Genomic DNA, 144,179 nt, shown 5'->3' with positions numbered 1-144,179 from the left:
ACCAGAATTAATATTGTGCTACCTGAAAGATGACCCACTGGGGCATCAGCTTCTGTGGGCAACAATCCAGTTCTTGTGGGCCATGAAGCAAGCATCAGATCTACAAACCAATATAAGAAAAGGAAGATGCTACTATTTGATCTTTCTGGTACTCTGTGGTTTTTTCACCTTGCCAGTTATATGTTCGTTCTCTCTCTTTCTCTGTCTCTGGATGCTCACACACATGTTCTAACATTATATTATGTTTGTTGTGTTATATTTAATACATAACCACATGCAACTGTGCATGTAGTATTATAGGAAGATGATAGCCGTTCCTGACAAGGCTCAGTCTCACTATGAAAAGCTGTGGTTTGAATGGATGCTTCCCCCAGAGGCATAACAGTGGCTTTCAGATTTCAGCCAGGACAGGGAACTTCAGGCTGCATCTTTTCTGCCTCAAGGCACATCAGCATAACAATGCTTTGGCCTATGAATTTAAGACTGAGTATAACAATGCTCCCCTTCAACAGATTTCAGGATTGGTTTTTTTTCCCTTGAGGGAATGATCTGTTCTTCCTGGCAATCAAAGGAGACTAAGAGAACCTGTAAATAAGATCCTTCTGTGCCCTAAATATCTGGGGTCGGACAGTACCCCAAAGGTCTATTGTTATTTATATTAGAGGGATACTTTTGGTTTCAGGCAAGTCAGGTAGCTGAAATTTGGAGACATTGTTACTCTGCAAGTGATGTGGCTGGGTTCAGACAATACAACAGACAAACAATGCTAAAAACACAATGGCTTGTTGTGTTGTCTGAACCCAGAAACATGGTTTCCACAGTCCTGGTTTGCAACTACCACAAGTCCTCTGGAAGGAGAGGCAACTAGGAGCTGCTTCAGTCACAAGGCCCCCTTGTGTGGACCAATGAGGAAGATGCAGGTGGCATAGGCCGGGAGTAATACAACATGGTACTGAATTTCAGGCACAATGACTGATGGGATGCATACCATCAGTGGAAGGAATGAGCAGGGAGGATGGAAACCATGATAACGAGAAAATCACTAGATTTTCAGGTAGATCATGGCTAAAAAAAAAAACCCTAACAAAAACCATGGTCACCATGCAGGGTTGCTTGTTGTCTTGTGCAAGCTCAGCCAATGTGCTAGAAGGACTAGGAGGTTGGTCTACTTATGTGTAACATACACAACCAGCTGTGATCCTGGGTTAGGAAATTCACTCCAAGATATAAGATGAATTAGAACAGTATCTCTAGAAATAAAAGAAATTCACTGATTATAATTGTAAGTATATAATGGATGTGGAACCTTCTGGTTGTGGAACAGCTAGAAGAAGACAACCTAGGGACAAGTGTGCTATCCTATGAAAGACTGGCGATATACATTATGAAGCATATAGAATGTATGTGTGCAAGAATCGTTGGAAAAAATGTAAGCATTTGTGCTTAGCTGGAACTTTCCAGACATTTGGAGGCCCTTTGTTTTTGTTGGTTTATTTGCAAAGTAGTGCCTGACTCCATGGACAACCTTGGTACTGTCCATGGGGTTTTCATGGCAAAGATACTGGAGTGGGTTGCCATTTCCTTCTCCAGTGGATCACGTTTTGTCAGAGCTCTCTGCTATGACCTGTCCGTCTTGGGTGGCCCTGCACGGCATAGCTCATAGCTTCATTGCGCTGCACAAGTCCCTTCACTACAGCAAGGCAGTGATCCATGAAGGGGTTGGAGGCCTTGCATAAAGGAAATAAATGGAAACCATGATGCCATCATATCTTTTTTTCCATAACTTGGGATTCTTTCTTTGTGGCACCTGCTGAATAAGTTTGCACGTAATCTGAGCTTCCCAATATAGTGCTATTTAGATGGGTGTTTCCAAGGGTTCCAATTAAGAAGTTTAGTCTCACAATGACGCTTGTTGCACTTATCAGACACAACTGTGCAGCTCAAATCAGTGTGTGTGTACACATAAAAATGAGGTTTTGCACTGGCATTTTATGCCCTTGTGTGTACATTTGCATGAGAGGTTCATCCACTCTCTTTGGGGATTTAGCTGGTAGAAACTTGGGGCAGAATGTGAGAACTGGAAGACAGCAAGGATGCCAGACCGCATCCTCCCACACACACATTAGCGCTACATGCAAGCAGGCAAACACCTGCACAGGGCCACTGTCGGAAGCATGAGGATTTTATCATCCCCAGTTGTCAGATATGTCACCAGAGTTCCTCAGATTAATAGACTCTGGCTAGTGAATCATTAGGACAACCATGTGACAGCTGGTTAGGAAATTCGCTCCTGCCCTTGAAAGCCAGCTTGGATATCAATAGCTAAGGGAAAAACAGCTTCAGGCAAGAGAAGAAAAAAGGAAGCAGCCTGAAATGTCATTTCACACCCAACTCAGAAAAAACAATGCCGTTCTTGTTTACCGCTAGCCAAACACAGATGCGGAGTGACACCATGGCACAGAAAATATGCTAAGATCAAGCATCATTTTCAAGAATAGCTAGTCTCTTAATGAATACAAAAGTTACATTCCTGTGGAATTCAGGGTGAGCTCTTTAATAGCTATCTTGCTTTTATGTGCTTAGATGAGTGTGTGTGTGTGTGTGACAGAGAGAGGGGGTGGACTAGGTGGATCAGCAGTTCTATTGCCTGGATACAGTATATCAAGGTAAACAATCTTTTGGAGCCATAAATACATTCAGCTATTTAAGAAACTGCTCCAGTGCTATCACAAAATGGCTGCCATAGGAGGCATGGCCAAGGAAAGGACTGAATGCAAGGCAGAGGTGGCATCTGAGTCCTTACCTGCAAATAATTCCTTCAACTCCGGCTTCAGCACCAACAAATTCCACCAGTATCCCATGTGTTGGTAAAAAAGTGGGAGGGACAGGTCAGCTGTGTACAACCTGCGCAGTGACTTCAAAGTAGGGTTGGGATGAACCCGAGAAGAATCCATCCCTCTTGTGTTCATGGAATACCTCTTGTGCACACCCAGTCTTACAAAGCAAGCCAAGCTGGGAGGAAGTCCACGGACACCCGTGGAACAAAGACTGTGCAACTGGCAACCTTCTGATGCAGCCATCAGGTGCAGCCACATGAAGGCTGCTGCAGGTGGTGCGGAAGAGGAATGCTGCTTCTGCAGCAATTCCGTGGGGCTCCATTCCTGGCAACCCCATGCAATGAACCTTCTCCCGTGTCAGGTGCAGCCACCCACATGGATGCGACACATGGCGTAGAGGAGGGCTGCTGCTAGTGGTCACGGGAGCCTCACTAGAGCAGAGTGCCGTGCGACCACTAGCAGTGTGCATATCACATGGGCTGCTGCAGGTGGCTCAAGAAAGGGACACTGCTGGCACCGCATGTGGGGCCCGTTCCTGGTGAGCTCCCTGTGGTCACTGGGCTTGTTCGCCAGGAGCTCTTACTCGGAGCTGCTGCTAAGCCAGCCAGAGTGCAGGGAGCCAAGCCCAGGAAATGGGACAGATGCCCATCCCCTATCAGATGCCTCACATGTCCCTCTCGTGAAGGGGCTTGTTATCCTGCTAGCTTCAGCTGAGTCTTCAGGCTACTCCTCCTTTGCCCACCCCCTTTGCCCAAGTGCGGAAAACATATATATGCACTTGAAAAAACAGAACTGATACCGTCATTGGAGACTTCATTTTGTACAATCCCTTAGCATAATGAGTTTGTTTGTTTGTTTGTTTGTTTGTTTGTTTGTTTAAAGCTTTTATATACTGTCCTTCACTAAATCCCAGGATGGAGCGGTCTAAGTTGCTTCACATTCGTGCAATGGATAGATATGAATATTAGCACCATCCCTTTTTAGCTAATTGTTCCTATCCACAGGGGCCTTCCTTTGTGGGGGAATTAGGATATCATGCAGAAGCAGTTGCTACAGGCATTTCAGCAGCTGCAGTCCACAAGCACTGCTTTCTAGAATCATTCTCTCCCCATGTGGCACAAGGGATCCAAGAAAGGAGGGGGATGTTGAGTCCTTTCTGGACAAACTTTGCAAAACGTAGCTTGTAATGCATCTGGGGCCCCAACCAAATGGAACGGAAGGAAACAGGGTGTATGAATTCAGGCATATTTCTGGGGAGAGGCTGATCTAGGCATACTCATCAATCTCTGGATAAGCTCAGAGATTCAGGAGTACCTCTGCAGCACCCAGCATGATCACATGTCCCCCTGGATTTCCAAGCAGCTAGAAACTGTGGCGTGAGTCTCACAATCCCATGCAATGCAGGGGGAAGCTGCATTGCCGGAAGAAGATAAGAACAGGTGGTCAGGGTCCAGCTGAACACCATGCTTGCTACTACCCTGCTAGGTTGGAACAATGTGACACCTGCTTGTACCGCTAGCAGCAAGATTCTCTTGAGCAACCCACAGAGAGTCAGATACTGGCCCAGGACTCAGGGAAGATGTCATCATGTGCGAAGCACTATCGTGCACGCACACTTGGCTGTAGCACACCCAAGCTGTGCAGGGCCCCATCTGTAAGTCTTTCGAGATTCCCAGATCCTGTACAACACCGCAAAGTATGCAATTTCGATCCAACAGCACGTCCAGAAAATCCATGGCTGCTTCTCCAGCAATCTGCCTGCCCCCTTTCGGGACAGGCTTGTCAACAATGTGAGTACAGCGCAAGGTGTAAGAAAAATAAAACTGGCCCGTGACCCTGCAGCATGAACCCAGGGGTGCTTTCGGAAAAGTAAGGGCTCAGACACGGCCATTCAGGAAGTGGCCTGGAGTACTTTCCCAAGGGACATGCAGACAGAACGGAACCTCCCTTTGGAAGGTGTGGAGCTCTGCCCTCCAGAGATTGGGGCTCTGTCCACTGCAGCGCTGAGGCACCTGTCTGTGGCCCAGGAGCAGCCTGGAGGGTACACAGTGCCTGCCGACAAGGCACTCATTCGTCTGCGCTGGAGAACCGCTGGAGCTCTGGGAAGGGAGCCTGATGGGAACCTTCTTCCCAAATGATCTCAGCTGACGTGCAGCCCTTGACTCGTCCTGCCTCTTCACAGAACCCCACTACTCTGGCTTTCCGGAGGAAGTGGGTGTGGAAGGCGCAGTTATAACTAAGGAAGGGCCCCTGCGCATTTGGCAGTTCAGTGCGTGGAGGCATGGCTGACTCAGACCGTGCCCTCGATCAAGCGATGAGGGATCAAGTGGATGCCAGGCAGCCATGCTTCAAAACTTGACAGCAGCCTGGCAAATACCGGTGTGAGGCCTCCAAGTGCCACACATGCCTAACCCTACATGTCACCGCTGCAGTTTCCTCCCCTCCCTGATGCTCCTGATCCTCCTCCTCCTCTGCAGGAATACAGCCCCACCCACATGTCTTTGCAGTGTGCCAGCCAGGAGGTCTTGTGGCCACCCTCCACCCTGGTGTGAAGCTTGCAGAGGAAATTCCCATGGGAAGCAGATCTGCCGAGCGGTAGCTCAGAGGAAATGGTGCAAGGGCTCAATAACACCCATACCCCCATCAGCCTCACCTGCCCCCTTTCCCACAGCATGTAACATTTCCCTTCTTCCCTTCCAGTTTGCACCTTATTGAAAATGGTCCACGTTGTTTTGCCAGGTGTGTGCAACCTGGCCAAACAACTTGCCAGGAGAGTCGCACACAGCCAAAGGCACCAAGTGGGAGTATTCAGATGGTTCAGTTTCATTTCTGGAATTATGGAGCAGTACCAAGGGAAATGTAGTGTAGTCACTCGCTTAAACCTTGGGTTCACCTGCCAGTGCCAACGCAAAGGATGCCCCAGGCACAAAGGCTGGCTTATACCTATTATGGTATGACTGGGAGCATGTATTCTTGGTGAGTGGGTGGTGGCCGTGGCAGCCTGAATGACAACTATTGCTTATTCACTCAAAAACATTTATTTCAGTCTTTGCAATCTCTTTTCCTCTGCCTCCTTCCCCTCTCAGCCTTCCTCCTCAAGTAGTCTGTATTCTTAACACACTGGCAGTTCAACTTTTGAGAAGCTGCACCGGCTTCTCTGCAGCCACTTGCAGCAGGAAAAAGGCCAGGCTTGACCCATGAACCAAAACCTGCTTGCTGTAGTTCACTAGTCTTTCCCTTCCCACTGCCCAAGGGACCAAAATACACGATTGCTGGGTTCATACAACCCAGCAAACAACCCTGTGCTGCTTCACATTTTTGCCCCGACTTAGCAGTCAGCCAATTATGTGGTTCCCCAGGCAACTCAGTTTCCACATTCCCCACTCTGTCCTTCCATCCTTGCATCCATCCCAGCAATTCCCATGAGTGGAATTCTTGTCCTTTTCCTATCTTGCCGCCTGGTTTGCTGCCATCCTGAGGTGCATCCTCGCTTCCCCTTCCCAAGGGCTCCTGTTTGCTGGTGGTACTTCCCATCTGCTTCAGCCCCCACAGGTATTTTAATTAAATAAAAAATAAAAATAAATAAAATTAAATAAAATTTTCCCTCAATTACCACCTTTCCCTCCATTTTCTTGTCTATCTTTTGCTGTCTCCCTGTTTCCAAAAGTAACCAGGAAGATGGACACATCACTTGGCCAATGGGAATTGGCCGCTGACATGTCTGTTGCTGGGAAGCTGAGGGTAGTAGAGCTCAAAGGCTAGAAGAAGCCACTTTCATGACCACTCTTGCCCGGGAACTCTAGGTTGTTTCCTTACCAACAATGGTAAAATGATCCTGGGTCCTAATAACTCAAGAAGCCACAGTGAAACATGGGGAACTCAGAACAGACTGTTGATTCTCTTCATGGTTTCTGAAAGCTAAACCTACCATCCAGGTATTTTGAAACTGTGTCTGAATGACACAACAGACCCACAATGATAAGATTTCACTGTGGCTTCTCATGTCATGTGAATGCACACAATGCAATTCAGAGTGCTTATTTTATTTATTTATAACATTTCTATGCCACACCCATCGCCAAAGCCTCAGGGCGGCTCACATTTCCCACGCCTATGTCTCTGTCCACCTCCTCTTGCTCATCTCCTCCTTTCTCAGAACTGAAGCAGTGCAAGATGTGGGTGTTTCCACCATTGCCCTAAACTTTGAATGGACTATGGAGTTAGGGCAGATGAAGTATTTATTTCTGTTATGGCTGACACTGAACTATCTGGTCACCTTGAGGGCCAGCACCAATCCAGGTCCTCAGGCACAGCCACATGATTCCTGCACCAGATTCCTTAACAGCCCTAACACATCAGTGTGTGCAGATGAAGAAGAGAGGATAGAGCAGGATTACATAAAGATCCTGTTTCAGGCTGGTGCAGAAAGGTTCAGTGCTTTGCAGGGGTTGTAAATACCTCCCTCCATGGATAGGCAGTGGGACATCAGGGTCACTGCCACCATTAGTGGAGGAGCTCACTGAAGACAGATGTCCCACCCATCAGTGATCATAAATTGGATGTATATGTCTGAGATGATGCCAGATTTTGTGGCACGTTCTGCATGTCCAGATTCACTTTTGAGATCTTCTGATCGGACACTGGGCCTGTAATTCATTGCTCAGACACAACCCAGAAATCCTTATCAAGAAAAAAAAATGAGGCTGAACTTGTACAGTCTTGCTTGGCTACATCTCCTTCAGCAGTATCGTCAGAGTATTTTATATATTTATTTAGTTAACTGGTTTCTATACTGCCAATAGCTGAAGCTCTCTGGGAGGCTTCCAACCCATCAAAGAGAAGCCTGCCCTGTACAAAATCTTCAGACAGGGTCTGTTCTGAACTATCTTTCCCTTTCTGATGTCATACACATAGGAATGAGAGAGAGGACTTGCGGAGTTTCCATGAACTTGGCTTCCCTTGGATGATGGGGCCTGCATTCCTTGCCCATGAGCAAATAGTTCCTCCCAGGATGGAGAGAGGAATTCTACGACCATTAAGGATGTTCCAGCATGGTCCTGAGGCACTCATCAACTCTCAAAGGTGATCTATGGATGTAAGGGTTTAGGGGAGAAGCCTTGGCACCACTTTTCTTCTAGAACTTGCCTTTGGCAGACAAGCCAGCCATAGGAATGCTTTTCACCAGGCCTACCAATGTGGTGAACATGCTCCTCATTCTCTGAGATCAGGCTTTTGCATGTCAACCATGGCTTATAGCATTATACTGAGCTCCAAGGGCAGCCAAGTAGAAAAACTGTAAGTATTACCACAAGTATGGTCAGGGGTCAGCAACCCGCGGCTCTGGAGCCGCATGTGGCTCTTTCATCCCTCTGCTGTGGCTCCCTGCCGCTCAAAATATGCGTCACAACCGCCAATGTGCGACACCCGCCAGCACGCAATTTATTGAGCTTTTCAACCCCCAGTAGGCCAACCATGGATAAATCCAAGAAAAGAAAAGTTTCAGAAGGAAACAGAATGGGTATGTGGGCAAATTCATTTGCTTTCACTGCTGAAGAAACTGGTTTACCAGTATGCTTAATATGTGGTGAGAAATTGGCAAACAACAAAAAGTTGAATGTTGCAAGACATTTCCAGAATAAACACACAGCCTTTGCTGAAAAATACCCGGATGGAGATGAGAGGAAAAAAGCATTTTGGAACTGATGCGGAAGGTTGATTTGAGCAAGAATCATTTCAAGAAGTGGATCAAGTCTGCAAATTCAGCTACATATGCTAGTTTTGTGGCCTCTCAGGAAATAGTCAGGCACAGGAAGCTGTTCACAGATGGAGATTATATAAAAGAATCATTCATTGATTTCATAAATGCAACACACTATAGTTTCTTATACATAGCGCAAAGGTAAAAAATGATATATGCAGTGTTATCTTCATTTTAGATGTCAAAAGGGTTTTGTGGCTCCCGGTGTTTTCTTTTCTGTGGGAAACGGGTCCAAATGGCTCCTTGAGTGTTTAAGGTTGCTGACCCCTGAGCATGGTAGACTCCCCATGGAATACACTTCAGGACACGGTTCTGGATGTGAATGGAGACCTGGTACCAGATGTGATTGTGGCTTACTGCATCCTGCAGAATAGTGACATGCCAAGGAAGGATGTGCCCCAACTAGAAGGATGAGTTGGAAGGGATGGTATTGCCATCAACAGGTGGATGGATGAGGCCCAGCACGTCCCTTGAATTCAGCATGCACTGCAGTGACTTAGGAAGAAGGTGGAAATACCCATTTTCGCTGTCTCCAAGTGAACCTGTTATTCACAAAGTGTTGCTTTCTGAGTTGTAGTCACCATTCAGCCACGAAGCTGAGTTAGGGAACTTTGAACCAGTCACTGTCTGCCTGCCCAGCCTTCCTCACAGGGCTGTTCTGAGAATAAAATGGAGAGGTGGAGGAGGATTAAATAAGCCTCTTTGGGTGCCTCACAGACGAAAGGTGGGATAATAACAATAGAAAAATATATGCATAAAGGGAATAGAATTTGGGGGGAAATTGTTAGAGATTAATGTTTTTACCAATGCTTCATTGTTTTACTAAATTCAGTCAAGGTGAATAGAGAATAAGTTAAAGAATTGCAATTTAGAAGAATTTTCAATGAATTTTAACTAAGTTCAAAAAATGTGATTGAGTAAAAAGGTTAATAATTGTTGACTCACAGCAAAAATTTTTAAACTTGATATCCTATGTAACATTTGTTTAAGATCTCTGCTTCTTTTTGTATTTTTCTTTTGTCTTTCTCTTCTTTAAACTTTACTGTTATTAAAATAATTATTGAAACAATTAAATGGATGAGGCAGAAAGGCCAGCTTCTTTGCGGGGTGGCGTAGCTTGACTTCTGAACCTACCCATTGAATCAGATGCCTGGAAACTTAATGAAGAGAGAGTTTTGATTCAAGCACCTCCACCCCCATGTTTGAATGGCTTTAAATAATAATAATAATAGCCAGCAGCTCGCTCTGTCGTATTCCTTTCTTTTCTTCTTGCTATACGGTTAGACGTATCCGTCCACATCTGCAAAACCAGCCAACTGGCTTGCACAGAAGCAGGCTCCATTTGCAATTTAGCTTTGGGACACCATGAAGGCAGGAGGATCTGCACAGACTCGGAAGGTTGCCCCATGACCTGTCCCAAATGTGGAGGTTCGTGCGATGATTTTAGGATGGTGAAACTAATCCTAAATTCCTGTCTTGCAACAGAGGCTTACAAGAGATCAGATGTGGTCCTCATGGCTGCACACTTCTGTCTCAAGACGCCAGGCTGCACCTTTTACAGATTCTTTGCACATCTGCAGGAAGTGCAACCCAGAGGAGGAGACCCTTGCTGCTATATAGTCCCAAGCCCATAGCATTCAGTTAGAAATGTTTCAAAAATTATTTGGGACTGTAAGAAGAAATGTTCCCCATGGTGCTTCCAAAGCGAACACAAAGGATCAAAACCTTCCCACAAACATTTCCGCACGGATAGAACAGAGTAAATTTTCAGCTATTGTGAATTAACCCAACATCTAGTAAAGGATATTGCACTGAACAGGAAAAAGGTTTATAGTTATTCATTATGTTCCCAGACTTGAATGAAAACACTTTTGCTTATCGGTTATAATTAGAGGAGAAATAATTAATATTCAAACCCCACACTTAGCCTTCCATGGAAAGAAGGATCATTTCCTGGAAGCACATTTTGCTTGCCATCACCTCAGCATGCGAGTCTGCAAGAAGAATGGCAGCCACAAGCGCACCGTGCAGAAGTGTGAACTGAAAATGGACTCCAATGTAATTATACACTGAAGGATTACTTCGCAGCTGTGGTTTGCTAGACTCCTGGAAGCGTTGGGCCCAGGTTTCAGAAACAAAGAATACTTGAGGACTTGAACTTGTTCTCTGCCAAGAGCTCAGGACCTATTCATATGGGAATCTGGCCATGTATGGCAGAAATCTTTTGCTTCATCTATTCTCCACCCCAAATGTGGACAGTTCATCAAGTCACATTTTGAAAAATTCATGTAGACTCGATTTTGCAACATGGCCACGTCACATCCTTCCCATAATTATGTCCATCTTTACAGGTGTACTACCCCAAATAGCCATCAAGACTTCACATATCTGCATGCATATCCAAGTAGGACTTTGATTATGGGTCAGAATATAAGTCTAACAACTTCAGTTAATCAAAATTTAGTCCTTTTCATTTAACAAGTTAATGGATTACCATGTTCGCTCAAGGTCCACACCCTAAACAAATTCATTGTTTAGGCAATATAGATAAAATAGGGTATCCTATCCTGGGAATCACTTTCACTTCATCACAACCTTGCTCTTTTTTCATTTTCTTTTTTGGTGATGCATTTCCTCTTTTTTGCCCATCCTAGTGTCTGGCAACCAGTACCCTGAACAGATTTAAGCATATTCCTATTGCAATTAGTGATACTTCTGCATTTTGGAATTAGTTGGCTGGTCTGAATTCTGTCTTTCTGTAATGCTCACCTTTGTAGCAAGCCAGGATAAATGCATAATGAATTCATGATCAACTTGGGAACTGATTACAAGCCTCAGAGTCTGCACAATAAGGTCGTATACAGATTCAGCTCTCCCAAACAGTCAGCTGTCCTACCCCATTGATTCCCCCTGAACTTACTTGAAGGCATTGTATATTTCCAATACAAATATTCTCATTTGTATTGGAAACATGCAGAAGATGGTGAGGAGTTAGGCTTGACATGTCTTATTTCCCCTCATATTGACCTTATCAAGTATGTTGATTAATTATGAAGTCTTCAGTTATACAACGGAATGTGTTTTTGTTTTCATATCTTGTTTTACATTCCCCTTGCCAGAAGGGAGTGCTGTCTCCCAAGTGTAGAGCATTCGGGAGGATCCTAGATTAGCTATCTGGAGTTGTTTACCCAGTGTTGGGCCAGGGGCCAGGCATGCATAGAATGGAGGTTTGTGAGCCAGATGCACTGAATTACTCCATTATAAAACCAGAGGGTTGAGGATCTGAGTTTGGGAGCTTCTACACAGATCAGGTACTGGATGCTGTGTGATTGATGGCCTGGGGTCTCTCTTGCTGCCCAACCGGGGCTCCCGGCAGCTGAAGGGGAGAAGATACTCTTGCAAGGTATAAATGCTATTTTGTTTGCCTGCAGATAGTATCATTTCTTAAGTAAAGCATTGCTTTTCCTTCACCTACTGGCGTGTTCATTGCCTCCAAATCCAAAAGAACCCCTGCCTTTGGCAGAACATCATTAGCATGTTGTTCTATTGCTGTAGCTCTGGCTTAGAGGAGGAGGCGGAGGTGGAGCATGCAGGTCCATCTTCATACCAACAACTGGCGATGTCACTCAGGCAGGACACGTGAAACTAGCCAATCAGGAAGAGTTTGATTTAACATAGTGACGGAGGACATCAGGCCATTCCAACGCACTGCTTGGATGCACCTTGATATTGCACATATGCAAGATCTCTTTGCACACAAAATGAGATTTCATAGTAAAGGAGAACTCTTGTCCCAGTTCACACAGATGAATTCATTATTTTCTGTAAAAATAACAAATTCACCCATCACTCAGTGCTGAAAACAGTGATGTGCCAAATTTTTAGTCGGCTTCAGTGTGTCGTTCACAGCCAAACCATTCTGTGCTGAACAACACAATATCATTTGGCTCTCTGTGAGTAAAGCAGAATATTTCCGCAACAACAGATGTGTCCATCTTGTGCTGGAACAGCCAAAGCTCCAGCGACAGCATTTCTTGTCCGTATTATTGTACACACTGCAGCAGCTGGCACCTTCCGTCACACCATGGGAAGCAGGAATTTTGATTGCTGATTTTGCCAGTGGGAATAATTAACTTGTGATTAGTGAGGTCAAGAGGAATAGAAAGAGTGTAAAACAATAGGTGTGAAAAGGGGGAAAGGAACTTGAGGAGAGGTGACAGAATAGTTCAAGATTCGACTCCTCGCTGGCTTCGTGTTCTCCGGAAAGTGGAGAGCAAAAGAAAATACAAACAGAGTTGTGCATAAAGCCAGCGCTTTCCTATTTTCCTAGAATTAGGATGTGGTTTGTTTTAAACAGCAGAAACAGTCAAGGATAGAGGAAAGACCCATATAGTGAGATAACATAAAAGAATCTGAAGAACAGAAGTGGTCTGTTCCAGCTCAAGTACAACATCCCTCTCTTGTTCCAATTCATGAACAAGACAGCAATGATTATGGAATATATTTCATCACTTTTATGAAGAAGGTGTAGAGATGTATTATGGTGACAGGATGCTATGAAAAATGATAATGGATGTTTCTCAAGCTAAAGTAAATTATCGCTCAGCAAACAGTGCAGTAAAGCATGCTTTTAAAAAAGCATCACTCACACAGAGGGTGTACTTGGCAGTATTTTGGAACCTTGCATTTCTCATCAATGGGCTCGGTCCAGAAATGTCTCAATACCCATAGTTCACGGGCTTTGCAGAGTCCCGCCTGCTCATCCCTGAAAAGCTAGACTTGATGAGTAGGACCTGCAATGGTAAACATGGCAGGGGTGGTGAGACCAGCAGGAAGGCTGTGTTAGGACATACCCCTGGGTGGGGAAGTGGTTTTGGCCCAAATTAAAATGCTTTGAAGCTCTTGGGGGCTGCGTTTCAGTTGCAGGCATTGCATAAGGTAATGATGGTGGCACCAAAGGCAAAGGGGATGAAGCCAAATTTTTTTAAAAAACTCAAAAACCATCAACATGTTTAATAGCTTAAACATGCTAGTCATGGAGCATTAGGAGAGGTTTATCAACATTTTAGAACAGGGAAAATGGCACAAAGCTAGGAGGCTACCAAATAATTAGTAGTTGAGGAGAAGGAGGGGGTGCCAGGAGCATGACTTTGTGGAGAGCACTGAAAAGCCAGGCTGGGACCTCAGGAAGGTTGGATTTAGACCTGGGCCTGAGGCCCCCTCTTCTGACATAATCCCGGGTGTGCTGGCATGGTAGATTAGACTTTGAAGAGTGGTGCAGCAAGTAAGCAAGGGAAATTACTGTCTCCCTTCTATAGAGCCATTTCCCTCAGCACCTCGTGTATGTGAATACTGGCTTGTCCATCATTTCCTACCTTCCTAAATCTTTTTCTTGTGTTCCTAATAGTTAGTGTAATGCAGGAGTGATGAGCACATGACTCCCCACCCCCACCCCAAGATGGCTGCCATCTTGCACGAGCCCTTGACAGCATGGAACATGTTGGAAGATGATGGGATCTGCAGTCCAACAACTTCTGGAGGACCACACCTTCTCCATTCCAGAACTATAACCTGCTGCTTGCCCGCAGGTCTAGCAACATGATCTTAGAAAACAATGAAGATATGCCATTTACTACTTCCAGTGCAGAGGAATAATTCAGAACCGGGGCGGGGGAGGGGCTTGATACTATTGAGAATGTAAAGCAAATTTCTTACCAAACAAGAAGACCAGATGTGCACTGTGTAATTAACATCTAGGCTGACATTCTAACCACCAGCAGCACCCCTGGCTTTAAAGGGCCATCAGAGAGCCAGAAGAAATTACCTATGCACCACTGATTAACTGGCCCTGGTTTTATTAATTATATTTATATCCCATCTTGCTTCCATTGGACTCTAACTGGTATATCCAGGGGTTCCCAGCTGGTTTCCCATTGAGGCACTAACCACATGTAACCTACTTAGCTTTAGCAACATTGTTGCATCATATGCCTCCAGACTATACCCATATATGACTCATAGACTGTCAATCTTTTAAAAAGCTCTGAACATCTGCCGCTGGTGATGCCTTTCTATGAACAGAATGTCAAGAAATCCCAGATAAGGACTGCAGATGTGGATTAATTACCAAGTATTTTCTCTCCATAGAAGCCAAAAAGATGAAGCTGAACCTGCTGCATTTTGGACACATCCTGAGAAGGCAAGACTCACTGAGGGAGACAATCATGCTGGAAGTTGAAGGCCAGGGAAGGCAAGCTATTATGAGACAGATCGATTCCATGAGGGAAGCCACAGCGTTGATTACAAGAGCTCCCAAGGATAGGACATTTTGGTTTCATTCATAGGGTCACAAAACAATGGAGGCAACTTGGCACAGTACATAGCAACAACATTTTTTCTCAGAATATCTGAAAAAACACAAACAGCCCCCGATGAAGGAAAAAAATGTTTTCAAAAATGTGTTGGGCGAAGTCAGTATTCTTTTCTGTTACCTGATAACTGTTTTCTTCTCTTTCTTGCTTTTGTGACACACAAGTGCCTTCCCTTTTCATGGTTTTATTATTACTAAGTAACCACACACACACTATAGGCATAGACATAGAGAAAATCTATTTGATAAGCACACAGTATTTATCTGGCTGGCTATATATATTTCACAGACACAACACACACAGGTTGTGCACAAACAAATAGGAAAAATTAACTAACGCTGCCACTTAGTCACCCAGTGTGTTCCTTGTTGTTTGCAGAATGGAGCATGAGTGTAACCCCACCAAAATGAACAGGCCGTTATCTTGAGTGCACATGTATAGGACTGCACTTTCATTAACCCACATCGACTCCGGATTTGTCCAGAAAGGAATGATGATGTTGCTTTGCAGGTTGCCAGACATTAACCTGATCCCTGACAAAGAGTACCTGAACAAAGTCACAAGCAGCAATAACAGTCTGCGGCTCCCCAGTGGCCGGTCAGAAGGTTAATAGAGAGACACTCTTGGCTAATAGCAACATTACCTTTCCTAGTCAAGCGTGTCCAGGTCTTTTCCAGCCTGTTCCGTCAATGCGATAACAGGAAAAAGACATTAACAAAGAGTGGATGTGTCTGGATGAATAGAGTGTTTGGTACAAACCGGACTGTAAGTCCTTCAGGGCTTGTAGCTGAGAGCCTCAGGTGGACACATCTTGTCTCCTCTCCAGCCAAGCGATAATATAAATAAACTAATACAAATCACAGAAGAAGATCCATGCCATCCTTGATTCAGGCTCGCAGATTTGGTTACCGTCTGTCTGCCTCCTAATTAGCCAATTTGAGCAGAAATGAGCAGGATTGTTTTCAAATCCATGAATCAGATTCAAATGCCATCTTTCCTCTTCGATGACTATTCCAGAGGTGTTTCCCCTCCCCTTTCAGATATTCCCCTTTTACAAGTTTGTTTCAGACAACCTTGAGAAGGTTGTAATGTGCATCTGTTTTAAGGAACAGGTTTTGACAATGCTGCCTAAAATCAAAGCAGGGAATTTTTCTCATTTTCTGTGACAAAGGTGGAACAGTCACTTATGCTAAAAACAAAGAATCAAAAGCAGGAGGTGAATTGAATTGGAGGTGAATTGTATTGTTTCTTAAAAGAAGGTTATTTAAAATTCTGTGGTTTGCCAGTTTGAGTCTCCAAAATGTTGAGACTGATGTGAATATTTCTGTGTCTTGCACATGGAGCTTGATGCCATAGATTATGGGACAGACAAAATTCAGAGGAAGCCATGCCCAGAGAGTGCCCTAGAAATATCTTATTTTTTATCTTACTGTTAAACCATCCTGAGACTACAGTAAAAAAGTTTCAGATAAATAAACAAATAAATATGCACCGGGCCAGAGACTCCACAGGAAGTAGCTCTGGAGGGACTGCTGTGCCGCTCTCCTCTGATGGATGGATTCCGTGCTCCTCTCCAAGATACGGGAGGACATCTCTCCACATCCTGTAGTACAGGGAGAAGGAGCCTGGGGCCTTCCAGATGCTACTAGACTACAGCTCCCTTTAGCCCTAACCAACAGGGCCAGTGGACAGGGATCATAGGGGCTGTAGTCCAGCAACATATGGAGGGCCACTGTGTCCCTACCTGTGCTATAGCATAAGCAACAGGAGGCTCCAGAGGCCTATGGAACCCTAAACAGGAGTTATTGTGGGTAGGTGGTCCCTTTACATCAGGACCACTTTTCTCCATGGGGAAGAGCTAAAGAAGCAGCCCTAGCTATGGAATCAGGGCACAGGTTTCACAGTAGGCTCTGCAGGGCTGCTGGCTGCAGAAACGGCAAGCTTGGTTCATCGTTCGAAAGAGGTTTTCTGAGTTGTGATTTCAGGGTATGGGTCATAAAATGCTGTGCTTTCAAGGAGACAACAGGCTATTGCAATGAGGTGTCTCTCCCTTCAGCCCTGTCTCTGCACAAGCAGTCATGGCCTAGGAAAGTCAGACACGCTGAACGTTATGTGTGAAAGAAAGGATGCGTGTAGAGACTGGCATGCACATGGACACACGCCGTACATGCCCTATCCCAGGTGTGCACTATCCAGGAACATTTGGAACATGCCCATGATTGCCTGTTTCATGTGAAACTCGGCCTTTAACTGCAGCTCAGTCTGTCTATGGCAGGGATTCTTTAGAGGGATTAGTTGCCTGATGTTTTCATTACTGAAAGGACCACATGTCTCATTATGAATTTGCCCAGTTATTACCACCTGCAGCAGGACTCCCGAACTGTGGGATCTACTCCGTCCAGGATGACAGTTGGCTTTCATTTCACCTGGCTTTTTGGAAGGCACATCTTTTTAACAGCCTTTTAAATCATAGTTGTATTAACGTTTTCAAGTGCAATCCTATGCATTTTCCAGCATGCTGAAATCAAGGTGCTGGCTGGAGAAATGCTTGGAGCTGCAGAACATGCTTCTGTTTTAACAGGCAGAAAATTACATTTTTACTGTCATTAATTTTGGGTTGATTATTTCTTCTTATTATTAAGTTACAGTTTGATTGTTTTAACCTATTGTACACTGCCTTAATGCCATAGAAGGCAACATAAAATTGTTAGTAAATAAATATTTACTGTTCTATATGAAATTACTTGTATTGAAATGTATAGTATTGTGTTTGCTAAAAACAGCGTTATTTGAACAACTCCTGTATGTTATGCAAAATTTATTATGCATTTACTTTCTATGCCACCTAAAAAGCTGAAGCTTTTTAAACACTAAAGGAGTGTTTATATATATATATATAAACATTTTAATCTCAGAAAAATGATGTTAGTTTTGTAATCCAATATACTATTAGATAACAATATGTGTATTTCCTGGTACATTCTCTACTACTTAATTTATTCTAATCAATTGCCTTGATAATGTTTCATTGGATCGTTCTGATTTCTAGCAGCAATTCCGTTGTACATATTAGCATTGCACAAGCCAGAGGTTTTATTGCTGGTGTTTGTTCATTTTATGATTCTTTTAATGTAGATTATTGCTGTTCTATCCCTGTTGGAGTTTTGACTATTTGGGATGTTATTGTCGCAAGCCAGCATACAACAATAAGCCTAAAAGATGCCCCAGAAATATTCTGAATAAAATTAATGAAGGAGTGCATTTCCAGATGGCTTACCATATCCAAAAATACCTTAGCACCTTTTACAATGCAAACAGAGAACCTACAAGATAGAATAACATATGAAACATTGCAGTCCTGTAGGCTAGTTTGCATAAATTAATATGCAGAACTCAGACAACCACATTCAACCATCCACAAACTGGACAGTGCAAGCTAATATTAAGGGTCAGAAAAGAGACAGACGTGTAAAGCACACCACAGTTTGCAATTCCCTAATAACCTTTGTTAATATATAGGATTAGGAGCACCGCAGAATCCGGATGAACTCCGACTGCCTAAATCTTTCCCCATTACTAAGGGGCCAATGAAGAGGTTATTTATGTAAATGAACGCCTGTGGCTGGTTCCATCCTGTGGGATCTAGTGACCTGTTTGTTTAGAAAGATAAGATTGCTATTGTTGGATCGCTGTGAGAAACTGTCATACAAATAACTGGTAATTATGACTGTACAGAGAGTCTTTGCTCACCCAAGGCTTTCTTCTACTGCCTTGTTACTGTGCAAATAACTCAAGGTTTCGATGTGAAAGAAAACAATTGAAAGAGACATTTATTTTTGAATGAAGGTATTTATTAGTAGATGTACTAAAAGTCAGCAGGATTCTGAAATAGTCCAGTCTATTGGAATACTTCAAAACAACGTGATGCTTGTTCTGTGTGTAAAGCAGACGATGTAAAATAAAACCAAACTAAGAACAAGCTATTCCCCAGATCACATTTTTCTCCCAGCAAGATTAATTCAGCCAAGGCAATAAGGAGCTTACAAACTCACTAAAGAGCCATAATCGTTTCCCCCTTTCACTGCCAGGTCAAGAAAAGGCAATACATGTTTCCAATCAGATTTGAATTGAACTCAAATTGTAGGTTTTATTTCCCTTTAATCTGTATGCAAGTCCATGTTACAGGGATCAGAAATCACAGGGCTGCAGACATGGAGCGGAGATCATTAGATTCTGGAACTCCTTTGAAGGATCTTCTGACTCTAACCTTTAGTATTAAACCTTTCTGGCACTTCCTGTGAAGGCAGCATGAACTATGGCATTACTACATCAAAGGATGAGGTCAGATCCAGACTGGCTCTTCCATGATCAGAAGGACTCTTTGGGTTTAGATGGGATCCAGAGTTTGCTCCAGCAGAGAATCCCCACTGGAAAAGTGGAGCAACTGTCACTGGTTCCTCCTTTCCCCTTGGGCTAACTGCATTTTATCACATGCTGCTGTTAGGGTAAGGGAGGTCCCCCAGACCCCCAGAGCTGGTTTCCAGGAGAAATTGGGGACTGCACCCTTTTCCCACCATGGATAAAACTGTTAAGTACTGAGTGAAAATAAGCAAAGTACTAGAACTCACAAGGAAAAGCACACCTCAGCTTCCACAATTTTGTTTGTTTGTCCATTCAGGAAGCTATCCCGTGGGGCGGAGGGCAGGGGAGAACCTATGGGAAAGTGGAAATCCTATGTCACCCAAGAGCTGGCTTTGAGCCAGTTTTCTTCTATTCAGGGTAAGATGCTGTAGCTAATAATCCTCACTGGCTGATTTAAACATGAATTGTGGACAAGATCCCAGCCTCTGATGGTCTTTTATAAACTCATCTAACTCCTATGGATGATTTGCATCCAAATGTAAGCCCCGGAGCTATAGAAACAGGGCTGACAAGTCACTTGTTTTTGATATGGCAGTCCTGAATGAGGAACATTTAAAGGAACTGTAGTAAGTCAACAGGTTTCATCCTTGCTTGTAGTGATTCTTGCATCAGTGGGGCCAGCTTGATTCACTTGGCAGGACCAATGAAGAATTATCTCTGCAGTCTTTCTGGTAGACATTTCTGACAATGGTTAGACCACAGGAAATGGAGTGTGGTGGTGCAGAGAGAGCTGTGGTTAGGATGTTGAACTGAGACCTGCGTTCAAATCAGTAATACAGCTTCCCAGGTAGCAGCCACCATCTTAGGAATGGCATCGACCTCCATGCATGGGAGAAGAAAAAGCACCTCTTTTAAGATGATCTCTTCTCTTCTCTTCTCTTCTCTTCTCTTCTCTTCTCTTCTCTTCTCTTCTTGGAGGGATAGGGTAAGGAAAAATCTGTGTAACCCTCCAAGCCCCCTTCTTCCAAAATGTTGCTGCAGTTAGGTGCCCCCTGGCTGCTAGCTGGGGTCAATGTCCCAGAGCCTATTCACCTGGCCATCATCATCAGGATAGCTCCTGCATCTCCCAGTCCTGGGCAAAGGACCAGGCCCAGGCCGGTGGTGGGCCCTAGCCTGGCTCTCTTCCACTGGAAGCCCCACCACTACACTCTCATGAACTTTCCTCCTACTTCCCGGCACCTGGGGGAAAAAAGCAGAGAATGCGGGAATGTGTCTGTGCATTTGCGTGTATTTAAACATTGGTATCCCACTGTTCATTCACATTTCCTTTAATGCTTTTCACATCTTTCCTTTGCAGCAATCATTAAAAATAACCGATGCTTTCCAGAACATTGGAAACAGGCATGAATGGCTAGATGTTTTTCTTTGAAGGATAGCTCTCTGGTTCACTTTAACTTCTGTATCAGGCAGTGGCTCTGGCTATTCTACTTTCTAAGAACAGAAGACTGAGTATATTACTAACTCAGTAATATGGGAAAACTATATTGCCAGAAAAGCATTCTTACGGAATTAGCACTTTTTCCCTCGCTCATGAAATGGAGGGGCCCCTTTGACAGGTAAGCATTTCTTCCTTGGGCATAAGATTGGCCTCTCTGAACTCCTTGAGCCCCAAGTTCTTCTGAACTGGGGTCAGGACAGATTTGATGTTTAATGCATAAACGCATTTAAAGTGTCGAGAGGAGAATCCAACCAGCCTGGCTGAAAGACAAACCAACATGGCTTCCACAAAGGTGAGACCTGTCTCACTAACCTTTCACAGTTCTTTGAGACTGTCAATAAACACTTGGATGGCGAGATCTGGTAGATATTGTTTACCTGATGTTCCGAAAGGATTTTAACAAAGTTGCTCACTCCAGAGCAGACTTAGTCATGGAATAAGAAAGGAAGTTCTCTTATGGATCAGAGAGTAGAAAGCAGAGAGTAAGAAGAAGTAATTTCTCCCAATGGAGGGATGAAAATAGTGGGATCCCTCGGGGATCTGTATGAGAACCAGAGCTTTTCAACTAATAATAAACAATCTGGAATTAGGAGTAAGCAGTGAACTGGCCAAGTTTGCTGAAGATACCAAATTTTTAGGAAGGTTAAAACCAAAAGAGATTGTGAGGAACTCCAAAGGGATCTCTTCGACCCAGGAGGGTGGTCGTCAAAATGACAAATGCAGATCAGTCTAAGTAAGTGTAAAGTACAAAGGGGGGGTTGGAGGGGTCAAAAAATCCCAACTTTGAGCGAATGAGATCTGAGTTAGCAGTGACTGACTAAGAAAGGGACCTTGCAGTTGTGGCGGACAAGTCAATAAAAATGTCAACTCGGTGTGCAGCTGCTGTGAAAAAGACAAATTCCCATACAAGGAAAGGTTACAACAGCTGGGATAGTTTTTAAAAAATGGTAAGGGGAGACATGATAGAGGTGTACAGAATTGTGTGTGGTGTGAAGAATGTGGATAAGGAAACATTTTTCTCCCTCGCATAATATTAGAACCCAGAGACATCCTATGGAGCTGGTGGGAGATTCAGGACAGATAAAAGGAAGGATTAAGCTACACAGTCTGGAGTTAAACTGCAGAATTCAGTTGTGATGGCCACCAATTTGGACACCTGTAAAGGGTGACTGGACAAATTCATGGAGCAGGAGACTATCCATGGTTACCAGCCCTAAAGGCTATATGCTGCCTCTAGCATCGGGGCAGCATGCCTATGTACACCAATTGCAGGAGGCTGCTGTTGCACTCATGTCCCGCTTGCAGGTTTGCCATTGTGTGAACTCAGTGCCGGACAAGGTGGACCCTTGCTCTGATCCAGCACCGCTCTCCCGTCGTGCTTGCACAATTAGTGTGGTACCAGCAACTGCCTTGTGGCACAAGGCCAGTAGAGTCAGCTGGCATCTCTGCATTCCCTGGAAAACCCGCTGCACCTGCTGATGCTGGTAGTGTTGTGCTAGAGCTCACTTATGCGAGTGCTATGTTGATTGTCAAGTGCATGCTTTGTTAGGTAGTAGTGGGAGGGGGGTGTTGTTTTGTTTTCAACATGAGCAATAGCAGTTGCGCAGGGCGAAGACAAAATTCAGCCTGTGTTGGCACCGAAGAGTGAACTCCCCCTTCCGGCACACCACGATGCGGGTCCCACACGCCCCGCCTCCAAAGCTCTGCTTTACTGCAGCTTAGTTGGGCTTCACTTGTAATCCTGCGGTGGCTAATTAGTCGTGTGTTGGTTCTAGGCCTGGATCTGGAAGTAAAGGGAACTTAAGGCATGGCCGACATTAAGACCCATGATTTCAGTTAAGGCTAGGTCCAGCACATGGACCAGGGTGGAGAAAACTGGCTTTCTAGAAATTACAGGCCTCCAGCTGGCCCAGTGCCTGCATCCCACGTTGTTCTGTCTCCTTGGGGAGCTCAGGCAGCAGCGGCGAAAGGCTTCTGCCTGTAGGACCATGCCCAGTCACAATAGAGCGGGGTCAGCCCTGCCACGCACGGGCTGATGAGCCTGCTTCGGGCAGCAGAGCAGGAAGGCCAGTGGACACTTCCCCTTCTGTCCCGCGGGTGCTCCAGGGAGGCCCACCAGCCACTCTCCCATGCTGGCCTTGGAGCACCTGGCAGGCCTTCCCGGAAAATCGTCCAGGCCTTCCCCAAGGGGTAGGCCAAAACATTGTGAGAGGTTGGCTCTCCTCGAGGAATTGCTTGGCCAGCCTCTGGCAGGAGCACCATGGCTGGGGCTCACGGCAGGAACAGCCAGCAGGGTGGAGGAGTGAAGCTTGTTGAGCAGGTGGGCGGGCGGAGTGGGTTGCCACCCTGCTTCAGGCAGCAGGAGAGTTTAGGCCAGCCTGGGTAGGATAAGCCTGGGCCGGAGAAGCCAGCAGCCAAGTCTGCCTCTTACACCCAAACCACACTGAAGATCAACGTACTCAGGCAAATTAAACAGCACATCAATTCTGTAAGAACAGAAACAGGATTTCTTTCTTGTGAAAGAAATGTTACTTTGGGGTCCAACCATGCTGTCTATCTATAGCATAGTAGATTACAGAAATTAAAACACCTGGGAAAGAATAAATTGTTTTACAGCAACTCACCCACATATGTCAGATTCACTTCCTTTCACAATATTTGGTAATTCAGCCAGCAAAAAGCAATATGGGGGAGCACATCTGTATAATGAAGAAACTCAAAAGCTAATTCTAGACCAATCTGATTCCAGCTGTACGATATTCTATACCGCTTTTCATCACTTACAATTTATATATCTATAACTATTTTTTAAAACACACACATGTATTTCAAGGCTAACCAGAGTGATCTTGTGCCTATATTCTCTGTTCCCACCATTTGTTTTGAGTTAAACATCAAACAGATGTACATCTTTCCCCCACAGCTCACAAAGATCCCTTCTTAAAGAGCACACCCACATTCCAAGGGAAGAAAACCTTTCATGGCAATCACTCTTTCAGATAAACAGGTAAATTAATATATTTTTAAGTGATTTTAACAGAATACATGTTTGGAACATTAAAGAGAACAGATCTCACAAGTCATAAAGCAACAAAGGCGCTGAAAAGAGAGAGAGGGAGACAGCTGCTAGAGTGTTCCAGCGGCACCGACAGGAGAACAGCCCCGCCTGGGAAGCTTTGAGAAGCCGTTCATATTTACCAGGGAGAGTTTGATCTAACAAGATCTTTGCTGCATTCAGCAGTAACAACCAAGTATACAGGTGCTCTGTCTCTCTAAGACAAAAAACAAATGGCCATTTATATATCGTCACGATTAAAGGGGCAGTGCACAGGTTTGCTTGACAATTTGTAGCACATACAACATCAATCAACTGATAGTAAGGTATATGTCAATTTACCAAAAAAGAGAAAAAAGAAAAACCTTCCTGTTGCAACACCCATCCACCCTGCCTTGCTCATCTTCCAGTTAGGTGTGGAATTGATGTGGTGCGGTCCTGCATTCCCTGAATATATCTTGCCTTGGGTTGGCATTGGAGATAAAAGAGAACCCCAACACTACATGCACCCTGAATGTGTAATAGCCCTCACCTTTGTGAGTAAATGTTGAAGTGTTTTGGTGTGAAGTGTCTGCAGGTTTTTTTTCACATCCAATAAAAACCTTCTCTATTGACACATGACTAAAAACTACATTCCCACATGTTGCCACTGGCAAGTTTCCTTCCCATGTTATTGGCTTCTTTTCCTTTGGCAACTAGAACCCTGGTTGTGAAGGAATCTGGCAGTGCTTTACAGGCCTTCTGTTATTATCTGAGTCCACAGAAGTATAGACATTCTGCTGGCAGTACATGAAGCCTTCAACAAAATGGCTGTCACCTTGGCTGTTGAGGAAGGCCCAATGAGTAGTCAAAATACAAATAATGCCCGTAAGGGTTGGGGAAAATATAAGATACAAACCAGGAGGCTTCCTTCCCACCTTTGTTCCATGTCGGAACACTCAGGGCCAGGTCTTTATTCGGGGAACCAAACACTCCAGTTTTTCCTTCAGTAAGACCTTTTCTAAACTGGATATTTGTGCACTCATCATTTCCCACTTAGCTGTTTACAGGTTCTTCATGACATTATGACTTTGATTACTTTGTTTGCAGGCAGTTCTGTCAGCAACTTTTTAGGACAGGGAAAATGAGGTATTATTTCTGAAGACAAAAGGAAGTGCACTTTCCTCCTGTGTATTTGTGCTATTCCACTGTTCTGCCTAAAGCTTATGTAATAGAAGAGCAGGAAAGGAAATGCTCAGATAACACTTGGATATCAGTCCTGAGTTGCAACCAAAAGTAAATATGGCAAATTAACCACCTCATGTAGAAAAGCCCTAAGTTCCACTTCATTGTTGGTATTTCATGTCTAAATACTTCTCCACAAGCAAAGCAAGAAAATCAAATTGTTGCTAAAGTAGTTGATTTGTCATAAGACTAGGCTGTCTTATGCCCTGCCTCAGCGGTTCTCAACCTGTGGTCCATGGACCCCTGGGAAGCTACAATGTTGTCACAGGGGGTCAGCAAAGGCTTGAAGAAATGTGATGGTTTTCTTCAGTTAAATCTGAATGAACAAATGAGGGAACACATGAAAGCAAGAAGGAATGGGAAATAGAACAAAATATTAATCTTCCATGCTTGTTTTGTAAAACTTGACTTTTTTAACTTATTGCCTCAAAAACAAGCAGAGGTATAAATTGACTATGAGAGTAGCTGTCTGATGGCAAATAGCTGTGTTTGGGATTTCTGCAGACCCTGAGAACATGCAAGTGAATGACTCTGAGGGGCAGAGAGAAAGCACGTGACATTTCTTGCTATTGCGCAGACAGTCAGAGATCGCGGGGCAGAGAAAGCCAAGTCAGTCGTTGTCAAGGTGAGTGAGCGTTTGGGCTCTCTGCTAACCACTTGGTTATCATTCGTTAAGGTGGATTTTTGATATTGCTGCAGTGGATTTCGTCTGTGGCCACAAAAGGTATCTAAAGGAGGTCCGTGGTGAAGGAAAGGTTGAGAACCACTGTTCTACAGCTTTTCTTTCCTGCTGTTCTGTGGCATAACCTCTAGGTGGCACTGTGCTATAATGAAATAGCACGGAAATGCGAGTAAGGAAATACTTCTTTGCTTCTGGAAATTTTCTCAACTCTGAAAACCCCTCCCCCAGGAAAGTGGCCATTAAAAGCAGAAGTGAAACTGGAGGATTTCAACATTATCTAAAGAACCCACAAAATTATCAGTGAGTGAGATTTCATGAACTCACAATAAATGCCTTATGAATACAAGCTCTAAGAAATGGTGCCTGAGTTTGCTTCCCATCCCACTTCCCATTTGTTTTTCCTTTTAAGTTGTGTCCTTTAGATCTTAGGCGGGAAGTGCCTTGCTTGAATACCCCGTCTGTAGGCTACTTTAGGGAGATGTTTTTGGATAAAGAGCAGTAGCACATGCAAGCACAGACGCACGGACAAGCATTCAAATAAATAATCACAAAGGCTATTTTGATATTACCACAGAAAAATTCTAATGTTTTATGTTATCATTAGCACTTGTCTGTTAGACCCACTTGTCACATCCACCTGAACACAAACAGGAGTGGTATGTTCCTTCTAACCCCAATAACATGACTAATCTATTTTAATTGCACAAATTTCACCCACACAATAATAGGCGCATCCCCTAAGGAAAGAAGCAGCTGAGTCAGCCTCAAGGGAAAAACATGGTAACCTTATGCAAGCCAGGCATGCAACAAACAAAAAGTTTATATCAGTGGGACACACACAACACTCTACCATCTGCTCTGGGAAGACACACACAGCCACGGGCACCAAAGGGGCCATCTCCTAGCACCATTGCGGTCCAGCATTTTCTTCTGTTGGAGAAGAGCACAAGTGCACACTTACTCAAGGCCAAAAGACTTACAGGACCTGAAAGCACAGATCCATGAAGGCCAGTATTGTCCACCCTGAGTGGCAGCAGCTGTCCAGCTTTCAGAAAGGAGCCCTACCTAGACATGCCAGAGACTGAATGGGGGATTTTCTGCCTGCGGAGCCACTGTTCTAGCAGCAAGGATGTACCAATGGGGTTAAATCTTTCCCCCTGTGTTTTGGTGGACTGCCAGGCACTTTTTCTTCCATCAGCTCATGGATAGCATTATTATTATTATTATTGGTGTACAATAAGTTTGCTCCACTTGCATTAATGTGCACAAGCACTAATTCACACCTGTATAATGTGCATTAACACATGTGCTTATCTATGCAAATTCTCCCAAAAGTAATGTCATGCTCCTTAAGACTGCAGAACCCTCACTGGGAGCATGTGAGGAAGCCCTCTGGGGGTGGAAATCGACTGGATTCCCTGGGCTGGGCTCCCTGGACTCCCACCTGCCTTGCAGGAAGAAGGCTGCTGCTAGTGGCTGCACGGTGCTCACCAGGAACGGAGCCCCATGTGGCAGCATCGCTCACAGCATCTGAGCATCTGTCTTTGTGCTGCTGCACCTGATGTGGAAGAGGCCTGCCAGTTGCACAGCCTTTGTTATGCAAACATTCATGGACTTCCTCTCTGCTCGACTCACTTTGCAAGACGAGGCCAAGGCTGACCGGAAGTCTGCAAATCATAGAGAGGCAGATTCCACCAGGGTCCATCCTGACCCTAACCCTCATCAGAGGCAGGCAGGTGCATGAAAAATCCTTAAAGGGAGAAAGGGTTGTATCTTAGTTCCCTGGAGGAAAGAGACTGCATGCCCATTATCCTCTGCCTTTCTTGCCCAGAGGAATTGCCTCTCTTCACATCAAATGGCATTGGGTCATTTATGCACCCAGCATGCCTAGCAAAATCCATTTAAGAGTTTTAGTGGCACAGAATGAATCCATTTCATGCTCCACCAATTTTATATTTGTGTTTTGGAAGAGAACCAAGAAATTCCACTCATCCTTTGAGCTGCAGAAAGAGGTCTGTTCTATTGCTTCCAAGAACAGTTTTACAAATGCTCACCCACACCTCCCTGTAATTCTGCCTTGCGTTGGACTGACATCAACGGTTGAGTGGGAAAACGTGCCAAAGAAACCAACAAGCTGAAGAGAGTGCCTCTCAGCACCTTTTGAGACCTTCAGGACCCTCAGAGACACAAACAGACCTGCTTCAGGACAAAGGAACCTTCAGCATCCTTTGGTTCCTCCCTTTGTCATGCCCTGAGGATGAAGATACTGCCCCTCTGTTTTCCTTCCCCTCTTCTTTTCCACCTGCCCATTCATTTAGCTCAATCTCTGCTCTGTGGGGGGAAGGTGAGCGCAGGAATCACCTGAGAATCGAGCTGCATCTGTGTTCAGCCCTTGGAACTTCTCAAATCTTGTCTCGCCTGGGGCATTTCTGGGCCAGAGGTGCTCCTATGCGAGTGTAAAGTTCTGCTACTGGTATATAAAGCCAAAGCAATCTCATAGCAATTGCGTGTCTGACTCCTTTCTTGGAATTCATCTCGAAACAACAGTGCTTTGTCTTATTTTATTACTGAAGTATAATGTATCATGTGCAGCATCTATCATGCACATGGACCACATGATCCTTTGCTGTTGTGGCTTTCCCTAGCCTGGTGCCTCCCGGAGTATGTTGGACTACCACCCCCAACATTCCAAGCCAGCATGGCCAATGGTTCTGCTGGTTGTGGGTGATGGATACTTTAGTTCTACACGTCCGAGGGCACCGAGTGGGGCAAGGCTGCGCTGAGACATTTTGCTTCCTGCAGCAGAGGTCAAGGAGACACTTGCAGAAGAACTTGGGCTGAAGTTCTAGTTTTACTTGCAGACTGGTGATTGGTTTGGTGTCCTTCACCAAACCTGAAGGCAGCAGTCTAGTTTAGGGGCTGAAGAGCAGACCAAGTGATGCGCAGTCTCAGGGTGGAATGGCCAACAGATCAGAAGGAACGGCTGGAAGGCAGCTGCTGCCACCCCTGCTCCCATGTCTATCACCTGAGGCAGCTTCTTCATGCTGCCCAATGGCAGGGCAGGCCTGACCAGCCTGTGTTATCGTGACACTACACATGCCTGATCAGTTATCTGTACTCCAAAAAGGCTCACTGCTTGCTATCATGAAAATAATGGTTTTATCAAAGTTTCTGTGGTTATGGATCCCACTAAGTTCTTTCTTGCTGTTGAATTAACGTTGAATGTGATGATCAGTGCTGATCAATGCTTTAAAAAAAGAGGGAAGAAAGAATGTGTTGGAAGCAATGAAAGTCACATTGTCTCCTTCTTCTTGAGAGTCTCTAAGTGAAAAGCCACCCTAATTGTTTGGTAATGTGCTGTGATGGACTACAACTAGCAAATGTTGAGTCAGAGCACTGGAGCAGCCTCTGGACTTTAGCAGAGGAACCCAAGAGACGGGTGTGTGGTTTTTTGAATGAGTTCCTTGAATGAGACAATCCACTAAAATGAGCTTTGCACCTTTTCCTCTTACTCTTACAACAGAACAATGAAACGGTCCGTTTCCTCTGCGTGTTGTTCAGCCCAGCAGAACTTTCTCATCCCTGCTTAAGAACAACTAGAAGAGCTTCCAGAATGGCAGTATGTGGCATGAAGCAATAAGCAGTCATTTAGATTCCAAACATCCTTGAGTCCCCTCTAGAGGAATGATTTGTTGGATAACCAGAAACACCTGGGTACATGGAATTTCCTGCTGCAATTCAGCCTTAATTTCCTCAGATAGTAAAAACCGAAGGCTCACAAAGGTGAAAGAAAGCAGCAATCAATCAAATAAATCGCCACTGCACTACGGCAGTGATAGTACCTTCTAAATTAAATTTTAATTCCCACCTGATGGTTTGCTATAAGTTACTTTTTATTCAAACCATTCATCTGACCCACCTTTGTGTTTTCAGACAATTTGTTTGGAGTCCCATAATTATTAACACTGTTCCTGGGTTCCCAGGCCACCATTTTTGTACTTGGGATCAGAAATGAAATGAGAAGCAAAAGCTCTCTCGATTTCAGCTGCTCGTACAGCTACCAGGAGACTTTCTCCGGGTTGATTAGGCCCCATGTTTCTACCAGGCATTCACTGAAACAGCGGAATATTAAAGAGAGAAAGCGCCATAGGTGGGGTCTGTAATGTGGGTTGGGGATCACCATCAGAACAAAGGTTGGGGTTATATGCAACATGAAATGCACTGAGGTCCCCGGTTTAACTTTGGATGTCATGCTTTCTGCTGCACATTTCCTCTTCTCTCCTCATTGATGTTAAGAAGGCCAAACACCAGCAGAGCTTCCTGCACCAGCAGAGTGCCTAGCAGTGAACTACACGCAGGTGAAGCTGGGAGACCCAAGGTCTAATTAAATGTGGCATTCAGCGGCCTGACCTTTTGCGATAGCCTTAGAACAAGCTGTTTTGGAGAGGGTGCTGGAGGAAAGAACTAGCAAGGGAGAGAGTGCTTGACCCCTGTCCTTCGTTTGCTTATTCTCCTGCGGGGTTCCAGTGCAGTTTCAACGTTTTAAAGTGCTTTCCATTTTCAGGGGCCCTTTATTTTAAGTTGACCCTCATGTCTGGTCCTGGCGGAAACTGCAACCAGAGTCCTGGCTTAAAATCAAGTTAGCCTTTTCCAGCTTTTTGCTTTTTAAATGATTTGGAAGGAAGTTGTCATCAGCCCTGGCTAGCACAGCCAATGGCCAGGGATGATGGGAGCTGAGCCGTAGTCCCAAAAATCTAGAGGGCACTAGGTTGGGGAAGGATTGAGGGTCTGATGTGATTCCTTTTCCTTTTTTTTTTTTGGTGGTGGGGGGACACACACGAAGGATGGGAGCTGTTCAGATGCCTTGGCTGCTCCATGGCTTATCTCCTGACCTGTCCCATCAATAGCTGGGCTCCACTCCTGGAATGAAGCTTGACTGAAGTGCTCTTTATAGACCCCTTCACATCTACTATACACTTGAAAGTGTGTGGGGTGGGGGGCACTTTCCCGCACCCATTCAATTGAATGCATGGAATTGGACCCCTGTGTGATTTGAGGTTCCCAGCTGGGTGGATGGGCTGACACATTGTGATGCAGATCCCACTTATTAACAGTTCATCCCTCCTTCCATCCTTCCATCCACCCATCCAGGTGCAATGATACACAATAGGACAGACCTAGATTCTCCTGCTCCTGAGAATGAAGAGCATGATTCTGGGCAGTCAGTCTGATGCCCATGTGGCCTAAACACTGTCCATAAACTTATTGAGGAGGGAAGCTAGTCGGTTTTCTCTCTGGGCCATGAGTCTAACTCTGGGCTTGCTTGCTGCTCATGAGGCTAGAGTCTGACAGCATTTGAGGTCTCATTCATTGTATCTCTAAGTCCACTGTGAAGAGAATATAATGGCTGTAGTAAGATCCATTCCGCAAACTGGAATTCAGGTTATTTATTGGGCTGTTTCAAGGGAGTCTTTGTATAGAAGCCCACAGTACCTGAATTTGTTGGGTCCTCTGTGAGTCCACCCCTTTACTTCCCGGCACATGAACGAACAGATTGAGAAGAGCAAATCAGTAGAGTTCTTTGGTGGTGAAGGCAAAAGCTGACATGAGGGCTAATCCCTCAGCAATATCGCTCAGGGTGGCCAAGTGTCCCCTCTCCTTTACAAAGGACAGTCTGCTGTCAGAAGGGCCTTCCACTCCAGGTCTGACTGCAAAACACAGAACCATGAGAACACAGGAAAAGCCATGCTGGACCAGACCAAAGGTCCGTCCAGTCCAGCACCCCATTCACATGGCGGCAGCACGCGAGCTGCTGGCCAGATCCCTCCCGCAGGATGGGCGCAAGACCTCCCGCTGCTCACGCTCCTCAGCAACTGCTGCAAGCAGGGGTGCTGCTTCTGGAAATGGAGGTAGCACATAGCCAGCGAGGCTGGTAGCCACTGAGAGCCTCCTCTTCTATAAGATGGGGCGACAGGGGCCTTGAAGGTGCCCATCAACAAGAAGTACCGGGTCAGCAGTCTGAGCAATGCGCGTTGCTCCCCAGTCACCATTTCCCCTCACCATGTTAAGGTGTATTATCCAGCTTTTCCATCGCACTAATTGTTTCTCAATTTGCATCCATACATTTAATCAGTACATGCGAATATTAGGCAAACTGACGTCCCTCTTTTCTCCTCCTTTTTGGGAGATGCACCCGCATAAGGAGCCCACAAGGAAATGCATGTCAATATGCACAGACTACGCAGAGGGTCTTCTGCACATTCTCACGGACACAGCAACATATCCACCACTCGCCTCTAGGAAAATCATATTACTAGTAATGACAGGAGAAACAACAAGCTGATCTTTTCCCTTAATCATTTTGCTTGTGTATGGGGTAAACAGATAAGAAATTTCACCAGAAAGAAAGTTAAAGAGGACACTTTAGGAAAGATTCAGCCAGCAAAAGTGGGCTATATCTGGCAGAAAGTTCAAGTAAAGCAGCTCGGAAATAATTAGAACCATTTTAAAGGTCAAGGGACCTTTCTTTGTTTTATTCAGATTTTCTTTTATGCCAATTATTTACTTTAATTAGGATGGAGAGTGCGAGAGAGAGAGAGAGAGAATTCTCCAGGTAGGGTTTTATTAACTGTCCACTTGGAGCGTATTAACTTGACTGCCAAATTGGTACTTCTCTCTCATTCTTCTAAACACATTTCAAAGCACTCATGTGTTGCCAAGCAACAAAAGGAAACTTGCCGCTCTTCCATCCATAGCACAATCGGAGAAAAGGAGGTCTCACTCAGTCTCACTCCCTTCAGTAATGATTTGGTTAATTATCTTCAAGAAAATTCTCGACATGAAAGCTAGTGTAATTGCTTTGGCTTCCACCTGCAAGCTCATACCATGGCTATTTGGAAAAAAAAGTCTAGTGATGAATATGGCGGCCAATATCTGATTCATCGTATTGCCTGCTCGTGAATGCATGGATACATAGATCAGTGGGCTAGAAATTTCTGCATGTAAAATTTCTAGTTTTGAAGGAATCCTGAAGACATTTTGTAGCATGCAAAGAAAAGCTATTACAAAATGATGCAGGGAAACTGGGACAAGATAGACGATCAAGTCAATGGTCTAATCCTTTGTTAAGTCTGCTGCTCAAAAGGAGGTTCTAATCAAAGGTTACGTCTCATTGGTCTTCTGCTCAAACAGAGTTGAATTGTATTACACAAGCAGAAGCTTTATGATCAGTTGGCCTGGTCCCTTTCTTAAATCTCTTGTTATGCTCATCCTTAGTTAATCAGCATAGACAGAGGAGAAGTAGATTCTTCAGCACTTCTCCTCATCTTCTCTCAAGATGAGAGAGAATTTTTTTTTTTATCAAGAATGCTGATAAATGTCTTCACAGACAATTTTCCTCAACCAAATTTAGCTTCCATATAAATGGAACTCATAGTTTAGAACCACCCATAAACATCCAAGTTTTTTCTTCTTTCCCGTCCCTAGCAGCTCCAGCAACAAATTAATGGCTTTTAAATCTTCTCATCCGCTAATGACCACGTACAGATTGGAATGCATCCCTCTGCAAACACCTCATGTTTCCTGTGAACGTCCTGCTACTAAAAGCAGATACGTTCATGGTGTAGAAATTTATACATGGTGTGAAAAAGTGGGTCACAACCTCTTTCATAATACTAGAATCTGGGATCATCCTGTGAAGCTGATTAGTGGGATATTCAATACCGTTAAAAGGGAGGACTTCATCACACATAGATAAACAATGTAATTAACTTCCATGAAATGTAGTGGTGGCCACCCATTTGGATACCTTCAACAGGGAACTGGACAAATTCATGGAGAAGAAGGCTATCCATAGTTACTGTCCCCGAAGGCTCTATGCTACATCCTGTATGACAGCTTTGTGTCAATGTACTGTTGCTGCTGGGGAACATGGGCAGGAGGGTGCTACTGCACTCTGCTTGTGAGTTTCCCATGGGCAGCTGGTTGGCCGCTGCAGGAACAGCATGCTGGACAGGATGGACCCTAGCCTAACCTGGCAAGGTCCCACTTACGTTCCTCTGAGCATGCTTCTGGTGCGATATTTGAGAACAGACTATGTCACTGATTGCCCCTGTTCCTTTGCCCAGGAATTATGCTGATAAATAAATGCATCAGCTGCATAACTTCTTACTATCTTGTTAGTGATCCACATGGCCTTTCAGAAGTCTGTTCTTCTAGTGTCCAGGTAGAATTACTCAGAGCAAGATCAAGTACCTGATAATTCAAGCCTCCACTGGGTGGCGCAGGAAATCAGGACATCCCATCAACTTCCAAAGCCAAGCTGTATGGAGGCGCGGTTGTACCACATATTCCTGTGCTTGTCGTAACTTCATTCAGTGCCGCAGTATGTTGAAAGTCAGGGAAGCAGCGTTTTTTCTCATGATTGGTTAGCGTGAGATTTACTACTAATGCAATAAATCAAAATGGGCAATAATCTTATAATCCAGATAAGTAGGATAGAAATATTCTTGTACCTGTAAGAGATTTTTTTTTCCTTTGGGTGCAGAATGTCTCCATTGTACTATTTTACTGAGCATCCTTTGGGTAGCATGGCCACAGTGCCATTTACTTGCTCGCTTGCTTACAAAATCTTCCACTCAGGCTTGTTTTAAGGATAAAGTGAAATGAAATAGTCAGGACAAACCTGACAATCATGAAATTGTCCTTGGTTCCTTGAAAAAAGAAAAATATAAGTGGAGTATAAGAGTAATAATGTGTAAACCAGTAAAAATTCCATTATGGAGGAATATTTGGTGAAGTGAAGAGTAAAAGGGCAGAAGTGGTCAAAGAAGCAGCAGCAGATCAAAGAAGCACCACCACCAACACCATGTTAGGAATATGGAGAAACAAAGATTTTCTTCTGGCAACCTCTTTGCTATCTCCTCCATTTGTCATCTGACCGAGAACCAGAGCTGAACTTACTGCGAAGAGTTCTTCTGGTGTGGATGGTGCAGCAGGCCAGCTCTCCCACACAAGGACCTAAGCGTCGGCTCACAGGCGGTGGCCTGAGTATCTTACCTGCACGATTCCCTTCCCTAGATCTCAGCTTGCAGGAGGGCTGCAAGGAGCGCACCTGGGGCACAGCTCCAGTTCCTCATACCCCAGGGGGCCTAGGGGGAGCCCCCAGAAGGCAGTTAGTGATGTGGGGGCAGCGGCAAACAGGGCACACTTGCTTCATAGAAACGTTTTCGAGTTAGGTAGCAGCTGGTTGAGTATGAAGATGGTGGTGCTGTGAACTGAGTGAGTTTAAATAAATACAAGAATGCACATGCTCTCACTGTGTGCATTTTTAATTGGGGTCAGCAAACAGGGCTTTCTTTTGCTCTCATTATCAGGAATGTGGAACCAGTTTTGAAGCATGGAATGGTGGGGAGGAAAATAGACAAACTTTTCTATGGGTCTTACAACATAGAAATGTTGCAAGAAAATAAATTGTACCTCATTTAAGTCATAAAGAATACCATTTTCTCTTTTGCAAGTACATCTTTCAGTGCCTTATTGCACCACAGAATAGATATCCCTGAAGCTTGCATGAATTTGAAAAAACAAATTGAAGACTGAAGGCCAAAAATAGAATACAATTTTTACTTCAGTTTAAGAACATGTAATTTGTGTAATGAAACAACACATGTATTAATTATTAAGGTTTTGAAATATGGTAATAATACCATGCATCAATATTTAAGTGCAAAATTATCTTTATTGTTCCCCTGCCCAAATTGCAAATTTTATTATTATTTTGAAAAAGGGGGGATATAGTAGAAATGAAATTATTTGATGAACATATATTCAGGTCTGCACAGTTGTCATGTCCTGGCTGACATTTTTAATTTCCTCCTACACATTAGAAAGCAATGCTGGTTCTCTAACATTTCAAAGGATTTATTTAGTTTGAAAATATAAATACTTCCTTCTTGCCTGATATGATGATGACATGCAGTTCTACATTTCTACACCAGACTTCTTCCCATGGTCCATCTCATATCTCTGTTTTCCTGGAATACCTGTTCTTATAGCCAACTTCTTGTGTTGATATTGTAAAGGAGGCCCCTCTTGATTAAAGGGGCAGGGAGCTCCGTCCCCAGCATCATGTGCCTTTCCTAGCTCACTTCTGACAGGTGAGTTGGGTGCGGGCATTTGCTGTGTGTTAATCTGTGTATATTTCTACACGGAAATCAGAAATTACCCACTTAGATTTCCCAACAGGGGCTTCTCTAGGGCTAAGCTATTGAAACTGTGTGATGTTGGGGACAGGCCAAATAGCTTGCCCTTCTAATCACATGGAGCCCATTCAGCTGGCATGTGAAGTGGGCATATATTTCACTGTCATCTTCACATGTCTAAGACCGAACTACTTTTCTCCTAAGCCTGTGTGTCCTTGATCACTCTCCATATTGACTGACATCAGGACTACTCATCCTGGTGGTCAGGCATGCAGCCTTGACTATATTTTTAGTGCTTGGCTCTCCATATTCATTTGGTTGCCTAATCATGTCACATTTCCATGTACCAAACTGCCAGACCTCATCCTTTCTTCTCCATGTCCTTGTCTAGAATTCTGGTTCTCCCTCAGCATAATCGTCTCCTGCATTAACTACCGTTGTCTTCTTTCCTGAGTCCCATATTACAACCGATATGGCAACTCTTACCTCTGCATGCGAAATTCTGCTACCAATGATCACTCACTGCCCTGTCCCTCAGACCACATGGTGCCTGCACAAATGTTCAATGGCTTCCCCTTCTCTTTTGCATCTAGCACAAAGTGCATGTCTTTATCTTGAAAGCTTGCGGTGATCTCAGGCTACCCTGTCCCAATGATCTCTTGATCCTTGATTCTTACGTCTTTGACAATGCCCTTCCCTGCTCCAACTCTACCACCCTCAGCTGACCAAATGCCTCTTGTTCCCATAACTGACCCTGCCTGTTCATTGCTGTTGTTCTCCACCGGCAGAACTCCTTCCCTGAGAATGGATACACTCTCTTTTTTTCTTCAGATCTCTTCTCAGAAGTTATCTCTTCCTTGTGGCTTCTCTAGTCCCCCCTTTATTATCTTAATTTGCAGCTACAATCAATGTGAAACAGACTTTCCCACAGAAATGGGTAATCACACCATGCTCCTGTCACTATTTTCAATTCTTTCGCTATTTTTCTGTGTGAAATTGTAAGGTGCTGCATACACTGATGGCATGGTGAGAACAATGATAAGCAAAGCAGTTTATTTATTATATTTACATCCCACTTTAAGGAATGCAAGGTGACTTACACAATTCTCTGCAAAAACAAAGTATTTTCAAAGCAAAAACAAATCAATAAAAAAGTAACTTTTCCTTTTTTTTTCCAGGTTTGAGGCAGTCTTTAAGAGCTAATGCATGGAAATGGCATGGATATAAAATATCCATGGCTTGGGTGATGGTGAATGAAGCTGCAGCGCTTTCTTCACTCACCTGGGACACACTGCACTGGATTCCACTAGACTAAGAAGTCATGCATACAATTACATGTAAGAAATTGTTTTCTAGAAAGGGTTGCAGCCAAAGAATTCAAAACTAGTTCTTAATAAATGCCAGGAGCTGCTGGTCAATGACCAGGAAACCTTTGACTCTAAGGTTGGAGGGCTCAGGTGACAAGCCTGAGCAGTGAAGCAATATCTGAATGGCTTGCCTACCTGCACAGGACACTGGGCTATTAAGAAAATCCCATCTGGCCTTGCATTTAACCTGGATAACAAACACTTCCAGTTCATTGCTTCGCTTTGACTTTTGGATGCTGTGGTATCTCAGATCCGATTCCCTAGCTGCACAAACATGGCCAGACTGTGTCTGAACTGTACCACTTCTGAGTAGAATGCATGATTCACAAGTTGGAATGCTCCCCCACTTAAATAAATTACTCAAGCATAGAAATTATTCTGGTCAAGGAGAAGGTAAGGCAAGAACCTTCCACCTTGAGACAGCATTCACCTTTACTCTGAACTGGTACAGTGCAGACATAGGTATGCCATTCATTCATTCATTCATTCATTCATTCATTTTCTATACCACTCAACAACCAAAGCTTTCCGAGCAGTTCACTTCATTGGAAAAGAGGACTTGGTAAAAAAATACTACTCAACACAGTCACCATCTAGATATCCAGGAGCAAAGCTCCAAACTATGAGCCACGATGATTTTAAAAATTGCTGAATCCGACTATACTAGTTTCCCCATGATTAACTTTTTAAAAGTCCAGATTGCCAGAAAATAATTGCATCAATTGGAAATTCATTGCTTTAGGCTTCCTGAAGAATCAGATGTCTCAGAATAAATTAACATCACTGTTTGCCTCATAAAATCTCTGAGTCCGAATCGACTACAAATAAGGAAAACCATATATCATTCCCCACTGTGCAGAATCATTCTTGCACACAGAAACAACATGCCCAAAGGGGTCGCGTGGTGGCAAGCTCCTTCCTGTGCACCAGTCACCATCAACGGATTAGGGTACCGTGCCATGGTGGCATTTTGTCTTTGAGCGGTGAAGCAGAGCCTCACATTTTGGCTGCTGGGAATTGCTAAAGGGATACTATTCAGGCAATGGAATGTGCTTTATTAAGTTTTTAAAATGCAAATTTTGTGTGGCTGAATTAATACTAGAACACTCACCTTCCATTTCTTCTCCACTAACTGAACGGCACAATTTCACACGCTGCAACTTTATGAGTGACATCAAAATTAAAAATGCTGTTGGGCCGCAACCCACTAGGGCTGGAGCCCTGAGTCTTTCCTTTGGAGCCCCAAATCTCTGAGAGACCATCCGCCTCACTATGCTGCTCTCCAAGGTACAGGGTCCTGATAACCTCTGTTGCACCTGATCCCTTGGACTAGCTGTTTTTTGCTCACAGGTGCTTCACTTCCTGCTGTCCCCCTCTCAAATATTTCTGCCTGAGGGGTTCTGTTTATGGTTTTTTCCCCCCTGAAAGCAAATGTCCTTCTCTCCCTGTTCATACATCCCTTTTTACAAATAGAGATGTCCATAGAATACAAGATCCTTTAAAGACATCACTGAGCAGGAGAAGGAGACAGAGGGAGACTATATTGTATATGCAAATTAGCATATGCTATTTCATTTTATTTTGTCCTCTGGGATCTTTTGGGTACTTAGCATTTCCCCAATCCAAATGGTATTGACAGATGGTTTGGATAAAGAATGTTGCTATGTCTGTGATGCAGAAGCTGAGAACTGTTTTTAGGCCCTAAGGATCAAATTACTTTCCAGGGTATGATGTCAGGTGTCAGGTCTCATCTTTCTGAGCTTCTCAGCGCATGAAGAAAGGAATAGTTCAGCCTTTCTCCAACACTGAGCAGGAAACCCACTTTTACCTTTACTCAGTGAAATCAAAGATAAGCATTGTTTCCCCCTCAGAAGCCACATGGGGAAAAGTGGAGGGCAGTGGGAGAGGGCAGGGCCTGGGGAGAAACCCCCATGGGCTGGATGGAGAGTCCTTATGGAACAGAGGTTCTACATTCCTACTATGATGTAACACCGATGTGGACTGGTGAATGATGCAAGAAAGATGCATCAGGTGGTTTGCACAAGATCAGCTGCATCTGTTTTATGAAGTGGTTTTGCCACTAGGGAACTCAGGCCACTTGCCTTAATTCAAGTGCTCATCTCCAGGACAATCCAGGATAATGACTTGGAATATTGCCTACTCAAGGAAGTTAATAATAGCCTCATCAGTACAACAATCCAACATGTGCTGCTAGTACATGGTAAACATGCAAAGACAATAGTTGCATGTTTATGCAGGTTTAGAGTAGAGGTGAGCACAAGGTAGATTAGGAGCCACTGGTAAATCTCGAAGGGATTTGCAAATGATTGGCTGACTTCCAGTGGTTTAACCAGAGCATCAACAAAATGACTCTGCTGAAATGATGCGAGTTTGGTATCAGGAATGGAACTTTGAGTGCAAGGGACTCTGAATTCTATTCAGTTCTGGTATTTAGAACAAATGTTCACATGACTCCAGTCCTCCGTCAGCTTCACTGGCTTCCCATTGAAGTCTGGGCCCAATTCAAGGTGTTGGTGATGACCTATAAAGCCCTAAACGGCTTGGGTCCTGGTTACCTGAAGGAGCGCTTACATCCATATATGCCCGCCCGCCCCTTGAGATCAGCGGGAAAGGCCCTTCTCCGGGAACCCTCCGTGAAAGAAATTAGGAGGGTAGGTACTCGGAGGAGGGCTTTTTCTGTGGTGGCACCAAATCTATGGAATGCGCTCCTGGCGCCGTCGTTATTTGTTTTTCGGCGCCAGGCGAAGACCTTTTTATTTAAACGTCATTTTAATTGTTAATATTATTTGCTTATTTTATCTGGCCAGGGCGACTTATTTTATATTGTTAATTTGTATATATATTTGAATGTTTTATATTTTAATTTTATGTTGTGAGCCGCCCCGAGGCTTCGGCGAATGGGGCGGCATAGAAATGTTTTAAATAAATAAATAAATAAATAAAACCCCTGTCCTCAGAATTCTTCAATGGCCAATGCATTCGTTTTACACCAAGCTCTGGTTGATAAATGCTACTAGAAAAGGAAATAGAGTCACCAACCTGAACACTATCTATCCTGATCAAGGGAAAAATGTATACCTCGCAACAGAAAATTGAGAATTTGCTCTGGAAAAAAATTACTGCAAAGGCTCAGCTTTTGAGACAGAATAATCTTCTATGTGGAAAAGTTGGCATGCTTGCCCTTTTGTATGCTGTTAAGTATAGCAGCGGCAGATGGACTCCTGATGTCCTCTAAGACAGTGTCTTCTGAAGCTCCTCTGGTCTACACATCTGTCTGGTACTTTCAGTTTGAGCCTGCCTAATAGACACAATAAATGTAACTGCCACTATTCACTTGTAACAAACAAGATCACAGCTTGGTAGTATATTTGTTCCATAGTTCTTCCTCTTAAATTAGTATGAAAAACTAGTGAAGTAATCAGCTTTTTCACCATTAAATAAGTTAATGGACTGAATTCAATCCATTAGTCTTCAGTAACAGTTTACATTTCTGGTTTTTGATTTTTTAAAAATTTGTAGCATTTGTGCCTACAGGAAAGTCCCAGTTTTATAATATGATTACTATAATGAACACAATACTCTTCTGATTTTATAAGTACCATTTCAGTTTTTGGAAGAATCATATCAATGCCTACTATGTCGACCTGCCAGTTTAGTTAATTCTCTGTCACAAGAGGACGGCAAATGTACGATTGTATGTTTCTTTCCTGTTGGAAGTGCACATCAAACTTAGTGCAAATTAAGATTTCAAAAGCTCGGGGCTGGGGTCCCTTGGATGGCTATTCCCTCTTCCTCCTTTTCTCAACCACCAATTAGTGCAGTCCCACTTTTCTGAAGTTTCAAAAAGTTGGAAGTGCCTCATGGAAGGCTGGTTTCTGGGGAAAGATCTTAAAAATAAAATATGCTGGTATTTTTGTATGCTGCTCCAGCCTCCACTAGAATGCAGCCCCTAAAAGCAACTCCAAAATGTACTCTAGCCCTTGCACTAAAAAAGGTTCAACACCCCAGTGTAAATCATACGTAGATGTATTGTAATAAATATCCTCTCATGCATTGCAATTAACTCTTGTATATACCAATACTAATAAGTGTTGAAATGAATCACATACCCTTCAGCACCCTTTATTCCCTGAAAAGCCTTTCCTAAGAATCAGGGCCACCTCAGGGAAGGCCTGCAGAGGGAGGGGGAATTCCTGAAAAATTAAATGCAGGCAGTACAATTGCCTATGGAACCAATTGCCTGGGGAGGTCATGGGTTTTCCCGCACTGAAGGCATTCAAGATGCCACTGGACAGCCATTCGGGAGGATGGTTTGACTTGGAGTCCTGCACTGAGCAGGGGATTGGAGCAGATGACTTTCTTGGTCCTCTTCCCCTCCCCACATTCTATGAATCTACAGAAAAATTAGACAAGGAACAAGGACATCTGCAGTGCTAGCTCTGACACAATACTAGCACCAAACTGACCCAAGGCATTTTGTCTGAGACACAGAGACAGATTGGCAGCTAAATCTTACTTTGGTACAAGTGCACATTCTACCACATCTCTGATATTCCACATTTCCAGTTCTATTTATGAACCAAGTAAAATTCTCCTCTCAAAGGGCCAGACCTTGCACATGTACCATGTGGTGAGTTAACAAAAGGCCTTTCATAGTGAGTAAACAAGTTGATTTTCTCTTGCCTAGGCCAGAGGGAATGATATGTAAAAGGCAAGAACAGTGAAGAAATATGACAAGGTTTCTGTGTGAACTGTATGCAAACATATGTGTACAGTCCATATGTACAGAATCTTTATTCCAAGGTAGATTCAAATTGCTTTTGTGCTCCTCATTGCTGATGGATGCTGGGATTTCTCTCTTTGCAGCTGGATATAACTAGGGTGGCAAAAGTCCTGCCTGGGTAAAATGCTGTGGCTCTCCAGTTGAGGAATGAGTGACACCTTCCCAGAGAGGCCTGCTCAGCACTTACATTGTATTCTTTTTGGTGCCAGACAAAGCCCTTTTTATTTTCCAAGGGAATTCAGTTTTTCAGCTTCTGTTTTAAACTTGGTACTGTGTTTTAAGTCTCTGTACTGCTGCTGTTATTTTTATTTTATATTTATATTAAATAGTTATCTTTTATATTTTATAGTTATATTTTAACTTCTTGTGTTTTATGACTTGAATAGTCATGGAAGCTTCAGCTATTGAGTGGAATAAAAATATAATCAATAAATAAAACTGTGTGGCTAGAAGTTCCCTGCCACACAGAGAGGGCATTTCTATCCACTTTGCTGCTCACCTTCTCTGAGCAGCACTGGGGGCCTCCACCCATGTTCTTGCCTTGTGGTTTTTGAAGGAAGAAAGGTGAGCAGTTGAGGGGAAATGGCATACCCCCCCCCCCCCGTCCTGGGAAAGGTATTAATGTGTGGTTCCCTGGGATTTAGCCCAGAGGGGGCACATTTCAGCACTTGGGAAGCCTAAACAGAAAAGGAACCACTGTGCTCACTCCTGTGTATGAGAAGCACTGACAAGGCTAAGCAGTAGTCCCTTCTCTGGGCAATGCTGCCAGCTCATTAGCTAAGGCCATCAAAAGGGGAGTGAAAGGAGGTGGGAGGAAGCAGGGCGTATCTTGCTACTGTCCAGCAGGAGAGGGCACGCAAGCAGACAGTAATCCTTGCCTCTGGACAGGAAGGAGAGGGAGGCGGAGGAGGCGCTGCCTGCCTTGCACCCAGTCAAGTGCACATCTTGGATCGCCTGGAAAAACCATACTGGGCTAGAGGGACCAAGGGTCAAGGAAGTAGTGCCGTCCATGGCAAGGGATCGTTTGAGCTATCCATGGTGCTGACTCGCATCCTCCATGCAGATTCACCACCAGGGATAGCTCCCAGAGAGCTCCAAAGAAAAGCTGCCGTGGATAAGAAGCCCCACGGACACGGGAACCAGCAGCTTTCCCTGCCAGACACCGACGGGGCGCGCCAGCCGCCAGCGGCAGCGGCCAGCGCTTCTGCCCTTCTCGGATCTCACACCGAACACCGCTGCGCGGAGGAGCATGGCCGGCTCCGCGCGCGTGTGGACGCGGCACGACCCGCGGGAGTCTCCGCGCGAAATGCGGCGGGGGGCGCGGTGCCACGCGCGGGTGCGCAGGAGCGGCGACGGGGCGGGGGCGGGGAGGCGACGCGGGAGCCGCGGCTGCCCAGGCGGCCGGCGAGCGCGGCTGCGTGCAGGCGACAGGCGGACGGGCCCGGCGGGGCCGAGGGAGGAGACGGAGGGGATGTGACGAGCGCTTCGCTGTGCATTGTGGGCCATCACGCTCAGGCTGTCTACTTGTTCCAGTTCACACCGCGGCTGAGCCGAGAGGGGAGCGAGAGCGCAGGGAGACATATTGCTGCCGCCGCCGCTCCTGGAAGCCATCCTGTAAGTGCTTGACGCCGCGCTCCTTCGCGGGGACCGTGCGCCGCGCGAAATCTGCCCAGGCGCTTGCCAGTCTGCCTTGGCTGCGACGCGATTGCCCCCCTCCCCGCCGCCGCCGCCTTGTCATTTTTGGAAGGTGGGGTTGGGAACGGCTGTATATTCCCTTTCTTTCTCTTTCTCTCTCTGCTTTCCTCGCATTCTCTTGCCATCGGACTGCAGCGCTTGCAGCAGCTCCAGCTGGCCCTTTGGAAGGGGCGTGAGTGTGCCTGTGTGTGTGTGTGTGTGTGTGTGTGTGGGACAATAAAGTTAAGCTCCTGCGAGATCAAAGGAGGGCATTAACCGCGACTCCTCTGGCATCTGGGGCTTACCAGGAGGGGGCGGGGGTGTAGGCGATGAAAGATCTCCTGCGAACCGTGTCTGCCCCGGAATCGAAGGGGTTACTGAAGAGATCTGTGCCCTTAAGGAAACCAGGAAATGCACTGTCTCCCCGCTGCCACAGTTCCAGTCATGGCTATTTATTATTTTGATTTCGTCTCTCGTAGAGATGTAGTTACTAGGAGTGGGATGCGACCGTTGAACTCCAGGAAGACTCGTTTATTGCACAGTGGCGTTAAAAGCAAAGTTTGGTCTATACCCACCATCAGCAAGACCGCCCTCCCCTCCCCTCCCCTCCCCTCCTTTCCACCTCGGGTCATTGGGCACGAGAAGATAATATGCAAAGACGTCAAACAGACTTGCTGGGAAACCGTGCCAGGACATGTGCGTGTCGCTTTTACATGACAGGGACAACCCGGGCCCAAAGTGGCTGGATTGCACATTGGGAAGGACTTAACCTCAAGGGGTGTATCCGTGTATGCTGTAAAGCAAAGAGGGAAGTGCTGCTTAAACGGAGGGGAAAGCAATATTGCATCAAGGATGGGCGCTAAACAAAGTATTTTAACGGCCTCCCTCAGAGCCTCTGGCCCTTCTGCCTGAAAGATTTGACCTGCTCATGCTAATATATGTCGGAGTGGGTGCTGCTACTCCTTGCAGAGAGCTGCAGCAGAGTGTAGGCAGTGTATAAAAAGATTTGGAAGGCAGTGGGTATAAATAAATGCAGTTCAAAACATAAACCACTTTAACTGGACCAAGGGACTTCACTCCAAACCAAGACCATAGCCTGCGTATTACATGTGGCCCACTGCCTAATAGGAAAACTGCTCTTGAGTAAATGGATGACAGTGCCGGATTGCAAGCTGAGTCACTTTTGATAAACATATGGTAGTGTTTGATTTGTGAATCTCCTTGAAATGGATCCCAGCTTACTCACATTTAGAGTAAACTCCCTGTAATCAAGTGGACAAGTTAGTTATGGCTAGTCCATTTCTGGTGACTTCTTGCAAGCAGGGCTAAGTTTGGATCCAAACTAACCTGTTTGTTTGGTTTTTCCTCCTTGAAATATCTTTGCAGTGAAATGTTTAAACCTTGCTTTGTTGCAAACCAGATGTTGCCATTTTGTGTTTACGCATGTGGCTCCAGCTTAAATCAGAAATGCCTTCCTTCAATGTACATATAGAGTTTCAAATGCTGGCACATACTTAATTTGCATCAAATTATCCTGATTTCAGATATTGTCCATAACTGTTCATATTTATACCTATGTTTATTGTGAGACTGTCACTTAGCAACAGGTGTGTAGGGATTGCTATGGTGCATGAGCTTTTCTCTGCTTTTCCTCAGGGTTTGAAGGCTGCAAACCAAAAGCAAGCAAGTCTGTAATTAGAGACAAAGCACCTGAGTAGAAATTAGAAGCGCTATTTGAGCGAATACAAGGCAGTTGTATTTAGCACATACCTGTTTTTGATTGGTATAACATTGAATTAAATGACAATACAACCAAAGGCATCTGTCTAAGCTACTTACAGTATAGTTAACGCATTTCTCTTTACTTAATTTGCTGGTAAGAAATGAGCAAACCCAGTTCTAAAAGAAGCTGGGGTGGGGTATGTGTGGATGCAATAATGGAGATTAGGTAGTGTTCACAGTTTCAATGCAGTTGACATAGTACTGATAAAGATTGAATATGCCAGTCTGTATTCAGCTTAATACACATGTGGTCTAATTTCCTTCTGGATTTATGCTGCTGTAACTGAGAACAGAACCTGAAGCAGTGACATCAAATACTGGAAAATACAGCTCGGGGATACCTAACTTTAGCACAAAGTGATGCATGCACTATTGATTAGAAAATATATCAAAAATTTATAGAGTCACAGGAATGTAGTGTGCACTTCTGGAACTCATCTAGTGTCATAAAATAAATTCTATTATATAAAAGAGATATTTGAGGGGGAAATAAAAGGATCGTTTAAATAAAAGAGGATGTCATGTTCTGCAATATATAAAAATAAGACTTTCTAACTCAGAAACAGAATATCAATATTCCAACAAAATTAGATAGGAAAATTAAAAGAAATGTTTTCCAGTTGGTATGATTGCTTCTTATTAATTAAAGATAATTATCCTTACACCACAGTTTGCAAGTCTGGGAGAAACTGGGGCAAGACTGCAGAACCTCAGGACTGGGAGTCAAATGTAGCACTCCCCACATGGCCATGCACTCTTTCACTGGCCGCACCCCTTTTCCCCGGTGATGTCCTGGCATTGCACAGTTTATCCCCCTATTCTGAGCATTTGAAAAGCTTCTCCCAAGACTTAGCTGCTGATAGTAAGCCAAACAATCCAGTATCTTGGCCCTGGCCCTCCTGCCCTTGATCTCACACACCCCCAGGAGTGCAACCCCCAAGAACTTCTCCAAACTGGAATTCGACCCTTATGCTGAAAGAGGTTCAGTACTCTTGGACTCTGATAGGTGAAAGGGATAAAGGAAAGACGTAGAAGTTCTCATCACATGTTTGCATGTTCAGTGAAAGCATGCATGATGGTGCTGGAAGGTTGCTGGCATTGCTGTGGCAGGGTCCACCCTTCTGTTGGCTTATATTTGCCATTGCAGAGGAGTATCTTTGCTTTGTTTTACAAACAGCCTTAAGAAAAGTTTCCTTGGATTAAACTGTTCATATTCTTTATTTATTAAATGTTCAGTGTAAGAGAAGAGTTAACACTGTGACAAATGTACTAAGCTTTCTCACACATGTTCATTTCCTCATGTACTTTACATGCCCGTGCACACATCCTAAACAAAACACAAAGAGGGATGCAAGGCAGTCTCTTTCCCTGTCCTTCGTCAGCTGAGTTGGGGGTTTCACATAAGCATCTGGCTGAGCACTGTTAGAAACAAGTTGATGAACTAGAGAGGCCTGTGGTCTGATCCGGCAAAGTTGTTTTCATTGTCATTATTTTCTTTTGTTTAGATAGTGGCCTGATATAGAGAAACTTATGTTTGTGGAGACACAATGAATGTTCACCAAACAAGACCCCTGCAGTCTCCATTATTTTTCTAAGCATTTAAACGGCAAAAAGAAAGATGGAGCACATGTTATGAATACACAAAAATGGTCCCAAACAAGACAAAATTCCAAATCAAGAGAAACCTATGAAATGGCTGTATCGCAGGCATTTTGAAATACGGCCAGTTTATAATGGTCATCTTAAAATTTCTCTGTGCCAAAATTATTTGGGACAAATTGTCTTGATTTTATAAGTCTTGTTTAGAGTACAGAATGGGGTTTGATCTCTCTGCCTTAAGTATAGATATGCAACTGTACTTGTAATTTTGGAATGGAACTTTCTCTTTTAGGGTCTGGATCTGTAAAGCTTCCTGTGTAGGCTGTGTGATAGAAGGAGCGGGAGAGCACAGTTTCCTGGATACGGCCCACTTAACACTGGCTGCCCTTTTGGAGGCTGTATATGAATCCAGGGCAGTGCTAGTGTTGTACTGGTTGTTTGCTTGCCTTCTGGAAACATAGGGTAGGTAAGAAAAGGAAAATAAGGGGCACTGGGACACAGTGGGGAATAGGGAGTGGGTGCCTGGACTGGAGTAGTGGTGGAGCATGAGGGTAGTAGGTAGCACAGGTGAATGGGCCGGGGAGTGCCATTGTGATGTCATGGACAGAGTGTCGGAATGATACTGGGGAGACCTGAGTTTGAACCCCAACGCAGCCACCAAGCATACTGAATGACCTTAGAGCAGTCACACACTCTTTCCTTAACCAACTCCCAGAGGTGCTGTGAAGCTAAAATGGGATAATCAAATATTTTCCACCCTGGCTGCTTGCAGGAAGAGTTGGGTAAATGAATAAAAGACGCTTTAATGTGCTAGGCTAGAATGATTGTATCTGATGGTTGCAAACGAAACATTGTCTCTTGGCAATAAATAGAAGGCGATGAAAACATGACAAATGTGTTTCTAGTTCATCTTGGCATTTATCCAGTCCCAGGAGATCATTATCTAATGTCAGTGTCCCATTGATGCTGTGACATATATCTGGCTGAATCTGTCATCCGCGTATGGAAGCATATGTGCGTTTACCTCAGAACAGACAAGCCACTGCCTCGTCCCCGTTAGGATGAATGCTAATTGCTCCGCTGAAATGCCGCTTGCATCTGAGCGCCTATTGCTAGCCTGCCATTAGCTTGACCCGCTTGCCAAATGTTATTTGGATACTAGCCTAGCCAGTGTGGAATGAGTGACCTTGCGTGGCCATGGACAGAGCCACAGCCGCCACAGCTTGTGGACTTTCCAAAAGCAGTGGCTTTTCACATGGCCAGAGAGAGGGGGAGAACAGAGCAAAATAATGAATCTGTTCTCGGCCAGCTGAAGCCCTAGGGACATGGAAGGCTGCAAGCCCCATTGATCAATCAAACATCCTGAGAGCGCCACAGGAAACGTAATCCTGGGTGTTACCATGTAAGCGAAAGTTTCAACAGCAGCAATTGTAGCCACATTCAGAACGAAACAAGTCAGATCAGTTCTGCCTACATCTCTCCATCTGTCACCTTCCATTCCTGGGGCTGCTCCCAAGACTTTACATTATTTGCTGAGGATCAGTGGAAGCCCCTCCTTTTACTCAGACTATTCCAGTTTCCCCTGTGCCAAAATGCCAGCACCAGTTACCCAATACACCAATTGCTGACCCAGTAGAGAGGGAAGGGCACATGAAGGGTCCCTTTGCACTGGCATAGGGGCAGCTGTGCATAATGGGCTTTCTTCTCCATGTAGAGAATTGGGATCTTGCTCTAGCTGCAAAAACCAAAACCCCAAGTAAAAGGGAGAAGTACAGAGATACATTAGCATCCCCCAGTGTGCAGGAATGGCTGATGCATGTGTGTGTGTGTGTTAGTGTAGGGTCCTGTTACGGTCGAATGCTAATTAAAACTATTTGTAGCACTGCAGGGGACTACGCCCTCCCCCCATCGCACACATGCACACTATTCCAATTTGAAGAAGATTTGTTAACCTGTACAGAAACTATGTTGTATGCTCTGTCATTTCTTCTTCAAGCTGAGGCTATGCACAATTAAATGGAAAGTAGGTATAGCAATTGAGCAACATAGCAGTGTAAGATGCTTTGAAGATTTATTATGATGGGTTGTACATTAATGACCAACTTAATTTAGCTCAAAGATATTGAAATCTAACTTTCCAGGCTTTATTTATTTATTAGATTTATAGCCCACTTGTCAGGTTTAAAACCCTCACAAAGTGGATTACAGTTTAATTAAAATACAGAAATATAATCTGATCCTAAAACAATATTCCATACATAAATCGTTCAAATAGCAAATAAGATATAACAAATTAAATAGCAGCTGTTGCCCTATAGGACCTTAGTTTAAAACACAGTGTATTAAAATTAATCAAATGCAGGCTGGAATATGTACTTGTTTCGAACTAGGTCCAAATGTTGGAATTGACTCTGCACACCAAATTGAGTTTGCATTGATTAATAGCAGGAGGTCTAGTGAGAGTTTACAGCTGAAATACTAATAATCAAATGCTGCAATGAAGGGGAAGCTGGATGGATAAAAAGCTCCTCACATATATTATAATGTAGCTTTGCTGATGTTGCTACAGACATATTTCAGACACAGCATCTTTAAAAGTGGAAGTGTGTATGTTAACTAGAAGGGCCAACTAACATGAACATCACTGTATCTCCATTAAGACATAATGGGAAACCCTGGCTTCCTGCTGTGCTTCCCATGCCCACTTTTTCAACAGAGAGAAAGAATTCAAAGCTGTCTTGCTTTTAAACAATCCATAGTTCTTCTGTATGTCTGAACTTGGGCAACTGTGTTTGTTTAAGGTTTAAGTGGAAACTATAATTTACTGTGGTTTCAGATCCTGCCTTGTTCTGAAATCATAGCTTAACATTTAAACAAAATGCAGTTCTTCTAATTTGTGCCTCAAGGACCTGTGGTCAATTTAAAGCATAAGTGGGTGCTTCTAGCCTTCTTGTGACCGTGAAATGGGAGAGAGCGGAATGAGAGGAAGCCTTGTGCCATTTTAGCTTTTCAGTAAGTATGAAAGGATTTAACCCAAAGATTATCCTTTCCCAAAGGTTGTCATTTCCCAGTAATTTGTTGTTAACTTCATTACTTTTCTTAGGATAAATGGATACCAATTGATATGATTGATTCCATCTCTACTTTGCATTTGGAGCAAATGCTCCAGACCGTCTTGATCTAGTGCATTCTAGGATCAATCAGATTTACTCTGGCCTGTTTCTGTGGTACTGTGGGGAAATGGTAGATTTTGAAGTTTTTGAATACTTTGCTATATGAAGACATGGAAACATTACACAGTTGTGGCTTTTTCTGTTTTTGAAACATTTAAAGTTATATTCACACTTCATTGTTAAATGTTCATTAGAAAGCTTATTTTTACAGGTAACCTTAGAGTCAGGCAGCATCTCAGTTTTCAACCATTACTAATAAATCAGCTTGTTTTGCATGATGGACAGATGTTTGGCCTTTTTCCCCATTCCTTAAAAACATGGTTTTAAAAATTGTATCAAAAACTCTAGACTGAAGTTCCAGTGTGGCTGATTGGCTGTTTGTGTTGCATTAACTGGACATGAAGTGTTTTGGAATGCTCTATTCCCTGGGGATTTTGTGGCCTTCCATTTTTCTTAAAGGGCCAACTTAGAAGCCATAATTAGCCAGATGGTTAATAGAGACTTGCTAGTTACATGCCTACACAAATCCATATGGAGAAAATTGTGTTTTGCCAGGTTGTTTTTTTCAGATTACAAAATGGAGAGACTGGAAGGGGAAAAACTTCTTCATTCTTTACTATGCTTTCCTCAAAGAGTGCTGAAAAAATGGAACTGCAGCCTGCTGCATTTCTGTGTGAACTTACCTGGGCAAAAAACCTATTGGACTTAATGGACACTTCCAAATATTTATTACATGTTCATGTAATAAATCAACACATGCTGCTTGGGCAGCTTTCAGAGAAAAAGTGGGCACATACTGTGTTGCACTGCAGGCTCAGCAAACCTTAGAATTACAGCTATAAGAGACTGAAGGCCATTGGCACACTTTATACAGCAGTAAACCAACAATTTACAAGTGTCCCTGTTTCTAAATACATACACTTAGAATGCAACATAGGAAGAATCTTGAAAGAAACATTTGATCGTTTCCATTATCTTCTCAAACATGATTTTGCATGGCCTTTTCTCCCGCAGGTAGAGTCAGTTCCATTGCACCCATGTGGTGTGTCAAAACTAATATGCAGTGGTACCTCGGCTCACGAACACCTTGGCTCAGGAAAAAATTGGGTCACAAACAAAAATTACTGACAAATTTTTACTTGGGTTGCGAACACCGCTTTGGGTGGCGACCAAGATCGCAGCCATCTCCCCCACTCCCCCGGTGGGGAGATGGCCACGATCGCAGTTCCATTCGTGCTGGGAAGGCATCCGTGATCAGAGGCGCGCTGCTGCAGGAAAGACAGGTGCAGCAAAGCAGAGCCACAGGAGAGATTGCCGAGAATCCGTTTGTCATTCGTGCAGCTGCGCGCCTCTGATCACAGATCGCAGTTGCTTTCGTGCAGCGAAGGCATCCATGATCAGAGGCGCGCTGCTGCAGGAAAGACAGGAGCAGCAAAGCCGAGCCACGGGGCAGATGGCTGAGATTCTGCCTGTCTTTCCTGCAGGAGCACGCCTCTGATCAGACACACCTTCCCTGCATGAACGGAACTGCGATCGAGGCCATCTCCCCACCCCAGTGAACCGTTTGCGCCCATCTCTCCCGCCCCAGTGCACCCGCGATCACGCCCATCTCTCCCCCCCCCCACCCCCAGCGCACTGGGATGACAGACGCCTGCAGGGATGACGGGCACGTGCAGGGATAACGTGCAGGCGCAATCTTGGTCGTTCTGGGGGGGGGGGCGGGGAGATGGCCGCGCTTGTGCTTGGGGTGTGTGGGGGGGGGAGATGGCCACGATCTTTGTTGTTGTCACTTTACTTCACATTTTTCTGATTTAAAAAATGGTTACAGAACGGATTAACCTTATTTACATTGAACCTTATGAGGAAATTTAACTTGGCTCGCGACCAAGTTGGGTCACGACCAGAGTCCTGGAACAGATTAAGTTCGTGAGCCAAGGTACCACTGTTGCTGTTCACAAGATATAAGATTTTCCCTCTCATCTCCTATTTAAGAAGACTTTCCATCTCCTATCAGAAGTTAACCAGATCATTGGAGAAAAGAACAAATTCAGTTAGGAATTCATATTAGAATTGCAATTGAAAACTGACTCATTGAATACTAAGAACAAACAGAATACCCAGAGTTTATTCAGGATGCATTCCTTTGCATATTTAGACAAAAAAGTCCTACAACTCCCAGCATTCCCCAGCCAGCAAGGGAGTTGTAGACCTTTTTTTGTCTAAACATGCATAGGATTGTGCCCTCAAAAGCCTGAATGGCATGTCAGCACAGATTAGAAAGCACAGAATTACAGGCATTGCAAAATGTCTGAGTAGGGCTGGTTGAGCTTGCTTTTCTTCTTTTGCAAGTCAGTCAGTCTTTTGCAGTCTGAAATGTCTAACATATAGTGATAGGTTTGGGTTTCTAAGGGTGAGCGCGCAGAAGCAAAAGAATTGCAACAAGGTGGGGGCAAACAGCTAATGGACAGAATGAGCAACAAGAATGCAAAAGCTAGACATGATGATTTAATAACAGCAAGGAGGGGAAATGTTTTGAGAAGAGAGGAAAAATCACTGCAAAAAGGCACCCCTTTGTGTCAGGACAGCTTTGGGTCAGAAGGAGGTTTTCCTATGGCTAATATATGCCATTGGGTTTTCCTTAGGCTTATAAAACATTGTTTATAAAACTGTCTATCTCTGTAGGGGTGAAGGAAAAAGCTGCTACAGGCTTGGCTTACAGGAAATCAAAAGTTTAGGAATTTGGACTAGTTTTCTAAACCACCAGCTCCCAGAAGAGCAACAGTTTCTGAGCTTGTAAACCACCCCTCTCCATGGAGCTTTTTAACATTTTTAATTTAAAGCCTATACTCTTACAAAAACACAAGTTAAAAATGACAGATCCTCAGCAGAACTATCAGCGATAGATTTGTGTGTGGCAGTAAATTAACATGCAATTGTTGGCCATCATTCACGGGTGTCAAGTCCAATTAAGTTTGTGGAAGGAAGTTGCCGGATTGAAGTTTATGAAACTCCTGCAGGGGAACAGAATAAAACAGCATGGGGGTGGTGGTGGTGCTAGATGAATTCCACAATTTCATATCTCAGGAGGTTGTAGTTGCAGTGTTCCATCCTTTCCAAAGAGATAAATGGATGTAATGGCACTTTTGCATGCCTTGGAATCTAGTTTCACAGTTTAGCCCTATAACATGGAAAGGTATAATAAAGACTGGAACACCTCTGAGCATGTGCAAAGGGCTTTTCCCTCATGATGCTTAGCCCTTCACAATTAGGACTAGTCCTCATGGTTGACCTTTACAGGATTTTCTCAAAATGCTCAGTTTGGATACAGTTGTCAGTACAGTAAACAAGATAATTCACCCATCAGCGGAAAGGACAAGTCTGGGAGTAATTCTGCCTGTAATAAATAACATTCTTGTACAACTGGAACATATTCAGGAAAGGTGCTGGTGCAGAGTCACAATTCCAGGCATATCTAGCAGTAGAGAATTATCCATTTTAAAAATTAGCAAGGAAAGTTTATCAGTTGGAACAATATAGAGTGTTGCCAAATAATGAATTTTGTCTTTTATTTACAAAAAGGAAGTTAATTTTGTCAGATGTAGTAGAGAGTTGAGGTATGATAAGAGATAATTGTTACTGCACATTCTTTCTCCCAATTTCTCCCACATTCAAAAAACACCTTTTTAAGGATACCTGTAAGCTGGAATAGACATGAGTAGGGATGTTAGAGAAATCTGTACTGGATTAAGACCAGTTCAGATTTATGTGACTCTAACCTACTGATTTTATAGTAGATCCATCCTAATTTTGCTGACTTGTGGACCCCCTTTTAACCTGTTAGGAGGATTTGCAAAAATTCACATTAGCATCAGTGCAAACTTGCATAAGTGGAACAGAACTCTTACCTACCCCTAAATATGTGTGATTCCATCAGTGAGCGGATGGCTGAATGAAAGATGCCTGACGATCTATGAACTTCAGACAGAATTGATTTAGCAAGGTCCACACATCTCCAAGAATAAATAGTAGTGCATCATTAAGGTTGTTCTGGGTTTTTAAACTTGTCTTTTTAAAAAACCTGTGTTAATTATGTTTGGGGTTGTGTTCTTTTTTAAAAAGGCAATTTTATATATGAACATTTAGGCTACATTGCTGGGTACACTGCCCTAGGAGTTAAGTTCCATTGCAAACAATGAAACCTGTTTCTGAACAAATATGCACACAACTGTGCTGTTCAAAAGCCAAATTTCTCTGTCTGTTTTTTGCATTTTCTAACTATATTCAACAACTGTAGTGGCCCTCTATCTTAATGCCAGTGAATTTATTTATGTATTTTTTTATTTGTGCAAGCTGTCCTGAGGCTCTCGCAAAAGACGGCATACAAATATCATACAAATATCTTAAATAAATAAATAAAATTTCAAATCATGTAAATTGCATGCAACAATGTAACAGGTATGGGAAAGGATTTCTTTTTTCCCAAGATCAGTTTGATTAGCGTCCTTGCTTTTGGTGGAAACATCTGTTGTCAGTGAATGAGTCATGTGGAACTAACATCCATCTCCTTACGGCACATTGCACGCTCTCTTACGTAGGAAACTATTTGGCCGATCTGTTTTTTGAATGGAGGGTTAGACTAGATAGCCTTTTTGTATTTTTTCCTTCTATGACTCTAGTCACTGTACTCTTAGTTTTAACCCCATGATACACTTTCAGTGTACAGCTTAATAATTTGCTGGTTTTTGTCAGGCAAACACGTTATTTGCTTTTCATGTATTTGTGGCTGTGAATACGGTATACTGGTTAGAGAACCAGACAAAGACCTGGGACTCAGCCAGGTAAAGCCTGCTGAGTGGCATTGGCATAGCTGCTACCTCCTAGTCTAGATTTACCTAATTTAGTGCCCTCCAGATGTTTTTGACTGCAACTCATCTCTTACCATTGTCTGTGCTGGCTGGGGCTGATAGTAGTTGTAGTCCAAAGCCTCCATTCAGTTTGGGAGAGCTGTTTGAGCTCCACAGAGTTATTTTGAGGATAAAATGCAAGATGAAAGCTCTGTAAAAATCTAGTACATACGGAATGAATGTTATAAATCAACGTCTATCTGAAAGCAACCAGAGTTAAATCATCATACAACACGGATTTAGCACATTTTGCTTGAACAACTGATTTTAGTTTAATGAACTAAAATGAACTAGTGAACTTCTGCTTGCTAGTGAACATCTGTTCGGCAGCCCTCCTGAGCAAATTTGCTGGGCATGCAGCTGGGCAGGCGAAATGTCCCATTCAGGGTTGGACGCAGGCCTCTGCTTCTCTAAGTTGGGACTGGAGGGTCAGCTGCCCACTCCAATAGTCCCATCCCACCTTTGGCTTCAGGGGTTTCATCCAGGCATTGTCTACATGTATTCCAGTCCATCTTCCTACTGTTAAAAAAATGCTGGGATAATCAGGAAGGCCAATTCTGTGCCCCCTGCCAGCCTCCGATTACCGTTCCTTAGTTTGCCAGCCTTACCATTGATAGTGCTTAGTACTTTGCAGTTTACTGCCTCTGACATAAGCTCTGACTTTGGGAATAATCCTGCAGCATTCCATGCCACGTATTCCATTTATGTCTTTATGTATTGCATGATATCCCACCTTTCTCCCATTGTGGAACTTGAGGTGGCAACATGCAGTTCCCAGGTGCTCTCCCCTGCAAGCTCAGGTCAGCCACAGACCTGCTTAGCTTAAGCCTGGGCGATCCCTTATGTGCCTTCAGAGCGTAATCAGTGCATTCAGAAATCCTTGTCCCATGACGATTTTGTCATGTATGCTTTAAAGGGCTGTGATGGTGTCATTTACTGAAAGTAGCTGTTAGAGACCTTATCTGCAAACTTACCCCTTCCCTTTGTTTCTAGGGTGTTGGCCCAGATCCACTTCAGGGAAAATGTCCAGCAGGGGTGGGAAGAAAAAGTCAACGAAGACCTCTCGCTCAGCAAAAGCTGGGGTCATATTCCCTGTTGGACGAATGCTACGTTATATAAAGAAAGGTCACCCGAAGTACAGAATTGGGGTCGGTGCACCAGTGTATATGGCTGCTGTTCTTGAATACCTGACCGGTAAGTTTACCTGAACTAGGGCCAAAGGACTTCTCTGAAAAGGTAAACAAGCATGAAAGGGCTAAATGTGCGGGCTATTCCAAGAAAGGGAAGGGAAGGGTGCTTTTATAATAGAGAAAAGTGTAACTCTTATAATGTGCGTAATTCCTAACTACAGGATTTAACTCATAGTTCATATTTTTATGCCTTGAAAGTATTGCTTCATAGGCTTAAGTTGTTATAAAGCTTCTTTAAGTTGCATTTATTATAGATTTCTACTTAGATTAATAGGCTTTCCCCACCGACTACACTAGGCAAAATCCTATGCAGGTTAAGACAGAAAAAAGCCTGATAGCCCCCAGTGATTCCCAGTCGCCATGATGGGAGTCGAAGGACTTGTTTCTGTCTATGCATGGGGTTGGGCCCTACCATTGTGCCGTAACTAATAAATTCTTATTAATAATTATTATTTATTTCGAATGAGCCTTTTGTGATGCTAACTTGATTAGATCTAGATACACTGCACTGGTAATAATAATCATTGTTAGTGAATAAACACTGAACTTTAATGCATGTGTTACATCTCTCCAAATAATCTGGAGGAGGAAATGAGGAATAGCAAATTGGCTCAACTCTTTAACTGCAACAAACAAAATAGTATCGAAAAAACACTGTGCATCAGTGGTTGGGTATAAATGATTACACATATCTGAAATACAGGCCTCTTGGTTTCAGTGGAGCTAAATTAGTTCATCTGTTATTGTTTGATGGGGCAGGAGGCAGGATGGACAAGCTGATGGCTGGAAGCAGCTTTCTGAAATTCAGGCAATATGCATTTAAAATGTGTTGGATCCAGACTTCCCCTTGAGTGAACAGAAGGGTTCCTCCCCTTCATGGACTGGACAGAAATCCAGCAAAGGTGGCCCAGCAGAGCAAACAGGAAGGGTGTTTTTGCCCATTTCTTCTTTCCCTGAGGACCAGCTTCATTTCCTGCACTGTTCAGTGGCTTCCCCAAGTCTCTATAGCAGCTCTGGGGCTGTAAAGGGGGCTATTGGGGAAGGAGGAATTGGTGAACCCTCTTTCCTCACTGCCAGTGGTGAGAATCCCATGGCAGAGGTGCTCTCATGGATTGTCAGGATTCAGCCCCTTATCTTTTCACGTTCTGCTTTAAAAGTCTGCTACTGGGGATTGCGAGGTTTCGTTTTATTTTTTGCATTTTGCTTGCGCAATTCAATTGCATGCCTTTGCCATGGTAATATAAATGAGCTATGCTGCTTTTAAGCAAGTGAAGTGTTAAGAGCCTTTTTAAAATTGCAGCCACCATGTGAAAGCTGATTTTTTAAAAAGTATTCTTCTTGTGCTAGTATGAAACGTCGCACACATTAGAGCTCCTGCCATTGCTAAGGAGTTTTCAAATGTTAGCCCCCCTGTGTGATGTGCCTACATGCAGACAAGCAGGTATTAAAATTGGCCCCCACGTGTACTCCCAATAAGGAAAAGCAAGCAGCATTGAGTACTGACTACAAGCTACAGTACCAACCTGCAGAAGGACAGTACTGCAGAGCTAGCCAAAGATAAAGAAATGATCCTGCCACACAGTGACTTCAAATATCATCCAGTCATGAAATACTGGGCCAAAGTCCTCTAGAGAAAACAGATTTAATAAGAAATAAAGTGTGGTATGTCCTTATTTTTGTGGCTTATTTAATTACGGATAATTTCAGGAGAGCGTGAGCAATAAAAATTCAACATACAAGAATGAAACGGGCACCAGGCAAGTTGACTGAATGAATGTCGAATTTGCATGTGCCGCAACATTAAGCATTCATTGTGTTGTGAGCTGTGACAGCACAGCTGTTTGAGCTGAGGCTCGGCTCAGCATAGCCCTCGTGGCAGGTGTGGCAAATCGCACATGTATGACAGGTTCAGACACCCAAAATTCTATTGGACATATCGAGTGCAGCCTAATCCCACATGTCACTTCTTATACATGAACTTATGTTCAACGTTCTCCATATGGCCACTGTTCAGCTATTCGTTTCCACACAAGCACATGTTAAAGATACTGGTTTATTTTCAGAATTTATATCCCACCTTTCTATACAAAAGGACATGCAAAGTGGTGCAGAGCAGTTAGCATAGCTACAAAGAAAGCACCCTCAAGGACTGTGTAATTCTTGGTCATTATCAAAAAATGTAGTTAAAGCTGAAGCTTGTAAACTTAAGGTTTCTGCAGCAAATATATGGAATAACCATGGGAATTTCTTTTCAAAAAGATTGCCCTCTTCTACAGACAGTATGCATTACTTCTTTAGAGCAGAGAAGGTTGTTCAATTGGCAGTTTCAGCAAGTAGTTGTAATGATACTGTGCACGCTCTTGTTCTAGCATATATATAAGAAAAAGGGTGTGATCTTATGGTCCTCAGCAGGAGGCCCTGCGGCCATAGCATATGGTGAATCTTACTCTCTGTGGGTGGAAAAAGAGGTCTTCCTATGCAAATCCTCCTTGGGGAGCTGCAGATAATAGAACCAAAAAGGAGCATGCAGAGATGGCCAAGGATCTGCGGAATCCTAGGCACCATCCCTCATTCTGCCAACATGTCCTCAAATTATATTACTCTTGCACCTGGCAAATAGAATATAAAGATTAAGGATGCTGAAAAAATATGTTGTTTATTTCAGGAAGAAGCCCTGCATGTTTTAGCCCTGAATAATATATATGGGTCTTTGTCACAGGCTGGTATTTCTAGAAGCGCCTGTAGAGATTTTTGAAAAACATAGTCTCCAGGATTCTTCTTGGAAACTACTTTTTCTCAGAGATCCTGCTGGTAGTTTTACTGACCCTTGAAGAAGGTGCATATATATCATTCAGGGCTGAAATGTATTGGAATAAAACCACACATTTTTTCAGCCACCTGAGACTATGGCTCTTTTTTATTGGGCATTTTAGAAGTTTTCCACTTCTGTTGACCCCATAGTAAATTCCTTCCTTCCCTCCCTCCCTTCACTGGAGGCAATGGGAGGGGCAGAAGAAAATGGCTGATGAGCAGGCTTTGGAAGTATCAACTCTGCCACCTCAGTTGTCCCCAGATCCTCCTCAGCATTACTCTGCCAAATAGTTGATACTGCTTAATAACTCTGAAGGGCATGTTTTCCTTGTAGTAATGGTCGATTCTAGGCTTTCATAGAGCTGAGAATGGAGAAAATGCGTGGATTTTAAAACATTTAAATTGTATATTTTTCAATTTCCTAAAAATCATAAACTCTAAGCTTCCTTTAAAAAGTAACTAGGTTAATATAGTAAATAATCTGAAGGAAGCATTCTAATTCTATAGTTACTCGCTAAATCAGTGATTTCTCACATGGGGTTTGTATACCCCCAGAGGCATGAACCAAGACATTTAGGGGTACCTGGAAAAAATAGCATAATGGCAGAAAAGGCACATGCGTCAAAAGGCAAGTTGCAAGTCAGAAGTTCTGAAATCAGTTGAACATTATGAGAGATGGAGTGGGTTTTCTCCAAGAAAAGCCCTGTTCCCTTGCTTTGTCCTTTAGGCAAATGGTGGGAAGAACATGCCAGTACAGTGCGCATGCACCTCTCACAGGCTCAGCATTTGCTCTCCTCTGCTTCCCAAACGCTGAGTGTTGTCATGCCAGTGCTTGTGTATATTTTGCTAATATGAAGGGTGCAGTTTATGGAAATGGGCTGCCAAGGGTACACAAATGAAAAAGTTGGGAACCACTGTTCTGAGTAATAGCGCGCACAAGGCCTTTCCTCTGAGCCCTAGGGTAAGGTGCCCACCACTGCTGCCTACAGAGCATCCTTCCCCTTCTGCTGCTAGCAGTGAGGAAGCTGCTATTTGGAGCAGGGTGACTGGGGTATATTTAGGTGTGCGCATGCCTGTGCCTGTAAAGGTGAGGGCTGCTCCGGAACCCTGCTCCAAATGGCTGGATACCTGGATTTAAACAGAGGTATTCACTGCAGTGTCTTGTGAGCCAAATAAACATCTCTAATATTGTCTGTTCTTTTCCTGAGTGTGCATTTCATTTTAATCTAAGTGCCCAAGTTTGAATATGTGCCCTGATACATCTTGAGTTTCTTTCAAGAAAAGGAAATGCATCTGATAGCCCATTGGTCTAATGCTATCTATCATCCATCTATCTTCTTATCTATCTTTTAAATTCGAAACTTCATGCACTTCTATAAAATGCATGGACTGTTCATTTAAACACAACTGAAAAGTGATACAATAATGTTAATGAGCAACACATGGTACCAATTAAATGAGTGATTTGCTCACTTCTGCAAGCTGAAATATCTTGAGCAAAGAAAGAAAAAAATGAAGCATGAAGACCTCCTTTTGAAAAGAAAAAAGATAGAGAATTTGTAAATATGGCTCGCAATCCCAACTCAATTATCCCCAAGGAAGATATTCTAAAAAAGAGCTGAGAAAAAGGGATTTTCTGCCTTAATTAGTTCCATTCTGAGGAAGCAAGATTACTGCGGTGATTTAAAAAAAAAAAAATCCATTTATGTTTTTCTGTCTAAATTAGTTTTTTGAAAAGCTGAGCTCAGAAAAGGACATTTGTATTTGGCTGATTGCCCTGGTTTCTGCATACATTTAAAATGCATCCTGTACAAAAGTGAATGTGTTTAGTGCAAATACAAGTTTGCACTTGTGGCTGTTTGTCCCTTATTTAAAAAATGAAGCTAATTCCAACTTTATGTTGGCTGGATAGTGGTGTAGGTGCCTAGAGGGCCCACCAAAGGTCATGCTGGATGCTGACATCCCCTTTCAGAAGTTGGGTGGGGGTTGTGATAGTCTAGTGGACATGCTGCGAAGTAGTGGCTGGACAGCTGCCGAGCCCTGTTATCTTTTATCCGGGATCCTGCTGGATCCTGCGCTTCCACTCTACAGTGCATTTGCCACATCAGTAAAAAGATGCTGAAGAAAATAATCTCTTCCTGCCACTGCCTGGTAGGCTTATGGTGGATTTGTGGGAGAGGGGGCTTAAAATCTGGCACCCACCCCAAGCATATTTTTACTATAGCGCAAGGATAATGCAATTTCTGCTTTTTTGAGGTTTCTGATAAGTTGTTGCTGCCGTTTTCATTGCTATCCTGTCTAAAAGCCATAGCTCTCTGGGTAGTTCACAGCACTTTCCTTATGTAGTTATCCTTCCGTCCTTCCTTCCTTCCTTCCTTCCTTGCTCTGAGTCATGCACAATCTGAACGCAGTGGTGTAGCTTACCTGATATGTTACAGGTTTTTTCCAGTCTTGCACAGGTAGTAAAAGCAGCAGGTTCATTGAGTTTATGGTGGCCTTCCACTGTCTGCTGGATTGTGATTATGCTGCCCTGGCTTCTTTCATTGTAATGAAGTATCTTTTAAATTTAAGTATCTTTTAATAAAATGTATCTATATTTCATATGCAAAATGACACAATTCCCCTTGCCTAACAGAACTCCATAAACACTGTGATCACTGCTGAGGACAGTGTGAGAATTATATGAAATACAGCACTAGCTTTCCCAGTATTCAAAGAAGGATACTCAAGTACAAGATACTTCTTGTCCAGTCTGAAAAGTACATATCTATAGAATATCAAAAGGAGTATCTCCGTTTAATATTCTGAGGAAAGAATTGTATCAGGGTAGATTTGATTTAAATCAGAGCAATTTAATTCACAATTTAAATCACTAGCCAGTAGGACTAGATTTAAATCATGGTTTTCTACATAATTTGTACACACACCTGCTTAATTCATAGGTAGAGGAACTTCATTAAAATATTCCCAAACTGAGTCTCTTTTAAGGCCTGTTGCCATTATAACTTTTCTCCTCCAGGGAAAGAATAATATTATAAACCTGAGAAAAGGATCCAAAGAGCTGTGAAGTATTCTGCTCAAAGGGGCTTTTCTGAACCCTCCTCACGATTAGCTTCTTGTGCAGGTTTATTCCTCTCCCAACAATCCTTTTCTATTCAATGATTTTTTTAAAACTAAGCACTTAATAGGTAAGGGGTGATTTCTGTGTACCAAGATTTGGAAAGGAACAATGGGAGTAAGGTCTTTTTTCTCAACTCTGTTTCTTTATTTTATAACATGTTTGCTGTGAAGTAGAAACATGTGATCTCTGCAGACACAAATCCACAGTTTTAAGAACTGGAAAACCAACCATTTGTGATACTATCCTCTAGAGAGAAAAACTGCCCAATAATCTTACAGAATGCTCTGGAAGAGCATGACATTGTGAATGGCCTAATAGAATTCATTTACCAAAGCATTTATGCATTGAATCATCCTCATGCTGCATAATTAAAAAGTCATCTTTACTTCATTATGGACTATCTTTGGACCATAATCTATCTTAAACAGAAAACTATCTTTAGATAGATTTTTCCTCAAAATGCATTTTGTTTTTTAAAAATCCAATTTAAATAAAAAAAAATCCAATTTGATTTTTTGGAAAACTGATTTTTTATTCTTTAAAAAATCATTGATTTTTATCCAACCTGAATTGTATCCACTTCCAAATATTTCAAACTCATGCCAAATTGTATATTAGGTGAACTTTGTCTTTTAGATTTGACGAGAGTATAATTGTTTGTGGCTAAGGCAACTGGACCTTAAAAGAAAATGTAAAGTTGAGAAATGAACCAGTGGATCATGGTTGTCTTTCATATTTACTTCTCTATGATAACTTTCTTTGAATACATGCAAATGTTATCATGAAAATATTAAGATGTGAAAGATACAGGAAAGCTGATTGCACTTTTCCTACAAAGCACGTTCCCTGTGATAAATAGAGATTTCTTTCTTCCTGAGAATTGACAGCAGAAAGACTGTGGGCTTCTTTATACTTCTTTTGGGTGTTCACCATTTGTTACCAACATGTTTCCACATAGTCATGGCAATTAGGACAGCCAGAGAATTTGATGAGAATGAAATGTGGGGTTCTACCAACACATTCAGGTTGCATTAGAAGCCTCAGGCTATGTATTGCTTGAGTGCTGTGTATCACTGTCTAGAATTATTCTAGACAGAAAAAAGACATTAAAAATAGTGGACCTCAAATCCAAAAGCCCACAGTGAACTGATATATGACAGACCTTTGGATTTGTTTAATGAGTACATGCTGCATTTCTCTTGTTATTTTACAGAAGTTTCAGCACATTTAGACAGGTCATCCCTCATGTAAAAGAAGTTTTTAAAAATGCAGAAAGCAACCAGAAGTCTTGTGGATATAATTTAAAGGTAGCAGAAATGAAGCTTGTGGGAATTTCTGTCAATAGACTGCTCTACACAGAAAAATAATGCCACAACAAATAAGGAAAGAGTGAAGTTTATAAAACAGCAGGTGATATATGATATACCCACCACCCCCTCTCAAAAGGTACTTTGATTTACATCAGTCCACAGTTAGAAAAGTCAGGTAGGGAGAAACCTTAAAATGTCTGCTTTGTCCATTAACATTTTTCCACAACAGTATTTTATTGCCAGTCCATGCATTTTGTAAAATTTAAAACAAGTTCTTTGGAAGGGGGGGGGGAGAATTTCAGAGCCATAACTCTCTCTCGGGGTTCTGCTGACTTTTAGGCTTTGTTCTTGTGCTTTATGACATCACCAGAACCTCTAAGTGGATTTTCAAGGTACTCTGGTGCTTGCCATTCAATCATGATTCATTTTTGGCGTGTAAGTCTGTCCCAAGCTATTAAATGTCTGAAAAATAAGAGCTTCTTCAGTTATTGCAGTTAACTATTCATCCCAGGTCTTCACTGTGCTGGCTGTCAAAATTCTTATATAAGGCCGTCATTCTACTCTGCTATCTTTTCTCCTCCTTCTCCAAAATAACAACAGCAACTTTAAAGGCATATGACATTCATGTTTGATTCTTGCAACATAAACTTTAAGTGTGTGCTTTCCATTTTTTTTTAAAAGTATGACTGCTACAGCCACTGTGTTCTATAATAAAAAATAATTTGATTCAAAACAGAATGTGACTCCAGGGTTCTGACTGTTATTTATGGACTGCATTGCACAAAGAGGGTGCAAAAAGGTTTCCAAACAATGAAAAATCCATTACGTTCACAACACCCTTTGGAACATTTGACATATTTCCTGTATATCATTATACATTGGATATGTATGACTGTATTGCTTTCCCTAAATAAAGGGTTCAGATTGAGGAATACTGGAAAGCAAAAGCAACCACCAACCAACCATATATAAAGCATAATAAATTTGGAGTGAGTGTACAACATCAACGTTTTACCTTCCAGCTCAGCTCTGCAAATCAAAACTCTGCTGGAAGAAATTATCATAGTATTCTTACAAAATATATTTGGACTTTGTTGAATGTGCTTGGAATAACAAGTTCTTGCTACTGAGGTGGAGATTCTGTGCTTAGTTACCTAGGAGTAAGTTCAATTGAATTCATTTAGTCTCACTTATGAGTAGACATCAATCTAATTGCACTAAATTGCTTTAGTTTTTAAATAGAATTGTCCCTGTTGGTAATAACATGTGTTTTTAAGATTTCTGATATAATTATTTCCTTAATTATTAATGAATATTAATGATTTAATATTAAGAAATTAAACATAGTTGATGCAACAATTTATTGGCACGTGTATTTTCCTTTTGCATGGAGATCAAATGTTCCCCAACAGTTCTGTGGATCCAAAAAGTAGTTGCTGATTGCTTTTGTCCCACATTCCTCACCATGCCACATAGCAAAGCACTTGGGAGACTTTGAAAAGCATCACAACATAGTTGTCTACTATTCAAAAAGTTAAATTTACATGCCGTGCCTATTTGCTCAGAAATAGGTGATGTTTACTTCAGTGGGACCTGTTTGCAGCTACTGGGCTGCAGCACCAGTTTGTCCTTGGCCATCACAAAGCCCTGTGTTGTATCTGGATTTCAGCCTGAGGGTTCAATATTAGGCACTTCCATGTTGCTTTCTGTACTGTCTGTACGCCAGTATACATTCATAACTAGCAGCTAGGGTACATGTGGCGAGAAGTTGTATTCAAACACCTATATTATAAACGGAGCATTATTATTGACGAATTTAGCACACCTTTCTCAGCTGATATTGAAACAGTTGTTCTGGTATTGTTCTAATATTTTTTCTAACGATTTGGCTAGCTGACCCTAGATACAGCAACCTCTCTGGGACATCAGTCTTGTAGCCAAAGAGCTCAGGACAGCCCAGGTCTACCAAAGCCCCCTAATGTCTCAGTGTGTCTTGCAAGGACCCCCTTGCAGCAGTTGGCAAAGGTCGTGGTAATATCAGAGCAGCTCCGGCAATGGCATTACAAGAGATGTAGCAGGCAGAGAAATTAGGAGGGAATTACAAAAAGTAATTGTAAGATGAGGTCAGAGTGCAATGCAGGAACGCAGACCAGTGTCCTAACAGTTACTGGTAAGAACAAGCAAAACGTTTGCAATTAATACTTTTAAAATATTGAGTTGCTGCTATTCTTAAAATGAAACGGAGGTTGACATTTACTTTAAAAAACTTTATTCGTTGTTAGATGCCTTTTAAACTCAACGCCTGTGAAAGTATATGAATTAAGAACTTCATAGTCTTCCTTTTTGGCCTTGTAAATTTACAGCTTGTTTCAATCATGATTTTTTCTGTCTCCTGAATGAGCTTGCTTGTTTTGGTTTTAGTTCCAATATTGTGTTGGTGTTTAATCTTATCCCCTTTCAGTATTTCTGACTTTTCAGTGAGTGAACGCACAGTATTAGAAGGACTAGATAATCAAGGAGGATAAGGATAGGCTGAGGTTCTCCTCAAGTCTTTTGTTAGTCAGAATGAGAGGGAAAACATATTCTGGCATTCTTGAAAATATAATACCAAATCCTCAATTGCTACAAATTTATTTTAGCCGTTGTGTAAGAGGCTGACAGTATAAATGCTAGTCCTGAACCCAATCCTAAGATTTCCATCTGCAGAAAATAAATTCTTAGGCCTCCTGCATCAATGTAACAGTTAGAAATCATAATGTTACACCAGTGTTTTGTGATCATTACTGCAAATATATTGTTATAATTGTTTGAGATTGGCATGCTATTTAACTGCTATCAGAATGATTGATACCTTTGATTGATGGACACTTTTTGCTCAGTATCTACAATAAGAGGCCCCATCGAGTGCACTTTCTGTTTAAAAATCTGCTGTGTAATGAACAGCTCCAGGGAGTTAATAACCTCATTTATAACATTGATTTCTCTTTGATTTATTTTTTCCCATGATACATCTAGACTATGTCCAAGTTTAATATCAGACACTTGGGTCTTTTTGTAGCACATTAGTATTGATTACTGTGTGAGGCATTTATTGATAACTTTTTAATATTCCACACGTCTTACTATTTAGTTTTTCTATATTTTGGTTTCATTTATTCATACTGTTGTCTTGTTGCTTTTCCCCCATGCCATTTCCATGCTCTATTTTATTGGAAAATGCAGTAATCCTTCCCTATTAAAACTTTTAAAAGATGTCAGTAATCATGACTTTCTTGATATGCTTTCAATGTAGAGAAGTGGTAATTCCAAACTCTTGACATGTAGGGATACATTTTATATGGATATTTTACTAGATATATGCTGGACCTTATTGTCATCTTTTTTTTCACAGATGAGGAAAGTGCTAATAAAACCAAATGTAGTTTATTGTTGAAATTGGGTTGACCCTTCCTTTCATAAATTACAGTATGTAATGCCATGTGTATACTTATTTATTAGATTAATATCCCACCTTTTTTCTTACAAAGAATTCAAGGCAGCTTACATCATTCTCCTCCTCCTGCTCTCAGTCTTATCCCCACAAGAAAAACCCTGTGAGGTAGGTTGGGCTGAGAGTCTGCAACTGGCCCAGAGTCGCCCTGTTGACTCCATGGCCAAACGGGGACTAAAATGCAGATCACCTGAGTCCCAGTTCCGCGATCCTAACCACTACAACACACATATTACACATATAGATGATTTTTGTGGTGGATTAGTGGGAAAATTGTATTAATCAATATTATTAATATTTATTCTGTCTTAAAATACAGTTCCAGACAGATGCATTGTTGCCCACCCTAATAAGCTCAGTAAAAGAATAAAACAGTGATATCTAGTCTAAAATAGGATTATCCAATAATTGATCAAACACAGGCTGTATTGGAGCAGAGCTGAAAGCAGGAGGCATAGACTCATTAGGCTGAGGAGTTGTTGCAGCCCAGTTGCAGCCTTTGCTTGTCAAGGGTGGGCACATAAACATAAAGACATGTTAAAGTGCATTGGATGCATTAAAAAAAAAGATCACTCTTCCGTGCACGCTTTTAGACATAACTTTGGGGAAAGAGCATAGCTCAGTTTTATTTGCATTCATAGAGTTCCAGGCTCTGTCTGAAATGCGGAAGAGCCATTCCTAGTCAGTGTAGACTGGACTACGCTTGATGGATCCGTGCCACATGAAGGCACATGAAAGGGGCTGGAGACCTCAGCTCTGGTCTTGGCCCATAGACTGTCCAGTTCCTTCCACCCCTGCCAGCCATTCCCGAGGATGTCTCAGGCAGAGAGATGTACATGCCGAGACTTGATCTGACATACAGAGTGGATGATGCGGATGCCCATGTGCAAGGAATTGAGGCGAAGGAGGCCGTGCACAGCATCAGAGTCGAGTCCCACAGCCTCTTTCCAACACACGTTGCCTCGTGTGCACATAAGGCATGAAGGGAGCTGCTTTTTGCTCCAGCTTAGAATAGGGGGAGCCATCCAAAATCTTGTACCCCAAATGTATTGTTTACTGTTTTGTTTCTGTTGTTGTTTGTACACATGTGAGGTATCAGTAGCATGACTTGCATCTCATTTGTGTAAATCTAGATTTATAATAAATAGCACAAGCCAAAAGCACATTCAAAAACATAAGACTTGTCCAGGGTTGTAAATTCACGCCAGAAGTTGCACACAGCATTCACTCAAGCCACATCTGGCAGCGGTTAGATTAATCATGTTTAAATGCATTGAAAAGAAAAAAACATGTGTAAACTGTTAAGAGTAACAGCAAAGTGTAAACTGGTAGACAAAGGGAACATCATTGCAGAGAATGAGTTGGGTAGGAGAGAGGACAGAGGAAGCTAAGTATGAAAATATCAAGATGGCTTTGGTTTCCTGTTAGCAGGCACTTAAAACAGACTGTGTTTACATTTGAATTTGGTCTCTGCTCATATTTTAGCTAGTGTTCCTTAGGTTACTTCTTGATGCAGCAAAGCAAAACAAACTTATGAGGAACTAATTGGACAGGGTGTGACTTACATTTGGCTAAACAGACACGAGTTTGCATCATCAACCCAAGCATCTATTAGGAGCACAACTTGAGACTCCTATGAAAGTAATGGATTGCAGGATTGAAAGTGCTTTGAGAAAAGCCTTTGTGGAGCAATTGCTCTGCCTCATTCACAAAATTTTGCAGGAGTTTGGATGATGGTGCTGTCTGATGATAACTCATGTTTTCCACTGCTTTTTTCTTACCCCAGAAAATCTGTTAAGGAGGGAAAGACGAAATAGCTGCACAGTGTCTTGTGACTGGTAGCGCTAGGAGCCCTCCATCTGGAGGAACCCCCAGTGTGAAGAGGTAGACAGCAGAGCTGACATTTGACTTTGTTTAGAATGTTCTGATTGTAAGTGGCTTTTGTAGCCACAAGTGAGTTCTATGTAAACATCAGTCTACCACTGACATAATGCAAACGCGAAACCTCTAATAACTTGGCATAGTTGGGTAGTCACTGGATGAACATATAAATAGCCTCATACCAAACATCAAACATCGCTCAGTGTAAGTCAAAGCTAAGGCTAGGAGAGGAAGCCATGTGATGCTCTTGCTTTGACATGGAAGATCCTAAATAATGTACAAGGAAAGGAATGCAGGACTCTTAACAATTACAGTTCATTGTGTCTGGTTGGGTTAAAATTTTCCAGAATAATGCTGTGTTTCAAATTCAGTAAATCATTGATGGAAGGGTAATTTTTTTTAAAGGGAAATGGAATTATCTGTACGATAGAGATGGGATTTCTATATGGGATTATACCAATGTCCCTCCTATGGTTTCTGGAGAGCATTCTCAGATTTCTTTTGGATCAAGGGTTGAGTTTCACACATTTTTGAGAACCCCCTTGCTTTTCTCTTGTTGAAAGATTTTTGTGCTGGAAATACTGGCTATTGCTCAGCATGTCATCTGTTAGCTGTTAGCAACTAAATTCTCAACATTATGACTTCATTGCAGTGAAGTGAAGAAAGACAAACGTTTTTGAAAGAGAAATGGTTTTGCTCAAGACATGAATTTTCTACCACAAAAGAGGAAATACAATAACACTAATCAGACTTTGGATGAAGTCAGAATGTAGGGCTGTCAGGTATACTCACATTTGCATAGCGAAAGTCCAGTTCTTGAATACCTGTCAGCTACAAGGACTTTTCCCTGGAACTACATGCAGGGGGGAAACCCTCATGCAAATTTAGAATGTGACTAATTTTCCTTAATAAACAACAGGTTTTGCTTGGAATGACTGCTATGTTAATATAAGGAAAAGGTCTGACGTAGAGCCTAAATTCAAATTTCAGAAGCCTGGAGCCTGCAAAATAGTTCTTTGTGAACTCTCATACTAGAAACTTAATTGTTTTGAACTTCTATGAGAATTTTATAAATTATTTCTTTATCAGTGTTAGCACATGATCAGTGATGTAAAGGAATCCTATTCAAGTCCTATTAGTTTATGGCTTTCCTTAAAATGCTCCCATTGTTCCCAGTTTACATGCTTATGTGAGGATGAGAACTCAGGTCAGTTAGTTTATACGCTTTTTCACATCTTCTATTCAGTGGAAATTGCTAGTGCAAGAACTCCAAAAAACCAAAAATCCACCACTGCTTACAGAAAATTGACATTGTCATGCAAAAGTCCTCTGTGTTTGTTACAAGTGCCCATCGTTTGAGATCATGTGGTCTAGGGTCATCAAGCACCTCTGATTTCTTTCACCAAGCATACTGGATAATGTCCACTCCACCAGCTGAGCCTGATGCAGGAAGTGTCTTCATAGAAGAAAGAACGCACAGATGGAATGTAAGGAAGAATGCAGCACTATTTGCTCTTAAACTACTTTTTTTCATGATGATAAATGCATAGCACTGTCGTGGAAAACAATATTATTTTACTTAAGAAATATCTGTCATTTATAAAACTGGGCGATTAGGTTTGTATCAAGTGCTAGTGCTACTTAAGGAAAGCCCATTAGACTAATGAGGCTTATGTCAGGCAAATATGAGATACGATCCTTTATGAACCATTTATTTAAATAAATAAAAGTGTAACAGATAAAAGCAGTCAAAATGTTTGTGGAAGCCTCAGTGTTTGTGAAACTCTTAAATTCTTGATACTGAAGTTTTTTAAAGTAAGTGCTAAAATACACAATCTGCCATTGTACTGGCATGAAACCACCCATTAGACCTTTGCTGTTAGTAAATAAGCTGGGGAAATAATTTAATTGGTTGCTATTCAGGCATAGGGGAAGCTCACTTAGAATCTACTGGCAAATCTCCAAGTGATTTGCAGCAATCAGGAAGGGATATCTATAGGGATGTACAGATTTTCGTATTTCTGTGCCATCCATGTTTGTCAGGAGTCCTTCATTCCATCATTCACTCATTGATGCTAGCATCATTTTACCCAGAATGTTGATCTACTGGATCTAATTCTCATTAGCACAAGTTCACATTACTGCAGGTGTGCATTCCTACTAACGAACACTTGTGCAAGTGCACTAGTGAACATTTGTTAATGCCTAATTAGCACTAATGTGCCTTACCATTGATCCTCCCCTAATGTGGGAAAAAATGGTCTAAACATCTATGGAATCCACATGAATCAGAAAAAAAATCACTTTGCAGGTTGGATTTGTAAAACTCCCTTCTAATTTTAACCTACTGCTGATGTATAAGACACCTCTGGCTTTAGTCTGTTCTCATACTACTTATGTGAAGGGACGAAGCATGTAGAACAAGTTTATGGGGCTGTAGCTTCGTGCTGCCCCCAGATGTGCATGGCTCTCCACAGCTCTGCCTTCCATGCATAGGAGTAGACGGGAGCGGCCTGTTCTTAGGAACTCTGAGTGCATAGTCATGTCTGCCTCCAAGCCATACCAGCTCCTTTTGACACGTTGAGCTACAGACTCCCAGTTAAAATGGGAACTAAATCGCTAAACAAACAATAGCTAAAGCAAAACCCATCACTTCCCCAAAATCAGGCAGTTGAAATCAATAAAGCTTGGCAAAAAACCAGGAATGCGGTCAATTCTGTTGCTGAAGTCAAATTTCTGGGCATGTTCCTTAATTCTAAGGGCATGACTTTGCTGCCAAATCCCCGTTCTTCAGGCACTGTTTTGCACCAGGATCCACCAGTGGGTAGACCAGAGGATTAAGCAAATCATCATACTCATTCTTATCATCCTCCTAGAAATTTAATGTTTGAACACCATGCTCTAATTCTTAATATGCAGCTTTCAGTTTGCACTAAAACTGAAATTACTCTAATGTAACAACATGGGCATATAAAAGAGGAAGCTTTGTGGGAGCCAGTGAAGCACACATGTAAGCTAGATTTGAAGTTTCCAGTTTCCTGAAGATTGAAAATGACGTTGGTGATTCTACTAACTCCAGAGTTCTTGAGTTCTGGGTCTAGCTCCTGTTTTAGTTTTAGTTTTAATTCAGCTGTTGGGCAGTTGCTGCTTTCTTAAAATCAGAACTGAGGCAGAAACTCCTCTAGCTGGATGTAAATATAATAATACTGTGCTGGAAACTCAAGGGCTACTAAAGAGAGACCTGCATTTGTGTTTGTGTGTGTGTGTGTGGGGGGGGGGGATAAAGCTTCTCGATCTGTGCTTCTCACTTCACTGTTCCTCTTAAATCACATGTTCTTCCCACATCTGGGAAGGAAGTGGGGTGCATAAACTTCCCTAAAGAACCATTAGAAAATGATACTTTCCTGACCACAGAAGAAAGCTTGGCATGTTCCAGCGTCACTTTCCTCTGAGCACAGCAGATGAAGAACAGATAAAATCTGCCTCTGTGACTCCGCAGAGTGAACAACACTTTTGGACACTCTTAGATTACAATAGGATTCCTTTGCGTATTCCCAGAGGCCAAGAGTAACAATTACTGGTGCCTAAGAAATACCATAGGGCGGTGGGAGTAAGGTAACAGATAGACCCACTAGAAGGAGAAACAAAGATATGAGCAGTCTTAAGTGGTGGATGGTGCTAGCGCACCCGCTGGTGCCTCCTTGTGGCAAAAGGCAGGACCAAGGCCTCCCATCCCTTTACGAGTAGCTGTGCTCAGCCACATGCTGCTGTTCTCCCCAGAAACCCCCCAACTAACCTTCGGCTTGCTGTAGCCCTGGCACTTCCATAGGAAACACGTTCATTTCTGTTATGTTAGTCATGAAGTCGTGTCCAACCCATCACGGCCCCATGGACAACATTCCTCCAGGCTGTCCTGCCATACACCATCCCCCAGAGTCCACTCAAGCTCACACCAACTGCTTCAGTGACTCCATCTAGCCACCCCCTCCTCTGCCGTCTCCTTCAGGGGGTCAGGTCATAGCAGAGTGCTCTGACAAAAGGTGATCCACTGGAGAAGGAAATGGCAACCCACTCCGGTATCTTTGCCATGAAAACCCATGCACAGTTTGCAGGATGGTGCTGGTTGCAATTTTCCCTATCTTGTTATGCTTCCAAGAGTGCCTGGGGCCTCCCTCTGCCTTTTCAGTGCATCTTGCTACAGTCCAAGGTGCAGGATGCAGTATTAATAAATACTGCATCTCTGCCCTGTGAACCTACTTTATTTGACAGCTCCATCTTCAAGGGGAAGCCAAGAAGACTCTTGAATGGGAACTTTGAGTTCATCTGCACAAGGGAGGAATAAGAGGAGATCCTCAAGTGAAATTTTTGTCTCCTCCAATGATTTTCTGTGTGAAAGGACTTGAGTAGGACCTATAAACTATTGGTGCTAATGGGAGTTTTCTCCTGGGAAGGGAGAGAGATTCATTGAGATTGTGGCTGGGAAGAGCAGTTAAATCTTCCCTTCGTGTGCATTGTTGTTGCTGAAAACTGGCCTTTCCACACCTTCAGTTAATTTTTAAAAAGCAATTCCTCATATAGTTCCAAGTGACACCCCGAATGTTCCATCTGATTTGGCCCTCAGTGCATCCTGCCTCTGCCTTTTCCTGAGTGTGAAGCCGGTTTCCAATCTGTCTCTCACTTTGCCTCCAAAGTGTAGTACCTGAGGATCCGCTCTTGTTTCCAATTGCCTCGGCAGACATGCTGGGATACCCTGCTGAGGATATTCATGCTCTTAGACAATGCAGTTTAGAACTAGATGGAGAAGGATTGTACCTGCTGGGAAGGGTCTCTGCCATACACCACAATGGAAGCTTTTGCTAGGAAACTGTGCAGGTCATGGAGATCACATTGTTAGAAACACTGCAAGCACATCACAAGAGCTGATATTGTGCTCGAAATTCTTACTCTTCCAAACTGGCTCTTTCTGTTCTACACCTGCTTGAACAAATGTTTTGTCAGCCTGTCAGAGCATCCTGTGCAAGACTGACAAAACATTTGATCAAGCTGGCACAGAATGAGAAGTGTAGCTGAAACATTAAAGCCCACAGGACTTTTCCCAAAACAGTGCTCCAGAAAGCAGACTGGGAGGGCATAATTCTTCCTAATATATTATTATGTGACTTCCAGCCTTTTTTCAGAGAAACAAATGCAGTTCCACAGGATAACCTCTTTAGAGTCCTTCCCAAGGTTTTGTAAAGAGAAGGCAGAACCTAATTAGATTTTTAGCAAGGTTTAATGGAGAGAAAGGAGAGCACTATGTTTGGGCCTGTGGGGCTGAGGAGTACAGAGGAGAGAGGGATGGAATGTTCTGGCAAATTTGCAGGTCCTGCTTATTTTGTCCAATGTCTCTTGGTCTTTGTCTTTCTTCAGCTGATTAACAACAGGAACAATAGAAATAATAGTAAGAACAACAGCATGCTTCATGCTTGTATAGCCCTTTCAAACACTCAGAATATTTCACATGCTTAAAAGAGCCCTGTAAATATTACCATTTCCCTGAATTTCAGATTAAATGGCGTGGGGCACAGTGGCCCGAAGCGAAGGGGGTTTGACTGCCTCTCCACTCAGTAGCCACTCCATTCCTCCAGATCTCAGTTCTCCACAACAAAACTTTGGAAATGCCTCCCTTAAAAAGCATTTTATTCAAGATCGCTCACATTCCAATTATCTGCACGCCTGATTTATGGTTGGGTTATTAATGATAGCTCAGCATTCACATCTGTAAGCCATCAGCTGATGCCAGAGTCAATGAATGAGTAGCACGCACTGGTCTTACTCATAAACTGTTGTGCAGGACTCCATAGGGCAAGGGCATGGGCAGCAAGTGGATGTCCTTACATGGCAGACTTCTACTCCCTGCAGTCTTGACTATTGGCCGTGCTGGCAGGGCCTCCTGGGAGCTGTAGTCTCAAATAGCTGGAGATCTGCCTGCAGCCCACCTCTCCTCTATGGCACATTAGCCTACCAGGACCCCCATAGTGCCTTGCCCTGCTTTAGAAGGGAAACCCGTGCTCTTCTGTGTTTGCTCTGGCCATTATTATGCTTCTGAGCTTAAGCACTGTAGTTTCTTTCTACCACTGGAGATGGTTTGACTTATGGTAGCCAGGGCACACTGGACACAGGTGAGAAAGAAACCAGAAGTGGGCTCCCTGGAGTATCCGGAGCAGGTAGAGCGCAACAGGTATTTATCTGCCTTAAATATGTGGTGTTAGGTTGATTCGCTTGCCACAATTCTGGACAAGAAGCAGTAATAGCAAAATGATTTCTATATGTTGTCTGGAATGTCAATAAGTGAATTTGCCCTGTATATTGCACTTACAAGGATATTATGAGTAATAACAGTGCCTCACTGAAATGACATTCAGTATTTCATTAACTTTTTAGGTTTCACATTTAAGTTGTGTCTTTCATAAATTTTTTAGCCACGTATATCTGAAATCATTTTAGTTATCAGTCAAGGACACTGAAAATACTGTAATACATACTGAAAATACATTTATCATTGATAAAAGTCATCTGCAATTTGTCTAGTAGGTGAACAGTTTTCCAATAAGTGTTTATCACAGGAACTGTGATTATAGTAGGAATGTTATCAAGGTCAGCCTAGCCAGTACTGAACTTAAGTGTTTATATGGTGTGATCTATGGTTCAATGGCTTCCTTTGTTCCCACATATCCCTGGAAATCAAGCATCTACTGATTTTACTTATGCACTGAAGCAACTTCTAGTGATATTAGTGAAAAGGGGAGACATTATTAAAATACATATTAATATTTGGGACATTTTAACAGTGGTAAAACAGATAAAATAAAACAGATTATCAAAGCCTCAATTATTGAAATATGGAATATTTATTACAGTGCCACCCTATGCATAACTGTGCAGATGCAGGTCCCACAGTGTTCCTTGAGCTTACTCTCAAATCAGTATGACTAGGATTGTGGCTCTGTGTACAGTGCTATAGGTAGCCCCAAACTTGCTGAGGGGAAGGAGTAGCAGAGACACACACTGCCTCTTCTCACCTCCAGCTTGGCATATTTGCTAGCCAGCCATTTTTTCCTGTTTAGCACTTGTGCTTGGGAAGATGAGGGAAAGAAGCTATGGGGACACAGGACAGCTTATATCGTGGCCTCTGCAGGTTTCTCCTCACCCCACTCTCTGCAGTGCCCCAATTTCTCCCATTCCAAGGTTGGGTTCCCAGCCTCAAAGAGGCAGCTGGTGCTTCTTTCCATGCCAGCCACAAGGCTGGGAGGGGGAGAACAGCATGGATTCCCAGCTCTGAGGTCAAAGGTCTGTCTTCAGGCTTGGATCTGGGAATCTAAAGGGTCCTGTGGCACCTACAGAATATCTGAGTGAACATACTAAAAATATAAGAAGGGAATGTGGCTCTTTCATGATGGAATAAATCTTTAATCTGCTGAATATTCTGTTTGTACTAGTGTGCAAAACTCTCTTGCTTGCCTCTCTAACGTGCATTTGAGATCTTTTAAGAATAAAATATGGAAGATGAAAGCTGTTGCATTCCTCTTTACAAAGGACAGTTTACCAGTTGCTTTTGTTTTGTTTTAAAGGAAAGTTCCTTCAATTGTTTTTTTTTAATCTGAGAATAGCTATTTCCTATCTCTTTAGTTCATCATTTTTAATATCTTTGTCTAAAGGTTTTGAAGCTGACAACAGTTGCCTAGCTCCTCATCTTAGCATGTATAATAATAAAACTTTAGAATGTACAACAATCAAGCTTAAAAGATCTCCAAAGTGATAATCTATTAATAGCCTACTGACTTGAGTTTTCTGCGGTTCACAGGAGCAGTGCGCTCCACTTCAGTACATCCCTTTCACAGTTCAGTGTTAAAGTATGCCGGAAGCAGGAATATGGATCCCTCTTAATTTTAATCAATATTCTTGTCTTAAGTGGAAATCTTGAGCACACTTGCTAGGTAACAAGGAATATCGAGCTACACAAGCCTTACTTCTGAGTAAATATACTTGGAGTTACATTATAAATATGACCTCTCTAAAACAAGCAAAGTTGAACTAAGAAAAACAAAGAACATTAAAGTTCTTTCTGTATGAGACAGATTTAATGTAGGATATTAACTGCTGTGCCTTTTAATAAATCGGGAGGATTAGTAATGGATCCAGCTGTACACATCTGTGATTACAATCCATTACTAAATTATTCTGCGGTTTCTGAACATGAGGTACGAGGAGCGGCAGGTGGCTGCCTACCTTCAGTCAGCTGCTAGAAAATTGATTATACACAACTTGATTAGCCTTATTCACCAAAAACAGTTCATTTTGTGTTAATTAAGAAGGTTTTATCTTCCTTGGCAGCGGAAATTCTTGAATTGGCTGGAAATGCAGCACGAGACAACAAAAAGGGTCGCGTGACACCTAGGCATATCCTGTTGGCTGTAGCAAATGATGAAGAATTAAACCAGGTAAAAAGAGATTCCTTTGTATGAGGATTTCCTTTTGATTCTTTCCTTTTCTATGCCTTAGTTTTCTTTCCGCAGAGTTGTAATTCAAGACTTATACAGTAGTCTGACTTAATTACATGACTGGGAAATGTATCAGCAACTGTTCAGGCGGAAAGCAGCATGTCACCTCAGGCCTCAGATAAAGCGGGATCTTTTGATCCATGCATTTCTGTATCTATGTCTTCCGTAGCATGGTGTCTGGGCTCTACTCTGCTTCTCTAGTTTGAAAGCTGCTCAGAAGTGCCTTTCTTTTTTTTATTTCCTTTTAAGCTATTGAAAGGCGTCACCATAGCTAGCGGTGGTGTGTTACCAAATATTCATCCAGAATTATTGGCAAAGAAGCGGGGATCAAAAGGAAAACTAGAAGCCATCATCACTCCACCCCCAGCTAAAAAGGCAAAATCTCCATCACAGAAGAAAACCACAGCAAAGAAAACAGGTGGCAAGAAAGGAGCAAGAAAGTCTAAGGTACTCTTCCGTTTTGCATCAACTCCGAAATAAGTCTTCTTTGGCTCAGCGAGACTAACAAGACCATATACAATAGGACTCTGCTGCTAGCCCTTATCGTAGATTTCCTTCTTCTGGTTGGCAGTGGGAGACCTGATCTGAACTCCCTCCTCAAGAGAACAGTGCCCACATACTGTTCATCCTGATTTTGCTGTGTCCAAGTTAGCAGCGCTCTAGGTTCTGGTGCTGAAATATCAGAGGGGAATGGAGCTCGGCATAAGGCAGTGGGAAGTTATTTAAAAGAGGCATATCTACTGCAGTGCTTCCCAACCTTCTTTCACTTGTGCACTCCTTGGCAGCCCATTTCCATAAATTGTACCCTTCCTATTAGCATAATGTAATTAATATAGTTGCCGTTATTTCTGCCGTTATTCTTTTTTTGGCATACCCGTAAATGCCCTGGTTCATATGCCAGGGTATACATGTACCCCAGCTTGGGAAATGACTGATCTACTGTGATGGGAAGATGCACTGGGTTTCCAGAACAAGCAGCCCCAACTATCAGCAGAGAGGTCATTTCCCCTAAGCCTACATATGGACATCCTACCCCTTCCCCCAGTCCTCCTTTCAGAACTAGGTGTGGGAATACTCACAGAAAAAGGGGAAGTTGGAATACCATATATACCAGTGTATAAGATGACCCTTGAAATTGGAAATAGTGAGGCAGAAATCGGGGGGTGGGGGTTCTTATATGCCAAGGGAAATTTTTTCATCAGAGGAGGACCACTGTGTCCATGGGGGATAGGTTCTAAGTCCCCCCCCCCCATGGATGACTAAAACCACAAGACCCCTGCAAAAGGGGAAAACTGAATATCTCTGGCAACTCTGTTTGGGGATGCCAAACTCTTGGTCTCAGCACTAGCCAGCCTCATTCATATATTTTGTCTCTCAGTGGATGCAAAGACTCTAGATATATTCATGGTCTTTTTCAAGAGATATTTGCTGTTTTTTCCTATAGACATACCTGCATAAATTGGTGTATACAGGACCCTTGAAATTGGAAATAGTGAAGCAAAAGTTGGGAGCCATCTTATATGCCCCTCATATGACAAACAGAAAAACAGCCTAAATTGGTGAATATTTCATGGAGTTTGACTGTTCAGGGTGCATATTTATTTCATTATACAAATGTAAAGGTATGCAGCACTAAGAAAGGCTAAAATTCCATATTGGTATTGCAGATTCAGAGAATTACAATGATTATTCAGATTCTGACTTTTAATATAATCTTGACAAATACAGTTTTACAAATTTACATGTGTGATTCCAATTTGACATCCTAATCACTGCTAGCTTTTGACAGAATCTAACAATGGCATTCTTTGTAGTCTTGCATAAACGTATATGTTGTGGTGACCTGCCCAGGGAGCTTCAGCTGTTGGACAGTATAGAAAATGAATGAATGAATGAATGAATGAATGAATGAATGAATCCTGCTTTTCAGCAGGTAGGAAATAAGTAAGTGCCACATGGGACTGGGAGCAAAGACTGGGACTGAAGTGGGAGCAAAGACTGTGCTCACTGCCTTGCATGGGGCATCTTCAGTACAGAGGCAGTTGCTCCATCCACTTCTGAGAAGTATATATAATTAGTTGTGGTGTCATATCTGTTTCAGTGTTGTGTTTACTAACTGATAGATTGATTGCTGATTGATTTTGCATGAGAAGAAACAGGGAGAAGTCAGCAAATCAGCAAGTGCTGACAGCACAACAGAAGGCACCCCAACAGATGGTTTCACTGTCCTGTCTACTAAAAGTCTATTCCTTGGGCAGAAGGTAGGTTTCCTCTATTTATTCACATTATTTTTATACGTAGTGTGACTTAGATGGTACAATAGATTGGCATGCCTCTGTCCTCGTGATCCTCCATAAGCCAAGGAGAATACATCTGGAAAAATGCCTCTTTTGAAACATAGACATCCTCTCAGAATACTCTATATGATGTAGAAAATACGGAATACTCCTGCTGCTCTCTGATTAGAACTGTTGTGCCAACAGGGCCCACCATTTGTGCACCAGAAAGCAGCAGTTCCAAAAGCAACCCTGAAAACTAGCAGCAGCCCAGTTTCCAGTTTGTGTCAGGACTCTTTTGGCAAACTCTGCTGACCTGCCTTGTTCAGAAAAGACCATTTCCATCATTTCGGGTTGGCTTTAGAACTGCTAGTGATGGTCGCACTAGCACATGGGCAGACTTGGATGTTAGCCTATATTTTTTAAATTGGAATGTTCTATTTTTATTGATTGATTGATTGATTGTATAACAACATTACAAATTAAAAACAGACAGGTCCATGCTCCCAAGGAAATTACAATCTAAACAAAATACCAAAAGGAGCAGAGGAAGAGATAAGGGTAGCAAGGGGTGAGAAGGAAAATGCAATTACATGAACCTGAGACATAATTGTAGTCAGGAATGAAGGATAACACAAAGGCCCCTCACAGTTTTGCAAAATTTGAAAGAGGAGAAAGTCATAGTGTCACATACATATTCATGGAGCTGAGCATAGGCAGACAGGAAGGGAAAAAAAGCCTTCAGGTGACTTACGGAAGCAGGCTTGGAGGGCCAAAGCCAGAGGCAAAAATCAAATGGAGAAAAGGGCAAGAAGGACAGTGGCTGAGTCCACACAACACAACAAGTGACCCTGTGTGGCTAGCATGGTTCATGTTTTTTTGCCCTGATCTACCTTTCCATCCTCTCCACTCAGTCCTCCCTCTGCTGGCACATATCCCATCAGCCACTATGATACAAGTGAAATGGCTTTGCGAGAGAGAGGCCATGCTATGGTAATCTGAATTTGCAAGGCCCTGCTGAAACATATATTTATTGTATATTTTATTATATGCCATCCCGAGACGCTAGTGGTGGCCAGGTAGAAAAGCTTTTAATAAATAAATAAATAAATAAATTTCTATAACATATACAGTATATACCAGGAATGTGGGATCCTATTTTCCCTAGTACATATAATTTGGGCTTTAAAGGCCAGGAAGTACTTGAAAGCAAACCTCTGAATTCAATAAACGTATCTGTGTAGCAGACATTCAGTGCTCCTTGCAATTTATCGGGCATGCAGTATAGGGTACTAAAGCCCTGTTCAGGCACACAGTAGACTGTGTGGGGCAGTGCACCCTGACGCCTTCTCCCAACAAGCCCATGTCCATTTCCAGCCTTTGTGCATTGAAGGGAGTTTCTATGCCTGTTTGCCTGCAATCCGCACAAGCTTTTTGAGTACCTGAATAGCAATTGCAGCCAAGAATCAAGTTACCTGTTGTTCTTATTCAAGCCACACTTCTCTGCCCCCAGCTGGAAACACCCATCTTGGTGAGGGAATGGGGAGGAAGGCATGGTCAAAGGGTTGAGGTCACATTAAAGAAGCTTCTCTCCCCGTTTCTCCCAAGCAAGTCTTCCACCACCTCACAGCAGTGTTATAAGCCAAACACAGAATTTGGAACTCCTTATTGACCTGAAACGTGTTGCTACACTCTTACTGAAGGGATGGAAGAATGAGTATGAAATGGTATAGCAGCCTATACAAGCCTGACGTTAATCCTACATTTTGATGAGAAAATGTAGGATTAAATGTAGAAAATTGGAGTCTTACACATTCTTTACAAAAATCATGAATCTTAGATGCAGTTTAGTAGATATATGTTTTCATTATTTCATACTGAAATAATAATATTTACCAGAGACAAAAGTAGCTTTAAGCAGAATTGCTAGATGTGTATTTGATCTTCAAAGACATATTTTCACAAAGTTATAGAAGGTTTAGGTATTTGCACTAAGAAATGTTATCATTTTTACTAGTCTTTGCTTTTCAACACAAGTCAATATTTTGCATGTCTATCAACCTCTAACATTTTTTATTCCACTGATATGAAGATGACTCTAATACTCTGTTAATCTATGTCTATCAAATATTAAAAGCTACATTTGGTTCTCATACAGGTAGTCCCCAGGTTATGAACATCTGGGTTATGAAGAACCCATACCTATGAACACACAGGCTTTCGTAAACCCTAAATGACTATTTCCAGCAATAAGACATGAATATCTCTAGGGAATTATGCAATGTGTTTGGCGACATGTGGTCCGTGGCTGCATAGTTCCTACAGTATCCACAGCTTTTCATTCTGCAGCGTCAGCTTGAGCATACTCAAGCCAGTGCGTTTCGGGACACATGCAGGGTGTGTGGTTCCCCTTTGGTTTTTCTTTAGCATTTCCCCTTGTAAAGCAAGCCCTGCCGCAAGTACATTTATAATGAGAAAAACTGTGGCTGTACAAACAAACCTTGAGGCCTACTTCAAGAAAGTGACTCCAGTGCTAACCTCCCCCCCACGCCCCCAGCAGCTCCAGGTCCACCTCCATCATCATTAGTTAATGCTAATGTTCCATCAAGAATGTTGTAAACTGTTTTAAGAACTGCTTTTTTTAAACAATAAGGCATACCTACACACATGCACACAGACTCTCTCTCTCTCTCACCAGTACCTGTAGTTACATTATTATTACTGTATTATTATCATTATTACAATGCTGTATTGTGTTTTACATGTTTTATCAAATATGCAACAGTTTTATATGCATGGAAAATATAATACATATTACACATCTGGTAAGCAACTCGTCTTACATACAAATTCACCTTAAGAACATTTTGAGGCATGGAACTTGTACATAACCCGGGGACTAACTGTATATTGTTAAGAATAATGGTATATGAAGAAATGTAGCTTACTTTGGAGTTAGTGTTTTAAGGATACAGACTATATTGGAATCCAAAGAGCCAAGCAACTAGGTCTGTGTGTCCAAAATGGTTTGGGGCTTGTGCTTTCCACATGTGCAGCTCCTCACTGCACTGGCAAACCAATTTTTAAAACTGAGAAACTTTCCAAAGCAGATTGAAAGTTGACATTGGCTGTGTCTAAAGTAGCTCTTTGGATCCTGACTTGTCTATATTGGATTATTCCTTGGATATAGGATATTTTCACTCTTAGAAGATATGCTTGGGTTTATTGATCTTGGTGCTCAACCTCTACTGGATAAAATTATAATTATAGTCTTTTTAATTGTAAAGTATTAAACATGTCAGAACTGAACCAGCCACAGTACTTCAGTGCATTTTCATGTGGCAAAAGCAGCCATATAAGTTTGGCCCTGCTGATTATAATTAAGTGTTCTTCCTGGATAGAACTCATCTCATTCAGTTTTAAGCAAACCTCTTCTCAACCCTCTTGATCCTGTCATTGCTCAGCTGCTAGCAAGATGTATGCCGGCCATTAAGAAAATTAATGCTACAGCCCTTTATGCACTTAGCTGGGAGTTAGCCCCATTGAATACAGTGATCCTTACTTCTGAGTAGCCATGTCTAAGATGAGGGCTCTTGGAGGCCATGTGAACTGGGCAGTATATGGTGGTCATAGATGGCGACTTCCATGATGGTTGTTGCACTTTTTCCACCCGCCTGAGTCAACAAAATCATCCCATGTGCGGCCCAGTTCAGACCAGCATTTCTCCACGTGTTGTAAGCATCAGCCTAATGCTGGGGAGGGAGAGTGAATGCTGTAGTTTTAGAAAAGAGGGAACGCTTACCTTTTGCCTTGCTTTCATGGCTATGGTCAGACTGCTTAGAGTGCGGGGATTTCTTGTTCCTGTCTGTATGCAGAGAGATGTCCCGCTATGTAATGAAATGTTCCCATGAATCCGCAGAGCAAAAGGGAAGCCTTTTCCAATACAATAGGTAACAGGGGCATTCCCATGTTTGGTTACACAGACAGCGGAATACCACTACACACGGCTATTTGTGTGCTCGGTGCAGGTCTCTTCCTCTTTCCTTGTTGCAGTAGTTGAAGAAGGGATCTTTAAGTATTATTTTATTTATGCCCATGCACTTGTCTCACCGGTTTGGTGTGACAGGCTACATTTCAGTGCATATTTATGATGTATGCTATTAAAGTCAGTAGGATTTAAGTATGTGCACTGGTGAACATAACATGTGGGAACTCATAAGTGAGGTTAAGTGATCAAGATAACTAGGGTTGTCTGCGAGATCATACGGTCTCTTCTGTTGTGGGCAAATTCCCTCCTCCCTTCTCTGACTACCTTACTTTCACTAAGACTTGCATCTTTCAGAAGTGGTTAAAGCTGCTGCCAGCACAATTAACCAGAGCTTAAAGTTGGTTAACAACTATATGTTTCATGCTCACACCTGTAGGAAATCTGTGACACTGTTCATTAAAACAACAAGCTGTTCTGGAAGAAGGGAAGTTAGAGCAAAGACGTATTAGGGGACAGGAGTGCTTACCCCTGCTCTCTTGCCAAGTCTCTTTTTTTAATTCCTGCCAGAGTTCTACCCATATTGTTGTTGGCGTAGAAAAACACCCTTGGAAACCCACTAGGGCTGGGTGAATCACTTATGGGGAGAGATATAGCAGACTGGGAAAGGGCCCAGGACTTGCTCTTTCTTCCCAATTTCTCATATCAGCTTCTCATTTTGGAAACAGACTCTTACCAGCAGTGTTGTATGACATGTAGGTAACACTTGTTGGGCAGAGAGAATTTGCAGCAGCAAAGGAATGGGGGAAGAGGTGCACCTTATTCTGTGGTCCACTCCTTCTTTCAGAGTGACAATTAAGTGGCCTCAATTAGCCCTCTGTCATTAATTGCAATTAGGTCTACACCAGCCCATGTACTGTAGCCACACTGACTGTTATAGGAAGTTATTTTTTTCCAAATAAGGGATTACTCAAGTTCCATCAATGATTTTAATTTCCCTTTACCAGAACACATAGCCAAAAATCTTTCCTCCACTACCATGTAGAATATTCCTAGTTAAAAGGGAATTAAGGGTACAATTCTATATCCACTTACCTGGGAATAAGCACCACGGGGTTCTGAGTAGAAATGTATAGGATGGCATTGTAAGCTATGTGTGTCACCCAGAAAACTGCAGGTGTGTCCAGACACAGGAGAAATTTCTTGACTGGAAAATGTTAGTCTGCAAACCCAAAGAATTAGAAAGGTGTGCATTTGCTACGAAATCTCATGGAATAGCCTTTCCCAATTTAGTACCCTCCAGATGTGTAGGATTTCAACTATGGCTTATAAGGATGGATGTTGTAGTCCAACACATCTGGAAGGTGGCCGGTGTGGGAAAATTGGCATAGAATATTGACGGTTAGGATACAGACACACTATTGATACATAGAGGGCAATTAATAACTAAATATTCTTAGGTTTTCTGTACAGTACTTCACAAATTCTTCTCCCATGAAATCTTTCTTCAGTGTTAGTTGGATTTGATTTTTTTCCTTCCCCATGCTCCCCGTTTTTTCTTTTTGACAATCCCAGTTGTCAAACACAAGGCTCAAACGGTAGAGTTAAGAAACTCATAGAAATTGTTAGAAGGGCATAATATAATTGCCGAGTCACAGTTAATGGTTACAAGCAGGATTTTGCACAGTTAATTCTAATTCAGAAAATTTATCCATATTTTTTTTCAATATGGAGGAATTAAAATGTGAGGGCACTGGGTTTTTTTAGATTCATCTCTGATTTTCGTATCTGTAACGCTCCCTTCATTTCATTAAATCTTTGTTTCCACTTTGAGGATTGGACTACTGGGCCTATGTTTTTTGCACTGTTTTTTTTTAGTTGCAAAATTGTTTTTGTACTTTTTCTTCACATCTTCAACAACAATAATAAAGGTCCCATTTTAGAGAAAGTTAGTAGCACACATTAACTGTGAAAGCAGTCAGCTTTAGGTTGTTTGTTACTATCAGGTATCATTGATCGCAATGGGATTAACGTGCCACTAACTTGCCTTAAAGTTGGGTCCCTGTGATTTCAAAGTTCTGTGAGATGGTTTTTCTTGTGTGTATTAATCTAAAAGGGAAAAATGTTAGTACATCTTTGCTAACACTTTCACAACCAATCAGATTTCTTGCATGGTTAGAGCTTGGGTTGTTTGTTGTTCAGAGTGGCTTGTGGAGAATATTTAAGTATTCTCATTATTCTATTTAATTCTTATTATTCAATTATTTTATTTAAAGTTATTTTAAACTGTTTTGGGGGTGGACCCTTAATGAACATGTTTTCTTCAAATTGCTTCATTGTCAGATTTGGTGAAGTGAAGGACTCATCCTATAGTAATTGTGAGCCAGAGTTCCCAAAACTGTGTACGTATGTCAGGCCAAATCAAATTAAAGTGCTGAGAGAGAGAGAACAGACAGACAGACAGACCAGATATAAAATGTAATGCAGCAAATGGCAGGGTTAGATTTAGACATTATGGATGTTTTACAAATGTACTTTGAAGTAATAGGGTACATTTTCCAAAAGCCACATGCTATAGCACTCCCTTAGGGATGCTGAACAGAATACACAATATATCCTGCATTAAAATTCCATGTCCTTGGAAACCTAGCATGTAAGGGAAATGGACTCTAAATTAACCTTCCTCTTGGTGCACTAGTTTTCTGTGTGAACAGTTTGTACATGTATAGAGAAGTTCTTTAGCTGATCTTAAAGATCATGCAAAAAGAAGGTAAGTAGGGAATGTAGGGCTTTATCATATAGAATCAGGAGTATTAATTCTGATGGAACAAAGGGTACATTCTCTGCCCATGTGATCGGAAAGTGCTGGAACATGCTAGAGCTTGTCCCTCAGGTCGCAGAGGGGAGACAAGGGAGGACGATACACTGGAGGAAGAGTGTTTTGCTGGAGTGTCCCCCTTTCTCCCTCATTGCATGGACACAGGGAATGTCTAAACAGGACTATGGAGTCCAGGGACACTAGCAAACTACATACTGTACTGGTTTGATCCCCTACTACAATATCCTGCCAAGTGATAAGGAGATGTCTTAAAAACACATTATATTTTTTATTAGAGTGTTAAAGAAAAACAGGGCACAGTTTCCTCTAAGAACTGATATACCCTCTTTCCATCTATTTATTTATTGTATGCCCCTTGAACAGAATAATAAATCAGCCAGCCATGTTCCATTTGATGGTAAGGCATACTCTTAGGCCAGTGTAAACAGATTAGATGCATGTATGCAGTTAAATGAACACTTGTAACTACCCTTAATTGAATGCTAAAAACCTCTGGTCCCATGCTCTTGCAGATGTATTCCCATCAGGCATTAAAGTTTGGTAAGCAAAAGTTCTGACCTGACAAACGCTTCCTTTAATGAAGAATCAAGTTTGAGTCTTGGGTTTGAAACATAATTCGGTTTTGTTTGTTTGTTTCTTTGTTTACCAATAACCTCCTTTATGACCTGCCATTTGTTTTGCATATTTGTTTGCAGTGATGCTATCCCCATCTGCGTTGCAAAATCTTACTTTACTGCAGCTTCTCTGTGATTTCCCAACTGTCCTGTTGTTATTTCCCACCTCATGCTTTTCTTTTCAGCTGAACCTTATTCACAGTGAAATCAGTAATTTAGCCGGCTTCGAAGTGGAGGCCATAATCAATCCCACCAATGCTGACATTGACCTTAAAGATGATCTAGGTAAATGGGGAATGGGCTGCCATAACTAACAGTCACATGGAAATTATGGAATTCGTCTATTATTCTCATGTAATAAGCTCAATATTTTACAGCATAATCCTATACACATTTATTAGATACAAGTCCCACTGAGTTCACTGGGGCTTCCTCCCAAGTAAGTGGGTATAGGGTTGCAGCCTTCATTCCTCAAACTACATTTTAGGAGGATACTTATATGCCCAGCTTTCCCTACATAATAGTTGCATGATGACTCGTACCTAAGTAACTCTGAAGTCACTTCAGTATTGTTCCATAATAATCAGATGTGACTGTTGGTTCCTTTGGGAATGTTTCATATATGGATTCTTTGAGGACTCAAATACTGTTTTTATACATATATCATCAAGTTGCTTTCAAACTAAGTAGTTTCTCCATTCTGATTACAGGTTTCTGTTTTCACTGTAGTAAGAAAAAGTAGAAATTGATAGAGCCAATCAAGTTTAATTCAATCAACTTCCTGTTCAGTTATAAACCAATATTATTTTTATGACTGGCTATAGGTTTAAATATTGCTTTCTTCAAGAGGAAGTTTACCTGCCAGAAAGGTATATATTTAATAATATTAATCTCCATGATCTTTTCAAGCAGCTTCTTATTCCATATTTGAATTTAATAATTTATTAATGAAATATCGACTTTAATTCTGCTCATTTTTATAGCATATAGAGTGGTAGATGAAAGGTATGTGAAACACTTTCCTAAACCAGACATCCCTGGAAAATGGTTATGCATTTTTTCTAGTTACCCTCAAATGTAAATTTAAAATAATGACTAACCTATAATTAGAAATGCTATTAGATATTTATGAAAATCTAATGAGATTAATTTAGTATAAATCTGAATATCATGATTTTAAAGTTTTAAATCAACATTTTTCTCAATCCAAAGGAGAATATTAGAAGTGCAATCTAAGCATTTTTACAATGCAATCCTTTACGTGCATATTTGGAAGCAGCAGAACAATCCTAACCCCACAGATCTGCTTGCTTGCAGTTTAGAACAGGGCAGACAAGCCTTTCCACTGGCCAAGTGAAGTTCTGCTAGTGGTGGGCAGGGGAGCATTGCCTACCTTGGAGACCCCAGTTATGCCCATGGAGAACTCCAAAGGCATTAACCAACAGCACTAGCAATAGACCTCAAAACAGATCCATATAGGTCTGTTGCATCCCCAACAACTCCTCATCTTTGGGCTCCTCAGCTATGCAAACTTGCAGCTGGCCAAGCTATTGCCACTTCCCATTGGTTTCAGTGGGGAATTATATTGGTTTCTTAAGGTCTTCAGTGCTAAAAAGTCCTCTCACCTTCCCACCCCAATCAGCCCTAGCCAGTGTGAATCAGCAGGGCCTTGGAAGTAGCTGATGATCCACCAATTCACTCTGCACCTCACCCCGTTTAGGATCGCCCTCCATGTCCCCTTGAGTTCAGTGGGGCTTACTTCCAGGTAAGTGGGTACAGCGTTTTGAAGGCTTAAAGTCTCATGGTTCTGTGGTACAGTTAAGAAACTCATTGATTTCAGTAGGACTTTGGAGAGCATAAACTAGCTGCAACATGGCTCACTTGCAATATGATTAGTCTGTTTACTATGGAAAATAATCAAGAAGAGATGCAAATTGATCACTATCAAAATGGAGAAACCGTTTTTTTTGTTGGGCTTGATGATGTAGTTATCATCATGTTCTGTGAGGTTTCAGTTTTACAGGTTTCTGCAAAGTCAAGAAGGTGCTAGCTGCTCTTAATGCTTCCTTCCTGAAATGCTTGCAGTGTCTTTGGCCTGTTGGTCAAAGCTAAAATTGATGTACTTGACGCTTCTGCACATCCACCTTTCACCCCCACCCCTTTTCTCAGCGTACGGCTGTACACAGATTTCTGGTTTTATTATTGTTTATGGCACACATTCTGGAGCTGAAAGGTAGGAGAACAAGGATGTTGGTACATGCATAAATGTAGTTCCTGTCTGGCTCTTAGACCAACATGGTTGATACACATTTGTTTACCTGTTGTAGTTGCAAGTTGTTCAGGCTGACATTGCCACGATCGACAGTGATGCTGTCGTTCACCCGACAAACTCTGACTTCAACATCGGTGGTGAAGTAGGTAATGGAGAGTTCAGTGCTGCAGAGTTTGTATGTGTGTGCATGACCAATCCGCAGCAACAAGCGTGCCCCCGCTCTGCAGAGCTGCATTCTTTTCTCCCTTCCAGCAGTCCTACCCAATTCCAATCATACCAAGTGCCAAATTCATCAAGTCTAACAGTCTTTCCGCTCGACTATTTTGCACAGACAATCACTTCAGTTCACCTGAGCCTTCCCTGCCTCCGTCACACTGCAATTGATGGTGTTATCGGGAAGGAAGAACGTGTTCACCCTTCATGCACTGCATCAGGGTACAAACCCAGTGCCAGTGGTGCAGTAGCAACTTTGTCTGATGAGCGGGAATAGGAGACCTGGTGGTCCTCTGAGCGTCTCTGCACTGCAGACTGAAACTAGTTCCCTGTCTCCAGATAGCTCTACAGTTATGTGAGAGAGGCCAAAAATCTAACAGAGGCACTCACACCAAACTATGATTCCAGCATCCTTTGGAGGAAGATGTTGCAGTTACACCAGTTCAGGCACTACATTTTTAAAGCTTCGAGCTAGAGTAGCTCTTGTAATTCTGCAGCTAGATTCCATCTCCCCATGCTTGATCACATTTAGGATGCTTTACTCCTAAACCCCAGCACGTTGATGGCTTATGTATTTATTTCTGCAGCATGGAGGTAGGCTAAACATTTGTGGATCGCAAATTCGTATATCTCATAGCTGTATCTGAAGTTCCCAAGCTTTCAGGTGAATTTCGCATCTAGATGCTCAGATCCGATGAGCAGCCGCTAGACCAAGTGATTACACAAAAGCTGGGTCTTGGCTACAGTGAGATGTAAAGTAATCAATGAAGTGATCTGGTGTTGCACACTCAAGCTTAACAGGAGAGTAGATGTAAACAGTCACTTATAGTGTATAGCAATGGGTTAATCCCTAAAATGCCAAGGGACTATCATAAACCCATGCAAAATAGCATCCTTTTAAAAGTGGCCATGTTTCATTAACGCTGGTCTGCCAACCATCTTAACCATAGTCAGTGCCAAGTTCTCATGTTGCTTAAAAAGGGCAACACCAGCTATGGAACTAGTAAAGCCCAAATAAGCCCACAAGAAGCTTATTTTCTTCTTCTTCTTGAAAATATACATTTGACATTTACTGAATCTCTGTACAAGGTAGATCTTTGACTCCTCAGAAGGTACAAAAGCTCATCCTTGGGCATTTTAAGACAGCCCTTATCCAAGCTGCAAACTTGCAACTTTGCACACTACAAATCCTTTATTTGCCCCATTCTTCTTCCCCACATACATGAAAAGTAGTTGTAGCTAGCGTGTGCAAAATCACACATCATAGGCAAAATACATCCGATATCTTAATGAGCTGGGTGAAGGCCAAGTTAGTCATATTCACTTCCAGTGAAATCAACGTGAAAGGTTACTCATTGTTTAAGTGGCACCTCAGACTACTTAGTCTAACTCACTTCTGAAAACTGAAAGTTTGTATTAACTTATCATGAAGAAATACTTTCAAATCATGCCTGCAATTGTGGGGCAGGGTGCTCTTGAAGGAACCTGGATTATTTCATTCTGTAGTTTCCCTATAGCCTGAAGTGCCTGATCCTGCTTAATCTTGGAAGCTAAGCAGGGTCAGACCTGGTTAAAATCTGGATGGGTGACTTAAAATAGTGTGAACCACCCTGAGAGCTTTGGATATGGGTGGTACATAGAAATGTAATAATAATAATAATAATAGTGTACAATCTTCTAAATGCTGTTGACTGCTGGAAGGAAGAACAGAAGTGCACACATGCTTAGCTTCAAATGATTACTTTAATCCATGTAAAGTCCTTTCTAATTGCACCTTGTGTTGGGGAAATATTTTGAAAATTTTACAGACATAAATTTCTGTCTAGACTGTGACACCATTATACAAATGCCTGCTTGGATAGCATGCAACAATGGAATATTCTGTGGGAGTAGCACATATTTTTATTCCCTACTTACCTTTTATTCCACTATGGTGGAAGATGTGACAGAGGCCCATTAACCAGAACCCCTGTTAAGATGGTGTAATGCAAGATTCCATTTCTTTGCCGTGCTCCAAAAAGAGGATTAGACAAATCGAAAAGGGATTAGGCAGATTCATGGAGGATAAGACTGTCAATGGTTATTAGTCACAATGGCTATATATTACCTCCATATCAGAGGTGGTGCGCCCCTCAGTACCTACCAGTTTGTGCTGGAGAATTAGCAAGGGATGGTGCAAACGCATTCATGTCCTTTTTCCAGCTTCCCATAAGTACCTGGCTGATCACTGTGGAAACAGAATGATGGACTAGATAGGCCTCTGGTCTGGTCCCCCATGGCCCATCTGAAGTTCTTAAGCACAACTGTGACATGGCCCTCTATTTAAATACTTTGCTTCCTTTTTGGAGTTGTGCCAAAATGGAATTGTTGATCAGGGCTACTAGATTTTAAAGTATTATTTAAGAGCAACTCATTTTCAATTATGTATTATACACATACACATTTACATATAGATATATAGATAATATACACATACATTTTCTGTCCTAGGCATCAAAATGTCTTGGGTTATTTCAGATGCTGATACATACAGATATTTGGTAGGGAGGAAGAGAAAATTGATGTTCTCATATATTTTATTGATAAATGTGTTAAAATAATCAGAGACAGAATCCAGTAAATAGAGGATTCAAGAATCAAAGCCAAACTGGGATAACAAAACAAAAATAAAACTCAGAAACTACCTTTTTATGAGTCAGATACTCATACAGAATATGGCTATACAGTACTGTAATCATTTTAAATTAGCTTAAAATAAAATATAATTTAAATAAATTAAATTATGTGCATCTTTCAATTCCTTCACACTAGAATCTGCCCTGTCAAACATTCATTTTTGGCTAATATATTTTTACAGGAATTGTAAAAAGTCAAAGTGGTTACCTTAGAGCCATGATTTAGACAGATTCCTTGCTAGATACTGTCCCCAGAAACACTTGTGTCAGGATTGGCACAGGAAGCTGCCTTTCACAGCTCAGTACTGTCTGCAGAGATCGGCTGTGGATCTCCAGGAATTCAGGAAGAAGTCTTGCCCAGCCCTATTTGGGGATCCCAGAGACAGAATTTAGGACTTTTTGCATGCTGTTGAACTTTGCTCCTTGTCTTCAGTTGCTGTGGAGACGATCATATATCTTGCTTATGTTAAAATATTTAAATGTATTGGTTGGACTCCAATCCTGATTTTCCTTCAGGAAACTTGCTCCAATGGTCCCAAGGCAGTTCCCTGTTCATGTAGTAACCAAGATAAGGTCAGCTTAGGTTCAAAAATTCTCTCAGAGCATTTTCATGTCTGTTTGGTACTACTTCTGCAAACACATTAATCTGTGAAGCACAGACCAACTTCCAAGGGAATGAACACAGTCTGGTCCAGCTTATGTAAGCTAAGCAGCACTGGACCCAGTCAAGGCCTGGATGGGACACTGCCTTGGAAAGCCATACACACCGCCTTGTGGAAGAATGGAAGAATAGCATGATATATTTACACTGAACTAATAAATGGAATCCACAGCCAACAAATTAGAGAATGTGTAAGCCATTGAACTAAAATCCATTTTATACAGTTCTTATACTGTAAAATCAGATGAAATGGTACTTTATCAACCGTCTGTCAATATGTGATAGATCTTCAATCACTCACATACTGTGCTTTGATACACAGTCGCAAGTCAAATGCAGCTCACTGAGCATATAATATGTGCACTTCCATCAGAAATCGCAGTCCTGTCCTCCATATCACTAAACTGAATTCATTTCTCAAAGTATAGCAGTATTGTGGCTTTCCATACTAACAGCCTGATCCTATACAGATTTACTGAGACGTAAGTCTTGCTTACGAAGCGTGCATAAGGTTGCAGCCCAGGCTTGTAGATTTCCTTGAAATAAGCTTGATTTACTTCTCAAGTAAATATGTTGATACTTAGGTTGCAGGACTCAATTTGCAAAGTGGCTGCTCAATCCAGAATCAAACCAGTAACAGTGTCACTGTTTTCTTGCCTCGCTACTTGTGTGATCATTAAGCAAACTGCAATGTGATTGGGTGGTTAATTAGGAATAAACGTTTGGGGCTGCTTTATATCTCTTCTGTATGAAAGCAAAGCTGCAAAATAAGATCTAAACATTTAGTGGTGGCCTGCCTCTGTGCGAAATTCAGACCTGAAATCTCAGCTCTGCAGCTCTCTTCCTCGCACACAAGCGGCATTCATCTAGGCTCTTTAGGTGCAGCGAAGGGGTTCAGTAGAGAAATGTGTTCCCTGAAGAATCTCCTTATTACTGAGGCTCTTCCTCTTGGTTAAAGGTGATTCAACAAGCCGGGCAGTTGTCAAGTAAAGCAGCCCGCTGCACTCACAAGACTGTTTCACTCCTGGGGGCCACCTGTTGGGGTCAGGGATGAAGATGAGGTGAGTTTCAAGTTCTTCTTATGGCAAATCTGTCTTTAAAGGAATCTGTAACCAAAGGGGGTCATGCCCTCTAAGGGAAAGAGTTGAGGGATCAGTCCAAGTGCCACAAAAGGAGCATGTTCTCTGGAATGTGTCTACCACCTGGTGCAGAAGAGGTAACTAGAAATGTTACTGCCCTGCTGGTTGACACTGAGAATTGCATCAGTTTCAGATGGAATAACTACATGTGGGAGGGTAACTTTTTAAAAAGAGAGATTGAAAGAGAGAGAGAGAGAGAGCGGGGAAATAGTTATTTCTAGACTAGTCCCTAAAGGTTTAGATCTTACTTTGCAGTCCCCAAAATTTTTTGCTTGGAGAACTCTGTTATGTGCAACCCTCTGACATGATAAATGCTCCTTTCGATGCTCTCTCACTACTCTGTCCTTGTGCAGGAAGCACTTTGGAGAAGAAAGGTGGAAAAGAATTCCTGGAGGCCGTCGTTGAACTTCGCAAAAAGAATGGGCCGTTGGACACAGCAGGAGGTGCAGTTTAAATCCCTGGAAAATGGGGAAATTAAACATCTGTGTGTATCATGGACTCTGGTTTGGTTTAGCTGAAATGTATTTTGAAGATTATGAAAGGGTTATCTGTACCAGCCCATTTGTGAGACCTCTAAGAGAAGGGCACTGTGGGCTTTGCATACGGATTCTCTGTGTTAAAAGAGCATGAATACCACTCTTAAAATTATCCAGAACTTTGAGACTGGGGAATTGAAGAAGAAAATATATTTTACACACATACAATTTTAACCTGACCATAGTATACAAATAGATTCAGAATCCCATGCTTGTATACAAAGGTTATTAAACACACATGTGTACTTTATTTATTTCTTCTATTTCTATCCTGCCTTTTTTTTCCTTCCAAGGAACTCAGGGCAGCTTACTCAGTTCAGTCCTCCTCCTCCTCTCAGTCTTAACCTCAGCCTTGTGAGGGAGGTTGGACTGGGAGGCTGTGGCTGGCGTAAAGTCGCCCACAGCGCTCCAGGACTGAGTGGGGACTCAGATCACCTGAGTCCCAGTCCCACTCTCCTCATCACTGGGGCACACCGGCTCACACTTCTTAAAGTGCACACCTTGCCAAATTTGCTTAGAAGGAGGTTCCATAGCTTTCAGAAGAACTAACTAGCCAGGTGAATGGAATAGGGCTGTGGAGGATGGTGTGGAATTCCACACCCGCACTGGGAAAAGAAGGTCGGTATATGTTTTACAACTGATGTGCTCAGGTAGGAGATGAGCAAGGAGAGCTCCTTGAGTCTCAGCAACCATTTGTTTATATGGTGGATGTAATGCATTCCTTTACATAGTCTGCACTTTCTGTGAAACAGACGTGTCCAGAATTTTCCAGAGTGTGATGACAATGTCTCAGATAGTATAAATGTCCCCCAGACCTAATATTACCCCTGTAACAGAAAGGTTCATTTTGCTGAATTTCATTGACTTGCTCTCTCTCTGTCCCCACAGACACACAAACAAACACACAACTATAGCAATATGGATAACAATTAAAAACAGTTACACAACACTCCAAAGATAAGAAATGTTGCAGACAGTTGCAAAATTAAAACTCATCACAATTCGGTCAAGCTTTCAGGTTTTCATTCGTTTTTTAAAGATTTGTTTTAATCATAGAACAGCAGTTCTGAATAACACAGCAATTATCATCTTCCTTAGAACTCCCAAACTTCATAAATATGAATTTAGTTACAAATACCTGAGTTCATGTAGTGATCTGGTTTGGATGTAACACTAAGCTATGGTTTAGTGCAGACTTTTCTGACCTCATGAACGCCACATTCGTGGACTACAGCTTTCATTGTCCACAACCACAATGCTTATTTGTTGGGGCAGATGAAACTGGCTGTAACAGTCCATCACATTTAGAGGTTGTCAGGTTGGTGAACACTGATATGATATCACATGTAGCTTCCTTCCATCTCCTTCTGTGATGTGGCTACAGGGAAGAGATTGGAAAGCTTTTGCTTCTGTTTTCAGGTAACTGTGGTCTTCTATTACAAGAGGATCCAGAACAATGTTTAATCCTAAGGATAATTGAGGGGATGGGTGCCCACAAGGAACATGCAGCCCCATAGCTCCCCACTGCAGCTTCTATCAAACCCTAAAATTTGAGGGACTCCCTCAAAATGTAAAAAATTGGCAAGGAAAATGGTAGCCAGAGGTGCCACAGAAGCATCAAAACTAACTTGTTTTCAGTGCTCTCTAGCAGTTCTGGATGTAGTTTTTGTTTTTCAGTTTTTCCTGTTTTCAGCACCCATGCAGTGCGGGTGCTTGTTAGGAAAGAGAGTGGAATAGACCCTGGAACTTCTTGGTTTAAGGAAACAGGACAGAATGGTAAAGCACAGTTTAAAGTTTGCTTATGTCCCCAGTCCTAGTGAGGACTAGCTGTAGTTAACATAATGAGTAACTGCACTTAGCTGAAAGTAAAGTAAGTGCTTTCCATCTCTGTGCAGCCACATTGGAACAGAAAAAGGGACAGAGGAATTCACAAGGCCGATGCTCATTCATTTAATCAATTAGCATTACAGCCATACATCCATAATAATGTTATTTCTTTGGGTGATTGGGTTTACAGAGTAGGACTAAAGAAATTGCTGTATATATTCTTCAATTACATTTTTTCAGTTGTGCATCTTAACCCATTCTTTTGTTTTTCCAACCAGCGGCCGTCAGTGCAGGCCATGGATTGCCCGCTAAGTTTGTGATCCATTGCAATAGCCCCAGTTGGGGTTCAGACAAATGTGAGGAACTGTTGGAGAAGACAGTGAAAAACTGCTTAGCACTGGCAGATGAGAAGAAGCTGAAATCAATTGCATTTCCTTCCATTGGAAGTGGCAGGTAAAGCGGCCCTATCAAACTTGTGACAAAAGAAGGCTTCTAAAACGTTAGGTATTGACTTGCTGCTGTTGTGTTCTGCTTTCTAAGTGTCACTTTGTCCCCTCTTACTGCAAAAGTATCGGAGAAGATATATCCACAGATTGCCCCTCCACTCCTCCATTTTCTTAACCCAAGTCCGTATTGAAACAGGGCGTGCCATGTGGAGTGTTTCATAAACTGTAGAGTTTAATGCCAGCATCGCACTTGGAAGTGAATCACATTTATCCCAGACTTCCCACAGGATGTGCCAACCCTCCCTATATATCCAGTGCTGCTGATTTCACTTACGTGGTCAAACATGCTTCTTCACAGGGCATGTGAGTCATTCTAGGCAAGAGCCAAAATAACTGAATATTAGAAGAGGGTGTCAAGATGGAAGCTAAGATCATGCGAAACAATAATCTGTAAAACAGCATAATAGCTTCCTTTGATGTGTGTGAAGCTTGACTTCTTCCTCCTGATTTAGGTAATCTCATTTACTTTTTTTTACCCAAATATTTGGAGAATTTTCTCAAGCATGGAGAAGCAAGAAGGTCTCTTTACTTGTCACTTTAATAAATAAAGCTAGAAGAAAAGACAAGACTCTTTAGCATTTGGTAGAACAACATTATATGTGACATGGGAGACCTTCTGTCATATCAATGCTATGAGTGAAAATGTGTTTCTTTGATGCAGAACATGGTCATCCTGTCAGTACAAGTATTAGGATGGTGGAGGGTTCCTTATTTGTATATTTGCTTTTGGCATTCTTAAAACATGAAAAATTTCTTAGGCTAACATTTTCTCTCAGAGATGGCACATGCACAGAGCTGTTCTGGAACAGGCATCTGTCAAGCAGACGCCCCTCATGAAACTGACAGAAAGAGCTCTGCCCTCTTGTATGACTGAAGAAAAGGTTTACATGAGATTGTTTTGTGTGCACGCATGTGTAAGTTTCAAGAAGACAGGAGGAACAGTTGTCAGGTTACAGTATTTATTATGCCAGCTGCTCTTACATGTGCACTAATTTCTTCATGCCGAATTGGTATGGCATTGAAGTCGCTGGATTCTGAAAGTGACGTTTATTTACTTACTTACTTTATTAAAATTGTATTCCACACTGTTAGACCCATAGGACATATGGGTAGCTTGTATTTTAACATCAAACTTTATCCTGCTTCAGCACTGAAGATCCAGCTTGAATTTGAGTTCTCAAGCCAACAAAAACAACCCTCCACTTTTTTTAACCACAAAAAAAGTATAGCAACTTTTGACACAGGTCTGGCTATTCCCATATTTCCAAGTACATGCATCCCATATGTAGGAGTGTAGTTACTGTATGAAACTGTGACATGAGAAAATGCATTTTGAGCCTCCTGGGCTGCCAAACATTCCTTTTTCTCCCCACTATTCTTTCCAGGATAGTGCCAGGATAGAAGGCACTTTGCTGTTAGTGCTTTATCAGAACCGTACCTTTAAAGTGGGTTGTGGCCAGATTGGTGTGGGTTCAACAGCCTTCAAGAAGATCCACATTATGGCTTCCCTTCATTTAGTCTTCCATCGCTGTGGCTGAGCTATTAGCAGTGTCTGCAGAGCCCTCTACAGGCTGAAGAAAAAATGAAGCACTTTCTATGTTTCTCTCCTGCTCTTACAAGAAGATGTTGTCATTGCTTCTCGCTCGCTGCCCTGTGCCTTCTGCTCAATCCCGTGAGAAAGGACCACACTCCCCCATTTTCTTCTGGACTTCTCAAGGGTACAGAAAAGGGAATGACTCCTCTTTCAAGCTTCTGTGACAGCCGCAGCACAGTCTTAGCCAAGCCTGCTCCGTAACAGGGCTCATGTTGCTCAAGGTGCGAGGCGAGTGGATGCGTGATTGCAGCCACAGTCGCTTCATTGGACTCGTGTCGGCTAAGTTCTCTGGCACTTGGGGCCTGCTCATTTTGCTGCCGACCTGGTTGTAATTTTGTAATGTGGCACGTGCGAGCAGACTCCTCCCTTTGGAGGGAATGGTGGCGGCCATGGCAAGTTTACTTAACAAATGTTGATGTTTGCTCTTTCCTTATAGGAATGGCTTCCCAAAACAGACTGCTGCCCAGCTGATCCTGAAAGCCATTTCCAGCTATTTTGTGTCGACAATGTCCTCTTCAATCAAGACAGTGTATTTTGTGCTCTTCGACAGTGAGAGTATAGGGATTTATGTGCAAGAAATGGCCAAGTTAGATGCCAACTAAGCATAGAGAGTAAACAAGACCTGCCTCCTGGCCCATTGCCATTCCCCTCCAATTCTTAATTCCTCATTGTGAAACAGAATGCCCCATATTTTAAATTTTGTTCTTCTAGGGGAATAACAGTGGGGCTTTTTTTTTTTTTTTTTGACTTTCTAAAATGTTTTTACGTTGGCACTGATAGTTGGCATTACTGCTGTTAATGCACTGTATTCCAGGCATTGTCTGAATCTAGTGTAATCTAGGAGATTTTATAGTTTTATTTTAATGAAGTATGGATTGATGCGGAAAGTTGTTAGCAGTACATAGTCTTTTATTCGTGGAAGAAACCGGCAGACCCTATTTTGTAACTGTGTCGTGGTGCTTTTATCAAGTGGCGTTCCTTTCTCATTTTTTAAAGAAGGAAAGCGGGGGAGATACTACACACCTAATTTGTGTTTACTTTTTGTCTTAATGATGGATCTGAGCAAAGAAGAACCTTGTTGCCCTTAATTATATTTGGAATTTGTGTGAATTGATTTAGTAAAATGTTTGAAATGGTAGTTGGTGTGTACCAAGTTGATGTTTTGCAAGCCTCTGATAAATGACTGCATCAAATGTTTCGATTGTTGGCCAGACAATGCACTGGTGCTTCAATACAATGACTAGCCAAGTACTCATTCATTAAGTTCTTATATCTGAAAGAATAAACCTAAGACTGTATAGAAGGTCTATGATGGAGGAAGCACCACTGAGTTCTACTGCACCATATTGACCATGGCTCAAGGTGGTATGGCCTTGATTCCCCATCGCTTCCATACGATGGAACACAGTATGCTATCTCTTGAGCTGATGTAGTTTCTGCCTGTTTGAGGTTGTACTGGGGAAAAGCTAAGCCTAGTACTTGATTGAGTCTTTGTATTCCTCGGCTGCTCCCCAAACCATCCTGTTTTGCTCCACAGAAAGTCAGCATCAGTGGATTCTTGCCTCTTGCATGCTATTCCTTCCTGCAATCTTTTCCTTTGGTCATACAAGGATATTATTGAGTCTTACCAATTTTATGCAAAACAAAAGTGTGGTCTCAAACAATGAAGCTTTTATTCATGAATATCTTGCTTAAAATAGATCTCAAATACCAACTGACCTTTTAAATGAATAGTTAAATTTAAAGATTGCTTTGAAAAGTATAGAGTTATTTCGTAGCACTGCAGATGTTCTTAATAGTGCATTTTCTACAAATTCCACTAGATGTCACTAAAAGGATTATAAGAGCTTGAGAAATAACTTATTGCTGGAATATTTTTTTTCCTGTAAGTTGCCAAGTTTAGTTTGTCAGCACTTTTTATATGGCCATTATTTCTGCGATCTGCCTAACACTAATGGAGCATTAGATGCCCCCCTGTATGTTCTTTGCAAGGAAAATGCTGTGGGTGTGTGAATTTGAAACTTCACCATAATATTAGATATCGGAATTCTGAGATGACTGCCTGCCATGTTGCATCATTTTCTGACAGTAAATGAAAAACAAATGTTTTCCTCCAGCCCAGAGTTCTGCAAGGCAGAGTTTATATTATACCCCACATGCAAAATATATTTGACAAATTTGCCCTCCTATTTTTACAGCAGGGTGGGCTGCAGAGGTGGGAGGTTAGTGGCATTCCTCTGGACATGAAAGGAACAGTTTTTAATTGTCCTCTGGAGCATGTCAGAAATATCCACCTGACCAGACTTCCTGCTGGCACTGATTTCTATCCCTAGTGCAGGTACTTACATGTTCTTTCTTTCATGCACATTGGCATGTACCTATATTTGTGCCCAGCTTCTCTGCAGCCAGATGTCTGCTCTTGCAGCCTCTTCGTAGAATTTTATGCATTGGGCTTTTACCCACCCCCAGCCCTTTCCAGCCAGAGATTGTGGAGCTTTTGCAGCCCAGCCATTTCTGGCTGCAGATGTTACGTCTGCACAACTGAAACTCCAGAGCCTCTCCTAAGCTGCATGGAACTTACCTAAGTTGGAGCAGATGCCTCGCTTCTACCATTTGCAGTCTGAGATTGTACTGTTTATGCTAAAGGCAACGCTTTGATCTTGGACTACAAATAGCAGCCAGCCCTTCACAAGGGAGCTCTCAGCCCACCAGGAGCTTCCTTCTGTGGAGCTTCTATCAGTGGCACCTGTATGATTGTGGTCTTCATGGGCTCTGGCTTCAAATGGGCAACATACTCACCTACTGTGGTGCTCTCGAGCTTTTTTCCAGTCAGGGCTCACACCCTCCGACCAGCGAGTGCAACCTGAGTTTGTGAGGTTGGAGAGCCCCTCATTCTAGCTGGTCAGATCTGTGCAGCATGGGACTTGTTTCCAGTTAGAAATTAGGGGATTTGCCCAGGGTAGAGTTCTATTCTTCACCACTTCTCCTGTGAATGAAAGCATGAAGTAGAGATGGAAAAAGTGCAAGACTGGGCCATCAAAACAGCCAGGATGTCAGCACATCTTCCCTGTGCGTACAGGCTAGGGCATGTCAGACACTGTCATCTCGAAAAGTGACAGCAGATGAAAGTACACTATTGTATGAACATACAGACAGAGATATTTTTTCTCTTCCTCCAGTAACAAGACTTGGAAGAACCTAATGTATTTTCAATAAATTCAGACATATTTCTTCACATAATCCCTAATTACCTTGCAGATTTATTGGCGTAAGATTTGAGAACTACTATTTTTGATGAACTAGATATGAATAATTAGCAGGGGGTGGGTTTCTTAACAAGTACTAGGCAAGATGGATTAATGGATCCTCTGCGGATAAAGTGATGTTCTTCTGACACCTAAGTGCTGTAACTGGAGGTGCATAGATTTGGATAAATCTGTTCTGTCTGTGTCATGGATTGACTGGCATCTTTCATTCTTCCGTCCAAGTACAAGCGTCTGCAGCACTACGGTGGCACCTGCATGTTCTGCTACAGGTTGCACAAGCAGATCTGAACAGCACCTCGTGCAATGAAGGCATCGCACGTTGCAAGTGCGTGGCTTGTGCGAGTGGAATCAAAACATGGGCTCACGACTATCGGGCGAGGATGACAATAAAGCTTTCCGCAAATAGAGGAAGCTTTATGCGAGCAGAGTATAACTGCTGGACACAAACTTGTATTCTCAGCACAGAGTTTGTTTTACTTTTTCCACATGTTTATTCGAATCAGTGTGGTGAAAGTCAAGGGTTTTTTATTTGTTGCACATTTCTGAAATGTAATAGAACTACAGATATAGGAATTGGACCCACTAAAGGCAAACGAATTGGGCCCGGCACCTCTGCAGATGTTGCCCAAGAACTGATTCTAATGGGGAAGGGCAGGTGGAAAGTGTTGACAAGGCTCTAAGGGTGTGGGAACAGGAGCCCAGGAAGAATAGCAGAGAAAGAAGCCCTCTAATATTTTGAAGAACACCAGGCTGGGTCCTTGGACCTGTGAGCATGCAGGCTTCTGACAGAGGAGGAGGGTTGCAATGCAGATCAAAAAATTAATCATCAGCTGAAAAGGGAGGGTCCACAGCTAGTGACGTGGCACTCAAAGGGACTTGCAGCCAGGGAGGTGATGTGGTAGAAAGACCCCTGAGGGAAGGACTGGTATCCCGATTGGCTTGACAAGAGCAGGCTGTAGCTGACAGTGTTCGTTCCATGACAACTCTTGTTCTAAGCCAGGGAACTAAATAAAGCTTAAGAGGTACAGTGTCATGCAAAGCCTGCCTAAAACCTTTTGTGTCTTCTGGAATCTTAAGCAAAGCTTGCTTGCTCATCATTTGTATAATAAACGTAATTGACTAAAAATGTGACTTGACAACTTGACTTCAAAGAGAGCTAGGGACTGACCTCAGAACAGGACAACCTATTTAAAATATGCAAATCCATGAAAACAGGTCTTGATAGGACTGATCAGTTGACATACTTTTCCCTGCCCCAGTTTCCCCCCATACACACATGCACACCATTGTCATATTCTGAACCAGTAGAAGTACTGGACCAGTACTAACCTGGTTCTAAATACCAACTCCTTTTCATCACAAAATTATGAATTATCTCCCGTAATAGCCAGACACGACAATATAATGGTTCCTAATTCATCTAAGCTTACATGTACTCACATGGATTTGGAGTCTCCAAATTCTACCAGTAACATGGGCTCCCAATATCTGTGGTTATTACAGAGCTATCCCTCCTTTCAGCCTCTTCAGAAAGAACTCTGGGACAGGTAGTTCTTGAGAGAATATTGCTTAGGGAAGTCCTGTCACTCAAACTCCAAGGCTTAGTTTACCTGCACAAGCACACCTTAGAGAGTGGTCCAGGCCAGCGTCTCGCTCTTTGGGATGTTGGTAGCACTGCTCCTGATGGGCTGCAGCAAACCTCACAGGATTTGGACAAGGAGAATCTTGAAACTAGGAAATGTGCTTCCATAAGTCTCTATACTCATGGTCTACAATTCGGTTTCAGTTCCTCCATGTGGCAAGCAGGTTGCAGCCTGAGATGGATGTCCTTGAGTCTCTGGACCCCAAACACTCATGTCTTTGGCCTCTTGTTGTGGGTTGGATGTACAGTACAGAGACCCCAGGAGACTCCGGAAGTTTTTGCCCTGTTGACCGAGCAGCACTGACTGGTACATCCACATACTCTGTCATTGGAGAATAAAATTCTAGATTTAAGCATGGTATTATCAGCTTCAAACAGACATTTAAGTCAGAAATAAATATCTGTTTGAAACAGATATCAATTATCACACAAGCACAGAAAATAGTACAGAACTTGTTGCTGAGAACATTATGTTTCTTTTTATGTACATTGGGATGCAAAGTTAGGTGTTTTAAGAGCAGGTATCTCTGACATGAAGGCAAAACTGATGTGTGCAAGGAAGTTTTATTCATAAGCTGTTTTCCAAGTTTCTCCAGGATGCTGGACATAACTGTGCTAGCAAACCTGGGGAGCTCAAATCTCTCTGATCAGGAAATTTGAATGGAATGTTTTCCTTCTTTACAACAGCTGCATACATCCATTGACTTCATAGAAGCAAGCTGGAGAAGATCTAATTTGAGCAAAACAGAACCTTGCTTTCTTTGTTATTAAATAATTTTCCTTGAGAAAGACCATTTATATTTGAAATGCATTGGGAAATGTGGAATCCTAGTGGCTAATAAATCTTTCTGTCACCAAATCCTTCTCTAAATTATTTTGAATCATGTTGTCAAAGCACTGCTAACCAATGCATTGAGCAGCAGCCCAACTCAATCACAGAAAATGGATCAGCTATTTTTATTATTTGTGGGATTCATAAATAGACATTTTCCCATATCACCTCCCATGCATATATCCATCATTTCATTAGTTATTTATTCTAGTAAAAATATACACACTTTCATAACAGCATAAAAATCAATATAATTAATCAATGCAAACCACACAAAGAAAACATTGGCACGAATGCTAAAGTCACTCAAGACAGTCACTCAAGACAATTTCCCAATCCCAAATTCTTGTTTAATAAGATTTTCATAAGAGCTCACATAGAGATGGGGCCTGCTGGAAGTCACTAGGCAGAAAACTCCGCAATTGCAGGGCCACCACTGAAAAGGCCCTGTACCTGCTGCCACCCAGCAGAATCGGGTCTAAGAGCAGGACCTTGGAAGCTAATTGATCCTGTGGGTTAAGGTGTAAGATGCCTGAAACTCAAGACCATTGCTTCAATTGGGCTAAGAAACAAATAGCAACCCAAAACAATTGGTACAGAATTGGTGCCAACTGATGAGCACCAGCCTGATGTGCTGCACATTTGCTAGTCTGCAACGGCTGCTGAATGTAGAGAGCAAAGGCCAGGCTGACCTTCTCACATCTGGTGAATCAACAAAGTCTAGTACGACGTGCTCTTTGACACACACACTCCCGTGGCTGCCTCCATTTTTCTGTGACCCTCTTGCTGGGGTCAGAAGGTCCAGCAACTAGACTGCCATCACTATTGTGGTTTTCTGGGTATTTCCACGAGCCTGAAAGATCTGTGGCTCGCACTGAAGGAAAGAGAGAGGCTCTGTTCTGTGACATATTCCACTGCACTAACTTTCACTGCCAGCAAATAGCACACGTTAGCGTCCATCAGCAGGTTTCATGTATTTATACGGTACACACTCTGTGGTTTCTGGTGCATGCATACACTAGAGGGTACAAACGGCATTGTATCGGGCTACATCCTCATAAGAAAGAGGAGGAAAAGAAAATACAGCTAGTGTGTTTTCTGGCTATCTTAAAGTTGCTTTTGGAGCTACTGATTGACTTTTGCATATTATTGTACTGTGACAAGCTGTTACATTTGAATAAGGTCTGGCATTGAGGACTGCAGCATACAAAATACCAATTTTAAAATAAGTTACCTACCAGTAATCATAGGAAACATTTGGAAGATTCACCCATCATGCACAATGACCCTGTGCAATGTCTGCAGCTCACATATTTTTAGCTGGACCTACCAGCTGATGGTCACACATGATTTCCATGCAAATTTGGCTTCTGTGCTCTCCACTCAAAATGTTTCTTATGTACTTTGCATTCAAATACTCTGTATCCTACCCAGAAGCATGGAAGTGCATGTGGAAGTCACTTAAACAGCTTCCTTGAACACAGAAAACTCCTCTGAAAGGCTGGTTCACAGATGTGTGCTGATCCTTTGACATGACTGGGAAAGATGTGAATGGGCCACACCAGCTCAAACACCAGCCACTGGATGCTTATGACAGCTCAGATGCAGCTTGTTTATCCTCGCCACTCTCTGGTATTCTTCAGAGCAGAAATGTTGCACATTTTTCAGCTCAAAGGCCAAATTCAGCCCTAGAGAAGCTCCTGGTGGCCACATTCCAGTGGTGGGTTGGAACAAAGGGGAAAGGGGTGGGCACAAAGCACCTCCCAGCATATTTTAGCTCTTCTGCCAGTAACAAAGCCTTCAGAAAGGCATTTCAGACTAGAATGGGGAAGAACCAGAGGCTCACCAAATGATTGGCATTCAGGAGAAAAGAGAGGTCCAGGGCAAGGGGTTAATCCGGGCAGGGTAATCCAGAGGACCAGCCTGGAAATCCAGGAGGTTCAAATTTGATCTTTGGGCCTGCTTTAAATGCTTTGAAAATAATGATGATGGTCCACTGGATATTGAGGATGCTATCACTGGTGAAAATAATGGACTGGTTCTGAAAGGTATGTGAGTTTTTCTAATTGAGCAAACTTAGAACAGGGCACCCATCTTCTTTGGACCTGTGGGAATTTGGGAAGTTGCTGTGGGCCCTACCAAAAATGCCTCATCAGTGGACTACTGTTTCAGCATTGCAATTGTAGAGAGTAAGATGCTTGTTCTTCAGCAAAAAAACCCTTTTCCTTCATGTCTTTTGAATGCTGCAACATCACTTTAGTACGAGAACGTGAAATGCAACTATTGGTGCAACACGTGGGACCCAGTGAGTGCTTCTTTGAAACACATGTTTTGGCCATGTCCAGTGGCTGCCTCTTTTTGCAAGAAGGCTTCACACTGTGTTTGAAGGTTCCAGCCTTGAATAGTCGCTGAAGTGTATGTTGAAATAGTTTGCCTGCTTCATGGAAATTATCAAATGGCAGGGATTCATAGTACCTTTTTGACAGCTAAAAAAAATGGGTGTGACACGTTTGGAAGGATGCACACTCGGCTCTGACGTGCAATGAACTGAGGAACTCAGAACACTTTCAATATTCTTCCAAGTGCAATGGAGATGCTGCCTTCAAATAGCTACATATTTGGATATTTCACCATTTTTTGTTGAAGTCTGTGAATATTTGCTCGAGCATTATACTTTCCATATCCATTAATCACTATGGATGGATGCAAATCCAAAGAACAGGGCAATAAAAAACTTTTGTAGGTGTGTGTTGGGGCCCTGTTCATGGGTGCTGCATTGCTGACCCATCTTAGGAAGTCTCTAGGTCCCAAGGTCTGACTTTCTCGAAAAGTGGTCATGGTCTTTATTATCTGCTGTGTTGCCTGATCACAAGTGATGCACATTCGCCAACTACAGATAACAAAACTAGGCATGATATGAGACAGCCCTGTCCTAAGAAAGGGGTGTAAATGTGTGCCCCCTTTTCCGACACCACATCTCTAGAGCACCCCTTACTTTTGAGGTATCAATCTGGCCATTCTTTTGGATTGTTACCCTGGACAGGAGCTGTTAGTAGCATCCACGAATCGGGCCCAGAACCTCCACTAACTAGCCTTATACATTGCTTTATATGTCCTTTCCAAAGGGCCATAATACCTAAAGTTATAACTGCAGCTCAAAGGCAGCAGCATAATTGATAGGCCTGCAGAGTGCAGGTAAGTAGAAGGATTGCATTTACATCCCTGGTCTGAAACCCACAGGGAACCAGGCTAGTGCACACTGGCTAAAAGATCTGAAAATTGCCACCAGTTCCTCTCTGTGTTCTGTTCTGCAGAGATTTACTTCATTCCTCCATAGAATCCAACTTAATGCCTCTCCAACTCATGTTTAACCATTATGACGAGCAACCAGTTCATCAAGGTCTTTGCTCTTGGCTGGCTTTCACAAACAGGAATCAAGGGGAGATGATATTTGCTCTTTTCTAATAGCAAACAAATAGTGACAACATTTCATAGGGTAGCCTATGAAATCCCAACTCTGCCACATGTGTTTTTGCACCAGTCCGGTTAACACAGGAAATTTGATATTTCTGTACCTTGAAATGACTCGGCTTCTTAGGCTTAGGAGAATAAATTAAAGTTGAGCCAAAGTATGCCTCAGCTGCAGTGGATGGGCAGATTGATTTGCTTTCCATCTGGGAGATTAAATTCTACTGCCAAAAAATGGCACCAGCATAATTAGCTGTCAGTCAAGTTGCAAAGGGAAGACTATGTGGGATAATTGAAAGCCCTGCAGCTTCTCATTACTTACTACAGTAGCTCTATTTGCAAATTTCCACCTTGAGGTGGTTCTCAGAACATTGTCAGGAACGGCCCTTATCCCTGCTGGCACATTCTTCCCGATGCAATCGAAGAATATTGGGCAAGGCCTGGATTAATGTTAAGTAACTTTCACTTAGCCCAACTTTGTTGTAATATATTTGTCAACAGCCATTGACAGCTCCACTAGGCCTTAATTACAAGCATCCCCACACAAGGAGAAGGACATGGTGAGCCTTCCACCAGGTTGTATCCTTGAGGCTTTTTGCAGCACAAAAATCTTCTCCGTGCTTGGGAAACTGGGCAAAAATAACCCAATCTGACATGTCTGGATGTTCAGTGAATGCTGAATGTTATTGCTTGAGGTTAAAATATCAGTACACCAACATACTGAGAATATTATCTGAGATTAAAATATTTCATATTAAGCAAAAGATGGCATTTCTTGGGTGCTGATGGCAAAGGGCATCGCTTCAATGGTCATTATTCTTGCTGCTTTATCCTGACATCCAAAAGGGGGCTGTTAAATGTCTCTAACAGAAGGTGCCAGGGCTCTGGCCAAAGCAGAACATCCCTTTGGAACCTGCACCTCCAAGCCTCGTTCAACATGGCTGGTGGCTCTGCCTGTAAGACAAGCTTGTTCTTGGTTACCTTGTCTTGGAGCAGAGCCTGAGCAATGGAGACAAGGGCCAGAGGCATGTTCTCATTGGCCCTGACACCAGTGGAAACTCAAGTCTGATTCACACAGACTTTCTTACAGGCAGCCCTAGTATTCATTGGGCAGAACTCCAGGAGAAATCTGTGGCTCGCAGCTTTAGACATTTATATGAACATGGTGCCTGGAAAAATTTTGCCACGATTATGAAAAGTGCTGCCAGGCCTGGGGGGTGGGGGGGGCAGGTGTCCTCAATTTGAGCATTGTCAGAAGGCTGTCCATTGAATAAAAAGTGTCCTGTTGTGGGTTTAAAGAAGGGGTATCCAACCTTTTGGCTTCTCTGCGCCACATCGTAAGAAGATTTGTCTTGGGCTGCACATTAAATATACAAATGCTAACGAAAACTGATAAGCAAAATAAAGGTCTGTGCATATTTTTTGTGATATCCACCACCACAGATAAGCAAAACAGTGCTCACATAATAATCCTAAGAGAGCGTGCATATGTTTATTTTACATGCTATTGCAACACGACGTTGTCGCCTACAATATTCACACTCAAGAACCACATGGACAAGTTACAGAAAGAACTGCAAAAAACCTCATAATGTTTTAAGTAAGTTTACGATTTTGTGTTGGGCCACATTCATAGCCGTCTTGGCCCATCTGCGGCCTGCAAGCCACAGATTGGACACCCCCGGTTTAGAGCTAAGGACCAGAAGAACAGTTGCCCATCACTGGTTAGTACCTGGGCAGCAGACTCATCAGGCAGGCAGAAGACTACTAGAGTTTAAATAATCATTCTAAAATTACACCAGAACATATAAATCAGAATGCATAGAATTTATAAATCGGAAAGGGCTGTAGCTTCATTTATTTTTTTCATTGGATTTATAAACTACACCTATTAGTCAATGCAGGACTCTCTGGGTGGTGTACAGCCAACAAAAGACAACTTACATAAATTATACAATAAATAATATTTTAAAATTTTAATTTATTAAATAGTACAGCTAATATATAGCACCTAACAAAATTTATCCTAAGCCAGCAGAGTGGACAAAGCCATCATTTTATTGTATTTTATTCTGTGCTTGTGAGCCGCCCCGAGGCTTCGGCAAGGGGAGGCATAGAAATGTTTTAATAAATAAATAAATAAATAAATAAATAAATAAATAAAATAAATCATTCTAAGATTAAACTTAATTCAATGCAATTCACTTAATTAATTAAATGCATGGAAAGTACAACTTTGCCTGACATCAAAATGATTGCAATGAGGGTGCCAGGTGAACTGCCCTGGGGAGCCAATTCCAAAGGTAGCTGTTTGTGAATCAGAGAAAAGGACTAAGCGAACTTGGCCATTTGAGTTGCAGTGCTTTCAAAGCAAAGAGAGATAACTAAAAGTCTGGCTATAAACAGTTCAGTCAATGATTTTGGCTACAAACCTGTTCTCAGCCATTCCTATCTGGACATAACGTCAATTGACCCGCCCATCTGGAGCTAGTCACTGCTGCAGACAGAACACCAGAGATGCCACAACCTTGTTGCTGCAGTAGTTGTTGTTGTCGTCACTTGCCAGCAAGTCATCACTGACTCATGATCAGTGGCCCTCCAGGTGCCATGTCCTTGGCAGTCCTGCTCAGCTGGCCAAAGGCTGTGGCGTCCTTACAGCATCAATCCATGTTGCCCTTGGTCTTCCTCTCCTTCCGCCTTCGATTTTCTCTGTCATTATTGTATTTGCCAGTGAGTCTTTGCTGCTCATGATATACCTGAAATGCAACAGCCTCAGTCTTGTCATTTGCCCTCCCAAGCCATACACTTGCTGGGCAGCTATTTTTCATTTACTTTTTTGGCCTGTTCAAAGGGTAGCCAACTCCTACTCCTCCACTACACACCTGGATTAACATGTGAGGAAGCTACTATATGTGCAGACCTGTACACACAGAAACCCAGTTCTAGTGATTTCCCTGTTCTTTTCGAGACGAGGATGATGGGAGAGATGTATATTGGCCTGAAACTGGTTGCTACTGAATTTGCCAAAAGTTGCCCATATGTTCAGTGCAAGTTAAAATGAATGAAGATTTTCCTCTGTAGCAATAGACAGAGATAGAAATAGTTGTTTCTATGCTTTAGCAAATTTGCACTATCTTTCTAGAGACAGAGCACCAGTATGTCATAGTGGTTAGAGCACTGGTCTGGGAATCAGGAGATTTTCTCAATTTGAGGAAATCTCACTAAAAGTTAAACATGTTTAAAACATGTCAAATATGTGCAAATTTCCCCGGAGGAGGAGGAGGAGGAGGAGGAGGAGGAGGTTTAAAATATTTTTACCTGAAGATAAAAAATCAATAAAATAATATCTATTCCACTAATGAATGTATTTGTGCTCTTTAGTGGGGTAGGCTGCAGAGGCCCAGGAGAGATGTGCCAGAAGCAGGCAGGAGGAGTAGGAAAACAAGCCATGGCAGGTTGCAAAGCGCCTGATGGTTTGTGGAGAATAATGTGAATTTAGTAAGCCAACCATCAACCCTCCACAGATTATTTTCAGGTGGCTGATCTTGCCATGTGAACCAGGCCAGAGGGATGTGCGCTTCCATGTAATGTGTACAGGAAGAGGACAAACCCCAAGACTGACTGCTAGCCATGGGAGTAGACCTGGTAAACGCAGTGAAGGCAGCCACCAAACATCTTCTTGTGCTTCCCCTCCTGGAAAAGTTACAGCTTCTCACAGAAGAGGGAGCCCATGCCACAACTCCAAAAGTAACAGATCCTTCGCTCTTTGATCCCTAAATGGACACTTCAGCAGGAATTAAAAGCGCTGCCCATTATTGCACTGCTATTGGGTTGTTTAATTAATGAAATCGAAGCTACAGCTCATCTTACAGCACATCACAGCCCCTTGCTTGTTTGAGACAGCAAGAAAGAAGACAAGCTCTTTTCTAGGTTGTGCTACTTTTGTTAAAATAGATAATTTATTGAAAATTAGTTCACAGGCCATTTGTGGTTTAGTGACAAAGAAAAATAAAACACACATGTACACAGGTGCTCTTGCAGGTTCCAGGTGCGGCACCTCCATACATCATCAGCGCAAATGCACAACAAGTTAACATGTCAGGGAGAAAGCTAGACTAGAATCCCAGTCTAAACGAAAACGTTAGGTGTGTTTTATGTTTTCAATTGTTATTTGTGCTAGCTTTTAAATATGATTTGGTTTTGATTCAGTGTTAACCATTAGCAACATTGAGTGCCATTCTTTGGTAGAAAAGCAGTTTATAAATTAAAGTAAATGACTTTACTATAATAGAAATTCAGGGTTTAATCCAGATTTACATTGGACCAACTCTGCTGGCAGAAGCGGACTTCACCACCTCATTCTGCACAGAGCGGTCCCTCCAACCTCCGAAAATGCTACAGAGACCACCAGTAAACCTTTAGGACTAGGGTGATTTGTGGGGCAGAGTGGAAAGGGGATTCCCAAAAATAGGGCAGAGGGAACTTCCAGGAGTAGATCCTTTCTTCTCACAGAAAGCAGATTCTGAATTCAACCCCTAGTTTTCAGTCCAGTGGGATTTTTTTTATGTGGAAAAGCATCTTGCCCTAGGTACAACCCAAAAATTGGCTTAACCTCTCTCTCAACTGCAATTTGTGAAGACTAAGCCAACCATAGTCATTTGGCACTGCAATAAAATCAATATATGATAGGAAAATATGGAGACTGATCATGAATCAACTTAATCTTAAGATTGGCTGATGTGCATTTATATGGGCTGTAATAGGCTGAGGTACTGGCAAGCTTTCTAGTTCCTGGGTCTCAGCTGGATTGCAACAGGGCTTCATTGCATTGGCCAAACAGATCAGGGCCAAAGGGAGCCAAAGTGCTTTCTCATATGGTACTTAGCCCTTTCCCACCAGTACAAGATGCAGCCACTCACAAAATGCATTTCAGAGTGGCTGAAGCCTGTGATCCCATGCACAAAGGACTGAGACTATCACCAGAGCAAGAAAAAGTCCTTGATGGGATTTCATAAGGGGCAAAGAAGGCCAAAAACTGTAATAATAGGGAATAATCTACTTTGGAATGGTGTTAAATTGCAGTAATTTATGGATTTATTCAGAGTTTTTTCATGCGTTAGTAGACCTGAAAAGATAACACATACAATTCTTTGCAATAAGAGACTGTAAGACACCCTTAAACCATGACTAATGAGCACACTCTGTGATCATTACATGCCATAGCCAGAGAAAAAGCAGAAACAGAACATGAAGGACTTAACATAATCAATTTCCTGCATTTCGTATCCTAAACATGCCTGGTTTAGCTGAAGTATACTCTAATATCCTATTTTTAAAAAATGCAGGCTTCCTTGTATGCAGCATAGAGAGGAATTTTACCTTTTCTGTCCATGCATCCACACATTTTATTATTGAAATGCCCTCCTTCATTTAGCCCCAGTTAGTAAAATCAAAAGCAAGTTTAAAATTAGAGACTGACTATTTCGAACACCCATGGAAGCCAGTGAATGGGGAGGAATAAAAGTGGCATTTATTGAAGACAGACAAGGCCTGAATTGCAAAAGTCACTGAAAACCTAAGCAGGTACTGTGGCTTTATCATGTCCGTGAATATGGCCGGGTACCGAAACCAGGACGCACACGGCCCAGTTCTGTGGTTAGCTGCCACTGCGTTCAGGCTGCCGCGGAGCATCGTGCTCATGGGGAAAGGACTGCTGAGGCTCCGTGACCTCTGACTTCCCTAACCAGCTTACAAATAGTGCGGCCTTAAGCAAGGCTCCAACAGTAAGAGTGAGGCACTGCATTTGCTTCTTGTTTGTTCCCTCTTAATTAGCCTCCCAGATGGAGTGGAGGCAGGTGATCTTTAGTGGTGCCCTTTTGTTGTCAGACCGTGGCCGGCGCAGACTGTTCGTCTTGAGTTTCATGCGCAGCACAGCTGCTCCATAGGCAATTAGTCTTCCTCTGTGCACATGAAAACGCCACGGTTTCCCTCCTTTCCGTCTCTGCTTGATGTTTGTTCAGTCTAGCAGCTTGTCTAAACTCTACACGTGCACGTGTTCTCTATAAATCCACTGGATGTATATTGTGATAGCTTTACCCTTCATAGCTCCGTAAGTATAAAATAGCCGGGCTGTGTTTGGCTCTGGCACTTCATTTGGGAGGTTTGTTCCCCGCTTTCCTTCATGGACCTTCAGACATGAACTCATTTCTCACAGTAGATGAGGAATAATGTCATGAAACCTGAACGAAATGATGTAAACAGAAATACAAGGGGTGTCGAACTTTTGTCAAGGTACTGTGATAAGGTACTGTGAATTCTCTCTTGACATTTTTACCTGTAACTTTTTAATATTTTACCTGTGCAACCCTGGCTATCTGTTGTGACTTTCTTTGCATTTTTAATGACAGATGTCATCTTTACCTTCACCTTCCTCTTATTTTTCCTCTTCTCTCTGAACCCAACTGGTTTTTTGATGCTTGCTAGTTTCTCATAATTTACCACCTACAAATCAATGTTAAATGTTCTAGACTTTTGTTTGAACAAATTTTTGTATATATGCAGATCAAGGTAATGCAAAGGTTTTTGCTATTTCATTTTGTCAGTGACATGTTTTAGTAAATTCTGAGATACATGAAAGTACTAATATTATACAGACACCATAGAGCAAATGTTGATACACCAGGTGTCATTAAAAGGAAGAAGAGAAAATGAGGTGTTGGGGGGTGGTATTAAAGCCACAAAGACACTTCATTGAAAGGCAGAAGAGAGAGGAAGGATTTTGCTGCTGTTTCCCAACACACTCCAGCGCCACTTAGTCTAATTAAGAAATGCACTACCCCTCCTTTAAAGTGAACTTAGGGCACATATGTAAACATGTGTATAACACATGCACATGAGTAAAACTGTGCATGTCTGAGCTTGGCCTTCAACGAAGAACTTGCTGTGAGGAAAGGCTCCATTCTCTCCGAAGGACCACCTAAAGATGAACCAGCAGGCTCCATTCCTGCCTTCTTGGATTCCCTCCTGTGGTTGCTGCCAACCAGGAATGAGCCCACATCACAACCACTAGAGATTTTCACACCTGACAAGTAAAGTAACATTCATGTTCTCTGGGCTGTAGAGTTTCTGTTTTCTTTTGTTATTTGTTTGTATCCTTTGGTTTAAGGGAGATCAGAAAAAAAGTGCAGATAGAAAACATTCATTCATCGCATTACATAAAGCATCAACTTCAATATGATAAATTAATGCAGAAAAATATTCAAAGCAACAGAACTCCCAAGACCTTGTATGCTGCCATGTGCCTGGGACTAGGAAAAAGTGCCCAAAATGATCCTGTTGGTGCCAGAGAGACCTCACCATTGGTCCATCTGCCAAAACCAGGATTGGCGGGCAAAAGGGAGCAACAGGGACCTCCTGTGACAAGAATGTTCAGTATTATTCTTCGGTACTGGTACCAGGAGCAGATGGGGGCAGTTCCCACGTAGCTCTGATTTGGAAGCAACTCTTTCTTATGCAGTTCGGTTTACCATTCCCCACATCAAGTACGGCTTTGACAAAATGCTTGTGAGTTGGAAAAAATGCATGCTGAAATTAGACATTCTAGTCTGTGTTGTGATTGTATCTTTTCAGTATTTATATATCCTTTTGCCATGTATATTGAATCCTGAAATAGTTCTTCATGGGTCCAAAATAAAAACCATTTCACCACATTGCAGATTATTTTTTCAAATGCTCAAAATAGCGTGAGGTGCCTTTAAAAAAATCTATTTCAGTACTCATACCATACAAACCAAATTTATCTGTGAAGTCTGGGATCCATCTAGATAAGGGAGTAAGCAACACTATTGAGCCATGGTTTATGGGAAGATATTGGGAAAGGTCTCCTGACTGTAAAAGCAACTGGGCAATGGAACAAGATTTCATCTGGAATATTTGTAGAATCTTTTTACAAGCGTTCAAGGAAATGCTTGAGCATCTTGAAGACATTTCTTATAGCCTGATTCTAGAGGGCCACTTACACATTGCCAAAAAAGGAAATGTAGCAACACCTCTGCCACCCAAAGGGCAAAAGAGGACACAGATTTGAATAAAATGTGCATATGCTAATTGAGATCAATCAATGAGGAAACAATCCCACAATTCAATTACCAATATAATCCATAGTGTATTAAGCTGTGAGAAGGAACCTGTGTGCCCACTTGCTTTGCTGTCCAGGTGTGAACTATCGTTAGTCCCTGCTCTCCCTTCTCCTGGTGCTTGGCCTTTGGACTCGCCTTTGACTGGACAGCCCCAAACTAAAGCATGTTTTCGAATAAGGATTATCCTCTAAACTAGGACACATCGCCGCACTACCTGATTCTATACGTCAGTCTTAGTTGAGGAATCAAACTTTGCATCGCCAGAGCTACAGCAGCATTCACAGTATGTTCTGGTGAGTGGCAGGACAACTCACACCCTTCACTTCTAAAGGCTGCTAAAGCGAAGGCAACAGCTGTAAATACAGGTGCCATCTGTTGTCGGGAGGGTATTCTGTCATAGGTTGTGGTTTTGTTTAGTATTGCTGACAACTTATTCTGTATTTTTAGTTTTCAAAGTCATTGTTATGGCCTGTTGCTAACAACTATAATTATTCATTCATAAGGGACAACCTGAAAGTTTTTGGAGCTCTGCAATCAGCTCTTGCAATATTTACCTTCTTTCCCTTGTTTGCAGGCACAAAGCACCTGACCTGGGGTGGTAGCGTGGTTGTTGCAGGATGGGCAGGCAACCCTTTCCCCTCCACTTTCCCCCAGTACAAATCAGCCTATTTAAACAAGCCATTTGCCTGCATGGTAAAGGATGGCTCCCATACTGGCAAGATTAAAAGAGAAGTCCCAATTCATTCTTTTCATGTCTGTGGACATATCTGAGGTCCCGGAAAGCTGTAAATCCTGTGCTCCTACACCTTCTTGCATCATAGGCATGGCCACTGCCCATCCCCACAACAGCCACCCCTTTTCTTCTTTCCAGTGTTGTTGTTTCGATGTTTTCATTAATATACAGCCAAATAGCTGAAGCACTTGAGGTGGTTCACAACAACACAGTAACCACAATACAATAAAAACAGGCAACATTTCCAGTATCCAAAATCTAAATGTAGAATTTAAATTCCAAAGTAAAATAATTTGGGTAGCTAAAACATTTTTTTCCAACATACCTAGACTGCCAAAAAGGCCCTCTGTATAGCATTGAATGCCACTGAATGCCTCGGAGCAACAATCAGTATTAACTTGAAGCTGAAAAGAGAGAGGTGTTACCAGGGGTGACCTCAATGGGAAGTCTGTTCTCTCAGACCTCCAAACTTTATTAGATAGAAGCCTCAGAAGTTAATCATAGTGCAAATACTTTCAGGTGAGGAGATTGCACCATTAGGCACTCTGGGGTCAAGCCAGGTAAGGTTTTGTAGGTCATAACCTGCACATTGAAGTGGGTTCAGAAGCACACAAGCAGCCAGTACAAGTGGGCTAGAATTGGTTTTATGCACTTGGATTTTCTGCTCCCTGTTATTAGTTGGCTACTGCTTCTTAACAGTTTTCAAGTGAAGCCCTGCATAGCATGGATTACACTAATCTAATCTGGAGATCACCAAAGCACAGATTACTGTAACCGGGTTATCCTTGTTCTAGTAGGATGTAGCTGGACCATTCTATGCCAATGAAGCCACCTGAGCTTCAGGTGATGAAGTTGGCTCAAGGAGGACCCCCAAGTTACAGGCCTGCTCCTTCACAGGGAGTGTCACGCCATCCAGAACGAGTTGAGCACCCCTCATTCAATCAGAGAAACTACCCAGTAACAGCATTTTGGTCTTGCCTGGATTGAGTCTCAGTTTGTTAACCCGCATCCAGTCCATTGTCACAGTGAGGCACCAGTTTGACACATCCATTGTTTCAGCTGAGGAGGAGACATAGATTTCAGTGTTATCACCATTCTGATGGCAGCTTGCTCCAAAGTCGAGATGACCCCACTCAGCCATTTCATGTAGCTATTAAATAGCATGGGGGACAAAACTGACCTCAGGGAAACCCCATATTAGAAAATCTTGGGGCTGCCTGAGTAATATTCCCTTATGGCATTGGCCATCCAAGAAGGAATAGAATTACTGGAACGAAGCTGAATTCCCAGCTTAGACAGTTGCCAAAGAAAAATACCATGGCTGCTAGTATGAAAAGATGTCAAGTGATTCCAGAGTCTCAAAAGGACCACACTCCCCTTACCTGTCTCCCAACATAGGTCATCCTCCAAGGTGACCAAACTGTGGCAAAACCTGTGTTGAACCTAAACCGAAATGGATCCATGTAACGCATGTCATCTAAAAGCACTTAAATGGCCTCCGCCCACTGAACCACCTTGCTTGGGAAAGGGGCATTCACCACAGGCCTGAAGTCATGAAGAGTTCTGTGCCAGAGCACTAACATCGGACAGAGAAGCTAAGGGCTTTCCTGTGGAGACCTGGAGGGTAAATCCAAGGGCAGATCACCTGCACCAGAGAGAGACTGTTCTTTCTGCCCTTAGAGGAGCAGGTCTAAATCCCATGGCCCCTGGGATACCATCCCAGAGACCATGGAATTACAATCTTCATCCCAAATCAAATGTTTCAGTTCCCAGTTACAATTATGTATACAGCACATGCAATTAACACAGCATACCTTTAAAAAAAAAGTGTTACTTAGTAAATAAAAATAAAAAATAACATGCTGCCCCAAAACTGGCTGGAAAACTTTCCAGTTCAAGCTTTTCTGGAAAGCTGACATTACTGCTGGTAACTGCTACTGACTTTTTCCATATCAGCCTTGTTCGTATTTGTTTTATGAAACTGATTTATCATAAATATTATGTGTGTTTATACCCATTTTTGCCTCGTGTACTTGTCCTGCAGCTTGTACCACCAACCATTTGGCAATAGTAGCCCTTGGATTACTAGAATGCTGCCCACTGACTTGGGAGGCCCAGCTCAGCCTTACGAGAGCCATGCCGTTTCCTCGCCATAATGAGAGTAACAGTTGACACAGCAACCGGAAAACATGAGTATCTGGTTACCCATGTACTAGATTTGGGACCCTGTAAATGCAATCTTGCACAAAGGGGTTGCCATAAGTAGCACTTGCGATCACTTGCAATAGGATGATTTTAAATCAGGATTGATGAAGGCACTGTATAAATAAATACTGTATTATTTATCTAAAGCAATAGCAGAGTGAATGCAATAGAGCCTGTAAAGCACCTTGCACACTAAATGTAATTTCAAAGTAGTAATACTGTATGGCTCTATTTTTCCTAATCATAATGTAAGAGGATAAGAAGAGCTTTGCTGGATCAGACCAAGTCTCCATCTAGTCCAGCATTCTGTTCACACATTGACCAAACGGCTGTCCATGAGAACCGACAAGAGGACCATGTTCCCCCACAACTAGACATTCTGCCCCTGATGCTACAAGTAGCATATACGAGCCATGAAGACATATAGCCATCGATCGCCTGATGCTTCATGAATTTGCCAGTCCCCTTTTAAAGCAATCCAAATTGGTGGCCATCACTACAACTTGTAGAAATAAATTCCCAAGTTTTTTTTAAAATAATTAAAATAACAACCAAATAGTTTACTCATACTCTAAAAACAAACAGACAAACATAAACAGATAAGTTCCTAAGCCTATGTATATCCTTGCTACCAGTTATAACAGGAGTATGAAGGTTGTTTTCCACAGAGGACAAATCTCAATGTGAAAAAGCTCTTGGAGAATCGTGCTGTCATCTTGGTCAATAAATAGTGACCAAGTATGCTCAAATATGTTCGTATCTAGATAACCTTTTAGATACCTCACTTCCTAGGTCAATTTCTCCAATAGAGCCAAATTTCACACACTCCTATACCAGTCACTCAAATTAGGGATTCTATGACCTTTCCAGCTCGGACAAAAAGTTGTCTAGCAACCAGCAACAGAAAGAAACGCAAATCTTTCTGCAAATCTTTAATGTTGAATTCATTTGTTAAATTAAGTAAAGCATAACCTGGATCTAAATGGAGCGATTGGTTAGTGATGGTACTAATTTCAGTTTCAGTCTTTCAGAAGAGCTCGAGCAAACTCCAGAAGCACTGGGCAATGGGCAGGTCCACCAAGTATGGTGGAAGAATGTACCTAAAATTCCACCCCCCCCCCAACATAATGGAGGGTTTCTTTTCATAATCCTTGCAAGCTCCACTGCTGTGAAATGCCATCTATAGGTCACTTGGATCGAACTTTCTCCACTGTGTCCTAAAATTGATTTCAGTGGCCAGGAAGACCTTTTTTGGGGGAGTGGAGGGCATTTATTTTATACCCTAGATCTTGTTCCCAGGCTTCCTTTAAACCTCTTAGGTTATAATTAGCAACGCCAATGAGGCATTTATAGATACTGGACACAATTCCTTTGGAGCCCAGGATATAGCTAGGGAGGGAATTTTCAAATTGTACAAGCTGCCTTGTAGCTTGCATTTTTTAATGAAGCCTTTTAAAAATGTAGTATTGCATGGACTTGGAGCCACGATGAATTCTAAAATTTAATTATGAGAGGTGTAACAAAGTATCTTCTTGTACATGTCCTGAATCCTCCATCAATCAGTTTCCCTGGATTCTAGAATTATGAGAGAGGAAATCCCTCTCAACTTTCTCCACACCGTGCATAATTTTGTAAGCTTCCGTCATGCCCCCACTTCTCCTTTTTAATAAAGTAAACAATCCCAGAAGTCGTAACCATTCCTACAATTGCTACAGCCCCTTGATCATTTTGGTTACTCCTTTCTGCCCTTTTCCCAACTCTACAATATCCTTCTTTAGGTTTGGTGGTTAGAACAGTACATGGTATGCTAAATGTGACCATACTATAGATTTGTATAAGGGGAGCCTTGGCAGTTTTAGCTTCAGATTCTTTTCTAATTAGGCCCCACATGGAAATGGCCTTTTTTTCACAGCAGCTGCATGCTGAATTGGCATTTTAGTTCAACTGCCCACTGCCTCCCAAGATCTCTTTCCTGCTCATTTGCTACTAGCTCAGTTCCTATTGGCTTATACTGGAAGTTGCCCCAAGATGCATCACTTTACCCTTGCTTCCACTTACCCTTGCCATTTGGATGCAATTCTCCAAAATCTTTGCTGCAGTCCAGTGGTGAACGATAAAGAGCACACAGCATGATCCTGTGATACTCTTCTCCATCTCTCTTAATGCTAGAACCCCTGGTCAACCCATGAAGCTGACTGGTGTGAAAATAAAGACAAATAAAGTAATGTACTTCTTTCCTGAATGTGTAACTGTGTAAGGCATTCACTTCCTTAAGGCATAGTAGTGGTCACCCATTTGTGAGCTCCCCATGGTTAAATCACAGGAACTACCTCTCACTTTCAGCCTGCTTCGTTTGTGTTTAGATGATAGCACTGGCCTATTTTTTGTAATGATGACCAATAATTATTGTAAGGATTGTATGGGGGAAGTGCTTACAAATGCTTAGGAAATTGCTGCTGTTGTTGTTCGTGATAGCAGTAAATCAAATACAGTTAAGGAGATTGCTTTTTTACTGATGCATATTAGTTTAACTTGCCCTGTGTAAATTTCTGCATTGAAAAAGCTCTGTTGGGCACAATTTTGTGAGCAGGTTTGGTTGGATCATGTCATAACTACTCATCACTATTTCTGACCTCAGGCCATTGGTAAATGTAACTCCAACTATCCTCAAAGAGCCAGGAAATAATTCCTATTAATGCCTTTGGGCAGCCTACTCCTCCATGGCTGGAGGCATCAAGATACCGTGGCATTATTTGTGGCTTGAGGCATGAAAACTGAGTGACTTCTCTTAAGTGAATTAGCATTTTTAGATTTCTACCACCTAGGTGGCTAATCCATCCAGAAAAGCCCGTTTGTCTCTCAGAACCCCCTATGACTCCAGTTTAAGAGCTTTTTTATAGACTTGTATAACCTAGAAAGCAAACTTTTAACCTGTTTGCACTTCATTGAGTTAACACATGTAAAAAGAAGTAAGGCCAGTGTTCCTATTTTCATGTCTAGCCAATTGCATGTTTTGAAGGCAACGACAGGGATAGGGGTTCAGCCTGTTCATCACTTTGCTTTTACTGCTGTAGAATCACAATAACCCAGAAATGTTTTTCCAGAAAAAGATGATAAAACTAGTCATTGGGAAGTTTATGTTTTGTTGTTTCTCCAAAAATTTATTCCATTGAAATCTGTATTCATATATTCACACATCAGAACAAAATATGTGTTTTTTTAATTGGGTGGAGCAGAAGCAGCTACAACTCAGAATCCTCTGTCTTGAGGCTGTTTAGCATCACATGCAAATCAATGCCTCTGGCTTATCTCTCCCCTGAGAAGTCAGTGAAGCCACTTTAGAACAAGCCATGTTTTGTTTCTGCTTGCCAGGAGAGAGACAAACCCAATGTTGGCTTGATTCAGAGGCAACATTGCTCTGCCATTTTTGCTAGCACCAGAGTAATTGAGCAGAATGTACTACCTTGTTTTTGACAACTTTTAAAAACATTGGGTTGTTGTGATGATAAGACTGGCCCCTTAAAATTAGCATAACCATTGGCTCTTTGGTTCTGCTCTTTGCTACAGCAGCAAAAGAATCAGGTAACCAATAAAATTATTCCAAACACAACAGGTTGTCTCACTTTTTAAATGTAATATGAAGGCCTGCTGAAAGGTAAAGATCTACAGTGAAATCCTGCACTTGTCTACTCAGAAGGAAGCCCACTGAGTTCAAAGGGACATTCTCAGCTAAATGGATCTAGAATTGCTGCCTGAATCAGAAACACCCCTGTTTAGATGCCTCCTTGGGAAAATCAGGCTTCTACTTCCGATGTCTCCATCTGAAATATGTAGGTTAATACTGCCAGGTCGTTCATGTAAAGAGCTTTGAATCCTTGAATATACACAAATGTTAATTATTATTAGGGAATTATAGTGACATACTACAGGTAAGTGGCCCACATTTTTGTCCATTACCCTGAAAGTGTTTCCAGAGATGGAAAAGTCACTGCAAGTGGATTTGGGGCTTTTTCTCGGTGGGAAAGGCAGATGGGCAAAACAGTGGGCAAGGCAGTTCAGAGCAAAGCATTTGGGTGCACAAATACAAAGGAAGAATGGATAGATGCTCAGAAAGAAGCAAGGGAAATACAATTTTAAAAATTTGTATTTGCATTTTAAAGAATAAAATTATTGGAAGCAAGGAAACAGGTCAAGCATGGAGGTGCTAAGGCCCAGTGATCATGCTTAAAAGTGAGAAATTACAGGAGGAAAAAAAAAGAAGTTAGGTAATCCTGAAAGAAGAAGAGGAAGAACAAAAAGGGGTGGTTTAAAATTAAGCAAAAAAGTGGGACTGAGAAAATCCAGCCCCCTGAAGGAAAATCCCTTTGTGTCAGCTCAAGTACCCAGAGGAAGTGTTAGCTACAATTCTCAGAAAGCATGACTTGGATGGAGTTTCAGTGAAAGCTTTCCTCCTTGTTGCCTCATTTTTCATTTACATGAAACACACACACATTTTAGTCAAATCTCTCTGAAGGGTGGTGAAAGCCCCAGAATCCCCAGCCGTTGCACCAAGTGCCAAGTTAGCTGCTCTAATTCCAAGCTCAGGTTTTACTTAAAAATATTGTTCTGGGCTGTTATTCTATTTGACCAGAAAGCCAAGAAGACATTTAAACTGGTGGGAACTACAGGCTAGAGAAGACTTTTTATTAAAAAATTGCCCCAAATTACATGTATGAGTTGCTCTCCTGTTTACTCAATAATTCATTGCTTAGAGGAGATTCACATTATACAGCCAGGCAGCACTTACTGAGAAAAATGGTCTCATACGGTGAGGCATTAGGATCATCTTTCCATGCACTCACTTTACGAGGATTTATGGTACAACACCTTCAGATCAGAGGTTGCGCAAGAGAACCAACGAAAACACCTCAGCTCAATGGGCCAATGAGCCCAGTGGCCTGTCTGTGCCAGCAACCAGTCTGGACAATTTGAAGGGACTGTAGCTTCATTGAAGGATTTCAGTGGCAAAGTATTTTAGGGTATACTCAACACAGTATGTCCTGAGTACCATCTAATCCCACAAACAGCTGTGATGGCAAATTAAAATTTAGGCAAGATGAGACGCAATGAGTATGATGCCAACCTGATAGGATGATTTGCACTTTTGCTATGGCACCACAAACTAACTCAAAGCATCGTGCCAGGAAAGCAGCGTGAGCTTTCACCACTCTGGTGGCGACAGCCATGTGAACCTGATGAAGCAAGGTAGCACTGGAAGACACAGAAAGGTTCCGTAACAGAAACCAGGAGGGAAGGCAGCTCATCAACACAGCTTCCTAAAACCATTTCATCCGCCAGCATGGCTTTTGTTAAGTTCGTTAGAGATAGAGAGAAGATCGTATCTTCAAATACTCTTCCCCTCTATATCCAGACAGCCAGCATGGCAAGGTGATTAGGCTGCTGGGCTGGGACTTGGGAGTTCTGCGTTCTAGTGCCCACTCCGCCTTAGAGCTTGCTGGGTGACTCGGGCCCAGTCATGCTAGTTGTCAGGGCAACACAAGTCTCTTTATCGCTTTTAGAGTTGCCATGAAACCCTGTTCAACTTTATTTTGAACTGCATCACTTTGGTGATTGGTTCAGCACATCACAGAACATTCAGCAAACCAGCAAGTAAAGTAGCAAAAGAGGCAAATGTTTGATATCTAGCATGTCCACCAGCATGAGCCTGTTATTGATAGGCAGAAGTCCTACAGGGATGGGGCCGTACACATTGATTGACTGAGTGATTGATTGATTACATTTATATACCACCCTAATAGCCCAGAGGGCTCTCTGGGTGGTTTACAAACATTTAAACCCACCAAACCTAAGCAAATAAATAAATTGGCTATACCCGACAGTATAAAATAACATAATTAAAATGAATTAAATGAATAAATATGTCATTAAAATGAATTAACTTTAAAATATTGGTTAAATAAAAAGGTCTTGACCTGGCGCTGAAAAGCATATAATGACTGCGCCAGGCAGACCTCTCTAGGGAGCACACGGCCTTGCTTCAAATGTCCCCACGTATGCTGGCCTCACTCCCTCATTCTCTGACCAAAATGCGCTGGATGGTGAGTTCTGCACTTGCATCCAGCTGAATGCGAGTCGAAGTTTCAAAACAACTGGGGATGCTGATGAAAGAAGGCCCTTGGCTGCTCAGGATGTTCTGTTTTTATTTATTATTTATTTATTAAAACATTTTTATGCCACCCCATTCGCCGAAGCCTCAGGGCGGCTTACAACAATAAATAAAAGTAATTATAATATAAATTACAATAAATATAAACATTAAAAATCCAAACAATACAATATAAAATAAGCCGCCCTGGCCAGATAAGATCAAATAATACTAACAGTTAAAATGCCGCTTAAAGAAAAAGGTCTTCGCCTGGCGCCGAAAAGCAAATAACGACGGCGCCAGGCGGACCTCTCTGGGGAGCGCATTCCATAACTTAGGCGCCACCGCAGAGAAAGCCCTCCTCCGAGTACCCACCCTCCTAATTTCTTTCACAGAAGGGCCTCTCCCGCTGATCTCAAGGGGCGGCTGGGCATATATGGATGTAAGCGCTCCTTCAGGTAACTGTTCAGATTCTGCTCTGTTCAGACCTTGCTGCCTAGAATGATAAGCTTACAAAATGATGGGATGAGACAGCATGCCTAAGAATGTCCAAGGTGTGGCCGGTGGGCACAGCTTTGCCCCACTTGCCCCAGTGAACCTTCAAGCATCCCCTGAAATATCTGCATGGTGTGATGCTGACAATGGCAAAATAATGTCGCTTAGGCTTGGCAAAGGCAGTGTGGTTATTTCTGATGTGGTACAAGACTGAGCAAACCTTTGGAGTGATAAGGAATGCACCTGGAAGCCCCATGGAAGAATACCAATGGCCAAAGATTCCTGCACCATAAACATTGATCCTGAATTTATTGGAAGCATGGGATGTCGACAGACAAGCGTGTTCTTTTGGCAGGGTTGCAAAGTACTTCCTTCCATGTCCTCATCTGTTAAAGAAATGAGTCATTGCCTTAACAAGGGATAAGTCAAGAGAGGGGAACAGAGATGATGGTGAATAGCATTCATCTTCTGATACACATTTATACATGGGAATTAATATTTCTTATTAGTCTTTTGTCTGTGTTCACTGTAATAGAAACTCCTGTCTAGACTGAATGGCTACCCAGCATAATCCCAGTAATATCCAGTAAAATCACTCTGAAATGTGATAGCCATTGTTATCAGTGAGAGGCAGGATTAAGCTGATTGATTGAACATGGACTTCTGGTTTCTAATATGATCTATATGTGTCTCAGATCTGATGCGCACGCACACGTGCACATAGGCACCCGGATGGCAATAAATATTTTACTGAACTGGAGTTACCAGAGTGAGTATGTACCCTAAAATGAGAAAACTTGGCATTGCTGCCTAAGAAGAAGGATAACTGGGCAACAGTAAAGCAAGTAAAATAGATGTATTATCTTAATCAGCCCTTCTTTCTTCAATAGCTGCGTCCTTGCTGTCAGGCAAGGATCACAGGCTGCACAATTGTTTGAAATTCCTTCAGCTGCTCTTGTTCTGTAGCATAAAGCTGGCAAATGCAGGAAGCTGCAGAGAGCAGCAGTCTAAAAAGAAAGCTGGGCAGAGGAGAGAGGGAGTGAGAGAATTTTTGACTCTGTACATCGAGTGAAAAAAGGGGATGGTGTTACTGAGAAGCTCAGCCATGATGGCAACAGCTCCCTAGAGCCTTGGGCAGCATGTTTCATGCTTCCAGCAAGCCAGCATGGGCAAAGGACTCGTGGCAGATTGGAGGAGCAGGATGTGGATGGAAAAGTGCAAGCTGCTAGCATCCAGTGTGTTAAAAGTCCCTGACCTGAGTCTTTATTGAAATTAATAGGAGTTGCTTTTTTGAAAGAGTGCAAACAAAACAAATTCTGAATCTGGGTAGATGCCTTCCTGGCCTTCAAGTTGTTACTGTAGGAAATGCAGTAGTAAATGTCCTTGGTAGGAAATGCAGTCTGATTCTGCAGGCCCTCTCCTCAAGAGAGATCACCAGGTTGAAGAGTCACTGTGTGTTTTGTTCTGGGAATTTCTTCCTGTGTGAGCTGGCAAAACAGAGCTTTGATCTGCCAGCTTGAATCAGTCAAGACACCAGGAGTTTGGAAGAAAATTTCTGTTCACATGAGGAGCCAAGCTGAGCTTCATTTTGTGGCCCTTTCAGTAGCAGAACTTCCTATGTTGTTTGGAGGCATATGAAGAAACAGTTGCTAATAAATGAGTAATAGACAGCTGACTACGTTCTGAGAAATGTTTGTAGGAAACATGTGCAAGTATAAAAGGTGTTTTAGGGGCCACACCAAAAGCATGGCCAGTTTCCTCTAGCCTGCCTGCCTGCCTGCCTGCCTGCCTTCCTTTCAGTATTGCTGGTACCTTTAGCTGTCTGCTTCAAGAAAGGAAAAGGGTCTTTTTTTCATGCCACACATTTAAAGCATGGCTAGGAAAGACCACTGTTTTCATGAAGGTGTGGACTTGCTACCTCCTGCCAAATGCAGATGGAGCCTTGTGGCCCAACTCACCCATCAAGATGTGAGATGCCTCCTTGTGTCACTTGATGCTTTTCCTGTCCATCACCAGTTCAAGCAGGATACTCTGGAAATCTTGACAAACAGCAATAGATGGCAGTGTGGCACTGTTCTCTTGCTCTAATTAATCAGGGCAATGTTGAATTGGTAGCGACATTCATTCTTGCATCAAGGAGAGTCTCCTCAAGGTGCTCCTGATATAGCGTGTCTGTGCCTAGAACCAGCTATCTCTGCATCTCTTGAAGTACCACCCTCGCCCCATCCTCACCTTCACTGGGTGATCAAGTTCCATCTGAGCAAGCAGAACAATCTGACATGTGGGTCTCCCTGACATCTACTTTGACCCAGCCTGATGTGAGAGCAAAGGCATCTGTTTTCATTGCCGTAACAGCTACTTCAGTGGCAATGGGAGAAGGATAACTCGGTGGGATTAATTATCATGGAAACAACTGCAAGGATTTCTCATCCAGATCTCTCACTAATCCAAGTTCTCATGGCAAGGCCAGAAGCTCCTTTTGACGAGAGCGCCAAAGGTCCTGTTTCATGTAATGGCTGAGAGGATGGCAAAATGAAGGTATGACATATACGAAATTTCCTTCACAGTTGTGCTGTTTCCTTAGGCACTTCCTCTTGTCATTCTATATGTTCTGCTTAAACTAAGGAAATCAAAACATTCCTTAATTCCAAGGAGAGGCAACTTGCGATAGCAGTACATCACAGATCTAATGAAGAAGAATGGAAGAGGCACAATCTCAGCATGGTGTTGAGTAATGCCTTGTTTTAATAGGGCTTCCTAGCCAGGTGAGATACTCCAGTTGCCAGCAGCTAGAAGAATTTATCCTCAGTGCAAAAAGTAGGTGTTGCCAAGAGAACCGTTATTATTATAGGGAGGCTTATAAACTGAATACATAGTAAATAAATGGACAGTTTAAAAGCTTGCAGCCTGTCCTTGTGGATGTAGTAGTAATGAACAATGTAGCTGAGAAGTAGAGGGAAGCAAAGGGAAAGTAGAGGGAAGTAGAGGGAAGCAAAGAACGAGACACTGGAACCTGCCTTATAGTAGATCAGATATTTATTATTAGTAACACATAACTGACACCAAACATAAGAACATAAGGAAAGCCATGCTGGATCAGACCTAAGTTTCGCCTAGGCCAATCCTCTGTACCTACCGGGGCAAACCGGCTGCCCGCAGGATCCCTCCAGCAGGAGGGGTGCCAGGCCTCCTCTGCCCAGCTTCTCAGCAACTGGTGCATGCAGGCAGGACCCCTCTGGTCAAGGAGGCAGCACTCAGCCAGCAAGGCTAGTAGCCACTGAGAGCCTCCTTCCTCATGAATCTGTCCAATCCCTTTTTAAAACCATCCAAATTGGTGGCCATCACCACTTCCCTTGTTAAGCTATACATTGTGTGAAGATGTCTTCTTGTCTGTCTTAAACCTCCCACCATTAGCTTCATGGGGTGACTCCAGTTCAAGTGTCATGGGGGAGAAAGAGAAGCATCTCCTTCCCCATTTTCCTCACCCCATGCACAATTGTAAACACCTCCATCATGTTTCCCCTTCCTTGCCTTATTTCTAAGCTGAACACTCCCAGTAAATGAACTAAATGTAACCCGTGTGCTATTCCATAGCAAAATGGTGCAATTTGCTGCCAGGTTTTGACAACCAGCTTTGGTCCTGGGAAGGGGGAGATGTGGACTGAAGGGCACCATAAGTTTGTAGTTCACAGACTGTGTTGGGAGTGAAAAAGACAGTTACTCTTGGCACACACTCTCAAGCCTTGCTGGTTGGGATTCTGAGGAAGAAGCCAAAGAGCTGGAGGGGGCCTACTTGGAATGTGGACCAATTCCAGACGTTGTGAAGAGGGAAGTGGAGATGCTTATCTCAAGGCCAAGCTTTCCAGGTGTGCAGGCAGCCTCTGAGAATGACCAAGATGTAAAGTTAGCAGGCGGGGGCTTGGAACAGGATTGCTTCTCAGTGACAGACAAGGTGAGTGCAACTTTCCACCCCGTGACGTGATGTCAGCAGAGGACAATGGCCCGATTAGATGACCGGCGTACAAAGGGGAGGCACACTCATTTCCCTAGCTCACAACAGACAGGCCCAGGGTGAAAACAGCCTCCAGACCTCCAGAGGTTCCTTCCCCTGGCTCAAAAGGATGTCCCACAGGAGTATTAAACAACAGGAATATTAAGAGTCCGCCTCAGCTCCACCTCCATCACCGCTAATATAGGAAGCACTGCACTGGCTGTTTCTGAGAGGTCAGAAATCAGGAAGGGCTGGAGGGTCATGCTGGGAGACTAGGAGGGGAGAAGGTTGGCGCTGACAGCTTACGCTAGATCTAATGGCACCCCAGCCTCCTTCCGTTCTCTGCAACAGTGTCAAAAATGGCCATCTAGATTAAATGCTGCAGAGCAGGAGGTGCGGGGTGCCAGGGATTGCCACCACCATGCCTCACTCCCTGCATTAGCATATGCTAATGTATGCAAACCTGTAGCATCTTTTCCTGCTCAGTTTTGATATGCATTTCTTCTCTTGCAGAGATGGGGAAATGGCCTGTCCATCATCGCCGTGCCTTTATTGGTGCCTCCAGCGCTTGAATATCAAGGACCATCATCACCAAGCAACTTTGTTTGGTGCATGGTGACAATTCCACTTGTCACATGAATTCCAATTTACCACTCAAAGCTTAGAGAAAATGTCAAGGTAAATTATAATCTGCACATAGATCATTTGAGCCTTATGAGCCAAGGTGACTAAGGTCTTTGTTTACATTATTAGTCACATATCACAATGACAAAATAACAAGCAAGTCTTAAGGCAGTCTGAATGCAATGAGAGAGAACAGATTTCTAATCTCTTCCCTGGAATCTGGAAGAATCAGTGTTTTTTTTTTTTTTTTTTGTCATACAATGCACAGAAACAGAGTTCCAGCACCATTTTTTGACAGATTGTCCAAGTTTTAAAAATAACTTTTGAAAATTTGATGTTTGGTCCACGTGGATTTGAATCACCCTGTCGAGTGTAGCAGGTCGGCGGCAAAATCATTAAAACGGTGCATACGTACTTCATCTGCGCTGGTTGTGATGGTGCTGTTCGGCTTGTGATTGGTCATGTGGTCACATGCTGAGTGCTTACTGCATGCGGCGACCGTTATGTTTTGTTACACAACTGATGTGTGTGGGTATGTGTACAGTGATTGACTATGTGCGAAAGGCAAATAATTTCATGAGTTACAGCACCATTTTTCTTACAAAAAAAGCACTGGGAAATAAAAAAAACCCCGAACAGATCTGGAATTTAAGCTTCCTGGGCATGAAGACTCCGACATCAGTTGCCACTTGTCTCTAGTCAATGGGAATAAAATGGGATATAAGTCTCTAAACCCTGTTTCCAAGGGAAGTGTCTCATTTTATTATAACTTGAATAAGAGGCTCAAAGGGAATGTTGACTTTGTTTTACGTTTCATGAAAAACACAACATTGTAATTTCATGGAGGCTGTACGAACAATCCCCACCCCACCCCCACTCCAGACAGGAGAAATGCTGTTTAGGATGTTTCCCTGAGGGCTGAAAGGGAAATCCCATTAGCAGGGAAATGTCTGTTTCCTTTGGTGAAGTCAAGACTTAAAGTGCAGAACTAAGAAAAGCTACAGCTTAGCTAACAGGCCCATGTATGAATTTAAGCATGGGGAGGGGCCTGGCTGGAGTATAATCCCAGGCCCTGAACATCCCAAATGACGACATTTTCTAAAAAGAAGAGAGACTCACCTAGAAAGCAGCAATAGCCTGATATGCAATGTGTCTGTTTCCACACAGAGGTTCATTCATGTGTGCGTAAATAGCTGAAGGTCGCCACACAGAAGCTGTTCCCTGCCTCAGTATGTTTGGAAGCAGAGATCCTCAGCCACAGCACCAAGGAGAATCTTGGCCGGACTGGCAAAGCACTTACCCAGATAAGAAGAAGATCTTCTTCAGAAGATCACCAATCTTCAGAAGATCACCAATTAATTGGGGAAAGACCTGTTGAGAAAAAAAAGCCCCGCCCAGAACAATTTGAGCTGGTTCAGTGAGAGTCTGCAACCATCTTTTCTGCAGGAGATTGAGTTGTGAGGTCAGCAGTGTGTCAGTCTTCTCCCAGTCTGGCTAACTTATCTACTTTTTCCTAGTGCTTTGGAAAATGTATTGCTTCACTCACATCCCTTAGCACACTGCAAGATGTATTCTTTATATAAAGGAGAGATCTCCAGGGGTTCCAGGTTATCCTTTTCTGCAGCTTTTCTCCTGGAAAAAGTTTCCAGTCCCTTTCTACTAGCAACCAAACTTTTTTTTCTTGGCCTACAAGACTCATTGGAAAGTGGCTAATGGCTGGTTCCAGCACATCTGTCTGGGACTGAGGGACCAAAATGGAGCACAAATCCAGATTACAAACCCAGATTTTCTACCCAGTAGCTAATTGGCTTGCTCTTTAGGTTTCTGCATAAGGGGTTTGCATCGTTTTGGTCTCTCAGTGCCATCACCTCCTGCGCCAGCTGGTATCTATTCCCTTGGCAGAACCTGCCAGTCGTAGTGTTTGCCCCGAATGGGCTTGAGCTGGGTCCTTTCTGTAATTTCTGCAGTTGAAACTGTATCTGTGAATACATGCTCTGCAGAGACACTTGCTCAGAGTGTACATTTCATTAGCGTAAGCCAATATAGTTTGAGCAAATGCAATAAAACTGAAAGAAGTCAAAAGTCACTCTCCTGCCAGAAAAAACGACTACTAAGTACTCAAGGAAAAGTTTCCTCCAAATAGCTTTTCCTTGTTCTTGGTAAGTTATTACACAAAAGGCATCTGTGCTACTTTTCGTTTAAATACTCTGGAGCAGACCTTGCACTGACCACATCAACTCTGAGACCCGACTGAATCAATTCCCAGATTGAACTGTGGGACAATGAGATGCAATTTTATGACCTGCTTCACACATAACAACAATACAGTTGTTGTTACATACATACTACAATTTATGCAGTACAAAATTGGTTTTGTTCAGATCATGCAGTCCGACTCATTCTGTATTCAACATGTGGAGGATCTTATATTTCCTGTAAGCTAGAAATCTACAATACTGTGATACACCAAAAATACAGTCTGACCATTCAGGTTCACCAACTTTTGATTTAAAATAGACGGCACATCAGGGAAATGCAACTGGAGTACCACTGGAGTGCGCTGTGAGGGAATAATGCCAGGACAGAACCAGCAGGATCAGATTGAATTTTTTGGACCTCAGGGTGAAACTCAGAGTAAAACCATCCATTCCATTGCTGGTTCACATTAATTTTTTATCACTCAGCAACTCCCCAAATGTAGTTTCTGCAGGTTGGCCACTAAATAATGGCTCTCTTGACACAATTGAATGCACACTTCTTCAGAAATGTCTGCCCAATATCCTTGGAAATCAGCCCCATTGAGTTTTATGAGGCTTACTCCCAAGTAAGTGAACACAGGATGGTAATGCTAGTTGAGTAGTATGGATTTGAAGATTATGAATCTGTTCTTTAGATCTCAGCCTTCATGCATTTTTTAAATGAAGAACATTTCTAACCTCATAGTTGCAAATCAAAATGTGATAAATACATAGCTGTCTACATATTTTGATTCTGAAATCAACAGCACAATCATACTAGTTATTAGAAAAGTCCAAAATTTGGAAGAGGAATAATTTAGAAGACATTCTAAACATTCTAACACCATCACTCATTATTATTTCCATTGCAATATTAAACATTTAGAGAATTGTTCCATATTTAAGATATCTCTAATCTTAATGTAAGCCATTTACCACAAAAATGTTACCTGATTGCATATTGTTAATGATGATCAGAATAACATTTATTGAATTCGATCATCAGAACCAACCACAGCTTCTTCTTTTGTTCTCCCCAAAACCCAATCTTTTGAACTTATATGACTAGGTCCAGTAAGTCATGACATTTAAAATGGCTGACACAAGACATTATTTATACCAGTAGTATCACTGTGTGCCTTATGAAAATAGTTTGTGGTGAATGACATTGAATTATAGGTTATTTGTTAAGCAAAACCATGTTGGATGATGTTTGGCTTCTCTTTAGTTCCTTATTTTTTAAACGATCAAAACAGGTGGTACTATAATATTTTCATGTATCAGGGGTTTCTTGGAAACAGAAAACTAAATAATTTGATTTCACCAAGCTTTAAAATCTCTCTGACATTTTATCAGCTTGCTGTATTTCCTTTTTAATAGGCCCATTTTTATGCACTCTGCTTGCTTCTGTTTGAATTTATATTATTTAATGGTCTTTGCTTTTATTGATTTTATATAGTTGGCTGTATTTTTCCATTTGCTAATTGTACATGTGTGTTTTAAGTTGTAAGCTGCCTTTGGGGCCCTTTGGATGAGAGAAGGCAAAGTAGAAATAGTTGTACAAATATATTAATAAGCAGTTAAACTCTAACCGGCACATGTGTGATTGAGCACGTTTTTCAGGCTGAAGATTCTACATCAAATTCTTGGAAGATCCTGCGCAAAGTATCAGGAGAAATGTGTAACAGTCCTTGGAATGCCAGTGCCTGCCAGAATAAAAGTACTGAGCTACAGAGGCGAACAGGGAGGCATGGATGAAGCTCCACGGAATCTGTCCCTCTACCATTCATGGTTTTCCTGCCATGCTTGACCCAGACTTGGGGAGGGAGCTGTACTGAAAACAAGTATTTGAAAGTGGACAAAAGTTGTACAATCAGAAAACTTCTACATCATGTGCAGCAGCACAAACAAGGGCTGGTGCATGTGATGTGCAGGAGGGATGCCACTTGCTCAGTGTGTGGGGCTTGATTCCTGGGGAGCGCTGAGCCCGTTCACCAGGAACTCGGACTCATGGCTGCACCAGAGCGGACCAGAGTCCAGGGTCCTGAGCCCAGGGAATCCAGAAGATTGCCCCTCCCTCCAAAATTATTCTTCACACATCCTTGGAAAGGAACGCTCTAATCCAGCCTTTCCCAATCTGGTGGCCTTTAGAAGTATTTGGACTGTAACTCCCAGAATTCGCATCCAGCAGGCCTATCTATTGGGAATTCTGGGTGCTGTAGTGCAAAAAAGTCTGAAAGGCACAACGTTGGGCAGGCTGGTCTAACCCTTTATAAAACAGCTTCATAGATTCACATTCCCGTGAGCGGTTTTTGTGCCTGGAAGCTGTCTGATTCTTTGCGAATTGTGTCCACTACAAGACATACTGGTATTTGATAATGTTCCTGAAAGCAACTAAGGATTATAATCATCAAAGCAACTGAGGATCATAACAGTAACATTCAGCCGGTGCAGTCCAGAGAGAGAAAACATTTATAAGACATTCTGTATCAGCACTCTTCTGCTGCAACTCTAGCTCGTTCCTTAATGGTCCTCTGATTTTCTTTCCATATTTCCTGTCATGGGATATATGCAATGCTAATCATACTTGAGCCAAACCCATTAAAATGAGCACGAGTTAAGTGAAATTTAGCATTGGGTACAACCCACTGCTTTTCCATTTGTGTAGCCCAAGGTTCTGAGTCTCAGAAGAGAATGCTGGTGATCATCTTCAGGGTTTCATCTTATCCCCTGTGCTATTTAACCCATTAAATGAAACCACTGTGAGGGATTGTCCACAGTTTGGGGCCACCAGTTTGTTGATGACACCAACTCTATATTTCTTTTCTATCCATATCTAAGGAAGTTGTTCTTCATCAGTGTCTGATGTTGGTAGTAGACTGGAGGAAGGCAAACAAACGGAGGCTTTATCCAAGCAAGACAGAGGTGCTGAATGAACTCATATGCTGCCTGAAGATTCTTGCTCATAGTCTGGGTTCTTCTAGTTCAGGACTTTAGTTTCAGTGGAGACCAGGAGTCTGTTTCACAGCTGAAACTACTGTGCCAACTGCATCTATTTCTAAAGGTGTCTGTTGTGGCCACAGTCATACTTGCCTTAGTCACATTCTGTTTGGACTACTGTCACGTTCTCTACATGGGTCTGTCTTTGAACACTGTTCAAAAATTTCAGCTAGACCAGGCAACTGCAGGCACACTGTTCACCAGGGTTGGTTACAGGGAGTGCAAAATCTCTCATTTTTTGTTTGGGTAATTAAAACAGCAGCAGCAGTATCATCATCATCATCACTCTTTAACAAAAGCCCATCCACCCACCCTTCAGAAAGTAACCCGGAAGAGGTTCAGGATAACTTGTATCCAGGCCTCCCTCCACCCACAGGAATGTCCTTTCCTCCTCTTTCAAGGTCATTTCTCTGACCTCAGAGGGCAGCTGGCACTGTTCTTGCCATGCTGGCTGTCATGGGTCAGGGGGAAAGAAGGTCATATCTCTGACTCCCCTTCTGAACACTGTCTTACTCTGACCCTGGAAGGGGAATTCAAAAGCTTCTCTAGTCCCTGCAATGCTTACCCAGGGACAGGAAGATTGCTCCCAGCCTAGCCTGTTCTTTTATGGACCAACTACCTTGCCCAGAAGGAAGACTGCTTCTGCTTTCCCACTGTGAGAAATTCATTGTGGAAAGACCTGGTAGAGATTCACTCTAAAGACTTGCTCAACTCTGCCACTGGATCACTGCCTGACAAACTGGATTGTATTCCTTCCCTTTGTATAATGCATTCAGGATTTGAGCTTGATACAGGCCCTTTCTAAGTTTGCTTCTCAGAGAGAAAATTTCATCCCGTATCAATATGCTGTCCAACTCTGCTGAACTTTTGTGAGGTGTTAATCAAGGCAGGATTTAGCAGTGAGTGTATGTTTATACAGCCTGTGGAAATCTGCAGCAGTGCCCGGAGATAATTTGGGTAGCCAGCTAATATACTGGCCCTAGGGTTTAAAATAACAGTTACGCTGTAGGGCAGTATTACAGCATCTTAGATTTTTCAGCTGACGTCTCCTGAACTGGAAGAGATGCAGAAATGCATATCTCCCTTAAGCCAAAGATTTCACTGCAGACATCCCCCAAGGAAGGAGTGTTGATTCGAAAAGCCAGAGCAAGTAAGCTAAGGGTGATTAAAGTAGCAAAAACAACATTGTTTCAAAAGGAATAAACACCATCCAAGAACATTGCAATTCAAATCAGTGCTGCCTTGATTATTTAGATTTCAGGAATGTCGCTGTTGTTTTAATTAGTATTTGAAATGGCACATGTCCTTTTACTATTAAGTAACTGTGCTGAAAACTCCCTTCCTTCAAAATATCCAGCATTCCATGTTGTGCTCAGATAAACCAGGGTATGGTGTATTACCATATTTCTATTTCTTCACTTCCATTGTACTGATGATTACTTATCCACATAAGTAATCCATACATACACTGGAGGGTCGCAGTATAAGCTATGACAATGACAGATTGAAGTCTGCCTGAAGCCGAGCAAATGATGCATTGGAAATCACATTTTTCCATGGCTTATTACTGAACGTTCCATCTAACACCAGGACCACGTTAAACAAAAACAAGCCCTCACACATATCTTTTTCATGCCAAGAATGGGGGGTGGGGGGGAATCAGCCAGTAGGCCCTTGCAGCAAAAGACAGGTTGACTTTTATTCGACCGATGAAATTCCCACCATAATTCCTGGACCAGGCAGATGCGCTGATGCAACACACTCATGTACACACTTATGTGCTAGGAGCCATCCCCCAACCGATGCCCAGCATCTGGGACCACATCTGCCCTAACAAGCACACAGAAATCACTCAGGCAACCATCAAATAAGTCATTGTAACTAACATAGTTAATTACAGGTAGCAACACCATTGTTTTATTTAATAGATAGCGATGAGTGAGAGTCTTGGTGATGATAGACAGACAGACTGACCAACCGACCGACCAACAGAGACACAGACAGACCGACAGACATAGATGACAAATGTGTGCATTTAAGCCTTTCTATTTTAAACATTAGACCACTGAAAAAGACCTGTTTGCTCAAGAAGTGTTTGGTCTTGGTTCCCGTTTGTAATGTAGTGACTATAGCCCAGTGTATTCACATTCACATTCTTGTTCATTGTTCTTGTTTGTGCACCTGCCAAATATACAGATGAAAATGGTATTGTTTAGGTCTTTCTGAGAAGGAAAAAAAAATCTGTTTTCCCTGATTCATTTATCCCCAATTCCTTCAATCCGTTTGACTGCCCAAGCAAGGCATTGCCACCGTCACAGAAGATCCAAGCACCTTGGGCTTGCACCTTTCTACAAGCATAGCACAGAGCTCCTGGCCACACCTCTGGCAACAGGGGCTGCTGCAGTGCTGCCAAGGTGCTTGGCACCCAGACACACCTGGTCTCAGCTGGGGGCTGTGCAGCAGGCCATGTGCCAGGTGTGCCTCGGGATTGCCAAGGCACTGGGTCATCTCTTTCTCGTCCCTTTATGGAGCAGAGCAGCATTGTGGCACGGGCCTCAAATTTCCATGGGGAGAAAACCTATAACCTAATAACAGCTTTCCCTGGTTTAGATCTAGTGGTAGTTTGAACATACTTCTTAGAATCCCAAATTTTCCACAAACCAAATAACAAAAAGTCACCTTTTCCAGAATAAGAAACAGAAGCAAGAAACAGAAGTTTCTTATTCAGGGAGCAGGTTGTGTCAGTTGTATAACCTACTTTTTATTATTCTTTTAAAACAGTTTGCATTTGCAATATTGCTTATTTTGGAGAATACACACTGGATGAGACACCCCTTTTATAGTGACAGCTTGAAATGCAGCCAAACCCCTTTTATTTCATTTTTCCATGTTAATGACTCTCTGCTTCCCAAAGGCAAACCCCCACTGTGGAAAAGAGAGCACAGAGGGAAGAGGTTTGCGTGAACCATTTGTTGCTTGACGTCTGAGATTTTTTGTTTTCTCTAAGTTTCTACATCACGGTCATTGTGATGGCTGCTCCACTGGTAAGTGGTGATAACAGCTCTTTTCTCTGGGGTCACATCAAACTGCTTCAGAGTCTCTGTCACACCAGGTTTTAATGCTCTTCCCTTTCAGCCCTTAATGCCAAGGTCTTATATATTAAAAAAAAAAAAAGCCAACAAAAAACCCGACTGTCACATTTACTTTGTCCCAATTACTCTGACAAAAGTCAGCCCCTGAAGTGAGTTCTTGATGTCAGGAATGTTATCAAGGTGATCTAATAAATACTGCTGCAGCCAGCTTGTCTTCGGCGGTCTTTGCGCCTTGCCAGAAAGCTCACTTCGGCCTTACGTGAGCATTTTGTCTCACTCTCTCCCTTACCCTGGAAAGCAACTCAGCGTCCAGAGGAGTGAGCTCCAACACCCTCCCTTGCTCACTTTGCCATCTGCAAAGAGTTTCTTTCTTCTGACAAGGCTGCTCAGAGCCTGATGGAAGAGCCCCAGGAGCCCAAGGACCGGCTCGAATGAACCGCACCATTCCACTTGCGGGATTATCGGTGCAGGATATTTTCGCGCTCAGTATTGGGTTGCCGGTTGTTGAGTCGAGAAGGCCGTCGGCTGACGTCGGCTGCTGGGTGTTGTTCTTGGTCGTGGCTGTGTTTCTGCGATGAGGGTAATAGCAACCAAGGTGATGACTGATGAGCAGCCATCGCATTCCACAGGCAGTACTCTGCAATCCCAACTAGATCCTCCAGGCTAAATGTCAGTGGTTCCTCCAAAGGGTGGCCGGTGAAACAATGCAATGAAATTGGTAAGAAGTTGCGGCTGCAGTTGTGCAAGGAAGCCCACTGCACCCATGAGGGCTCCCTTCTGTGCAGGCAGATGTCCGATTGCTCTGTTAGGCACAAACGTCTGAATACCATGTGAATAACACGGGGTTACCCAGGACTCTTCGAGTTATGTATTTATTGTGCAGTCATCACTGCCTACTTAGAGCTGTTTACAGATTCCTAAGATGTTGTGTGACTCTCAGGTTTTGCTCCTCTGCCCAAACAACACTTTTGCAATGTTGTTTTACAGCAGAGAAAGCAAGCTCTTAACTGTGAAAATGAAAGAAAGCATGATTTCCTCCTGTGTATTTATGCTGTTTCACTGCACTATTTGCTGTTCGGCACCACCCAGAGATTCTGTTGCAGGAAAGGAAATACTTCTCATGTAGTGCTTGGATCGCAATTCTGCAGCAGAACCAAAAGATACAGAAGATTAACAGCTGATTAAAAGCCTTGAATAGAAAACTCTCATTGTCTTCTGTTGACTCTGGTCCCTTTTCACAGTTTTCTGATTTACAGCTCTCATTCTCAATCCTGCACAGTCTTAAGCACCACTTATCTGGCTAAAAGAAATTAAATTCACTGCAGTGAAAATATAGTGATGATATAGACTTTCATAAAACTGACCGTGAACTGATTAACTATTCTATTGGAAATGCAAAGTAATTGTATTGTTATGTACAGCTGTCCTGGCAACTGGAACAATAATTGAAAAATTGCTGTAATAATTGTTCTACATTTGCAAAACACTTGGCCCAAATATAAAGAAATGCCTCCTGGATTGGCACTCAGATCTCCAAAACAAGAAAAGAAAGGAAAAATCAATCCTTTGAACTATCTACAGTAGCTCCTCTTAAAGAAAGTTGCTTTGTTCCCCATATCTCAGTGTGAGATCTTCCAAACATTCATTTATTAGAAACTCAGTGAAATGCTTCATATGATTGCTAAATGATCTGATTTCTTTGAGGCTGGGGAACAACTGTGTTTCTGAGGATTGACCCTTGCTGGCATCGGGGAACCATAAATATTGCAGCACCACCAGTATTGCTATAGTGATCATTGTGTTGGCATTTCTGTTATAAACTTGGGTTTGGGAGAGGATTATAAACCAGTCATAAAATTTGCTGCAAGAACTGAAACTTGGCATACAAAATAAATTCTCAACCCTCAATTGATTTTTCTTTCATTTCAACATTTAGGGTGGGTGGGAGAAGGAGCAGCTTAACCTATTTTTAGCTCCAGAAAAGCAAAATGTCTGTTCCCAAATGCCTGAGGTCAGTAGAGTACCAGAATACAGGACCACTGCAGCTGTATTCATAGCTTTATTTTGAGTAGGAAACAAGGTACCTGGCAATTCAGCATTAAGCTCTAGGAAAGAATCAACAGTATCCTTGCTCTAATGCTATGGAGATGTTGAGCTAGTGGAAACCGCATCCATCATGCTTGCTAGTGCAATGGAAATCTGTCACACCAGCAAGCACTACTGACATTGCCCAAGGATTGGTTTCCACGCAACATCAATAGGGGGAGCACATGGCTACCACTGGATCCTTCCCATTTCGTTTTGCACAGGACCTGGACACATTCTTGGGCTTCTTCACAGTTTCATGCAAGGTCCACTGCTGAGACCTGGAAGAACATTAATGCTTACATGCAATCTTGCCCTTCTGCAGGCTTCTGTTTACTTACCTGCCTCCAGCACCTTGAACCCCGATCGGCTTGATGGAACCCAGCCATGCCCATTTTGGACTGTGCTGCCCATAATATGAATTGTCTGTCTGCCAGCTGAGGCAGGTGCTTCACCTTCTGCCATCCACCCTTGTATCTGTCTGCCTGAGGTTTTCCCCCAATATCCTCCCATCCCCTATCCATTCATCCCTTTTCACAAAAAGGGTGGCCTTAGCAGACAGGATCCTTTGAAGCAGGCACAGAGAGACTTTACAGGCTATATAATTAGCATGCTCTCCCCCACACACCCCGCTTTATCCTGTCAGCCTGAGCCCCAGAGGTTTTATGTACCAAGCATTGCCTCTGTAGCAGCCTCCTTCCTCTGACTGTATCATCTCAGAAGGAACTTTCTGCCAGTAAGCAACTTCCTGTAAAATCACACTCTCCACTCTTCTGCCTTTTCCATTAACACGTATCAGTGTTATAACGTGGGTCTTGATTTTCCGGTTGTCATCCTTTCAAATAAGCAGCACCCCATGTACAAAATCTAAAATGCTGCAGGGACATAAAGTAGCTGTAACCTGTATCACATCCCAAACATTCCTAAACATGTGAGTTGGGCCTGGATTATTTATCATAAAATCAACGTGTTGATGAGTCCAATCATTATTTTCTAAACAACTGCAAACAGTAGCAGAACATCAAATGGTTTGTTCTACAATTGAAAATTACTTTATAAAAATAGGAATTTTAAAACCTTTCTTTTGACTAGTCCAGAAGCTAATATTCAATTTCAGTTTTCTTTGAGTGCTGGACTTTATCCTTTTTCTAATATGATTGTTTTATTTTAGTTTCCAAATATTTGAGGTTAGAGTGAATAGTTCATCTTTAATGGGATTATCTCTTTCAATGTTTGCTTTCATTACTGTTCGAATAGCTCTGAGCATGAGAATCTAACCTCAGTAGAAGCATTTTTCTGCAATTTGATACAAACTAAATTTAACCTTTGACCTCTGGCTATAAAGATATTACTTTTTTCTTTCTGAAAGAACATTAAAGATCTGCCATTTTCAATTTCCAGATTTCTATCCTTTCTGCTAGCTGAGTTCTGTAATTTGTATACCCAACTATGTGCTTGGAATTCTTAGGGCAACAAGGTGAATGATTTATTAAGTGGTGACTGTTTGGCAAAGAGCTATGCAACTCTGAGCACTTTCTTAAAGTGCATTGCCAGGTCTGAACATTAGCCGGGTATTTGAAATATCTAGAACCAGTTTTTAAAGCTTTTAAGAAGAGAGATTGTAGAAAAGGGGTGTGTGTTTGATGGGAGCTTATCTATTTAGAATCTTTGTTAACTGATAATTAGAAAAGGATTCTCTTTGCAGTGCCACCGTCTTGATGGCTATAGTGGTTTTGAGCTTCCTGCCATGCATCAAACTTTATACTGGGTTGCACTGCAGCGGGATTGCTGTTAGTGGCTTTGGAAACTATGTGTGCGCCTACGCCTTATTTCTGGATTATGCTGCATAGCCCTGCGGCCATTAGCCAACACCACTGGGCTGAACTGTCCTGTCCGTTGTTACAGCACAGCACAGCCAGAGCCAGAAGATCATTCCCGACACAAATTAAAGATGAAGCTGAAAAAGGGGCAAGGGGCTGAACAGAGTAGACCCTGTATACAGTAGACCCTTTAAAATCAGTGGGACTTCGAATTCATCATGATTCACTTGTACCATTGATTTTACCGGGTTTACTCTAGGCATGACTAACCCATGGTCTGAAATTCTTCAGAAAAATTTTGCACCAAAATAATATTTATTTTATCCTACTGCATAGCCAAGTATGGCTCTCTGAGTGGGTGACAAGTACTAAAACCTTATATTAACTCATATAACCATATATTAACTTATATACAACATTATATTAAACAATAAAATCACACATCAGGCACAAAAACCACCACAGTAATAAAGCCACTAAAATAAATACCCACAGTAACCACAATTCACAAACCATTAAAACCATTTAAAGGTACAGTTTCACAAAGTATAAATATCATAAACGTTTTAAAAAGTTATCTTAACAAATAAAATATTGAGAAAATAAAAAGGTCTCCATCTGCCACCAAAAAGAATAAAGAGAACATGCCAGGCAAACCTCTTTGTGGAGCTGATTCCAGAGTTGGGGGGCCACCACAGAGAAGGCCCTTCTCTTTGTAGCCACCCGCCTTATTTGTTTCAGAGGGTGCTCTCTGAGCAGGACCTGCTGTGACAACCTTAGGACACAGGTAGGCATGTATGTGAAGAGGTGCTCCTTTAGATAACCTGGCCCCAAGCTGTAATGCAAGACAGGTCGCCCCCTCATCCACAATCAAATCATGGATGGGAGAGTTTTTATTTTGGACTGACCTGGCATTCACAACAGGAACTTTAACATGAAGGCTAACAGCCTGCAACTGTTATCATTGACTCTTCAGTGCAGCTGCAATGCCACAGGAGCATCACACACATGTCTGCGATGCGGCACATGAAACAGAAGATTTGGAAGGTGGGGCTGATTGAATATCAGGGAAAAGGTTGCTGAACTTGCACCTTATCTCCTGAGTCTGTTGCTCAAGCCACTTTTTTCCACCCCAAGTCCAGGACTGGACCTGAGCTAGGACAAAGCATGGTAGCACCCCCTCTCCTGATTGCTTCTCTTGCTGTTAACGCGGGTCCCCTACTGCCACTTGATATTTGAATGGTGCTGATTTATGGGGGCCATGCATCCATCTTCAACTGTTGTATCTTGTGAGCCCTTCCACGTTTAACTCTATCACCTGTGGCTAGTGTTTTGGCAGATGGAGTGCCGGCACTCATATCCTACCCTAACAGAAGACAATCAGTGCATCAGTTGAGAATCTCCTTCCTTGTGTCCCTCCTTCTTGGATCTGATACACACTCTTTTCCTCTCTCCATGTATATAGTTTTGTTCCCATTCACAGTAAAGCTGCCAAACTGAAGACACTCCAGCTAACATTTTCTGGTGTGCACTCAAGCATTTGCACACATGGACGTGTGCAGTCCCATATGCATCTTTATTCGAACAGCGTGGTACCTGATTAATATTTTCAGACAGTTCCTTTGAAGTACGTA

General features: G+C 42.5%; 1 protein-coding gene across 2 annotated transcripts; it reads left to right on the top strand.

Annotated features, from left to right (window-relative positions):
* Positions 1 to 43,661: 43,661 nt before the first annotated feature.
* On the top strand, positions 43,662 to 103,164 carry LOC123035696 (core histone macro-H2A.1). 2 transcript variants are annotated; one of them, XM_044454115.1, is made up of 9 exons: positions 43,662 to 43,774; positions 56,286 to 56,486; positions 77,469 to 77,575; positions 77,885 to 78,082; positions 79,789 to 79,896; positions 89,677 to 89,767; positions 94,663 to 94,752; positions 96,951 to 97,125; positions 99,209 to 103,164. In XM_044454115.1, the coding sequence occupies exons 2-9, from the start codon at positions 56,315 to 56,317 to the stop codon at positions 99,372 to 99,374; spliced, it is 1,107 nt and encodes a 368-aa protein (XP_044310050.1). In that variant the 5' UTR covers positions 43,662 to 43,774; positions 56,286 to 56,314; the 3' UTR covers positions 99,375 to 103,164. The 2 variants fall into 2 exon arrangements, with proteins under 2 accessions (XP_044310050.1, XP_044310049.1); XM_044454114.1 differs by lacking the exon at positions 89,677 to 89,767 and adding an exon at positions 87,535 to 87,634.
* Positions 103,165 to 144,179: the final 41,015 nt, after the last annotated feature.

This window comes from Varanus komodoensis, unplaced genomic scaffold, assembly GCF_004798865.1.
Source record: "Varanus komodoensis strain SLA01 unplaced genomic scaffold, ASM479886v1 scaffold7_3, whole genome shotgun sequence".
NCBI classification, from domain to species: domain Eukaryota; kingdom Metazoa; phylum Chordata; class Lepidosauria; order Squamata; family Varanidae; genus Varanus; species Varanus komodoensis.
This window is presented reverse-complemented; position numbering and strand designations above follow the sequence as displayed.

What these genes read in the sequence shown, in the direction of transcription:
- LOC123035696 (XM_044454114.1), top strand. Translation starts at nt 56,315, where the DNA reads ATGTCCAGCAGGGGTGGGAAGAAAAAGTCAACGAAGACCTCTCGCTCA. An exon ending in AAGGAGCAAGAAAGTCTAAG is followed by an intron (nt 78,083 to 79,788) that starts GTACTCTTCCGT and finishes TTGCATGAGAAG; the next exon opens with AAACAGGGAGAAGTCAGCAA. An exon ending in CCTTCCATTGGAAGTGGCAG is followed by an intron (nt 97,126 to 99,208) that starts GTAAAGCGGCCC and finishes CTTTCCTTATAG; the next exon opens with GAATGGCTTCCCAAAACAGA.